The sequence below is a fragment of the Microcebus murinus genome, chromosome 11 (genome assembly GCF_040939455.1).
Source record: "Microcebus murinus isolate Inina chromosome 11, M.murinus_Inina_mat1.0, whole genome shotgun sequence".
Taxonomy (NCBI): domain Eukaryota; kingdom Metazoa; phylum Chordata; class Mammalia; order Primates; family Cheirogaleidae; genus Microcebus; species Microcebus murinus.
In genome coordinates, this window is record NC_134114.1 from 75,951,176 (window position 1) to 76,095,354 (window position 144,179).

The window sequence follows — 144,179 nt, forward strand, 5'->3', positions numbered from 1 at the left end:
CAAATATACCTTGCAAGCACCTTCAAAATGGCTCTGAATGTTATTACGTTACCTTATTTCTTAGTTGTATCAATTTTTAAACAACATTTTTAGATATTAGAATATTAAGAAAGGATATAAGTAATCTAAAATTATTCAATTTTAATTCTAGTAAAAGCTAAAAATCCTACATACATTAAAAACATTATCAGAAATGTTTCACAAGAAGGCACTTTATTATGAAAATGTAGATAATCATAAATACATTTTTGCTGCTTATATAAACTTCATTTTTCTCTTCTGAAAGTTCAGTCCTGCAATAAATCTCGTAGAATCTTTAAAAGAGAAGACCTTTGTTTTCGCACTCTGATCCTCAAATGTTTGGCAGACCTGCTGGTTCAGAGAAGAGTCAAGCAATCAAGTAGAGTTTCACATGAAGATGAGCTTATAGATTTTCAAAATGCATGTTGAAGTTGAGGAAGAAAAATGTGTAGCAAGATATAAATAATCCCTCCTTCACATTGCCGTCTGCCAGCCATGACCACAAATAGGGAAATGTCCAAGCACAGTGATCGATGCATGTGAATAACAAAGGAAAAATTTTGTCAGTTATCACTTCTCCCAAGAAAACAAAGAAACATTGTAGAGAACTTTTTTGTTTTACAACAATCTGATTTGTCTATAATATTTGCAAAATATAATTTGGATGGATATACAATGATGTATGAAAAAATTGTAGCCAAAACCTTCTATAGAAATATATTTTAGCTTAAAGAATCTATAAATTATTGACATGTTTCCTACATTTAAATGTGACTATTTCTTCAAGTGAAATAATTATGTTTAATCATAAAGTCTAAAAGCACAAAAATGGGTATGAACTCAGATTAACAGGTAATCTTTATCAATAAAATTTAAGTGAAGGTCAAAACATGGAGGTACATTATTATATTGAATTTTATGTCTACTAAAATTAAAGGAGCATGAATATATGTATTGTGAGCTGGCCTATTAACCAAAGAAATTTTCTGAGGAAACCTCTACATGACAAATCATAGATTAAAAAAATGTTAAATTTTAAAAGTCTTGAAATAGTCTTTTTTTGGAAAATAAATATGACTTTAATTTCAATTTTTATTATATGACCTGGATTAGCAAATCTAATTTTATTTAGAAAATTTATGGAGAAATAAACATCCACAGCCCAAATGAAAAGTACTAAGAATAAACTATAGGAAATCTAATTAATCTAATTAATTCTACACAGCCAAGAGTCAGTAACTAATAGGATATGACAGCATTCAAAACTAACATATATACATTTTCCCTTTTCCAATTTAACCTCTTTCAGTCAAAGTATTATCCTTCCATTGAAAGTATTAAATGTGTACCTTATATTTTTAAAAATTTAAAATATAAAGACTATATTATACTTATACTCAAAATGTAATATAACATGATTATATGGAGCACATTCATTTGTTAAACATGTAACTACATAATTATTCTTTTAAATTTTAATATAATCTTCCATTGATAGTTTGACAATGTATAATTCTTACACAATGATGATCCAGCAATAAATCACATCTTTTCTTTGTTTTTGCTTTTTGCTTTCATTTTCTTCATAGACATAGGTAACGTGTGGGAGTCTTTCTTTAAAAACCGATTGTATATGATAAATGAGATAGTAGTAAAGATGACAGTCAATACTTTGCAAAAAGAACCTGAATTAAAAAAAATTTTAAAAGAATGATCAGATGTGTTGATGTATTTAGAACAAAAACGTTTTGTTTGTGGAAAAAAATGCCATTTACCAAAAAAAGCAAGTATATTTTATCTCTAAAGGTATAAATTTCCCTATTATAGAATGTAATTAATGGCATAAATTTGTATCAAGTTACTTAAAGGAGATTTACAAAGTGTTTACAAAACATTTAGATTTCTTACATATAGCCCCCAAAATGCAAAATATGTCATTCCTTCATTGAATGTTTTAATTCTAAAATATAAAAAATAAATTTCTATCTTCAAATCTTAACTATCAATAGGAACTGGATCTGTTAAAGTCACTTCATGCAGCTTTACTCTTTTGAAATATTCATCATTTCCCAAATAGAAACAGAAATTGCCTTCCAGGCCTTTTGTATAAAAAACATTATAGACTGAAACAAAATTAATTGTGTTTTTTTTCATTTTCATATTGTAAGCTTCAGAAAGTTAATATATTACAAGCATTATATAAAAGTACCTTTGGTGGTTTTTTTTTCTTTTTTTTTTTTTTGTTTTCATTTTTATGTTGCAAACTTCAGAAAGTTAATACATTACAAGCATTATATAAAGGTACCTGACTTTGGATGCAAATGAACTTGTATATTAAAGTCAAAAATATTTTAGAACATTAATATCAATTATTTGACATAATAGCTTCAAAAGATAAAATAGGAAACATTAATGAGTTTATGCCATTTATAGTGACACAGTAAAATTTCCTACATTTAAAGGGAAGAATACTATTTTTAGTAATAGTTATCTCTGCTATAGTTGTAACATAATAATACAACTGTAAAATAGTAAATAACTATGAATCTTTCTCTTAGGGATATAATTTGTGAGGAAAAGTTGAGCAATCATGAAGAAAGAAGCCAGGAGTGCTTCCAAGAAGGAGAGACTAGTTGTATCAGGCAAATTATCTGAAAACAATAAGAAAAGCTAGGTAACATATTAAAATATTCTGTTTAAAAACTTGATAGAATTAATAAAGAAATAAGGAAGAGATTAATATCAAAGGGAGGAGAGAACTTAGTGCAGTTGATCTGACTTCAGTTTGTTTCTCTGAGGTCATTTCTCATATTGTGTGGGGGCAAGAGGCTGAAAATCAAATATTTACTTTGGCAGAAGATGCTGTTGAAAAACAAAGCTTTCTTTGGTCTAACAGGATTTGAGTGACAAAATTGAAGTGAGGCTTCAAACAAATAGCAAGACATTTGCTGAATATCAAAAGCAGGAAGAGGGCAGAATGCTCAAAGACATGTGGCTAAGTTGTGAGGAACAGGTAGTCAAAAAAATTTTTGCTATTGTTTAAATCTAAACCTCTGCTGAAGAGAAAGTGCTGATCACTCACCATCCACCCCTTGAAAATTTCAAGTCAGTAGCAAACCAAATCAAACTAAAGCTGTAAACTAGCTGAGAACCAGTTCAGAGATTGAATTAGCTGACCCTCCACTGAAGGAGACTAACAGAAGAAGGAATGTCCCTTTCTGAAGGTAAATATTTGCTTCTGTTTTTTATACAAAAGGCCTGAAGGCAATCAAATATGGCAAGACATATAAAAAAGCAAGAAAATAATACTTCTAATCAAAAGTAGAAACAATCAATAAAAGCATACTCAGAAAGGCCCTAGCTGTCAGAATCAGTGACTGTGATCTTTAAAATAGTTACGGTGAAACATAAAAGCAGCTAGTGGAAAAGGCAGACAACATGCATGAAGAAATGAGAAATTTTCAGTATAGAAATGAAAACTACAAAAGTTAACATGAAAGAGATGGTAGAAATAACAAAATATGATATTGGAAATGAAGAATTCATTATGTCCATTTAAAAACAGACTGGATAGATGAGAGAAAATAATAAATGACCTTGAAGACAGTTTAAGAAAGAGAAAGAAAGGGAACAGAGAATCCAAGACATATAAATAATATGATGTAGTTGCATATATATTTAAATGGAGTCCTAGAAGGAAAGAGGAGAAAAAATGAGATAAAATAAATATTTTAAATGGTGATGTCCAAGAACTTTCTGAAAATGTTAAAGACCTCAACCCACAGATCCAAGAAGCTCAGCGTAACCCTAAAAGGAGACAAAAGGACAGATACTGGGAAGATCGTATTTAGGCACACCATAGTCAATCTTGTGAAACATAGTAAACAGTCAAAAAGGAAAAGAAAATCTTGAAAAAAAGGCAGAATAAGAAAGACATTACATATAGGGAAGCAGCATTAGAAATGACAGCTGTCTTCTCACCAGAAACAATGGAGATCAGAAAATGATGTGGTATCTTTAAAGTTCTGAAAGCTTTTTAAAAAAGACATTTATAGGATTCTATATCAAGCAAAAATATCTTTCAAAAATGAATGTAGCCAAAATACTTTCTTAATAGACAAAAGGTAAAATAATTCATCTCCTGAATGAAAGAAATGCTAAAAAAGTTCTTCAGGCACCTATGCTGAATATAACACCAGATTTGCAGAAAGGGGCACATCTTTGGATGAATGTAAAAGAATATATGTATGTACACACACTATATTAATAAAGAAAAGGCAGACTTTAAGAAAAAGATCATTAACAGAAGGAGGAAAGGACATCAGATGATAAAAATGACTATTTATCAAAAAGACATGAAAATCCTAAATGTGTGTGCACTGAATAATAGGACTTCAAAATATCTAAAGAAAAAAAATGAAAAAATTAAAAATAGAAATGAATGTATCCACAAACAGCTGCAAATTTTAATGTCTCTTAAGTCAGTTATAGAACATAAATACAAAAACATTAGTAATTATATAATCTGAATATGATCTGAATAATACAAATTATCTAATTGATAATAACAAAAGACGATGCCAAATAACTGCAAAAGATGCATTTTTATGTGCATGTGGATAGTTCATCTCGTAGATGAAGATAGAGCATCTCGTAGGTCATAAGAGAAGTCCCAGTGAATTTCAACCTCTATGACCTACCAATTCGACTTTTAGATATTTATCAAAAAAAACCCCCACAAAAACATGTCTATGAAAACATTAGTATAAGAATGTGCATAGCAGCCTTATTTATAATAACCAAATCCTGTAAATAATCCAAATGTCCATTAGTAAGAGAATAGATACATAAACTGTAGTATATTCACAAAATGAAGTAGTACTCAGCAATTTTTAAAAAACAGAAACTACTGCTCTAGAACAAACATGGATAAACCTCCCACAGCATAACATTATCAAGGTAAACCAAAAAAAGAGTGCAAACTTCATTCCATTTATGTAAGTTTCTAGAGCGGACAAGACTCAAATGTTTTAAGAGAAATCTGAAAAGAGTTCATCTGGGGGGTAGGGAAATTGACTAGAAAAAATATCATGTATAGTATTCTACTGTTGAATTCATCACAATTTATTATCCATTCTATTGTTTACTGGCTATCTGGTTATCTACTTATGTGAAGAATTCTTTCAAGTCTTTTAACCACATTTCCATTAGGTTATCTATCTCTTTGCTATCTATCTCTCTCATATTGATTTATGAGAGTTCTTTATATATTTTGGACAGTAGTTCTTTTTCACCTTTTCCCCTGTCTTCCACATTGTTCCATTCTTCCTTTCTTTGTGTCTTCCTTTGTAATTTGAAGATTTTTTTGTAGTAGCATTCCTTTACTCCTTTGTTTTTATTTTTTTAGTATATATACTACATGTTTTTTTCTTTGTGGTTACCATAAGTCTTATATAAAATATCTTATGGTTACAACAATCTGTTTTAAGCTGATAACAACTTAACTTCCACCACTTACAAAAACTCTACATTTCCCTTCTCTGCCTCCCCTATTTTATACTATTGGTCATAATTTTCATCTTTTATATATATCATGTATCCCTTAAAATTACTGTAACTGTAGTTATTTTAATAGTTTTGTTGTTTAAGTTTTACAGTAGAGTTAAAAGTGATTTATGAATCATCACTATAGTATTGCAATATTCCAAATTTGACTATGCATTTACTTTCAGCAGTGAGTTTTATACCTTTTAATGTTTTCATATGGTTAGATAGCATTCTTTCATTTTAACTTTAAGAACTCCCTTGAGTATTTCTTGGAAGCAGGTCTAGTGGTCAATTCCCTTACCTTTTGTTTGTCTTATCTCTCCTTTGTTTACTATACCTGCCAGTCTTGCCAGGTATAGTATTCTTGGTTGGCAGTTTTCTTCTTTCAACATATTAAATGTATCATTTCACTCTCTCAGCCAGCAAGATTTCTGCTGAGAAATCTACTTAATAGATAGAAGTTCCATTGTATGTGATGAATTGCTTTTCTCTTGCTGCTTTACAAATTCTCCTTGTCTTTGACTTTTGAGAATTTGATGATAGTGTGTCTCGGTGAAGATTTCTTTATGTTTTATCTATTTGATGGGTTTTGGGCTTCATAGATCCAAATGTTCATTTCTGTTTCCATATTTGGGAAGTTTCTGTTATTATTTCTTTAAATAACCTTTTCCCCCATTCTCTTTCTCTGTTCCTTCTTGGACTCCCATAATGCATAAACTGGTTTCCTTGATCATGTTTCATAATTTCCATAGGCTTTCTTCTCTGTTTTTCATTTTTTTAATTAATTAATTTATTTCTCTGATGGGGTAATTTCAAATGACCTGTCTAAAGGCTCATTGATTCTTTCTTCTACTTGATTGAATTTGCTGTTGAAGTTCTCTATGAAATTTTTCAGCTTAGTTATTGTGTTCTTCAGCTACAGAATCTTGTTTGGTCCTTTTTTTATGGTTTTTATCTCTGTCAAATTTTTCATTTTGTTTGTGAATTTTTCTGATTTTTTTAGTTGTCTTTCTCTGTACTCATGTAGCTTACTGAGTTCCTTTAAGATAACTAATTTGAATTCTCTATGAGGTAGTTCCTGAGTCTCCATCTCTTTAGGGTTTGTTACCAGTGCTTCATTTTGTTCCTCTGTTGGTGCCATATTTTTCTGATTATTTGTGATCTTTGTGGCCATGCATTAAAGTCTGCACTTTTGAAGAAGTAGGCATTCATTCTAGTCTTTGTATACTGGATTCAGCAGGGAAAGCCTTTCACTAATCAGTTGGTCCAGAGATTCTGGGAAGGCTGTTTGGCAGGGTCCATGGGCAGGCTTGCTGCTGGAGTCTTTGGGTAGGTTGATATGGTGCCTGGGTCAGCATATGGGTTGACCCAGCACCTTGGTCCATAGGAACTAGCCTGGAACCAGGGCCCACAGGATTGGACCTGAAGTCTGCATCCACTGGCATGGTCCTATTAACTAGGCCTATGAAGGTAGGCCTGGACCCTGAGTCTATGGGGCCAGCCTGAAGCCTAGGTCCTTGGGGGCTGATATGGCACCAGGGCAGGTTTTGGGCCTGAGTCTATGTGCATAGGCCTGGTCCTGCATTTGCAGGGGTAGTTCTGGAGCCTGGGTCTGCAGAGGCTCAGTAAGCACCAGGGTCTACTAGCATAGAGCTGGACCCTGGGTCTACCAGAAAACCATTTTGGAGCCTGAGACCACAGGAGTGGGCTTGGGGCTTGCATTCTGCAAAGGCTGGCCTGGATACTGGGTCTGTAATTGCCAGCCTGGAGCCTTGAGCTTCAGAAGCCAACTTGATGTCTAGGGCCACAGGTGCTGGCCTGGAGCTGAAGTTTGTGGATGCCAGTCTTGTGTGGGGCAGGCCTATAAGTAGGGTCTGTAGGTGCCAGCCTGATGTCTAGGGTTGTGGGAGTCAGTGTGTAGTTGGAGAAGGCCTGGAGGTTCAGTCCACTGCTGCCAGCCTGGAGCCTGGGACTGTGGGGGACAGCCTAGAGCTGTGTTTCGCTGAGACAGGCCTGGTTTGGGGTCCATGGCAAAGTCAAGTGTACACTTAGTTTTCATTTCTCTACGTGGAGGGTGTCTTGCAGAGGATATCTTTCTACATTGTGCTGCCAGGCTTGGGGGAGGGGTCGATGTGAATAATGTGAAACTGTACTTCCTATTCTCTTCAGTGAGCCTTCTCTTATTTTTGTGCTACACACAAGTGCTCTATTTCTGCAGTCCCCAACCCCTGGATAACGGACCCAACCTTTTCATGGCTTGTTAAGGACTGGGCTGCAGAGCTCTGAGGCCTACACCCCTCCACCTGTGGAAAAATTGTCTTCCGTGAAACTTAGAAGCGAGGGGGCTGCACAGGAGAAGGTGAGCAGGAGGGCCAGTGAAGCTTAATCTGCATTTATACTCGCTCCCCATTACTCACATCACTGCCTGAGTTCCACCCTTCCCCCTCCCCCCTCGCCCCTCCCCCCACCCCCTGGGAGGAAAATTGTCCATGGAAAAATTGTCTTCCACAAACCAGTCCCTGGTGCCAGAAGGGTTGGGGACCGCTGCTCTATTCTGTCACCTAATTTCCCTAGCTTTTGCAAAGGTATTTTTGTGTGTGAATAGTTGGTCAAATTGATGTTTCTATGAGGGAATGAGTGCTAGAAAGTCCTATTCCTCCATCTAGCTGATCTCCTCCAATCCCTGGAATTCTAATTTAGGGCCTCAGAATTTATATCATTAATATTAATAAGAACTCCAATTGATTCTGATTCAAATAGCCTATTAAATGCATTTTAAAATATACTAACTTACACTCTTGCCACAACATATTTCTATTGCAATTTCCTATCAATCCCCCTTCTATTTGACTATAAATCTTTATGTTCTTCATTATTTATATTTCTTTTAGTAGGTCCTTAGTGGACTGTCTAATAGTTCACCAACTTTCTCTATTATGTACTATGCTTAAAAATAGCTCACCATGTTACAATTACATGTAAAATAACAAGTCTCAGCAATGGTTTAAGCCTTCCTCAAGAACAATTCCTGATCTTGTTGAATTATCTCTGAAAAATTAATTTTGACTTCTTAAATGTCATTTGGACTTTTTGATTTTTTTTTTTACTTTACACTCAGCTAAGCTTGCTGAGTGATTAACTTCTGAATTAGAAAGCATTGCTCTATATTTTTATCAAACAGATATTTGTTACTGTTAAATATTAGAGTCTATCATTATATGGTTCTTTGACTTACTGAACCTACTCAGTAAAATCACAAAACATATAAACACTTTAAAATATTTATCACACAAAAAGTACTTATACAACATAGTCATTGAATATTTGTGTTGATGAAGACTTCAGAAATTATACTGTACAGTATCCTCATTTAACAGATGAATAAATTAAGGTCCAAGAAGATCCAGTGAATTTTCCAGAGTAACACAAAATATTCAGATGTTCTCAACACTTGGCCATAGCTTTTATTACCGCATCATCTCAATTCCCTGCATCTCTTATTTATTCAACAAATACTGAATGCTTATTATGATCCACACACTGTTACATCATTGAGCAAACAGAAAATGTGAAGTTTATAGTTAAGTGAGATAAGGGTATCTTGATGCTCTTTAGTGTGGCAAAAATTTTGTTCAAATTTATCCAATCTTTCACTGTGGTGATGGAAAGGGTTACAGTCAAGAAATCTGGTTATATATGTATACAGACAAAATTACTTCCCAAACTAAAATTCTGCTCATTATCACTCTTCATTTGGGAATAACATAGAACTATTGTATATTTAATGCACTGATTCAAATACATACATAAATTCTATAGTACTTTAGTTTCTAAAATATTTTCTATATGATAATACAAGCCTCTTTTAATCCTCAAAGTATCTATTTTATTCATTTTTTTTATAATTCTACCTTACTATAAACAACTATAAGTTTTTTTTTAATATTTGGAGTTTGTATTAAGTATGCTAGTCTATGCTGTATAATAGATGAATGCCAAAATAGTAGAGGCTTTACACATAAATGCTTATTTTTTGCTCACACAAAATATACTGTGGGTCTAGTGAAAATTCAGAGGAGCTCCCTTCCCAAAAGTGATTCAGGAATCCAGGCTACTAAGCTCCGCCATGTAGAACACATGCCTTCCACATCACCTGGCAGGGAAAGACAGAGCTGGAGGATCACATACCAGCTCTTAAATACTTCAGAGTCCAGATTGGCTAGAACTAGCAACATGGCCAGGGAGGCTGGGGAATGTGGGGAGCTCATGGATATGTGGTAAATAGTAAGTGTCTCTGCCATAGCCTCTCTCTGCTTTCTCTCCCATTCTCTCCTGAACCCATTTCAACCAGACTTTTGCCTCTATTATTCCACTAACACTGCTCCCATCAAGGTCACCAGTATCATTTCACTTTACCCATAGCAGCAATTGATACATTTGATTATTTCCTCTTTCTTGAAACATTTTCTCTTTTTGGCTTCTGATACACCACTCTCCTTTTTTGGTTCTCCTTTGACCTCACAGGCTGCTCCTTCTGGGTCCTCTTTGCAGTTCTTACAGTGGAGAGGCCCAGAGTTCAGTACTTGAACCTCTTCTCTGTTTTCACTGAATCCCTTGGTGATCTCGAGTCTCTTAGTTTTAAATTTGATCTATACATTAATGATTCCATTTTTTATTTCCAGCCCCGTTTTCTCTTCTGACTCACAAAGGCACATACATTTAACTGTCTAGTTGATGTTATGTCAAGGTTATATGTCCAAAACTGAAGTTTTGATCATCTCCTTAAAAAGTTGCTCCTCCCAAGAGCTGGGCACAGTGGCACGCACCTGTAGTCCCAGCTACTTGGCGGACTGAGACAGGATGATCACTTGAGCCCAGAAGTTCAAGGTTACAGTCAGCTGTGATTGTGCCACTACACTCCAGCCTGGACAACAGAGTGACACTCTGTTTCAAAAAACAAAAACAATACCCCAAACCAGTATTTATCATTTTATACAATTCCTATGGGTCAGGAATTTTGGAACAGCTTAACTCGATGGCTCAAACTCAGGGTCCTTCATTAGGTCGTAATCACCTGAAAGCTTGACTGGGTCTAGATGCTTTGCTTCAAAGATGGCTCACTCACACGACTGGCAAGAGTTGATACTGGCTGTTTACAGGAGATCTCTCAATTCCTTGCCATGAAGTTCTTGCCATGGAGCTGCTTAAGTGTCCTCACAACATGGCTGATGGCTTTCCCTTGTTAGGCTAGGTAGGCACTGGCCTGAAGTGACCAAATTGTGATATCAGGCCAAAGAGCTGTCTATGGGCATAGAGCTGGGAGCTCCTCCCGGCTATTCACTGGCCCTGGAGTTGCAGGAACAGACCCATTGGCTCTCTGCTGCTTCTGGAAGTCTCTCCTAAGTTGAATTCCTTGGTCTGCCACATGCCCCTGCTCTGTGGCATCGCACTTTTGGCCCAAACAAGGACTACAGCAGCTTGCCCCTCTCCTAAGGGCCCACTCCCCACTGATCCTACGGGGGCTTCAGCTGACTGAGTGCTACTCAGCAGCCATGGTACTTGTTTCTCAGGTGGGCCCAGGACGCACAGAGGGTGACGGTCACTGCCCTCTGCCGGACCCCTGGAGGGGTATGGGTGTCCGGCCGGGCCCAGCCTGAGGGCACAGGTTCCACAGCTATAAGTTTTGAAAAAAATTTTATTTCTCTATGTTTCTTCAATAGGTATCACTTACATATTCCTACCAATAGGTGGGCTATTTTTGTTTTGTCATGGATCCAGCAACGTCCTGTGCGTCCACATTTATCCATATCCCGAAAACTACAAGCATCTTCTCCTGACGATTTAAAAAGTAGTGGTCCAGGAATAGTCCCTATGAAAAATACAATGATCGTAAATTCTAAGTGAAAACACTATAGGTCAGGATCAAAATTATTTTCTTCTAAAATTAAACATGTTTTATACATACATATATATGCACACATACACACACATATATATGAGATGAATCATAATATAAGCATGCCGTTTAAAATTATCTAATAATTTACACAGTATTGATAACTACTGAAAAACAATGTGAGTTTTCAAAACATCTGTATGCCTATAGATGTAAAACATTTAGTACATTTGCATCTTTTTAGAATGTCATACATGCTGTTATTTAGATGGCATCTCAAAATTTTTGTTGATTTATGCTTTAAAATTTAGGAGAAAGTATTTAAAACAGAGATACCAAATACTGATTTTTATGAACTCAGTATGTCTTCAAAAATCTCCATGAAATTTTCAATGACTGAAAAATGAGTTTGCCACATATATGTGTTATTTATCAAGATTGAGAAAAATAACTGAAAATGCAAATGCTTTAGTGTGTTTATAGTAGCCCCAGATTCAGATCACCTCAGATTCAAAGGAATAGCTGTGCTGCCTGAGACAAAACTTTACATATTCTCAGAGACAACATCTCCTCAGCAACGATGTTATTTTCAACTAAAAGTGATTGAACAGTCACATATAAACACACACACACACACACACACACACACACTGCCTTTGTCTCTCTCTCTCTTCCTCTCTCTCTCTCTCTCACCTTAAAGACACCAGAATCAAGTTCTCAGAGCTAAAAAATATCTCTGATGGTTGACCATCTTCTTTAAACAAATATCAGAGGCCCTCTTGCCTCATGACTCCTGATTCCTGCTCATTATCTAGATTTCCCCATCTCCATGAATGATTACATTCTTTTTATAGTTGGTCAAAGTGAAAATTCTAGGCTACTAATTCACTTTTTCTATTTCCTGCCATCTTTGTCCAATCCATCATGAATCTTTTTTTTTTTTTTTTTTTTTTTGAGACAGAGTCTTTCACTCTTGTTGCCCCGGCTAGAGTACCATGGCGTCAGCCTAGCTCACAGCAACCTCAAACTCCTGGGTTTAAGTGATCTTCCTGCCTCCGCCTCCTGAGTATCTGGGACTACAGGCATGTGCCACCATACGCAGCTAATTATTTTAATATATATTTTTAGTTGTCCAGCTAATTTCTTTCTATTTTTAGTAGAGATGGGGTCTCACTCTTGCTCAGGCTGGTCTCGAACTCTTGAGCTCAAATGATCCACCCACCTTGGCCTCCCAGAGTGCTAGGATTACAGGCATGAGCCACTGCGCCTGCCCCATCATGAATCTTTGTAACACTAATTCCAAACATATCTTGGATACATTGCTTTCTATCTCCACTACAACTCCTGGAATCCAATTTATTGTATAACTCTTAGACTTCAGCAAGCAAAAGTCTCCCTTTTCTTTTCCTCTGCATTATCGCTTATAAGTATTTCTTCCCTCCTGCAGCAAAGTTATCTTTTAAACATAGATCAGATAATATCTATCGTCTGCTCAAAATTCTCTAGTGACTACCCTGCAATATCTAGAGATAGTCTATATCTGTATCTATCATCTTATTTTACCCTCTCCCTTTCAAAAATACATCAGCCTCACCGGCTTCTTTTTGCAGGAAACTACATGTGCACTGGCTGTTTCCTACACCACTTCTTCCATTACAACTCTTTTCTTATCAAGTGGATCATTGTCCAAAACAAAAATACGCTCCCATTTTTCCCGTTTCAAAAAGCTAATTTTAATCACACATGTGGATCTAGCTATAGAGTGATTTCTCTATCCCATACCAGAGGCACATGCAGATTTTTCTACATTCTTTAATCGCATGTCTTTCAGCCCTCAATCAAGTCTAATCATGTTTCCTTACCCCTCCAATATTTTTAATCAACTTCTTGAATCAGAAGTTCTGATATAGCCATAATGTGGATTTGAAATCTAGGTTTTGCTATTTAAGAAAAGCAAGGCAAAGAGTGTATTATCCTCAGCAAAACCATTTTGTTCTTAGGAACAAATAAATCTTTAAAAACATCAGATGTGGTGTCTTTGGTAATTAAAACATTCAAAAGCTGTAGTCTGGGTTAGTGCCTTCCCAAACATGCAAGCAGTGTGAAATACAGTTGCTGTGATTATACAAGTGTTTTGTATGAACTGACCAAACCACTTGTATGAGATGATGAATATATTTCAGATTGAACAGATTGTCTCTTCTGATCAAATATAATGTATTTTTTTGTATGACAGTTAGGATGAGCTTTGCATTAGGTATTCTCTCTTTATATTAACTATCTCTAAATTCTGTAAAGCAGTTCTCCCTTTCACTCACTTTGTGTCATTTAACTATGAATATTTATAATTCTATATATTCATACCTGTAGACACATATACATATCAAAAAGAAACAATTTGATATAATAAAAGATTGCCAAAAATACATACCAAATATTCTTATAGTCACATAGCTCATACCCAAGGCCACAGAACGCAGTTTGTCAGGTAAAGTCCTGAAAGCAAATGGCAATGATATCAGCACATCATTATTATCAGCTATAGAGAATGTATGCTAGGTTCAAGGTTAATTTTTTTTTCTTGTGCATTAGTTATACGAAGCATCTTTAGCCAGCTGACAGAGTTCATTCCGGCCTATTAAAGGACTGCAACTTTTCCCATTTCTCCATATCCTGCCCCTTGCCAACCAATTCCAAAGTTCCTTACTCTTTCCAAGGAGGAAGAATTTTACGGTTCAAATCCTCTGCTTTGGCCTCCTTTTCCTTTACCAGAAATACTTAGCACTAGCTTTCATACTTACCTTTCTTCATTCTGTTATGCATATCCATTGTTTTAGATTTATTTTTGCCCCTGTGGGATCCTCTCTACACATTTTTCCACCTTACCCTCTGCCTTGGAAAGCTGGCCTAAATGAACTACATCAATAGGTTCTCTTGCCTTCACACTTCTGATTGGGTTATGGAGGGAAGTGAGGTCAGGGTGTTCATTCTGAGCCTCCCTCCCTGCAGTGACCTCAGGCTGACTGGGTCCTAAGGCAAAACAGTCCTCTTTTCAAGTCTCTCTCTTTCCCATTCTTTGTTTCCCTTTGGGCCTGGGGTGATAACATCCCAGAGTTACTTCACTTTACCTTGGAATTCCTGTATACCCTACCCACATTTTAAACAGCCACTTTATCTAACCTTACTCCAAGTATCCTAATTTGAGGGTGCCATCTCTTGTTGGACTTGTGACTATTATACTCACTATTTAAAAGCTAAGATAAATGAAAAATACCCTTTCCAAACATAAAGAATGAGGATCCCAGTATTTCCTATTGATCAAAGCAAGTATTTGTTTAAAAAAGAAAAACAATTAATAAAAGTACCTATCCATAGTTTGGAAAATAAATTAAAAGATACAATTAAGAATAATTTTTGAACATTTTAGAAAGCTAAAAAATAAGTGCTACATTTTAATAGACATTTTAAATAAACTCTATGCTTACCCTTTCTTTCTTTGTATTAGAACTTGAACATTAAACTGTAGTATGATCAACATTTCATCCAAAATTATCCAATTTATAAAAATGTAGCATATGTACAGATTTTGTGATATTTTGCAAAAGGTAAGGTATTTCTACCCATATCAACATGGTAAAAATATATTTTTCTTCCTCAAATGTTTACTACTAGGAAAATGAGACAAATTATCCAATCCTCAAATGATAATTACATTTTTAAATAAAAAATAACTTATACTTTTATAACAAGCAGATTCATTAAAGAGAGTTAAAAAAAAGTAAAGTGTCATATTTTAGAACCAAAGTTTAGTATAAAGTTTTGATATAAAGTGGAAATGTTGGCTATATGCTTAAGTATAATTGAATGTTCTGCTTCATTTAGTTTTCTTGTATATGATATGATATTGGTGCTGTCTGAAGCATATATATAGCCGAACACTACTCAAAAGTGTAATCATTAACTAGTATTTGTGTATCTTCTGTTTGATTACAACCCTCTTTCTAGTGAATATACAAACCAAGATGAAAAGATTAATGATTTGTAGGATTTTCCCAAATTAGGTAAATGAACAGCACAAAATAAATAATAGGTATGTATACAAAAATTTTAATGAAAACTTACTATGTTTTCACAACAAAGTGAATACTTTTTAAAAATTTTCATCTCATTTAATGAGTAAGGCTATAACTGCATGGTTTCAGAATTTCATTAAACAAACAAACAAAAATTGCTAGCACTCTTCCAAAATGTAAAAAAAGCTTCCACCATGTTTTATGTGACTTACAAATTTACATTTTTAGTCCCTATCTTTCTCATAAGACATCAGTGTTAGGCATAAATTCTTGTCATGCACAAAATTTGCTCTACCCATGATGCTCCCTGATTCAAAAAGTAGAGCCATCACTCATGCACTTCTCAAGCCCAGAGCCTGGAATGAGATCCTTTTTCTCATGCACCACAGCCAATCAGTAAGCAAATACTGTGATTTTTAAAAAAACAAAACAAAACATTTTTTTCATCTTTCTCTTTTCTGCCTTTTTTATTACATCTCTAATTCCACGGGCTTATTTCATGCCTATATCTTTTGTGTGAAATAAATGAAACAACTTTCTAATTTATCTTCTAACAATCATCTTGTCTACTCAGTCCACTCTCCATATAAGAGTGCAAGTGATTTTTCAAGATGAAATTCTGATTGCTACACTGCCTTATACTAGGATCCTTCAATAGCTTCCCATCATTCTTAGAATAAAATCTACAATTACAAAAAAAAACTCGCTGTGGTCAGCTGGATCTCATCAGTCTTATGCTATGTCACCTCCAAACTTTTGCCCTCATCACCACCCTTGTTCACTGTATTCTATAATAAAACACTCTTACAAAGCTACTTCTCCTACCAGAATCTTTGCCTATATTGTTCCCACTGTGTGAAATACTCATCTTCCATCTAGGGTTTAGCCCAAACATCATATCTTCAGTGATACCCTCCCTAAATCCCCAGACTAAGTTAGATCATTCTATAATTTTCTCATAGCATTTTTCTACATTTTATTTGGAGTATATTCTCATATTACAAAAATGCTTATTAATGTAACTACATTTTTTTTTTCTCTACAGTGCTACCTCTAACACTATTCAGAATTGCAGGGACCTGGTTGCTTTAGTTCCTCTTTTATCCTACTTCTTTTCCCTCAACGTGCTTACCCACTTTCTTGTTTGAATCCCCAGTGACTATCATAATTAGGGAGACATTAGTATAATATCTTAAAACAATGAGGGGTGGAAGGGAAAAAGTTGAAAAATTAGTTTTTCTTTTTTTTTATTTTAGCATATTATAGGGGTACAAGTGTTAAGGTTACGTATGTAACCTTGAAATTAGTTTTTCTTAATGAGCACTTCAATGGAAAAGATACAGATAAATCATGAGTCTTTTCTGTTTATGCTTAAGTCTTAAACTGCTTTAGATTTCAGCAAATTTCTTGAGAAGAAAAATAATTTTATCATTTTTAGTCCCATGTGATCACCAGAAACTCTGCCAGTTTGCTTGTCCTCCAGTAGTGCCCCTTGACTTGGGTCTGAGCCCACTGTCAGCAGCTAGCTTGCATCAAGAATTTGGCAAGTATCTCAGGGACAGCTTGAGATGCATAGCTCACCTCTAATCACTTCTGCCCTATCTGGAATTTTAATCTCTCTAGTCATTTGCCTCATTCTGACTTTAAATATCTGATTCTTATCATTTAACCCAGCTTTCTAGTTATTCTCTGTAGGGGAATTGGCCTGCTGCAAACTTCTGCATTCTACCTCACTTTCATGGCTTTAATTATCACTTATTTGATAGTAATTTCATAATTTATGTCTTTGGCTTTGATGGTATTTATTTTGGCTTTTATGGTATTTATTTATTTATCTATTTATTTTCCAGCATATTATGAGGGTACAAGTGTTAAGGTTATGTATATTTCCCTTGCCCCCCAACCTCGAGTCAGAGCTTCAAGCGGGTCCATCCCCCAGTTGTTGTGCATCACACTCATTATGTATGTATATACTCATTCCCTCCCCCCCACCTGCCCGACACCCAATAGATGTTATTCCTATATGTCCACTTATGTGTTAATCAGTTAATACCAATTTTCTGGTGAGTACATGTGGTGCTTATTTTTCCATTCTTGGGATACTTCACTTAATAGAATGGGTTCCAGCTCTAGCCAGGAAAATACAAAAGGTGCTAGATAACCATTGTTTTTTTGTGGCTGAGTAGAACTCCATGGTATACATATACCACATTTTATTAACCTACTCATGTATTGATGGGCACTTCGGTTGTTTCCATATCTTTGCAATTGTGAATTGTGCTGGTATAAACAATCAAGTGCAGGTGTCTTTTTTGTAGACTGTCATTTGATCTTTTGGGTAGATACCCAGCAATAGTAGATCTACTTGTATCGCTTTAAGGTATCTCCATATTGCTTTCCACAGAGGTTGAACTAGTTTGCAGTCCCACCAGCACTGTAGGAGTCTTCCTATCTCTCCACATCCACACCAACATTTATTGTTTTGGGACTTGTTAATAAAGGCCATTCTCACTGGAGATAAGTGATATCTCATTGTGGTTTTGATTTGCACTTCCCTGATGATTAGAGATGTTGAGCATTTTTTCATGTTTCTTGGCCATTAGTTTATCTTCACATTAGCATGGCAACACAAGGCTGCTCATAATCAGACCCTTACCTACCTCAAAACTCCTTGTTTCACTCATCATAATGCTATTCCTGTCATAATGAACTTCTCAACAATATATTTCATAGATTTTTGCCTCTACTTTCACTGCTCACTCTTCCTAATAAGGCCTTGCCCACAAACCGCTTGCAATTTGAGAAATCAATTATCTTCATAACCCAGTTCAAGTCATACCTCCTACAGCACTTTTCAAATCATCTTAGATAGATGGATTATCATTTTTAGATTATCATTTTTCTCACTTTGTTACCTCATCAGCCTGTACAAGCTCCTCATGACTAAAAATTTTCTTTTAGCATCTTGGAAAAAAAATGGAAAATAATGGCCAATTATTGTTACTATGATAAAAATGAATATAAAGTAGATTTCATATGTTGAGAAAGAACATATGAATAATAAATGTCAATTCTATTTAGAATAATAATAAACTTATGTACTGAAATTCTAAAAGTTATTATGTTCCTGTATTGATGATGCTGATGTTTCTCATAGTCAAATGGGCCAATATAGAAGTAAATAGTCAATAAATTTCTTTAACCAATGAATCAACATTATAACTAAATACGTGTTATAATTAAGAATTTCTTATATTTATGAATTTTCCATGTGTGTTAAATTAAGTAAATACCTTGTTTTAAGTTAAGCTAAATGTAATATCTATTTACTTTATGCAAATAAACTAGTTAAAAGAGAGAATTAAGTATATACATAAATTTTGACAATGTAACAGTTTTCTTCTTTGCCTTTGCTACCATGAAACACAGAACAAATCATTCACTACAATATTGTAAAATTTTCCCCAAATCACTTTTCTAATGTATTAAATGGATAATGATTTTGAATAATGTATACATACCGAATGATGACCATGGTGAGTGGTACATCAGAAAAGCCAGAAAATATAATTATAGACAAGAAAAAAGCAACTAACAAAGGTAATTTATAGCATTTTGCATCACATCTCCCAGGTAAGGCATCAATAAGTACACCTTCTCCCTCTGAGATCATTAATCCTTCTTTAATGCAAGAACAATTGTAGTACATCTACAAATATTGAGGAAGAGAAGCAATCTTTCAAAAATATAGTCATGAAACAAAAACTCACATAATAAAAATTAAATCAATAACTGTAGGGAGACTGGCTAGTTTTATTAATAAATATCCTTACATTAAGCCTGCAATTTATTTAGAAATAAAACATTAATGATAAATCCAAGATATTTTGCCTGACATACCCCCATAATATGCTGAGATAAAAAATGTTTTAAAAATTACAAATATAAATTAACACTGAAAATATGGATGACATGTAAATGTATTTGAAATGATTTAGATCTTGGTGTTTTCTGCCAAATGTCACATGTATTGCTATGCCCTTGCCTGATCCAATTTGACAAACCGTGTGGCTAGTATTTAGGAAAAGTAAAACCTGCCGTCTGTGTCCATGTCCTCCTTCCACCACAATCCCCCTCCCCTCTAAAAAATTTGTGATTAAAAGAGAATATGCCAACCAAAAAACAAAATTAGTGTGCGTGTTGTGTATATATGTGTAATTATAGTTATTTAGGAAAAGTTCTATTAATTTAAGAAAGTTCCTTCAAAATATTTATATTCAATGTCATAAAGAAGGCAATTGAGGGCAATGAAAGATAATGTAAAGAATAAAATGAAATTTTAAATAAAGCAGGGAAAAATTATAGGGAATATTGGAGGGGTATAAGGGTATACTTAACATATCAGGGAATGCCTTAATGATGAAGTGATATCTTAGCAGAGATTTGAATAAGGTAAGGGAGTGAACCATGTGGTTATCTGGAAGAAGTATGTTCCAAGTAGAAAAACAAAGTACTTGAAAAGTCTTGTGCTAGAGCTTGCTTGACAAGTTCAAAGAAAAGCAAGGAGAACAGCCTAGGCTGGAGCAGAATGAAAAAGAAGGAGACTAAGAGAAAATAAAATCAGGATGGCAGAGGAAGGGTTGATTATACATAAATTGGTAGGTAATTACAACAGCAATTCAAGAACTTTGGTTTTTATTCTTAGTGATGTGAAGCCATTGGAGAGATGTAATATAAATGACATCTTTTAAAATATCACTTTGGCTGCTATACTGAGACTACTGGACTATGTAGGCAAAGGTAAAAGCAGATAAAACAGTTAAAAAGCAATAGAAATAAGGTGCAAGACCATAGTACTTGGGGTCAGGACAGTAACAGAAAAAATGATGAAAATGGTCAAATTCAGCATTGTCTTTGAAAGTAGATGTAAAATGTCTTGCTAAAACATTCTGGAGTGGAAATGGTTACCAGAAAGAAAAATTCATATAAAAAGGGCCTCCCTGAGAGAAACCAAGGCCTTCAGTCAAGGGAGGCAGACAGTTCATGGTTCACAGAGAGAACCAAGAAAATAAACACCACAGCTTCATTTTTCCCCCCTCTTTCTGATTTTTTTTTTTTTTTTTTTTTTGCTAGCATTGCACTCATTATTTTCTTAATTCCATCAGAAGCCAGAGGGCAAAGGAGCTCTCATCCTACAGCTCAGTACCTTGGGACAATGAGCATGGTAGAGAAGTTGAAAAGTGGCTCTAGAGAATAGATAAAGATATCTAGCAAAACAAATCATTGCAGGTCATGGAATTTAAGCCAACTAAGGGTAGAAGTAAAAACATAAAGAAGGTTTAGTGAACCGATGGCAGAATTAGGAGATATTAAGCTCTGGAAGGGCTAAAGACTTGAAGAGTTCATGTACCAGAAAGAGTGAGGTGCAAGAGAGGAAGTTGTAGTTTAATAGTGGATTGACTGAAATTGAGATCTTGGAAGAAGCAAAGTTATTGAAAATAAAAGGCCTAGAGTGTGACTATGGAAGGATGTTAGATGCAAACAATATTACTGGGGAAATATAAGTCAAATAATTATAAGAGTAGAGTACTTTAGAAAGAGTTTGAAGATAAATTTCAACATCACTAAACATGGTATTAGAAACAATGCCACCATCACCACCACTGGACTGCCCAGCCTCCAGAACTGTGAGAAATAAACTTGTTTTCCATATAAATTTACCCAGTCTGTGGTATTCTGTTATAACAACACAGATTGGGCTAAGATACTTATTGATACTTTTAGATAATTAGAAAGGGTGTCAGTGAACCAGGGCTTAAAATCCTCAAGGAATGACAGGAGGAAATTTTGGGTCTGGAAATGACTGTAACTAGAAAGGTAGCAGAAGTAATGTTTTTAGTAGTAATTAAAAGACAAAATTCTCCTGTCTTGTCTGTGAAATTAAAAGATCCTTATGGAATCTGCAAAATATCAGCTGGAATAAATCTCAATGATGGAAGTTTGGGAGGAAAATTCCCTGATGATTGGTGACATACTAGTGTTTTTTTAATTTCACCATATTATTGGGGGTACAAATGTTTAGGTTACATATATTGCTCTTAGCCCCTCCTCCTGCCCCCCCATCAGAGCTCAAGCGTGTCCATCCCCTAGACGATGCACATCGCCCTCATTATGTATGTGTATGCCCATCCCCTCCTCCCCCCTCCCATCTGTCTGATGCCTGATGAATGTTATTCTTATATGTCCACTTAGGTGTTGATCAGTGAAACCAATCTGCTGGTGAGTACATATGGTGCTTATTTTTCCATTCTTGGGATACTTCACTTAGTAGAATGGGTTCCAGCTCTATCCAGGAAAATACAAGAGGTGCTATATCACCACTGTTTCTTATAGTATACATATATACCACATTTTATTAATTAGTGATATACTGTTAATAACAGTTTCTGCTATTGTTAAGTTTTCCTTTGGAGACATTATTTTCATAAAGGATACTTGTCCTCTTGGGTAATTTCTGACAGATCTATTTTATTCTTCTTTCAATTTTTATGAAAAAAATATTTTCTTCAAGAAAAATATTTGTTTCTTCTTTCAATTTTTATTAAGTATCAAATGTTATCACACAATTTGGCTATTTTGTGGATTATTTCTATCACTATTATTCATTATGCATTAATTATTCCTTAGTTAAATATAAGAAAATTATGAAGAGCTTCATGAAACAGAAGGAAATTCCATAAAGGGGATTCCCCCAAAAAGGAAAGAGGGCTTGGAGCTATATAATGGATGGCCTGTTTAGCTCTTGAATGTCCCATGGAATCTAAACATCGAGGTCAAACAGTTCTGGTGTAAATTGTGATGACATGGTGAGCATTAAAAAATCATTTATGTACTACTATAAAATAAAGTGGAGGACAGAAGTAAGTGGAATATAGATAAAGCAAGATTTTCCATAAGTTAATAAATTTTCTATAATTTAATAAATTATTGATATATGGAAGTTCATTATTTTTTGTTACATTTAAAACTTTTCATGGTAGCATATTTTAAAGATTTTAAGCATATTGTATAACATTTAAGAAGAAAGGTTTTTAAAAAAGGGTACATAACCTTTTTTATATGAATGTTCAATAAAAATCTGAATATATATTATTAAATTGTAAGCCAGTGAAAACATTACTCTGGGGAACTAAATTAAAGTTGGTCAGGTATGCTAATTTCTTATATGTGTATAACAGTAAAATATATTGTTAGATGGGTATAAAATTAATAAAGGACTTTATCACCTATTAAAGGAGATGGCATGCCCATCAATCAGAAAATAAACCTCTTTGCTGCTCTCTCCCATTCACAAGGACTAGCCAGAACAGGGAAAGAGGAACAGAATATTAAGAGCCTATGTCCATACTTCTGTGCAACTTAAAAGGTAAAAATGTAGTAGAGAGTCCATTATTGTACTTATATATGAAACTTTGGATATTAAAAAAATTAACCCAAACAAGTCAAGTGGTCAACTGCTTTCCATAACAAAATAAGAAAATGTGTTAGGAGATGGTAGAAGGCCCAGGGAAATAAAAGATTCTCATGGTAATGGCCACAAAAAATGAACAAATAAGGAATTTTTGAAATGGTCCCAATTCATGTAAATGCCAAAGGACAAGCAGGAATAACATATACTCAGTTTCACATCACTTATATTACTACACTATGCATCTTCTTTAACTCTCTTACTTTTCTGGTGAGACAGAAAGAGAAACAGCAAGGTATAGAGTAAACACTCTGAATTTCTTAGCAGAAGGAAAAACTGAGTGTAAGGTGACTAAATGGCTAGTATTGGTCAACCCCTTGGTGTGGGAAAGATTGTAGTTCAAGGTTTTGGGGGATTGGGTACTGCTGATAGGTACCATAAAACTAAGAAAAACTACAAAAGTGGAAGACAAAATGTTCTCTTGGGCTTTTTTTTTTTTCAACTTTGCTGTGGCAAGAGGTAGATAACAGTTCTCCCCTGTTTTAAAACTATAAAATTGTGATAATATATTATATGTAAGCATATTTTAATGCAGGAGTATCTATTCCATGCCCAATTTCCATAAGCTGTTTGTATGGTGATAACATGAAGAAAAATTTTTTTCTTCATTTTAATATTAAAAAATGAAAAATAAGAAAAAAAGCTTTTATAGAGACCTAGGAGAGGAATAAACATATTAAAATAATTACCTTTAGTTCGTTTACTATTTTAGAATGTGTACAGCCTGCAAAGCAGGGAGAAAAATATTCAATATAATTTCTTCCACATACAGAACTATAAACTGAAGTTGAACATCTACATTTTTCATTGCAAGGAGATGTGAGCTTTCCCAACATGCCTGTTCTGTAAAAACAAGATTGAATATAATTATATTACCACTATTTTATAATTACTAATATATATCAAGATATTAATATCAATATACTTCATAAAATATGCTTATTGAAATGATTTTAACAGCTTTAGTGAGTTATAACTGATATGCAATAAACTGCACATATTTAGAGTGTACAATTTGAAATATTTTGATATATGTACACACTTGTAAGATCATCACCACAATCATCCTAACAAACATAATTATCAGCCCCCAAAATTTCCTTATGCCCATCTGTAATTCCTCCACTCCCTGGCATACACTGATCTACTTTCTGTTACTATTTATTAGTTTGAATTTCCTGTTTTATGAAATGGAATCATACAATATGTATACTTTCCTTGATTTCTTTCATGCAGTTGGTCTTCATATGGTTTTTGTGTAGTTATATACCTCCATGTCTTTTGAGTAAATATTTAACTTTTAGCTTTTTAAGAAACTCTCAGTTTTCCACAGTGGTTGTGATATTTTGAATTCCCATCAGCAGTGTATTAAGAGTTTCAGCTGTTCTCTGCATTTGTTGTTAACACTTGGTATAATCTTTTTTATTTTAGACATTCTAACAGGAACTATAGTAGTTTCCTATTGTGCTCTTTAAATATTCATTTTGCTAGTGACAGGGTGTTGATAATCTTTCTATGTGCTTATTTTCCATCTGTATATATTATTTGAATAAGTGTCTGAATTGTTTGCCCATTTTCATTGGGTTGTTTTCTTAGTATTAAGCATTGAGAATACTTTATATGCTCTATTTTTTCGAATGCTCTATTTTTTAAAGAACTAAAAACAAGTTCTTTGTTAGGTATACCATTTTCAAATATCTTTTCATAGTCTACGGCTTGTTTTCTTCATTTTGTTAACAGTCTTTCAAAGAGCAGTTTTTTAATTTTGATGAAATCCAACTTATCAATTTATTTCTTTCCACATCATATGTTTGGTACCTTATCTAATAAATCTTTGCCTAAACCAAGCTCAAAAGTATTTTCCCTTATATTCCTGGAATTTTATATTTCACATGTACATATACAATCCATTTGAAGCAATTATTTTATATGGTGCAACGTATGGATCAAAGTTCCTTTGTTTACATATAGATATGTAATTATTCCAGCATAATTTGTTTAAATGATTGCATGTGCTCCACTACATTTTATGTGCATCTTGTCAAATATTAACTATACATATATGTGTGGGTTTATTTCTATAGACTCTCCATTCTGTTCTACATTTATCACTTTGATGACTACTGTAGCTTTACAAAAAGTCTTGAAATCAAATAATGTTAGTCCTTATCTTTTGTTGTTCTTTGGAATTCTTTTAGCCTTTATAAGTCCTTTGTGTATCTATATAAATTTAAAAATTATTTTACCAATATCTAAAAATTAAAATGCTAGGATTTTGATTGTGATTGCATTAAATACAACAACTTGAGAATTAACATCTTAATAATATTGACTCTTGCAACTCATGAACATGAGTTATTTCTATATTTAAAAATTTAGGTCTTTAATTTTTCTCAGGAATGTCTTGTAATAATGAGAATATAGATCATTCACACTTTAATCAGTTTTTCTTCTTTTTTTCCTATCTGGATGCCCTTTATTTTTCTCTTACATTACTGTAATGGCTAGAACCTTCGGTATAATGTTAAAATAGAAGTATTGAAAGCATACATCCTTGTTTTGTTGCTGATTATTCAGTATTTCATCACTGTCTTATTCTGCTTGGGCTGCTATAACAAAATACCAGACTGGGTGGCACAAAAAATAGACATTTATTCCTGATAGTTCTGGAGACTGGAAAGTGTAAGATCAAGTGCCGGGAGGGCAGATTCCGTGCTTAGTGAAGGCCCTCTTTTTGGATTGCACACTGCCACCTTCTCACATGAAGCAAAGTGGGAAGGCTCTGGTCTCTTCCTCTTCTATAGGACATTAATTTCATCATGAGGATTCCACCCTCAGGACCTCATCCATACCTAATTACTTCCCCAAAGCTCCACTTCCCACTACCATTACATGGGGGATTAGAACTTCAACATATGAATGGAGGGGATACAAACATTCAGCCCATGATAATAATTATGATGTTGCCATAGGTTTTCATAAATTCCCTTACCAGACTGAGGCACTTCCTTTTCATTCCTAGTTTCTTAGTTTATTAGAAATGGATGTTGAATTTTATCCAGTGGGGTTTTATTGGCATCTATTGAGATTTTAATATGATTCTTTCATTTTTAGCTTATTAATATGGTAGATTACATCAAGTGATTTTCAAACATTAAACCAACCTTGCAGTTTCTATGATAAATCTTGCTTGGTCATGATTTATTTTCCTTTTAATATATTATTAGATTCAGTTTACTAAAATTTTAAAATTATTTTTGCATCTATGCACATGAAACATAGGTCTATAGTTTTCTTGCAATATTGTTATTTGGTTTTGCCATCAGGATAATGTAGGTCTCATAGAATGAATTAGGAAGTATCCACTCCTTTTCAATTTTCTGAAATGGTTTGTGTGGTATTACAATTAGCTAGTCTTTAAATGTTTGATAGACTTCACCACTGAAACCATTTAGACCTGTAGTTACTTTGTAGGAAATTTGTAATTAACATTTAATTTATTTAATAGAGATCTAAATTATCTATTTCTTTTTGAGTTTGTGTCTATCAAAGGATTTATCCATTTCATGTAAGTTGTCAATTTTATTGACATAAAGTAATTCCATAATATTATCCTATTACCCTTTTTACATAATTAGAATCTATAGTGTCATTGCATCACATCTGTGATGAGTTCGACGTTACTATTCCAACAATATTGGATGATGTGAAACAAATCAACAAGATAAATGAGCTGGATAGATGGTTCCACATGAGTCACAACATAAAGGTGAACCATTTCTACACTGTATTGTTATGTGTGGTGAAAAATGGATTCTTTTTGATAATTTCAAGTGCTTGGTACAATGAATGGATAAAGATGAAGAGCCAAAACAGTCCAAAACCCAATGTTCATCAAAAAAGCTAATTGTAGGCCGGGCGCGGTGGCTCACGCCTGTAATCCTAGCTCTTGGGAGGCCGAGGCGGGCGGATTGCTCAAGGTCAGGAGTTCAAAACCAGCCTGAGCAAGAGCGAGACCCCGTCTCTACTATAAATAGAAAGAAATTAATTGGCCAACTGATATATATATAAAAAATTAGCCGGGCATGGTGGTGCATGCCTGTAGTCCCAGCTACTCGGGAGGCTGAGGCAGAAGGATCGCTCGAGCCCAAGAGTTTGAGGTTGCTGTGAGCTAGGCTGACGCCATGGCACTCACTCTAGCCTGGACAACAAAGCGAGACTCTGTCTCAAAAAAAAAAAAAAAAAAAAAAAAAAGCTAATTGTATCTGTTTGGTGGTCCAGTGCTGGTATTATCCACTACAGCTTCATGAAACCTGGTTAATCCACTAAAGTGGATGTCTACTGCAACCGATCGGATGAAGTGATGAGGATGGTTGCGATTAAGCAGCCAAGATTGGTCAATAAAGACAGACAGGCCACTCCTTTTGCAAGGCAATGCTCAACCACATGTCACACAAACAATGATCTCAAACTACAGAGGCTGGACTTGGAAGCTCTTTGTCATCCATGGTATTCACCAGACGTTGCACCAAGTGACTACCACTTCTTCCAGGATTTGGAGCACTCCTTGCAAGGCAAAATATTCAATCCTCAAAAAGCTGTGGAAAACAAGTTTTGCAATTTCATTGCCACTCCCTCTCTGGGCTGCTGCGCTGCTGCCATAAATAAGCTACCATTAAGACAGCAAAATTGTGTTGATAGTTTAGGTGCATATTTGATTAATTGTACCGCTTCTTGTTTGAGATATAATAAACTACTCTTTTGATTCAAAATCAGACATTTCAGAGTAAATTATAAATTTAGAATTAAATTTAGAATTAAATCAAAGGTTCTTACTTATAATATTCACAATTTGAAAAAGTGGCTATATTTCAAAATCATTGTTAAGATTATTTTTCTTTGATTTACAAACCATATATTTAAGCCTCTATAGGCAGCAGAAACTAAGTTTGGATAACAGAAGTGAATGAAATGATAGAAAGAATGTGCAGGATCTCACAGAGTAGATAAGAAGCCTAGAGAAATAGACTCTGAAAACCATCAAAAACTCAAAAAGGCAGATGTGATCATATCATAGGACCATGGAGTTTGTGTTATTCTCTCAAAAATCAAAATCCTAGGGGAGCATTCCAAACAGCTGAGCCTAAGTCATATGCTTTCTGATGTCAAGAATATGAGAAGAGTAATATTTATCCCCTTTTGATTGATTTAAAGGAAGGCAAGGCCTTAGTTCACATGTGTAGTAAATGAACCCCATATAGAAAGGTGATGAATGTTAGGCATCAAAAAGACAAATTTACTCAGAAATATTTCACACAAGTTGAGTGCAATTAAAGTCAGTTGATTCATACTGAGTGTTATCCAAGCAAAACCCAAATACCTGATTCTTAATGCGTCAAGTTCTTACCCTATATGTAAACTTTGTCTATAGATTCAAATATGAATAATTTAAAAAGTTAGAATGTGGAGTGGTTTCTTACTCTGGTATTCATGACAAGTACATGACAACTACATAAATCTAATAGTGCATGATTTTTATCATTATTTTAAGAGTATAACAGATCTAAATGGGGTGATCATATATCCTTGTTGGCCTGCAACAGTGCCATTGATGCCTCGTGTGCCGTCATGATTATTAGTATAACACTTAGCTCTCAAAAATGTACAAGATTGAATAATAAATTATATGTTTGCCATTGTTCTAAATCTAGTCATTAGCAATGGTATTAATGTAATCACAAGGCTTTGCAATAAACTATCATACAAGCAAATAAAAATAAGTCAGAGACTTTTAAAAAGAGATACAGTAAAAAGAACACTAGACCAAGGATCAGTAAATACTGGATTTTAGTGTTGACTACACCCACCTAAAAAGCTAGCTTATGATTTCTTTTATCTATTAAGTAAAGAAATTGGACTAAACAATTAGAAATGCTATTTTCTGGAACTAAAGTTTGCATTATCATAAGTCTTTAATTCAAGTTTACAGAAAAACATTAACAAGGAAGGAATTCAAAATCATAATAAGAATTTTGTGGTCACTTTATCTGAATAAGCCTAGCTATATTGTCTTCTACTGTCCCAGTGGCACAGATGGGCCAGTCTCCCTGTGGGTCCCTGTGTGAACAATACTCAGTTAGGATCACAGATGGGGGGAACAGCAGGCAGACAGGCCTGTCTGACAAGGCACCAGTGTGCAGGACTCCTCCGGACTCCTTGGCAAACAGTTTTGGTAGCAGGCTCAAGGCCCAACGAGCCTATGGCCAAGCCCTTTGGGAAACAGAGTCATTTCTAGGACTGAAGCCGGGACCACCGTAGGTGGATCTGCCTCTTCGAGACAGGTCTGCACTCTTAAAATGACCCTTGCTGGTGCATTTTACTTGAATTCCAAGGCTCCCATGAAGAGACTTTTATCCATGAATGGGTAAAGAATTCTTCTTATCGTGAGGGGATACAGGAGGGTGACCACCTATTCCACCATCTTGCTAATTTCCAAAAAATCCGTTCCTTTTTTAAATTCTTTTTTTGTCTTTGGTTTTCTTTCCTTCCCATGCCCTTTTGTTTTTCCCCACTTCAATCAGCTGGTCAATCTACTCTTTGCTTTTCTGTTTGGGGAGTCTGTATTGACATACCCTCAAGCATACTGACACTTTGCTCTATTAGGTCCAATTTACTGATGAGCTCATTATTTTTGTTACAATGTTTTTGATTTCTAGCATTTACTTTTGACTTTTTACTTAGAGTTTCCATTTCTGTGCTGACATTATCTATTATTTTTTTTTATGTTGTTAACTTTTCTCAAAGAGTCCTTAGCATATTGACGGTTACTTTAGGTGCTGAATCTGATAATTCCAAAAGCTCTGCCATGTCTGAGTCTGACTCTGATGCTTGCTTTGTCTCTTCTGACTGTTTTCTTCTTGCCTTTCATCATGGCTTTTAATTTTTTGTTGAGAGCCAGACATGATGTATCAGGCACAAGAACTGAGTTAAGTAGATTTTTAGTGTGAAATTTTATGTTTATCTGTCTAGAAGTTAGGCTGTGTTTAATGTTTGCTGTAGCTGTGGGTGTCAAAGGCCTCAGTATTTTGTAGTATCCTCATGTTTGTCTTCTCTATGGTCTTTGGGTTTCCCCAGAAACTCTTCATTAAATAAGTGTGTCTTGTAGCTTACTCATTTGTAATTTACTGTTATCGTACTAGATATCTCTTGATGTGGTGGCAGAGTATTGGGAAGAGAAAGAATCCTTTAATCTTAAGACTGAATTTGAGGCTTTTGTGGTTTTCATAGTGAGCCTAAGTCTCTGGGCTGTGACCTCCAGAAGTTATTCTTGGTCTTTTTTTTTTTGAGACAGAGTCTCGCTTTCTTGCCCAGGTTAGAGTGAGTGTCATGGCGTCAGCCTAGCTCACAGCAACCTCAAACTCCTGGGCTCAAGCAATCCTCCTGCCTCAGCCTCCCGAGTAGCTGGGACTACAGGCATGCACCACCATGCCCGGCTAATTTTTTCTATATATATATATATTAGTTGGCCAATTAATTTCTTTCTATTTATAGTAGAGATGGGGGTCTCACTCTTGCTCAGGCTGGTTTCAAACTCCTGACCTCGAGCAATCTGCCGCCTTGGCCTCCCAGAGTGCTAGGATTACAGGTGTGAGCCACTGCGCCTGGCCTTTCTTGGTCTTTTTTGTCTTTTCTTTATGTGAGACAGGAAGATTAGAGGGGTTGACTTATCTAATTGGGCTTCTTCCTAAAGTTTGGTAGGGAGACTCTGGTGAAGATGTTTCTCTCACAGGCAGGCTTTTGATAAAGAGAATAGGCCACTCTGGAATATACTTCAAGATGGTTGCTTTCTCTCTCCCCATGCCCAAAACATAAGAGGATTTTTTTTTCTTTTACTATCTTCTTCACCTTGAGAACATGGTGGGGCTTCTGGATGTAAGAGTCATGAAAGTTTGTGAGTTCCCTTAAAACTGGGCCCCCGGAAGTTTTTAACTCTCAAGTTCTCACACTCCAACTCCAGCAATTAGTCAATTAATATTTAAGATTCTGCTCCAATGGATTCTGCTCCCAGTAAACTACAATTTTCTGTCTTCTCCTGTCTCTCCAGTTTTGGGAATATCAGTTTGCCCTGTGATCTCTGTTGTATCTAAGAAGAGTTATTGATTTTCAGTTTGTTCAATTCTTTTTTTGTGAGGATAAGAGTGACGACTACAAGCTCTTTACTCATCTAGAAATCCTATTCTTCTTTGTTGTTTTGCACAACCCTTACAAAATATAATATAAAAACCATTCTTAGCTTGTAGACCATACAAAAACAGGCTGCAGTTCGAATTTGGCTGTAGATCATAGTTTTCCAGCCCCTGGTTTAGATTATTTATATTTAATTGTTAGTATGGTTAGATTGAGGGTTGTGATTTTATTATTTATTTTTTATTTGTCCTCTCTGCTTTTCATTCTTCTCTTCCTCCTTCCTTACCCTATTTTGAATTATGTGACTACTTTCACTATCTCATTTTCATTTCTCTATTGACATGTTGACTATAATTCTTTGTATCCTTTATAGACCTAAATATATATATATATATAGTTTACATACACATATATGTATATATATGGATGTAGATATACATAAGTGTGTATAAATAGATATTTAGATGGACAGATGTAGGTATACATGTGTGTGTGTATAACCTACTTCAAGTTGATATTTTAACACTCCATTTATTTAATAAAATAGAGAAGCCTTATAACCATATAGGTCCTTTTACTCTCTCCATTAGATTATAGTTGCCATATGTATTACATGCACATTCATTGAAATCTACTCCAAACAATGGCATCATTTTTGTTTTCAACAGTCATATATATTTTAAACTTAAGATGAAAAATTAAACTATTTACTCATATATTTATTATTTCTTTTATTCTTCCCTCATCCTTCAAGTTCCAGGTTTTCTTCTATTGTCATTTCCCTTTAGACTGAAGAGATCTCTTTGTAATTTCTTTTGGAGCTAACAACAAATTTTATCACTCCACTTTATAATATATTAATTTTATTTTAATTTTTGAAATATATTTTAACTGGATATAGAATTATGAGTTGACAGCTCTTTTCTATCAGGACTTTAAAGATATTATCTTCTGACCCCATGGTTTATTTCTTTTTTTGAGACAGAGTCTCACTCTTGTTGCCCCTGCTAGAGTGCCGTGGCATCAGCCTAGCTCACAGCAACCTCAAACTCCTGGGCTCAAGCAATCCTACTGCCTCAGCCTCCTGAATAGCTGGGACTATAGGCATGCGTCACCATGCCTGGCTAATTTTTTCTGTATACTTTTAGTTGGTCAATTACTATCTTTTCTATTTTTAGTAGAGATGAGGTCTCCCTTTTGCTCAAGCTGGTCTCCAACTCCTGAGCTTAAACGATCCACGCACCTCGACCTCCCAGAGTGCTAGGATTACAGATGTGAGCCACCACGCCCAGCCTGACTCCATAGTTTCTGATGAGAAAATTACATTTTTTTAATTGCTCATATCAATACTATTTTAATATTATTCTTATTTGATAATGACAATATTTGGATACCCTGTAGGTTGATTCTACTGTCTATTTTCTTTTTGGTCATGTTCTCATGTCCTTGGTTTACTTGATAATTTATTTAAATGCAAGGCCTTTGAATAAGACTTTTTGTAGCTTTGGATCATACTCTTTATGATACAGAGTGTTGACTGACTGTACTAATCCAATCAGAGACCAGATTAACTCTTGGCTAGACCATAGTATGTTAGGAAGCCCCCCCCCCCCCAACTCCTAGGTTTTAGCCACACACAGATACCAACTAAAAACATGTAATGTTCATCAGGGTTCCTCCACCCAGCACATTCTAAACTCTATCTTCTATCTACAGAGCATCATAATACTACTGGAATTCTCTGCTTTTCATGGGATTTCTGCTTGATTTTAGCCTCCTAGCTTCATAATTCAGCTAACATACACTGTTGTCATAGGTATTTGTATACCTCTTCATTCACTCTAATGATGTGGCCTCCCTGTGTCCTAATTTTTGTCTCTTTAGGCTCATAGGTCTATTAAAATATTGTGCTGGTTTCTTATCATCCTACTAGATTAGATATTCTTTGCCTGAACTCTTTGTCCAAATTCTCAGCTTCTTGCCAATGTCCACAATCAGCAAATGTCCTCAGAGAAAAGGTGGCTACAAAAAGTTTCCTCTTCTCTCTAGGTTTTGCCTTTCTCCAAGGGTTTGGACTTTAAATTCCTAGTTGCCTAAACAACTCTCTGTTGCCTTTAAACAAATCTTATAAAATTTTATTCAGCTCATCTAGTTGTTCTCAATGGGAGCATAGAACTACCATAAGCTACTCCATTGTAGCTGGAAGTAGAAGTCTTATTCTCTTATTTTACTTGCTCAGTCCTTTGGTTTCCAATTCCAGTTTTGTTCCCTGGTATTTAATATCGAACTCTGCCCACTTCTTTGAATTTTGCTAAACAGCTTAAAGGAGATATTACACATGCATATACTTTCAGGTGTACTTTAGTTACACTCATTGATGTCTATGAGAAGAGAGACAAAAGAATGCAGGAACACAAGGTCAGATCAGCTTTGCACGGTTAGGACTGCCTCTTAGTTGCTACCCAATCTAATACAGAGTCTCACTTTTAGGTTCTGAACCTTTTCAATGTGTTTTTTCTTCAGTACTTTATGAACACATGAAAAGTCATATCACAAAATATCATTATAATATTTGTGCCCTTATTATAAAAGTTGGAACTATCCTTTGTATTTCTTTTATATGTCCAATAATTCTAAGAATGATATGCACATATAAAGGTTACTGGATAAATAATTATTAATTGACTGAAAATTATGCTGTTGAATTTTGATGTTAAAGTCTAATGTACAAGATTATATTTACCCAGCATAGTCTTCAGTGATCCCAGCAAACTTCCCTGGATCACAGTGTATAAAAAGTATAAGCCCAAGCAGTGCAATTGATACAACAGACGTAACTATTATAAATATCATAAAGGCTCTATAAGACATTTTTAATTTGGAAATAATGACACCTCCCAGAAGCTTGCCGAGTGCACTTCCTGGAAGTAAAATAAGTCCTAAAAGAAAAGAAAAAGAGAAAAACACAGTTAGAAAATAATCAGCTAATAGTACAGATAATTCATATTGATGCAATCCCCTCGGCTCTAAACATATAGCAAACATAGATTTAAATTGAGAGACAAAGAGAAAGCTTAAAGCCGTGATAAATATCTCAATAAACTTGAACCTTAAGAGAAACACAAACATGTGAATAAGGCTGAAGCCATATGCCTACTTAACTTTAGGGCAGTGATAGTGAAGTTTTGCTCTTATGTAGTAATCACATCTTTAAAAGAGCCAGGGACTTAATCCATGCAAAACACAAAATAGGAGCTGTCTTATAGAGAGCTATTATTAGCAAGCTGATCGGACTTATACCTTACCACAGAAGGCATGATCATAGTGACCAGAGTTCACAGAGATTTGTTAACAAGAATTGAACCAAGCCACTCATTGGTTCTGTGAATAGGTGTGCAATATTAACAAACTCACAACAAAGCAGGACTCCAGACTAGCCATTATAAGATTGCTTTCCAGTCAAACATAAGTAATTAAAAATAGGCAAAGCAAAGAAATAGGAGGAGGAGGAGGGAAAGAAGAAGAAATATATTAGAAAATAACCAGAATTCATATATTAATGCAATCCTCTCTTCCCTAAATATATAGCAATGGTAGATTTAAATATGAGTATAGAAAGAAAAATATGACAAAAACAAAAGGCTCCATTAGTACTAGTTTAATTTATACCATAGAAGCATCTAAAGAAAACTTGAAAATAAGCAATTTTAGAATACTCAAAAAGATAAATGACACAAAAATAAAATGTTCCAGAAAAATAAAAATAGGAAGGAATAAAACAAGTGGATGAAAAAAGAACAAATAAGAAACCCAGATATTAAAAGATATAATTGTTAAAATAAAAACTAGAATCTCAGTATAATCTTCAGACTAGAGGCAATTGTAAGTAAATTGATGAATTGGAAATAAGCACTGCATTATTCACAGTGGGTAATTAAAAAAAAAAGATAGAAAAGGAATGAAAGAATAGTAACCAAAATGAGTAGTTAAAAGACAAATAAAAGTATAGTGGAGAAACCTGGCAAACACTCCCCCAGCCAGGTGAGCAAGGTCAAATTCAAAAGTAGTCAGTCACATGGATAGTATATCCCCTTGACAGGAAAATGGCATTTTACCTCTGTGGTCTTCTTTTCAAAACCTATAACCCCAGGCTAATCATGACAAAACATCAGAAAATTTTGAGTAGAGGAGCATCCTACAAGATACCTGCCCAACAGTCCTCAAAATATTGATGACTAGCACTTATTAAAACAAGGAAAGATTGAGAAATTGTCATAGCCAAGAGGAGCCAAAGGAGACATGACAAGTAAATATGTTTTACAGAATGAGATTCTGGAACATAATAAGAAAATTAGGTAAAAATTGAGAAAATTTCAATAAACTATTTAAGTAGTAATAATGTGTTAATAATGGTTTATTAACTGTAACAAATTTACCATCCTAAAGTAAGATGTTAATAAAAGGGGGAACTATTAGAATTCTAGAGGAAAACGTTGGAAATACTCTTCTAGACATTGGCCTAGGCAAAGAATTTATAAAGAAGACCTCAAAGGCAATCACAGCAGCAACAAAAATAAACAGATGGGACCTGATCAAATTGAAAAAGCTTCTGCACAGCTAAAGAAACTGTCAAAAGTGCAAACAGACAACCCACACAATGGGAGAAAATTTTCTCAAGCTATATATCTGATAAAGAGCTGATAACTGGAATCTTTTTAGAACTCAGGAAAATAAGCCAGAAAAAATCAAACAACCCCATCAAAAAATGGGAAAAGGACATGAACAGAAACTTTCCAAAAGAAGATAGAATAATGGCCAACAAACATATGAAAAAATACTCAACATCTTTAATCATCAGGGAAACGCAAATCAAAACCACAATGAGATATCACTTAACTCCAGTGAGAATAGCCTTTATCAAAAAGTCCCCAAACAATAAATGCTGGCGTGGATGCAGAGAGACAGGAACACTCCTACATTGCTGGTGGGACTGCAAACTAGTTCAACCTCTGTGGAAGGCAATATGGAGATATCTCAAAGTGATACAAGTGGATCTACCATTTGATCCAGCAATCCCACTACTGGGCATCTACCCAAAAGATCCAATGACACTCTACAAAAAAGACACCTGCATTCGAATGTTTACAGCAGCACAATTCACAATTGCAAAGCTGTGGAAGCAACCCAAGTGCCCATCAAATCATGAGTGGATTAATGAAATGTGGTATATGTATACCATGGAGTACTATTCAGCTTTAAGAAACAATGGTGATATAGCACCTCTTGTATATTCCTGGATAGAGCTGGAACCCATTCTACTGAGTGAAGTATCTCAGGAATGGAAAAACAAGCATCACATCTACTCACCAGCAAATTGGTATTAACGGATCAACACCTAAGTGGACATATAGGAATAACATTTATTGAGTGTCGGGCAGGTGGGAGGGGGGAGGAGGGGATGGGTATATACAAACATAACAAGTAAGATGTGCAATGTTTGGGGAATGGACACACTTGAAGCTCTGATTCAAGAGGGGAGGGGGGGCATGGGCAATATACATAACCTTAACACTTGTACCCCCATAATATACTAAAATAAAAAAAAATTTTTTTAAAAAAGAACCTCTACCATAAAAAAAGGGGGGGGGGAAGAATTGGGTTTACAGTATATGGCAACTCTCTGTACTATCTTCAGAATATTTCTGTAAACCTAAAACTTTTAAAAAAATAAAGTTGTTTGCTAAAAAAAAGATAATAAAAATAGAATAAGAGGTCCATAAAACGTTTTACAGTAGTTGTGAAAAATACAATGAAATGAATACCAGAAAAACAATATCTGAAAACTTATAGCTGAGAATGAGAAATTTACATAATTAATGAAATATTAGCCCTGGGAATAAATGTACACTCCAACTACTACTGAAAATATTTTTAAAATTCATTTTTCCAGATAAGAAAACAAGGTAGGAAAACTCCATGACATCAAGAATAAAGCAAAAATTGTAAAAGCTGCTAGAAAACATATTACTTGCAAAAGAATGATAATTACACTGATAGTTTTTTTAAAACATAAAATTAATAACCTAGACCAAACATGCACACACACACAGATACATACACAAACAAAATTCTGAGGAATGAGGATAGTGAACTGTCATTGGATAGTTAAAATCTCCTAAAGAAATGAGGGAGGAAAGTATGAATAAAAAAATGAGTCCATTGAGAGAAGACAGAATAGTAGGGGGGAAAAGAAGCAAAATAAAAGGCCAGTAAAAAAAATACAAGAAAGAAGTTAAAATTATTTAAATATTTTAAAATTCACAATAATGATAAATGGATAAAACAACTATTTTAAGAGCATAATTAAATTGGGTATTTTTTACAATGGAAAACTTAAAAATAAAGCAGAGAAAAAATATAGACCACAAAAATGTAATTCACGAACACGTGTGTATATATATATAAAAACATCGTATAAAATAAATGATGTAAAAACTGTCCAGATCAAGGAGATAATTTAAAATCCATAAATAGACTATTTTATTTCAGTTTTTTCAGAAATAGAGACTTATCTTATACTATTAAAAATATAGAAAATTAATAGTAGATTTGAACAATTAGTTGTTTTAAAAGAGAAACAAAAACATATATTTAGAAATCAAAAATCTCTTCTCAATTCATGGCTTAAAGAAAAATATGATTATGAAAATTAAAAATTTTTAGAACTGAATAAAAATTAAAATTATATCTAAGTGTGTTGGGTGCTAATAAAAAAAATCTATAAATAATAATACCTACATTATAAAGTTGTTAGGGGAACTAAATTAATTAATACTTAAATGCTTAGAACAGTATCTGGGCACAGAGTAAACATATCAGTGTTTGTTAAAAGGCAGACATTTATAAACAGATATATTTATCAGAAAGTAAAAAAGTACAAATAGGAGACAATATTTTTGAAGGTAATTTGGCAACTGGAACTAAGTCAGTAGACTTCAGAAGCATGAACAATAAGCCTGCAGCTAAGTAAGTCAAGATGAAACAAACCACATTTTAACCTAGAATCTCAGACACTAAGAGCACTAGGTATCACTGAAGCAAAGATGAGGTAGTGTTAAAACAAGAAGATTGGATGGCAGTCTACATAAAATGTTTGATCCCCAATTCTTATGTCCACCCACATGCTATATGCTTGCTCCTATTCACCGCAGCAGAAGACCCTAGGTTTATTCAGAGTTTGAACCAGACTGTAGGTTTGGGAAAACAATGCACATTTGTGAGCAGAAAATTGGGAACTCTAGAATTCTTACCCAACTAAGCTAAGAAAATATTGTCTGTTAAGAGTTATTGCTTCAGGCAGAAGACTGTAGGAATTCCAAATGAGAAAACTGTCTCAAGAGAAAAGATATAAAAAGACTGGACATTGGGATTCAACAATTTAATATTAATAGCTGAGTCCCTGGAAAACCACCCTACAAAGAGACAAGAGTTGAAACAATGCACAGAACTTTTAATCAACTTTTAATGTAAATAAAATTTTAAATTTAAATTTTAAAATTTAAAATCAACTTTTAATGTAAATATATTATGGTTTGCCTAAAAGTACACAAATCCTAATTGTATACACTGATGAATTTTCAAAGAGAACATACCTATACAACCACCACTCAGATCAAAAATCAAACATTACCAGAAACTAAGAGGCTCTTTCATGAACTCAGGATTTTATATTTTTTAAAAAGAGGGGGAATCATTAAATACGCAAACATGTGGCTTCTTTCCTTCAAGATGTTTGAAAAATTCACCCATCTTTCATATAAAAAACATAAACTGTGTCTACTTATTGCTAAATGGTATTCCAGTAATGCATATGCCCCAACTTACTCACTGTGATGCTGTGATTTGTGCCGCTACTATAAAAATTCATGTACATATTGTTTTGTAAACATTTACATTTTCGTTTAGTTTATTCTTAGGAGTGGAATTCGTGTTGGGTATATATCTAGGAGTGGAATTCCTGGGTCAGGGTATTATACATGTTCAGATTTTTGTGGTACTGCCCAACAGATTTACAAACTGGTTAAACCAGTTTACATTCTCACTAGTTTCACTTTGGCAGTGAAACTAGGTTATATCCAAGGTTAGGTCATAAAAATGCAATGTACTTTTGCTCTCCTTAGGCTACTTAATCTTGGAAATGCCAATTGCTCCACATCCAAGCCAATAGGTTTTTTTCTTTTTCATTTCAACATGCTGATGAATGGATAGTGGAATTGCACTGTGGTTGTAATCCGCATTTCGCTGAAAACTAAGGAAGGCAAACACATTTTCATATGATTATTGGCCAATTTATGTTATTTTTTGTAGAGTGCCCTTTCAAGTCTTTTGTCCATTTTTTATTGAACTATTTGCCTTTTTATTATTGTCAGATATTTTTACATATTCTAGTTACAAATCCTTTTTAGAGTAATTCCATTGAAAAAATTTTGTTGCTTGCATTTTCACACTCTTATGCTATTTGATGAACAAAAGTTTGCAATTGTAATTTAATACAACTTTTCATAATTTACCCCTTTATGGCTATGTGATTTATGTCTTATTTAAAAAGTCTGTTTTCTCCAAGGCCATGATGATATTTTCCTATGCCTTATTCTAATAAGTTTTATTTTACCATTTATATTTACATCTACATCTATAATCCATCTAGAATTAGTACTCATATATATAGTGAGATAGAAGTTAAAATTTACCTTTTTATAAAAATATTTAATTGACCCAATATCACTGTACAGCACTCTACCCTTAACTGTGGGAGCTTCTATTCCATGCCACTGATCTATTTGTTTAGCCTTGCACCAATCACACTGCCTTAATTACTACAGCTTTATAATAGATCTTTTGGCAAATTGTATTTTCCAAAAATAGCTAAAACATTATCTCTTCTCACAGGAATGTGACCTTGGCACTCATTCCATTGAGTGATTAGGTCTATGTCCCTTCAATCTATGTGGGCAGTGAAACTATGTGACATCCAAGGTTAGGTCATAAGAAAATGCAATGCACTTTTGCTCTCTTAGGCTTCTTAATCTTGGAACCAAGCCACCATGCCATGAGAAACCTAAAGCAGCCTATGGAGAGGCCTGTGTGGAGAGACTTCAGGCTCATATTCCTGCCTGTTTCCAGCCAACATCCAGCACAATTTTTCAGCAATTCGAGTGGGTCACCTTCAAACTAAATGCTTTAAACCCCAGTTAGATCTCTCCTGCTTATGCCTTATGGAACAGAAAGAAGCTGGCCTTACTGGGCTCTACCCAAATTTTAGATTTTAAATTAAATAAATAAGAGTAACTTAAAAAAAAACACTAAGTTTTATAGCAATATTTTATAGCAATAATAACTAGAACAAGTATTGATATCCAGTAATATAAGTCCTACAACTTTGGTCTTCTCCAAAACTGGCACAACCATTTGGGGACTTGCATTTCCATATAAATAGGATTGACTTTTTTCAAATTCAATCAAACAACAAATAATACTGCTAAAAAAAAAAATATGTCAAGATTTTGATTCAGGTTGCACTGAATCTACAGATCAATTTGAGAAGAGCTGACATCTTTAAATATTAAATCTTTTAATCAATGATTGCAGTATATTTCGCCATGCATTAAGGTTTCTTAAGATTTTTTTCATTAATTTTTTAACTTCTCAGTGAGAAATCTTGTATGCCTTCTGTTAGATGTATTCTTAATTATTTGTATTTCCATATTATTATAACGGTATTTTAAAAATTCTGTCTTCCATTTTTGTTGGAGACATAAGTGAATACAACCGACATTTGGATATTGACTTTTCATAGCAACATTATTAAATTCATTTTTAATTACACTTTTCCTGTATTACACAATCTTTTAGACCTTTTGAAAGCTAATCGTGTCATCAGTTTTTAGTGAGAGTTTTATTTCTTGTTTTTTAATTCTAACAATATTTTTCTTGCCTTATTTTACTGGTTAGTACTTCACTTTGAGTGCAATGTTAGATAGAAGAGGTAATAGTGGACATCACAGTCATTAACTGAATTTCATAGCATAAAACTTTAAATATTTCACCTTTAAGTATGTTGTATGGTTTTATTTTCTTTTACTTGCCATCAATTCAAGTTTTTTTCTATATCTATTTGTTAAGTATTTTTATTTTGTAAATTATGAATAGGTTTGAATATCTTTCCTAATTTTTTTCTCATTGAGATCATCATATTATTTTCCCCTTTTTCCTGTTTTTGAGGTAAAATCTGTCTATAAATTGATTTTCAATGCTAAATCAGCATTGTATTTCTGGACTTAATCATATGTGTTTATGATAAATTATTACTTTTATATATTTCTGGATTCATTTGTTAATACTTGGTTTTGGATTTTTTTCAAATTATTTTCTTATATGAAGAAGCTGTGTAGTAATATATGTAATTTCTTTAAAAGATATCATACTGTTTATATTTTCTATTTTCATAAGTTGTGCTCTTTTTAATTTCATTGATATTCATATTTATGCATGTGAATTCATATTTATGCATTATTTTTCAAAATAATCTTATACTATCTTTTTGATGTCTGTAGGGTCTGTAGTAATGTATAATTTAAAATTCGTGTGTGTGTGTGTGTGTGTGTGTGTGTGTGTGTGGTGTTTCTTCATCAGTTCTACTAAGTCTTTTTTTTCTTTTTTTGAGATGGAGTCTTTCTCTGTTGGCCGGGCTAAAGTGCCATGGGAGTCAGCCTAGCTCACAGCAACCTTAAACTCCTGGGCTCAAGCAATCCTCCCAGAATCCTCTCAGCCTCCCAAGTAGCTGGGATTACAGGTACGTGCCACCAGTCCTGGCTATTTTTTTCTATTTTTAGTAGAGATGGAGTCCTATTCTTGCTCAGGCTGGTCTTGGACTTCTGAGCTCAAGCAATCCTCCCACCTCAGCCTCCCAGAGGGCTAGGATTACAGGTGTGAGCCACTGTGCCTGGCCAATCCTAAATCTTTATCAATTTTATTCATCCTTTCAGAAAAATAATTTTTGGTTTTGTTGATTTTCTCTACTGTATGGTAGCTTTCTAGTTCTTTTATTTCTGCTCTTATCCTTAACATTTTCTTCTATTATTTCCTTCTTTTTATTTGTCTTAGATTGATTTGCTCTTCTTTTCTAGTTTTTCAATATTTAAATATAGATCATTAAATCTCAACTGTTTTTTTGTAAGTGTATGCATTTTCCTCTAAGGATTAATTAAGCTGTGTCCCATATGTTTTGAGATGTTATATCTTTACATAATTTAAGTTGTGATTTTTAAAATAAAATTGCATCATTTAATTTCTAACCTGGTGAGCTTTCTAACAATTACCTTTTGTTATTGATTTTTATTCTAATTTCACTATGGTCAGAGACTGCATTCTGGATATTTTCAAACTTTTGAAATGGATTAAGTCTTGCTGTGTGACTCAGAATATGGCCAATATTTTATCACACTTAAGAAGAAAATGCTTTTAGAACTTATTTGGTATGATGTTCCAAATAGACCAATTAGGTTGAATTTTTGAATTTTGTCATCAGATTTTCTGTGACCTTATTTTGTTTTCTTTTAATATAGCTACTGAGAGACATATGCTAATGTCTTGCACTATGTTTACAAATTTATCTATTTAGTTAAGTCAATTTTTTTGTTTTATAGATTTTAAGCTATGTTATTGAGGGCATACCCATATATAATTGTATGATCTACCTCACTGATAGACTCCTCTGACATTATAAATGATCTCTCTTTATAATAAGTAATGCCCCTTGCATTGAAGGATACAATATTTTAAGTTACTATGGTTATGCCAGATTTTCTTTTGGTGTTGCCTTCCTTTTTCCCTCCTTTTACTTTTAACTTTTCATGTCCCCACATTTAAAGAATGCCTCTTGTTAATAACATATGTTGGATTTGTTTCCCAACTTGGCATTTTTTCAGTCTATTTATATGTAATATGACTACTAATATATTTATTGGGTAAAAAATTTCCATGAGTCTCATGTTTCTATATGTCCTGAAATCAGAAGCATTGCTGATCATCAGATTGCTCTTGGTTCTGAACTACATTTTCAAGGATATTTATATAGCGAACAGCCTTGGATAATAGAGATAGTATGCTCTTTGATAGTGTAGTCAATGGCTCTAATTTGGGTATTATATCTTCATTAGCAAGGGTAACTGATAAAGCCACCCCAAAATACAGAAGACTGCTCATCATCATTTGTAAGTTTGTTTACAATTTTGAAAGATGGAGATAATGTCCCTTCTAGGACAAAGAGAAGATATGCTTGATATCAAGTATAACAATGTCTCCCTCTGGAGCAAAAGATAGGCATAATTACTACCCATTATAAAAGATTTGGGTTCCCTAAGGTCAAGTTTCCTTTCCTGTAATGCAGTTTACAGTTTGTGCAGATGATGCTTCTTCAGCATCATCCTGTGGAAACTGGGGCTCAAGAAGTGGCAGAAACACACACACATGCACACACACACACGATATGCTAGCTACTGTTATTGCTGTGAGTCATACACTTTCCTTCATCTCTGGTCAAAGAGTTTTGTGTCTTCTTCCAGCACCCATGAAACTAAGTGAACTTAACTGGTTATTAATAGCTTGCAAATAGGGTTAAATTCAAACCCATCACAGACCTTAGCACTTTTGTCAATAAAGATGGGATGCTGACAGAGATATGGCTTTTTGTAGCTACAAGCTGCAGTGGATTTAAAGACAGCTACACAGAAGGTGCCATAGTTCTTATTAACTCTCCTCTAAATAAAGGCACTTTCTTGCCAATCTGCCCACCAGACTCAGGTCTTCTCCACTGTAACAACTATTACTAAGATTCATCCTGGTTAGACAGAAGAGTCTTCCTGCTTTCATACAACAGTTACAGAGATGTGCAACTATGCTGAGGGTAAAAGGAGGAAAATTTATAACCACTATGGCAGAGACCAGGGGAATCATCAGAACTTCAGCTGATTTGCTTGGGACATGAGGGAATGGAATGCATAATTGCTTATTTAAATGAAAAAGTAATTGCTGGGCTGACGTTCAGCTCCTCTGGCAGTCCACCATGTCAACCTTAGGTCCATTCTAAGACCACAATAAAAGACCTCAGAGTTTTTCTGCAGTGTGTCCTGAATGCTGTCAGGTAGCTGTGCTGTGACCCTCTTAAGAAGATTTTTCCTAAGACAGAAAAATTCCACTGTAAAACCACAGATGAGTCATTGAATAGAATTTGGACTCTCCCTTCCCCTAAAAAGAATGTAAAGTGATCTTATGGGTGGTATTAATAATTTGGGCAATTTAAATATATTTTCATTTGTGGCTTCAGTACACTGACGTGTATTCATTGAAGCTGTGGCTTCAATTTCTAAATGTATAATTGGTATTTATATTTTATAAGCTTCTACTGTGAATGCTGCTAAACTCCTAAAGTGATAGTGGAACACATAAGTTGCTACCCAAAATGTCACCCTATCTCCTCTCGTAGTGTCTAACAGAAACAACATAAAATCCCAGGAGAAGAAAAGAAAGTCCCACCTTTGAGTATAGACTTAAAGGCAGCAGGGGTAGTAAGGGATGAAATATCTCAACTGAACAGCCCCTAAGGCCAGTGTAAAAGGTTATCAGGAGCTGGAGGTTTACCGTGGATTAAACACCACTGAATTCAGTTGTCACTCCTATAGTCCTGGCTGATCCAGATGTTGTAAGGCAAACAAATCTACTACATAGATTGATGGCACTTCATGTAACTATCTTGGGCATTTCCAAAACCTTCTTTTGTATCCTATTGTCACCCAAAGACAAAGACAAATTCTCATTTATGCTGCAAGGCCATAAGTATATATTTGCAGTATTCTCTTGTGAGTTACTGAACTCCCTTGCCATTCATTACTAAGAGGGTGGGTAAGGATTTAGTGTGAGTACCCTCTGATAAGCAAATCTTTCACTAATAGATGATATTCAGCTGACTAGAGAATCAGAAGCCTCAGACTCAATGGCTCTGACTTTAGTATTATCACAACTTCACCAGCAAGGGTAACTGATAAAGTCCAACAAAATTCAGGAGACTGCTCATCAATTATGCAGGGGACTATGTAGACAGATTCACAATGCTCAATCACTCTGGAAGTCAAGGAAAAAATGTCTCCCTTTTCTCCAACCAAAAGACAGTCTAGTGTCATTTTGGACTTTGGATATTAGAGACATTAGATGTCATACTTTAGTATTCTACTTGGGCTTTTATATCAGCTGACTGACAGTGATCGTAAGGCATAAACCTACATTAAAGCTAATCACCAAGCTGTGGCACACCATCTACTTTGAGGTACTACAAACGTAATGACCCCTTTGAGCTACATACAAATCTCCATGACTGATAATTTTCTGGAAAAAGGAGGCAGCATCCCCTTGGAGGCACCATTTGGAATATGGGATTCATTGACTTTCTAAAATAGCTACCATTTGAAAAACAGCTATTAGCTTACTACTGGCCACTTGTCAAAGCCAAAGCCCTGACTTACAGAAACCTTGTAACTCTGTGAACTGATGTCCTCATTTTGAGATGGACTAAATAAATCAGACTTACAGCTATTTGGCAAGCGTTACTTGTCAAATGGAAATGATATATTCCAGAAGATAGGGTTACTCATAATTGATCATTAACTGTTTTTAAAAATACCACCAGTAGATAATATAGCCTTCAGAACACTGGAGATTTTTCTAAAATGAAGTTACTCCTGGCTATTTTAGGGAAGCTTTGTGGAAGGATTAGTAATACGCAGCCTCAGGGTAGTTTTCTCTACAACCAGCGTAAGCCAACTAGAAAAAGTGGTACAAAATTTTTGTCCCTGACTTTAGTTGAAATAATCAGTGACACCACTTCATCTCTCAAAAGCACCTGGTCAGCCTCACTCACTGATCAACATTGTTATGGATGACAGAATTGCCCCAGATTTCATCCTTGGAGGCCAAGGTTGAATCTCAAACTGCTAATACATTCTGCTATACTTGGATTTTCATCTCAGGCTAAGCGGAAACTCAGCACAGAAACTTAAGAAAAAAGCCATCTGAGTTTTAAAGACAGACCCTGATTTTAACCATTAGCTGACTGGGTCCAGGACCTTGAGGGTATGGTTGGAGTCAACGCTGCAAGTGGTGTCTTCAAGTTGTTTGAATTCTGTTGACATTGACCTTAATTAAATGCTACAAGAAACAAATTGGATGGATTTAGTTCCCAATCTCTGTTAGATTAAACAGAGTGGCCAAAAGCATGTTGTGCTCATGAAAAAATTTGTCATTATGGTCCTGGAAACTGATCTGTGTCATGTTTTGGCTTTCTGGACAATTGGCAGTCTTATAATCATGTGCCTTCTATCTAAAAATCTACTCAATCATAGGCTGATAGTCAAGTTTTCTGCACATCTTAACATTTGTTTTCCTTGTTTGGTGCCCTTGTTTTATATTTCTTCTTTCTTTCTTTCTTTGATTAATCAACTCTTTCATATTAATATACTTTTTTACTCTTCTTTTATTGGTTACCCTTAAAAGTTACAGGATGCATCCTTGATCTTTTACAGCGTAAGAAAAGTGATTGTATTTACCACTTTCCCATTAATGGCAGAACTTTAAAATTTAATTGCATTTACAACCTTTTTTGTAGTCAATTCTCAATATCTAGGAAAATCAAAGAAGTACACAATAGCAATTCCCCTTCAATATCTAAATCTAGATAAACTTTTACAAATGTACACAAGAAGATATCAACGAGGCTATTCATTACTGCATTGTTTGGAAAAATGAAAAAGTTGGAGCAACTTCATATTCATTAATAAGATGACATATTAATAAAATGGAATCTCATAGTAATTAAAATGCATTAAATAGATATAGATCAACATGAATCTGAAGAACATAATTTCTGATGACAAAAGAAGTAGCGTAAGAGTACATACAAAATGATACATAAATTTTAGATATAGATTGTATATAGACAAGCACATAAGCGGTAAAGATGTAGAAACATGTATGGGAAGGATACACTCTAACTTCAGAAGAATGGTTACCCGTGAAAGGAACAAAAAGAAAAGGGATGGTGAGTGATATGGAAGTCCTTACAAGGCTTTATGTGTTAAAAATATTGATGCAATGATGCCAAAATGTTCATATTTTTAAAATTTGAGCAAATTGCACAAATTATATTCAAGTATATTATTCCTTATATTTTGTGTTTATGTGAAATATTTCATAAAATTTATCCAAAATTTTTGAAATGGCACAATGAGAAAGATAGTCTACCTGAAATTATAGTTGCGGAACGGGATAATAATATGAACTGATTTTCTATATATATAGGCAAAAATTCAGAAGCTCCAATCATAACTAAACTTTCTGTAGCTTTAGACAGAGCTAGGCCCCAAAATACTGGATTCTTCATCACATTCTGAAATAGAAATAAATTACATATCAATTCTTTTAGTTGACTAGGTGAAGAGGAATATATATGCCCATTCAAATGTTAATGTTCACCCTACAAAACTTTGCCTTTCCCAATCTAAACTGAAAATTTATAGGTAGATATCAAACAGAAATCTACAATTCACGAATACACACATTCCATAAAAGACAGGTAGTGTTTGACCATTTATATTTTAATTTGATCTCCATGCCACATTTAACTTTTATTTGTGGGCCAAGCATTTTGTTGGAAAGATTAGGGAAAAATGGATAGATCATTAATCAAGTCTCTAGAATATCTCTACTTTTGTTTGCCTGCTTATTTTTTTAGCAAGTCTTTTTCATTTAACTAAAACACAAAATAAAGAAAATTTAAGCAACACTCAAGAAAAATCACTAGGATTATAGTCAAGATTCTATTATATTTTGCTTCTGGAATTCCACCTACACAAAGAATTACGTTATTTAAATTCTGCATTAAATTTGTTGAGCTTATTCAGAAGTCTTATTAAGATGTGATAGTTTACCATTATCTATTATACTATTATACTATACAGAGTAATTAACAAGACAGTAAGTTAAAGTAGTAAATTTCAAACTAATTTCTGTATTTTCTTGGTTATGTATTTGTCTTTGAAAGTATTTAGTATTGTTTTATGTTTATATATTTTTCATTACTTTAAACTTTCTTTTTTTTACCCTAAATACCCCTGGCTAGATATAATCATATTCTTCACAGTCATCTAATTCAGCTTCTGTGTGTTATCTAATCTTACATAGTGTGATTCCATCATATTTATTCATTTCCATAGGCTTAAATACTTAGCTTACCTTTAACTCCCTACTATCAAAAACAAGGCTACATGAAACATCCTGTGCAAGTACCCTTTAGGTCCTGTGTTAAGCGTGTCTCTGGAAGTTCTAGAAAGGGCATTGAGATTTAGCAACTTTATTCTTCTATTTCTCCAGGTTGTTCTCCAGAATGTACCAGTTTGTACTACCATCAAAACGTAGCACACTTCCATGTCCTTCATGTAGCAGCTTGTACTTTCTAAAATTCATCAGAGCACTATTTCTGGTCCAGCATGCTCTTCCAAAACTATGCCATTCCCCCGTCAAAAGTCATTAAACTTGGAAAGACCTTATGACTGCTTCAACAAAGCAAGTAATGCTGCAGACTGTCTGAGGTTAGGTCATAAAACGATGATACGGCTTATGCTGGGATCTCTTACTGCCTTAGAACTCTTGCCTTGTAACTCAGTCACCATGTTGTGAAAAAGACCAGGCCAGATGGAGAGGCCTCTGTGTGGGTGTTCTAGGAAACAGCCACTCAAAAGCTAATATTTGCATAAATGAGCCTTCAGATGATTCCACCCTCCAGACTTTAATTACTCTAGTTGAGGAAAGAAGCAAGTCTTGCTCAAATTGCATTTTCATGAGCAAGATACATTTTCTATTGTTTTAAGCCACTAAGTTATGAGATGGTTTATCATGCAGCGATAGATAACTAGTACACCCCATGTAATCACAAACACTTGATATCATTAGCTGGTTTCCAAAATTTTGTCCTGCTTACAAATATAACGTAGTGCCACAATGCTTTATTTCATATTTCTCTAATTTCAAACGTAACTGAGCATATTTTCAGATAATTCTTAACTATCTGGGATTCTTCTGTGTATGCATAAACTACCTATTCATATTTTTATTAGAGTTCCTGAAATCTTGGTATAGATTTTCCAAGAATTTTTGTTATTCATTAATTGCTTGGATTTAGATATATGCCACCCATCTATTAATATTATTTATAGTTTTCTTCATAGAACAGAAATCCTTGACTTGATATAATCTAATCCATAAAGTTTTACTTCATATTTTACATAATTGCAATCTTGTTTAACATTTTCCCACCTCTACGTCACAAAGATATTTCTTTCATTTTCTAACATTAACTGTGTTGTTTTATTTAATCACATTTTATTAACCTGAAAATCACCTTTGTACATAACATGAGTTAAAGAGCCAACTTCATTTTTCACAAATAATAACCAAATTTTCCATCACAACTACTAAACAATTATCCTTGAAGTGCCTCTTTTATCATATAGCAAATTCCTATATATCATTGGTTACTGAGTTCTCTATTCTGTTACACTGGTCTATTTACTTGTAATGAGGAAATGCTGCAATGTTTTTTATTACTATGGCTTTTGTAACATGTTTTAATGTGTACTAGACCCAGTGCTCTGCATTTTAGCTATTCACGCCCTTATTCTGACATACAAATTTTAGAATCAATTTGTTACTTAAAAAATTAAAATTCTTGCCATAGTATTGATTATACTTGCATTAAATTCATGGATTACTTGAGAAAAAAATCACATAGGTGAAGATTGTCATTTCATCCATTAACATGATGTATCTTTCAATTTATTCCAGTCTTCTTAATACTGTTGCATAGAGTTTTAAATTTTTTCATGACAATTTTAAACATCTCTTTTAAATGAATTCCTGAAGTATTTATAGTTTTGTGGTATCTTTTTATTTTATTATCTGATTTTAAATTTAGATAATACTTCTGGAATATTCTTATTTATTCTAATAGTTTAGTTATTTTATTTTTTGTTTAATCTTTGTTAATTTTATAATTATTTTATGTTATACATTCACTAATTTTCAATTAACAGATTATAGCTCTTTTATAGGTCCTAATATTGTAAATATTAATTTACTCATTTACTTAAAAAGTAATTATTGAGAAGTGACTGTTAAGTATAATCCTTACCCTAATAAAATTATAGTCATATCCATGATTTTATAAGAAAATATCAGTCTTTACTAGCTGCAACAGGCAGAAGAGACAGAAAAATCTAGTTTAAATCTTGGTTTTACAACTTATTTTTGGAGCAATAATAAAAAAGTCACAATTTATTCATATCTCATTTTTAGAAAGTATTATATTAGATAGATCAATAGATTTAGAGTTAGATACAACAAATATTCTTATACTTTTAACCTCAATTGAGCCACCTGTATGTATGCATGTGTGTGTGTATGTAGCATATGTGTCTTTGAAAAAGTTACTCATTCTCTTTAAATTACTAGTTCATCATCTGTAAAACAGAAGCTATAACATCTATATTTCTTGGTGGTTATGAGGATTGAATATATGTAAAGGTTTAATACAATTTCTGTCACATAGTAGATGTCCAGTAGAGAATATACATTAGTTCAATAATTTCTAAGATGAGAAAATTGTACTAGATTTCTAGATTTTTTGTTTGTAAACTTTAGTGTACCTTGAATCATCTGCACGATGTGAAACATAGGTTGTAGGTCCTGCTTCCCCAGATTTTGATTCAGTAGGTCTCAAGTAGTGCCTAGCATTTGCATTTTCTAACAAATTCTCAAGTGATACTGATGCTGTTGGTCTGGGAACCACACTGAGAACTACTGCACTAGAAAATTTTCATGTTTAGTCTCTTTCAGATTAAAACAGACTCATTAGTTAATTCAGTTGATGCAATTTATCATAATGTTACACAGGAAAGTAAGAAAGCCAAAACACTTTCTTAGTAGCTAAACAATTTAGCAGTCACAGAGAAATGGAACATCATTCAGAATATCTTGTTCACTCAATGGTGGAAGTTCCATTGCTTTGTCTTGATTGCTTCAGGGGTGTAGATATTCAACTTCTTTGTGCCAGCTTATTGCATGTTCATTTACTTTTATTTTAGCTACTGACTATTTTCTATACATTTACTTCTCTTTCTCAATGGCCTTTGCTCTTTCATTTTGGCTATGTCAATTCATCAAAGCTGTGTTGAGTCTGCCACTCTTTATCCACTCCCAAGAAAGAGGAATTGACTAAATTAGTCACTGAATAGCAAGGTGTCCCTACTGGCCATTTTTCTCAAGCTAGGATACCACTAGGTTTAGGGGAAATCTAAAGATTGTTCTCTTGGGCTTTAAGTGCTGATCCCAGAAGGTAGTTTTGGTAAGCACATGTGGATTACATCATACTGAGCATGGCAACTAGTGTGCAAGGGAACAATTCAGGACTTGACTGGATTCTGTAGTTTTAGCTTTCCCTATGTCTAAGTTGTATAATCAGGAAGCTTCTCCTGCTATTACTAAGAGCTATATATTCCCCTGTTCAAGGTACTAGTTTTCTTGTTTACATTCCTCTATAATATAATGTAGACTCATAACCTTTGACACATTCTTCTTGAGTCTGATTAATTCAAGTATCCTTTTCATCAGGTTTGGCTTCCAGTTTATCTAAATGGGCTTCCCATAAGGAGAAATAATCACACTGCAGGAGGTTTTTCTCTACCCTTTGGTAACGGTTATCAAATATAACTTGTTATATTTCATTATTTTTATTTTATTATTTATTTAATAATATTATTTTATTACTGATTTATTTTATTATTTTATTAAGATAATTTCTATATAGTCTATATTAGGTTTTTGAGTACTTAAAAACTGAGCTTTAAAAGAGTTAAGATGTCTCCATCTATGTGGCTTTCTAATTTCCTTTTAAAGTTTTTGCTTATCATTCTGGTTAAATGAATGACTATTATTTTATAGTGACTTATGATTCCATTTTGATCAAATGTTTTGAGCCTTTTAGTATCTTTAAGAAACTTTCCCCAAATCAAATCCTAAATTAAGTATTTTTGACCTTGAACTGACTTTGAAATTTTTGAGTTGGGCCCCTAGAATGCCTCAAAGGATATATCTCTCATCTTACAGAGAATTTAAATGATTAGGCTGATTTGATAAATTACACAAGAAACATTTTCAAATAATAAATGATACTATAGCTTCTTTTAGTTGCCTTTTATGGATATGTTGTCAATATAAATGTTTCAAAAATTATATAAATTCTTAGAAAATCTAATATGTTATTAGTTGTAATTCTGGTTATTATCTTAAAGTGCTATATAATAGAAATCAGCAAATTTCCTTATCAATTGTAAACTTTCATCAGATTTTTAACCATGGCTAGTGGTCAATCTATGCACCTGACTGAAAAAATGCTTTCCTCTGCTCAGTTATAGGGAGAATTTCTAACTCACTATCAAGCACTTATTAATGCTCTAAAAACCACCACAAGGTCATGAAATCCTTTTATAGTGCCCAATCTGGGTAGTGGCTCCTGCATCCACATATCCCACGAGAAAAAGACATGTGCAGAAGTCTGAACTTCCACCCTGATATCTGACACTGAGCTCAAGTTGACTAAAGCCTCAAGGCCAAGATGAAAAGATGCCAACAGCTGAGGTGGACTGCATCCCCTTAGACTCCGGACCAGGCCTGTATCCAGATGAATGCTTATACTTACCTTATAGTGCTTATTATACTAATTGGCTTTAGGAGTCTTCATAATTATTACTATTCTATGTAAAACAGGGTACTTACTTTCACCTTGTTTATTTTAAACTAATATGCCTGGCCTTTATATACACTTTATCATTGTTTTATTTATTACAATTTTAGGAATCTTGTGTATACCAGACAGCTTATGTCAAGGTAAGGTGATTGCATGTATTCCTATATTTAGACATCTGTAAACCTCCCTTATCTACCCCTATTCGAGCCAGTTTTCTACCATTGTCTTAAAACTTTCTCTTTAAAACATGTGACCCTCAATCCAAAAGACAGTGTCACTTCTCATCAGCCAGGTACTTTACTACCTTAAAGAAAACCCCCAAAGTTTAGTTAGTAACCCTCAGGAGTTCAAGGTTTCTCCATTGGCTCAATTTCTTACATAATTAAGAAGGCCACCCTCTCTCCATTTTTCACGATCACAACTATATTGACCTTTTTTCATTCTTAGTCAAGCTCTTGCAGGTTTGGAAAGTTAATTCACTAATTAAGCTCTCCCAAAGTATGGCAGATGGAGATAATCTCTCAGAATATTGGATTTGTCACCAAATTCCAAGGACCATCTAAGATCATTATATACCACTCATTGTACCAGGGATCAATTTCTCTGACACACCAAATGTTACCACATACATACATCTGCCCCCTCTGAATGTTACTTTTCATGTTCACCACCTAAAGTGAGATCCTGCTTCTATCCCCTGCTTAACAATGTCACCCCCACTACGTCTGTCTATCCCTAAACAAGTCACAGATGAATTTTTCTAACTTAGACAAAAACACATTTCAGTTCTCACCTTTTCCAAATCCTCATCCTCTCAGATTCCCAGCCTCCCACCCTCACTGCTATCTCTGGTGACTGACTGTCCTTAAACAGAAAAACCAAAGCAAATTATGCCAGCGACTCCCATTTGTTAAATACGATGTCTCCATGGGTTTCTGGAAATCCTAGCATAAAATTGATACATTGCTCACTGGCATTTGGAACACCTTACCCATAAATCAACAGCTTAAATAGACACACCCTTGGGGGTATAACTTGTGCCCCTAGGGGACACATTTTTGTGTGTGGCATTGGGTCTAACCCACCAACCCACAATTGGGCACAAAGATGTATAAAATAGCTAACAAATCGAAGGGCTTTGCCTTCTTGGTCATTATGTTGCCCCTTTCTCTATTCACCTCAATTATAAAAATGATCCCACTTTTCACTTCCATAAGACCAAAAGAGAGTTACCAAGAGGCTATCAAGACAACTGGTGGCAGAACCTCTTAGGTATAGTTGTTCTGAGGTATGGACAATACACTAACAGAGATAAGAAATTTGTTAGCCACAATAGGTCAAATTGCTGAAAACACCACAAAAAGCATCATACCCCAAGAAAAGTCCCTAAACTCCCTGGATCAAGTAGTATCAGATAACAGAATTGCATTAGACTTCTTCCTTGCCAAACAAGGGGAGTCTGCACAATAGCCCAGAACAGTTGTTGTACTTATGTCAACACCTCAAGAGAAGTAGAGACCCATGTAGACAAGATTATCCAATAGGCCAAATGGTTACAAGAAGTACAAACTACTGATCCTCCCAATGACCTATTTAGTTACCTTCCCATGGAGCTAGGAAATTTCCTCCCATCTTACTCTTCTCAAAGCTTTGTCATAATCATTGTCTCTATTTAACTTCTCTTCCTGTCAGTGAAGATACTTATGATATGCATGACCAATTGCTGTAAGTCTGCTATTAAAACCAAAGTCATAGTAGCATGACTTACAGAGATGATAGATAAGATGAACCTGTCGTAATTCCATGTTAGCTAAAAATAAATGTTACTCGAAAGCTTTATAAGCTACACCAATTCTCTACCTGTTTACCTGAGCTAACGAATGCCAGTCTACATTTTCCCTTGCGTGGCCTGATTTACTCAATTGGCTATAAGCCTCCATGCCACATGAGTCCCACTGGGGGACTTGATGGACCCAGGGCAGGTAAGGATACCACCTATATGGATTATGACATAAATTGGTTATCAGTGCTGTTTATAGCAGGTTTTAACCAAAAGGCGATATGTTAAAATATACTCCCAGCTGACAGACAAAACTGACTCGCTGTGTCAAAAATGAGGCATATCAGAAATGGAATCAGGTGGCCATAGCAGGGAGTGGGGGTTGGTTACATTACTAACTGCCATAAAGTCTTCTTTCCTGTAACTGAGCCAAAACTGGCCCTTAAAAAACTGCCAAAACAGCTACAACTGGGAGTTTCCCAACTAACCCCAGTAGATCACCCAACACATGCTGACCGGACCCCTTGCCCCACCTCCTGCATGTGGTCCAACTGGACAGCAGACAGACCTTGCAAACATTCTTTCCTGATAAAACAGCCACAGACCTCAAGCCAGTTTCAGCTGGTTACAGAGATTGCACAAAAGATTCTTTATACCCTACAGTTCACCTTTTGACAGAAAAACCAAATTCCACCTCATTTTAATGTTAAAACTCCACCCTAAAATGGACATAGAATGTATGTTACATATATGTTTTCCCACGGGTCATGGGCTTCCCTCATAAATATTCATATATTTTCCCAAACTGGCTAAATATGCATGTAAGGCAGACCCTAAAAGATATAAATGTCGGCTTTCCACCTCCTCTCTTCAGAGCATGTGTTTTTTGGTTTCTCCAGAGGCTACATTCCCTGATCTGTAGATTATCTCTCTAAAAATAAAGTTTTCTCCTTTTCCTTCCTCCATAGATCTCATGGTCATTTCTTAACAATGACTTAATAAAAAGATAAACACTTAGTGAATAGAAATAAGTAAAAACAAATTCTGATTTTATACAACATATCCATTCATTTTAGGAAGAATTAAACTAATATAATAAAAAGCATCCATATATTAATATATTATATTATATTAATCAAAGATCTATCAAAGCATTATGGAGAGAGAAACTCATTTTGCCTAGGAACATAAGATTTGATTTGACAAAAAGTTCTACTAAGTAATTTGGAAAATAACTTGAAAAAAACCTATATATGAGAAATACAATCTATAAGCAACATTATTTTTTTTTAACTTCCCAATGTCTGTTTTGTAGACCTTGTTTCTCACCTAGAGAAACAAAGATTTCTCCATTTTATATTGAGATAAGATATTTTCTATGTAATGGAAATGCTTGTGGGAATATTGGTTAACTTCTAGAGTTCTCTTCTAAGTCATTTAAACATACTAAAAAGATAATATTGATACCTACATGTCATCTCATTAAATGCCTTATTTATTTCTGCAGAAGGAAAAATAAATCCAAAATAATGCAAACGTAAAATTAAAAGAAAAGAAAAAAATAGCTGGTACCAGTCTCTGACATTAGCCAAGTTCTGGGCTATGCCACTTAGGTAGGATAGGTCCTATTTTTCATTATCTATAAAATGAATAGGTTAATTAAAAGACTTCAAAAGTCCTGCTAAGATTTAAGTTGAACATTTCATGCTTATTTTCTTAAGTTCACTATTAGAAAATTGCACAGGTTGACTTCATTGGCTTGTTCATATAATATTTTACTTTACCCAAAGAACAGAAGGCAAACTCAGGACAGTTTTGTGTTCTGTATCTTTAAGTGTGCTGTAAAGGAATTGAGGTTGTTTCTGTTTCTCAGCCTTTATCTCTTCTGTACCTATATGTTAACGAGTAAAAGAATTTTATGACATACTCAAATAACTAAAACACATATATAAAACATACTTACACATCCTAATAAACTCAGCTAGTCCTGGAATGGCAAGTGAGCTATTTCTGAACAAGCTAAACTCAATCTGATTAATTAAAAAATACATTCAAAGACAGCATTCAAAATACATTCAAAGACAGCATTCAAAGAGTGCTGTCTTAAAGAATATTATGTGATAATGAAAATTTTCCATATCTGTACTTTTGAATGCTGTAGCATTAGCCACATGTGACTATTAAACACTTGAAATGTAGCTCCTATGACTGATTATACGAATTTTCAATTTAATTTAATTTAACAATTAAATAGCCATATTTGGCAAGTGGCTACCATATTTGCCGTAAAGTATGAAAGAATAATCTTTAATGTTACTAAAAAATATTTTGTGCCAATGAAATGTACTATAATTAGGAGAGCATTAGGTTTCTCTGACATTATATGTATTTTTTGGTGTTTCCAAAAGAATTTTAATCATTATTTTATCTTATAACAATTCTATGAGGTAATACATACATTAAATAATGCTAGGTAAGTAGATTTAAATATGCTTCATTATTTAAGACAACTTATGAACTCTAGCTATAAATCATTTAATTTTTTTCAGAATTTATTTTTTTATTTCAGGATATTATTTGGTTAAATGTAATGCATTCACCTCGCCCAAGCCAGGGCTACAAGCATGCCCTTCCCCCATACAGTGTGCTCAGCCTCCATTAGTTGTGAATTTACCCATCCTCCCCCCCACCTGACTGGCACCCAGTGAATATTACCACCCTGTGAGCACCTTAGCGTTGATCTGTTAGTACCAATTTGATGGTGAGTACATGTGGTGCTTTTTTTTCCATTCTTGTGATACTTCGAAGGACGGGCTCAAGCTCTATCCAGGATAACATAACAGGTGCTAGATCACCATTGTTTTTTGTAGTTGAGTAGCATTCCATGGTACACATATACCACATTTTATTAATCCACTCATGTATTGATGGGCACTTGGGTTATTTCTACATCTTTGCAATTGCGAATTGTGCTGCCATAAACATTCGAGTACAGATGTCTTTATTATAAACTATCTTTTTTCCTTTGGGTAGATGCCTAGTAACTTTTTTTATTATTATTTCAATTAGATTTAGGAGGTCCAAGTTGAATTCTGTTACATGTATATATGGCATAGTGGTAGACTTTGGGCTTTTGGTGCACTCATCACCTAAGTTATAAAGTATTTTTAAAATAAAATAGTGAGAAGAGAAAATATGTGCTAATGAAACTCTGGTACAAAATTAAAGTATATTTGGGTGCAAAGCTATTTCATTTGCTCAAATAACAATAGTACATGGGATTGTATCTCTGTTACAGACCACTATGAGAAAAGGCATATTCACAAAGAAATGTGGTATAGCCATTCTCTGAGAATGGGGCCCAGGGTGGGGTAAAACTATTGTCCTTTAATTTAATAAATTATATTTTTATAGTCACCTGATATACTGTTTGGAAAGCATAACAATGGTATTAATGTAGACCATGCAAGAAGAGCGGCAAAAAGAAAATTACTCCACCAAGACCATATCTGTCGTTGAGTAACAATTCCAATGCTTTAATAGAGAAAAAATAAAAAATATCAACTTTGGGTATTTTATTAAAGTAAAGCCATAAATCAAACAGAAGGAGAGGGAGTAAGGGATGCGGAGAGAGAGAAATAGAATATTTTCTGCTAATGTGTCACTATTGTTTGTTTTGTTCAGAGGGAGTGGTTGTCAATCCTCTAATTTATGTGTTTTTCTTTTGTCTTACAAGATCCTAATGTTTCCTTTTCCTTCTCTTCCCCAGCATCACTCAGGTTACAAAAGGTGCTTATTTGGTGCCTATTCTTCTATTCTTATGATACCTCTCTTTGGGGGATGGGCTTAAGCTCTATCCAGGAAAATATAAGAGGTGCTAGATCACCATCATTTTTTATAATTGAATAGTATTACATTCTATACATATATCATATTTTATTAATCCACTCATGGCTTGATGGGCACTTGGGTTGTTTCCACATCCTTGTTACAGTGAATTGTGCTGCTATAAATATTTGAGTGCAGATGTCTTTATTACAGAATGTTTTTTGTTCCTTTGGGTAGATGCCTAATAGTGGTATTGCTGGATCAAATGGTAGTTCCACTTTTACAAAAAGAAGAATAAAAGGTGCTTGTTTGTTCCTGTTTAACTTTTTTCTCCATCAGAGGTTATGAATTTGAAAGACTATCTCTTTAAATCTTATCTCTCCTTTAAAATCATCCCTGCCCCACTTTACAAAAGCACCTTGACCTTTATGGCAAGCCTGCCCCTTTCCTTTGCACAACTGCAAATATGGCATCTGACCCTTTAAATCATATACACTTTGAAATCCCTTTCTTCTAGTCTCTTCTCTGAACTCCCAGATTTAATGTAAATTTATCCTTTGAGTGATCATTCCAAATCACCCTGAGGACCCTTTGTTAATGTCTCTGTCTTGTCTTCTCTCTCTGCAGTTTTTCTTGATTTGCCTTTGCTCACCACAAAGCCTTATAGTGAACAGTGTGTGGTAGGAATGTGAAGAATACTATGCTGGGATTAGTTAATTTCCCTGTTTGCTCATAGTTATTTTGCAATTTGAGCATTCTTTGTCCTTAATTAATGCTGATTTTGTGGAGAATTTTCATAGTTGTGAAATTATTTTGGGTCATTTAAGGAGATTAAAGAAAGTTGATAACTACACAGTTGCCATTGTCTGCATCTCCACACACATCTAAGACTTTCTCCAATCAGCCATTGTGGGAAAATGCCCACATGCTCAGGAACCACAGTTTTGGAGGCGCTGGATTTTCAGGAGTGATTCTATTGCCGAGCAAGGCCAGGTGAGTAGCTCACTCACAGGCCCTGTCTTTCATGGAACGTAGAGAATGTTCCCAGTGTTATTCACTGATGGGACAGCTTTTTATCCACCGCTACCATTATTCAGGGATACAAATTCCAAATTACATAGTGTTGCAATCTTGATTTCCATTATTCACTTCCATATCCATATTCATATATATCTGAATGTGCTATACTCAGGGAGTTTCAACTTCAGATTGTCACTAGGGCTACATACAAGTATGTCCTCATTGATTACAGTATTCAGATATTTTGTTTTTCTTCACTTTTGAACCCAGCTATATAATCTAACTTTGAATGCTATATTACATATAATGTGATTATTACACATGAGTATATAATTGCATACCTAGAAGAGCTAAAAATTCAACTAAAAAACTATAAAATGTAAGCAAGGACTTTGATAGGTGACTTACATATACAAGACAAATTTAGTAATCAAAATATTTCCCCTGTAGTAGAAACAATCTGATAAAATGGCCAAAGGACTTGAATTGACACTTCTCAAAAGAAGATACATAAATGGCAACAAGCATGTGAAAAGATGCTCAGCATCACTAATCACCAGGCAAATGCAAATCAAAACAACAATAAGATAATATCAATTAGGATGGCCACTATATAAAAAAATGGAAAATAACAAGGATTGGTGAGAATGTGAAGAAATCAGAATACTGCACTGTTGGAAGGAATGTAAAATAGTGCAGCCACTATGGAAAACGGTATGAAAGTTCCTCAAAAAAATTAAATATAAAATTATCATATGATTCAGCAGTCCCATTTCTGAGTGTATATCCCAAAAACTGAAAACAGGATCTCAAGGATATATGAATATTTGCACACCCATGTTCATTAGCATTATTCACAACTGTAAAGAGGTAGAAGCAACTTAAATGTCCATTGAAATTATGGTATATAGACACAAGGGAATATTATTCAGTCTTCAAAAAATAAGGAAATCTTGTTATATGCTACGACATGCATGAAACTTGAAGATATTATGAAATAACCCCATCACAGAAAGACAAATACTACATCATTCCTATTTTATGAGGTGGCTAATGTAGTCAAACTCTCAGAAACAGAAAGTAGAATGATGATTGCTATTTTTGCAAGATGAAAAAGTTTTAGATATCTGTTGCAAAACAATGTGCATATAGTTAACTACTGTACACTTAAAACATTTAAGATGGACATTTTAGATATATTTGTATGTACCTATTTGTGCATATCAGTCACATTTGCATGTATTTTCTAAAAAACATGGTTATTACAAATTAAATGCATATGTTTATTTATAAGCTATAGTATCTATTCACTAAATATATTAAAAAGGAAAGAAAAGGGCTTACCTTATCTTAGAAATCATTTTCTTGGAGGTCTGAACTAGTGGTGCTCCTAACACATAACCTAAAGCATATCCAAGCGTTGATGAAGCATCTGCAATACCTGTAAAATAAATTCAAGCAACTATATAAGCCTAATTTGTCATAAGATGATAAACATTAATTGACTGAAATCGATTACTTCTGAAAGCTTTTCCGAGTATTCTATATTAGAGATCTCAAACAGAATCAACAGGAGATATATCCAAATATATATATCTCCATATATAGCCATATATCTATCCATACATATATATATCCCTATGTATGTATGTATCTATCTATCTATCTAGAGAGAGAACAGGGAGATCAATGTTAAGGATTTGGTTCATATAGTTTTGAGCCCAACAGGTCCAAATTTGTAGGTCAGGCCATTAGGCTGGAAAATCAAGTAAGAGTTGTTGATGTTGCCGTCTTGAGGCAGAATTGCTTCTTTAGAAAACCTCAGTCTTTGCTCTTAGGACCTTCAACTGATTGGGTGAGGCCCACCCACATTATGGAAGGAATCGGCTTTACTCAAAGTCTACTGATTGTAAATGTTAACCGCATCTTAAAAATAATATCACAGAAACATCTAGACTGGTATTTCACCAAATAACTGGGTGTCATAAGCTAACCAAGCTCACACATAAAATTAACCATTACATATTATGTTATCCAATGCAGACTTAGTGCTTTTTAGGCATGAACCAATAACCTTCATTGCTTGGCAAGTATCTCTTGAAAAGATGATAATTATTAATATATTTTTGTTAAATGAATTCAAAAAATAAATATACAAGTCAGATAATTGAATTATATAATTCATCATACCTTATTTAACCTATTAATATATATTTAATGTAATATAAATAAGTATATTTATATTTAGCATGAATATAAATTCAATATACCTTATTTCATTTTAATTTTTGGCACTATAGCAAGATAATACTTTAACATCATTACCTTTGCATCTTTCACCTTAGCTACTAGAGTAGCAGAAGATGGCAACACAGTAAGCTGCTCTCTACAGTATATAGATGTGTGTTTTAATTGCTATTCAGTAGAACCAAAAGTAAATCCCACAGATTTGCTGCCACCCTCAACCAACATTAATAAATTAGTGCAATGTTTTTTCTAAAAGCAAACATAAAGATGAATATCATCTATTTTACTTTATTAATGTGACTTGTTTTACCTATGGTGGAAAATAATTATTTTGGTGAAAAATAGTATTAATATTTTAAGTTGCCTTCACAATAAGTATATAAAAACAACTTTACATTTATTTTCAAAAATGATAGTTAGATAACTGAACAAATAAATGACCAGAATATATTGTACAATAAGAAAGTATAGGCTATTCTGATAGGTCTCTAGAATTACTTATGGTAGGATACAGTAGCATAAGGCATTGTAAACAGGGGATACTATGTTACATCCAATTATATATATATACATATATATACACACACATATATAAATATACATATATATGTATATATGGTAAGAGTATCATATTAGAAAGTATGTATTTTTTCTATTGGTCTACATATTTTCAGTGATATTCAGGTGACCTGTCTAGAATTCTAAATCTCTAGCAGCTCCTCAGAGTTAGGTAGTTCAATGTGATTTTAAAGTTAAGCATATCAGTTATCATTGATTACAATGTTATCATAAGAGGCCAACAGTTAGTACTTCTATATCAGTTTAGATATACACACCAAAATATAGAAGCTCAATGAAAATTCAAAATAAGTCAATCCTATCAGGGGAGAAAAAACTTGCCTAAATAGATACCAAGTGAGTGTGTCTTAACGCTGTCATCCAGAAGGGTTATTCCAAGAGTATAAAGAGGCATTCCTGCTATTCCTTGCACAGTCTGCCCAATAATGAAGTAAACTAAGTATTTCAATTTGAAAGATAGCATGTTTTCCTGGCAAGTGTCGATAACCTTCGTTGCTTCGCAAATATCTTTTGAAAAGATGACAATTATATTTTTGTTAATTGAATTTAAAAGTTAAACATACAACAAATATGCAATATTATTTATCAAATACTTTACCTTTTACAAGTTATTTCCATCATTATGCTTTTTTCTTTTAGTTAATATTTCATTTATATTGAATGTAGTGGTACTATAATCAATCATCATGTTCTCAGAAAAATGCCATGATAAAAGAAAAGTTGTGGGAATATTGGAAAAGATGCACATATTATAAACCAAAACAAATGTCACACACTTATGTATGCCTACATACATTTACATACCTCTACATTTACACACACATGTAACATATATTTCTCTTAAATTTGGCATCCAGATCTCCTGACTTTTGATCTCAGATCTTAATTATCAAAGATTAATTATCCAAGTTTAGCCCTAGGTCCACTTCTTTAGCAATCTTTATATTAATTCTGTGTCACCCTGCTTAACAATTTTCCATTTTAGACCCAATAACTTCCAGATTGTAGGTTCATTAAGATGAAGCATTCTATAGTAAGCATTTCTCTCCATTAGATTTAGTCATATGGCCATGCATGTGATTTCAATTTCCTTCAGGTCACAGTGTATTTCCTATGCTTTTTTAATTTGCATGGTTATAGAACAGTACTAAATAAATGTTTGTGTAAGTGCATTTGTTAGTAGTTTGGTAAATCTAGACAATGCTATTAACTCATATTTATTGTGACCATTTTGGTTGAAATTTAACAAATTCTCTTAAAATATTATTGTGGAAATACTATTAAAGTGTAGATTACAAAATAGTACACAAATGGAAACTTTCAGATGGTTTAGTACCCATATGGAATGATGTTTGGCTCCATATCAAATGAGAGGGGGTCTCTAGAATTGTGATTCAAATGCTGATGGTTCAATTTTATATAGACATATTAAGTTGTTATGATATAAACATCAATGAAGTATTTCCAACACCATGACCCCTCAGTTCCTTGAACTTCTCTTCTCTTATGCACTGTACTTCACCTACCTTAGCTACTCATTTTAAATATCAAAAATAATAACTACAAACCTCCCCTAATTGCAATTTCAAGCATCTACACTCTAACCACCCCTATTTTTCCACCTCACTCCTTCTAGTAACCCAATTTCAACAATCTTTAAAACTCACCAGGATAATGATCCTATAATCCATTGATCCTAATCCTTTCACTATCCCAATGTCCCTTTCATGTCATTACTTCTTTCATTATCATCTAAACACTTTTAATTCCCTTGTTCTCTTTCAGGTCATGCAATCCCTTGCTAAAATTTCAAACCTAGTCAAACTAACTCTTTTTCCCACTCTATACCTATACCTTTAAAGTTGAATGTGGCTGGAGAAAAACACACAACCATGAAAATCCCACTTTGAATTCACGATTAATAAACTCAAGGAAGTCCTTCATGATCCATTTTCTTTTTTTTTTCTTTTATTTATTTATTTATTGTTTTTGAAATCCCATCATTCTTGTTCTCATGTTCCTGATAATCATAAAAAATGTCCCTAGTCTATTTACTCTTCCCTTCTCCTAGAAAATTCAACTTGCTTCGCCCCTCTCATCAAGTCCTGAGCTTTCTATTGACCCATATCTGAAAACAAATATTTTCCCAATAGAATAAACAAATCTTTTAGTGCCCTTTGTCACAATAAAAAAAAATCTCTTTTTTTGGGCTGAAATTTATATGGCCACCCTAAGCAGCAACTGAGATAGGAGATAATATAACAACTAAAAAGTTTTCATTATATTAAATAGCATGAATTACATTAGTGACTTGAAAATAATTCTGTTATGATGTCTAAGATCCAAGGCATATTAAAGTATTATCAAGAAGGAATAGGAGATAAAAATCAAGAAGCATGGGCAATTCTTTCAAAAATTTTGTCTCTTAAAATGAGAAGGTTGTACAAAAAGAGAAAAAGAAGATGCTATTGTTTAATAATGGAAAGAACATGAACACATTTAAGTGTCAATAAGTGGGAACCGATGGAGAAAGAGAATGTGCAGAAAGAGGAGGGAGAAGATCTCCAAACGGGACAAAGTACTCAAGGAGATATGATAGCACGAGATGTTTAGCAGGGAACGTCACTTCCATTTCTTTTAAGTGCTCATGTGAATTTATTTCCACGACAAAACCAATAATTCAGATGAAGTAGTATTAACAGTAACAGAAAAACTCAAGAGCATTAGTGTTAACACATTTCTAATTTTTTAAGAGTAATCCATTCAGAGTAAAAAAAAGTAGATTTATTTACTGACTTCAAAACTGCCAACCTGTGTTACAATAAACTTATAAGATCTAAAGATGATGCCAGGAATAAGAATCTTGCCATTATGTGTTCTCCTAAACCATAAAATTTGGAAAAGCACTAAAATGATAAAAGAATGAAGTCCAGAAAGGGAATGTGACATCAATGAGTCACATTCAATGGGTGTTTCACAAACAATGGGTGTTTCAATTAGTGTCTCAGCCTGTACAAACCACTGACATACAATGGGTTAAGGACATGCTAGAGTGAATCATCCATCTAAGATGGAAATAACTCAAAAACAGCAGAATATTCTCCTGATCTCTCTTGAAACTCTCCCTGTGTTCATCTGATAAAAATCCTTCCCCCTGCCCTTTCATTCCTTTCCCCCAGAGTCTGCTATTTAATTAGTTATTTTCAAAATTTCAGAATACTATGGGGGTATAATTGTTTTGGGTTGTTTTTTATTTTTTCCATTTTAACAGGTAGGAAGAAGTAAAGAATGTTAACATGCAAACACAGGCGAAATTATAAATTCTATGTCAAGAAGTTAATGCAATTTTCTTTTATGACATGTATTCTCTATCCAACATGGAAGATAAGAGTTAATTGAGGAAAGTCTAAAATCCTTGTTGTGAATTATGGAAGAGAGCTTGAATTTAAAAAATGTTTTTAGGTGAGCAGATCCATTTGAGGGTATAATTGAAATGGACAGCAACGGATTCATTGTAACACTAACCTATACCTTCGCCTAGGTATAGATAAAGATGTGTGATTTGGTCAAAAGCTTTACAGGCCAGAGAAAGGAAGGGCAAGGGGACAGAAGAGCTTAGGATAATCATTAGAGTGTGTTTGAAAATCTCTAATATTTCATAGTAATCGTTTAATTAATAATTTATATTATGAATTATCAATTCATAATAAACTTAGTATTTCATATTAAGGGACATAAGCTAAGTTACAAATGAAAGGAAGTAAAAACAAGGAGAATCTGATGAAATGAGAAAATAGTTGTCAGTATATTGAAGGTTCCAATGAAAGAAAAGAACTTTTGTCTTTGTCATATAAGTTGGAAAGAATTGAGAATCAGTGTAATCAGAGAGCTGGATAATAGACATTTAGGAAGTTCTCTGTAAGGTGACAATGTACTGAAACCATGGGTATGTGTAGGGCATCACTTAAATGTAGATCTCCATACACTAAAGATCAGAATGTGATACAGGTGTTCTCATGAAGTAGTGGAGAAAACTCAACTTTTAACTTCCCAAGCATGTAGTGGAGTATAATATCTACATGTTGACCGAGGCACAGGGATTAGAGATTAATATGTCATCAGCACTGAAGACTGTGATGGGCTTGGGGCAGCAGAGAAAGAGAGTAAGAAGTGCTTGTAAATGGACTGTACCAAAGATGTTCAAACCACTCATAAGAGAGGATGGGCATAGCAGCTAACTGGAGAGTATAGAAAGAGGACAGAGTAGGAGAAATATTCAAAAATGAAGAACAAGATGGGGGAAAAAAGATAAAATAAAAAAATGTAGAAATTCAATATACATATATATGTATATATATAAATAAGTATTAATATAGGTGCATATACATAAACTGAAGTATGAACATAGAATAGAAAGTAGTTATGTAAGAATTAAACTTTCAAACAAATAATTATTCAAATAATTCAAATTATTATTCAAATAATTATTTGAAATGAGCACTTCTACTGCAAAGACTGTTTACTATATTTCTCCTTCTCTAGTATGAAGCACAGAGCCACCCCCTAAATACATTAAACAGGTATTGTTAGATGAATTTAATGCTCCTAATCAAAAGCAAAATATAAAATATTTAGTATCTAGATGATATAAAGAAGTCACGAAAAGAAGAAAGACTGCACTATTTCTACCTCTATAACTCCTATTGAGTACTGATTGGCATTTTTAATATGTATCAAGCAGTGTTCTCTAACTTTTTACTCTTTTGACCAGAATAGGGTTAAGGTAAACATAGGTATGAATTGTTTTCCATTCCTTTCTTCCAATAAATAATCTTTTAGTTTAACTAGCTGTCAAATGTTCCATAAATATAAATATATGACATATATGCATATTATATAGTTCATATACTGATATATTAACATATTGTTTAATATATGAATTATATAGTATATGAATATGTTGATTGCAGTTATTATGCTTGCTGTATTTCATATGAACTATTTTTATATTTTTTTGGAAACACATCATAAATACACATCATAAGCACACTTTGTAAATTTCATAAACATGTATATACATGTACACACATAGACATCTTCCTGCCTTTTCTCACTGTATCTTTTTTTTTTTTTTTTTTTTTTTTTGAGACAGAGTCTCACTTTGTTGCCCAGGCTAGAGTGAGTGCCGTGGCGTCAGCCTAGCTCACAGCAACCTCAAACTCCTGGGCTCAAGTGATCCTTCTGCCTCAGCCTCCCGGGTAGCTGGGACTACAGGCATGCGCCACCATGCCCGGCTAATTTTTTATATATATATATCAGTTGGCCAATTAATTTCTTTCTATTTATAGTAGAGACGGGGTCTCGCTCTTGCTCAGGCTGGTTTCGAACTCCTGACCTTGAGCAATCCGCCCGCCTCGGCCTCCCAAGAGCTAGGATTACAGGCGTGAGCCACAGCGCCCGGCCCTCACTGTATCTTGCTAAAGCCCAGTTTAAGGGTGCCAAAATGGGTAAATGTATTCCAATACAGATATAAGCCTGTATGTGACACGAAAGTAGTTGATACAATAATGTCAAAAATAGAGCTATGAAACCTAAAATAGCCTTGATCTAGTGGGAATAGTGAAAAGAGTGTGGAATAAATTTTTAAAAATGGCTGGTCCTGGTGGCTTATACCTGTCATCCCAGCACTTTGGGAGGCTGAGGCAGGAGGACCACTTGAGGCCAGGAGCTCGAGGCCAGCCTGGGCAACAGGGTGACACCCCAGTCTCTACAAATTTTTTTAAAAAAAATTATCTGGGCATGGTGGCATGCACCTGTAGTCTTAGCTACTAGGGAGACTGAGGCAGGAGGATACTTGAGCCCAGTAGTTTGAGGTTCAGTGAACAGTGAGCACACCACTGAACTCCAGCCTGGGTGACACAGCCAGATCCTGACTCAAAGGGAAAAAAAAGCAAAGAAGCCACACATTTTTTTAAGATTCTTTTTTTTTTTTGAGGCAGAGTCTCACTTCATTGCTCTGGGTAGAGTGCTGTGGCATCAGCCAAGCTCACAGCAACCTCAAACTCCTGGGCTCAAGCCATCCTCCTGCCTCAGCCTCCCACGTAGCTGGGACTACAGGCGTGAGCCACCATGCCCAGCTAATTTTTTCTATTTTTAGTAGAGACGGGATCTCACTCTTGCTCAGGCTGGTTCAAATTCCTGACCTCAAGCAATCCTTCTGCCTTGGCTTCCCAGAGTGCTAGGATTACAGGTGTGAGCCACCACGCCCAGTCAATTAAGATTGAAGTACTATGTCTAAGAGCAGCTCCCATTTTGAAATAGTAGGAGTAGCCAGGAAGGGTCTGATCTTTCTTTTTTGTGTGTATGGATTTATGGGTTTATGTTTGCATTTATGCTTGTGTGTGTGTATGTGTGTTGAGGTCCAGACAAAGACACTGATTAAAACATATGGTGGAAGACATAAGGAATTACTCAGGTTCTCAAGAGAAGCCATAACATATGAAAGTTGATAAAAGACAAAATTTTGCAAAACAATTATCCCAAAATATTCTTTCTCCTCCTTCCTAAGCCCATCTCTTATATGAAAGAGTCTATGATCATCACATAGATGGTCACGAGGGAGCTATACTTAACTGATAAATTTGGTCATATAAATCGATATGGATGGGTGGATATCCAGACAGACAAGTATCACTGTCTATTTCGAGTTTCTTGAGCCAATGATTTAAATGAATATTGATTTGGTATATGACAGTGTATTTTAAAATCTTACCTTCAATTTCTGCCCTCTGTTGATTATATCTGCTATTAATGAATGGAAGAGCAAATAAAAGTGATCCAAATCCTAATAAAAAGGAGGAAACTACAATCCACTTTATTTTGCTATCCCGTTCGCCATAGTATGCTATAAATATTGCTACCAGGCCAGACGAAACATCATAACTGAATGCCAATGCAAAATTTTCAATGGGTTTCAGATTATAGTCCTTTTGGAAATTGGTAATGCTCAGGTCTACAAGACCAAACGCAACACCTAAAATGTAAAAAGGAAAAAAGAAAGCAATAATATATATTTTAAGAGACAAAGTATATTGCCATTATAATTATCACAAAGCAAAACTGAATTTACACAGATTTAAATTTATTTTACATTATTCTGAATGTTTAAAACTTATAAGCATATAAAGATTTCTTTTCTAAAACACTAATAGGCCTTGACCTCTATGAAATAATTGCTAATTGAATTTTTGAAGCTATTTAACTACCTCTATGAGTAATTTCCTGAAAAATACTAATTATTATACCATCTCATTTAGTACTGATCTTTATTTTAATGTATTACATTTCAATTATAAAAAATTAGTAAGCATTAATATAATGGCTGTTTAACCTCCAAAAGAGGAAATAAAATATTATCAAAATAGTTGAAGCCTAATGCATACTCCCCCCAAAATAAATTGATATAAGGATTGGTTATAAAAGTAGTACATTTGTTGGAGTGAAAAGGGAAAATGGTTACAAATCAAAACTCATAATATCTATACAACCAAAGTTGCTGGAGCATGGGCCGCTTTACTACTGCTGCTGCTGCCGCTGTTAGAATTGCAATCACTACCTCTTTTTGCAGGAAGCCAGGAGCCCATACTCTTCCTAATACTATGAGAGGCAGCTCACAGCCACCTGCTGCTCCTCCTACTCTTGCAGTTGCCAGAGCCAGAGCCCATGAACACTGTACTGCTGATGGAACCACATTTACTCCTGAGCATAAACCCAGGAGCCTTCAATGACCCAGCATTGCTCCTGCTGCCCAAAACACCACTAGAAACAGAGAAGGGAAAAATAGAAGTTTCCCTTTGCCCCTTTTCAAATCTACTGCCAGTCTCCCACTGGCAATACCTAAGTGGAAGCCCACTGGCAAGGAACTCTGGGAAATGTAGTTTACAGGCTGCCAGTCCCCTGGCAAATAGTGAGCAGTGGAGTCGATGGCCAACAGATAACTCGCAGAGGTCACCCTTTGACTATTTAGTATACATTTTCACCCTTCTTCCTATACTTAAACTTCCATAAAAAATAAATAGCAACATCATCATGCTTAACATATTGCAATTAGTATTCTTACAAAGATGCTCTCACTTTTTCCCAAAAAAGAGAGACATGTAGTCCAATCAATCACCGTATCTTTCTCAGGGTGAAGTTAATCCTTCTAATTTCGTCATAAACCTGAATGGATTTTCCTTAACCTAAAAACTAAATTGCAAAGGCAACCACCACAGCAGCTATTTGGTTTCCCAAAGTCTTGCCTTCAATAACAACTTCATTCTAGGTAATATTTTAAATAACTTCTTTGTCATTACATGCCGTGGACTTCCAGTGAACCATTTTCAATAGGCACAAATATTACCATTTACATTATTTTCAAGCCAAATCAGGTCAGATAACCAATTCTACATGCTCACCTTTGAGAGTTTGTTTTGTTTTGTTTTTCCTTGTTTAATACCTAGTAAGGAATACTATATCAAACATCACATAAATTTCACAACTTATAGACAAATTACTTTTATTACATGGGCAAAGCTAAAAAGTTTATTCCAAAACTTTTCAAACTTTTTAATATTATCTCTCAGAACATTTTTAAAAATAAGAGAGTGATTATTCTTAATTCACACTTGACTATTTTAACGAGTTTCTTAGCCATACTTATCGCTAATAAAATATGATTTATATTTTTTATGAAAAATTTATTTTAATATTTTATTTCTAATAGTTTTTATAAAATTATCGACAACTCATCAAAGTTGCTTTTTATAGCTTTATGGTAAAACATTAACTCAGCAGGCCTGGGTTGCTTAATTAAGACAGGCCTACCTTCAGGACTGGCCCTTGACTGGCTCCTAGGAGATGATGAACTCAGCCTATGGAATACACTGCACTCTAAAAGCACTGCTATATGGGTGATGCCTCAGGCCAGATCATACCAATTTGATCACATAGTTTATGCTAACAATGTGATTTATAGTGAACACCTTTTTCATTGTGGTGTGTGAGTGTAAAGTCTGAATAGCTGTGGGTAGACAGGTGCTGGATGCCTACATTACTGACACCTAAAAATCTCTGAACATCAAGGCATAGTTTGACTTACTTCATTAACTTCCTTTGCATGTGTTTCTTTGCACTCGCACATTATTGCTGAAAGAATTAGTATGTCTATGTGACTCCACTGAGAGAGGACACACGGCAGCTTGTGCTTGTTTTTTTCTAGACTTCAATCCCATGTGCCTCTTCCCTTTGCTGATTCTAATCTGTATCCTTTCACTATAATAAACCATAACCAGGGTCTTTTTCTGAGTCCTGTGAAGTCCTTCTAGGGAATCACTGACCCTGCTCCCAACACAATAGTTAATAATTCTGAAGTTGTGAAAGTATCTAGCAGGCTCTAAAAAAGCACTGCTAAATAAAGGATGTTTTCAATTATATTTTTGTGTTAAAATATTTCAACCAAAATATTCCATTCAAAGATGCTTTCTTTGCCACATATTTTTAAACAACAAAACTCTTCAAATAAGTTGTCTCCATTTGTGATTATTTTGAATGGTTCACTAAATTTAGCTATGCAAAGTTGCAGGCCTACTTGAGTTTATTTAATGCTTATAAACATGTAAGTCTGTCTAATTAAGAATAAAAGCACTATCCAAAATTCTACCCCAAATAGAAATTTGTACACAGCATAATTAAAGAATTTCTAAAGTAAATCTCGTTTGCTACTCAAGCTCTCGTAGTTTAATTTGTTTAGTTCCTCTCTTAGTTTTAGAGGGATAAATTTTAATATCTTTCCATTTTTAAGCTTTGTTTTCAATAATTATAATTTAACAAAAGCTGCTAATATTTAAAAAGTATGGTGCCTCACTCATTAATTACTTTTATGAAAGATTTCCAACTGCTTTTAAATACAAATGCAATGCAAAGTCAGAGAACTTATTTATAAGACAGTTCACAACCATTAGAGGACTTTGAAGTAGATTTAGTTCAAAGATCCAACATTTGTAAAATCTATTATATCCAGGAGGCAAAAAAGGCAGTGTAGGCTATCAAGATTAAGTATTAATACATATAAATTTGACAATGAATAAATATCTGTAAATTTTTATGTAAAATACGATAGCTTGTTAGGATATAATTATGAATTATTTGTGTACCAATTCTAAGCACATTTCTGCTTCACAGCTTTCTTAGTCCCATAAAAGCATTGTCTTTACCATGATACTATACACCAAAATCTGTTACTATTATTGCCACAGAAATAATTTTATCTTCATAGATAAAAATTTGAAAATATAGCATTCACATTGTTAGATGTTTATCTTTAGCACAATGAGCTTCCAAAGATTTCCTTTAATGACATCAGAACCAAACCAAAATTGGAATTACTGGTTTTTTATTCGTAAACTGGCATTATTTAACAGTTTGAAAAATTATCCATCTGCTAATGGTGTCAATTCATTAAAAGCTATCACTTTAGTTTCATATGTGCATAGGAAAATTTGGAATTGAAAATGAGAATAATTCAATTAGAACTGTCATTGAATCTAAATGAAAAATTTGTATTTCACGAAATGTTTTTAATAAACCTTCTGCAGCCACATGTGTTAAATCACCTTCTTTATCCATAGTCTTCTCAAATAACTGTTAACTTCAGCATGTCTTTTGACATATCACTATGTACCTTTCATGAAAAGCAAATGTCAACAATGTGCAAGTTTCATCAACTTTCTTAAGAATTGCACATGCCAGTTTTGATGTCACTGTGTCAGAAGGGTTTATTGGAAAATAAAAAAGTATTACTCAAAAAATAAAATCATAAAATGATGGTGACATACACTATATAAGAATTGAAAACACCGTGGTAGCAAGCATGCTTAAACTATTTTCTATGCACTCTATGACCTTACTGTGCAGCCTCTATTTCCTACAGATACTTCAAGTACAACTAATCTATAATTTCTAATGCTTCCCACTGACACTACCAAAAGACAGCCTGCTGCCTTCATGCATCTCGCAGGTTGCAGCATGGGCCATGGCAAATCTGGCTAATATACCAAGTGGGTGACAGAACCAGCAGCATCAAACACTTGTCCAACCACCCAATACTGGAAAGAGTTCATTTTAGATACTTGATCCATGATTACTTCATTTATCAGGGAATGCTTGTCACACCGTCCCTGCAAGGAAAATTTCATTAACACTAGACTATGTGGACAGGTTATAGAAAGAAACAAGGGTTATTGCTGGCTGTCTTTAGATTTAACTGTATGTCAAAGTAAGAACTCTCTTCGCCACACATATTTACCTACTATATACCAAGACCAGGGCAGAATCTAGCAGTACAAAGTTGAGGTCAATCCCAGGTTATTTAAATAAATTGTTAATAATGATACTTAACTAAAAAGAAAGAAGAGGAATTGTAATGGAAAAGTGGGACAACAGGAATAAACTAGAACTCTCCCAGGTAAACCAGAACATATAGTCAACCTCTTTAATAATTAATATTAAAATAAATTTCCCTACAACAAGATAATTAATTAAATAAAGCAAGAAAGAATGTCATGATGATAAAGAGTACAGTCCTAGTACAATAACTATCACTATATTAATTTAAATATCAAATAAAAGGATCAAATAAATGAAATAAGAAAATTAAAAAAAGAGAGAAGTAAACTAAAACAAAACTCAGTATTCTCCAACTGTTACAGATAGATCAAAAATCAGTAAAATCATAGAAAATGGCAATGTGCCTTCCTCCCAGATTTAACAAGTGTTAATGTTTTGCCAAATTTCCTGCATGACTTTCCAAATATTCTATTTTAAGAAGTAAAATGTTAATATTTACTTAAACAACACCTTTTGATATAGTTCTTCAATTTATTCATTATACTTCCAGTAATAGTAGACTAAGTAATTTAATTCACTTATCCTGCTGAGAACAACAAGAAAGTTAAGAAAATACTTTTATATTTGTTTGAAGGTATAACAAGAGCTAACTAAGCAATGAAAAAGTACCAGGATAAGATCCAGAAGGTGAAGAAATCTTAGAGAGGTAAGCCTTGCCTTACACAGACACTTGACTTAAGTCAATTAAATTTAAGCAACAATGTTGTCACTGCATCCCACAGATATCAATGCTTCATAACGTGTTTCCCCAAAAATAAGACCTACCCATAAAATAAGCCCTAGCAGGATTTCTAAGTATTTGCGCAATATAAGCACTACCCCGAAAATAAGACCTAGTGAGGGGCGTGGCTACACAATATCTGCACAACCCATGCATTTCGCCGAGAAGCGGTAAAGAAGAGGAGCAGCGCTTCTCATCTGCGCTTCTCATCTGCCCCATTGTGACAGTTACTATCCCAGAGGTGACTGGAAAGGTGCGGGCAGCCCCACCAACAAGGTCGGCTCCCCCTGTCAGGTCCCGGCCATCTGTGCGTGCTGCAAGCTGAGGCTTTGAGGGGAAAATAACACATCCCCTGAAAATAAACCGTAGGGTGTCTTCTTGAGGAAAAATAAATATAAGACCGTATCTTGTTTTCGGGGAAACACGGTAGTTTCACTGGCAATAAGATCATTACTGTCCTCAAATCCAATCAGATCAGAGAACAAATTCCAAATTTCACATCTTTAGGAATCATTTCCTCTGTTAAAAAATTCTATCAGTTTGAGTTCAATTAGAAAACAAGAGCCACTCTAAAAATTCAATAGAAAAAAATAATCCAATTTAAAATGGGCAAAAGACCTGAACAGACATTTCTCAAAAAAGACATATAAATGCCCAACAAGCATATGAAAAAAATGTTTAGCAGCATTAATTATCAGGAAAATGCAAATCAAAACCACAATAAGATACCAACCAACTCCAGTTAGAATAGCTATTATCCAAAAAGACACAGATAACAAGTGTTAGCAAGGATGCATATTAAAGGACTTTTACACATTGCTGGCAGGAATGTAGATTATTAATAATATGGCCATTATGGAAAAATGTATACAGATTCCTCAAAAATTAAAAATAGAACTACCATATAATCTAGCAATCCCACTACTGGGTATATATATCCATAGGAAATGAAATCAGATGTCAAAGAGATAGTTGCATCCCCATGTTCACTGCAGAACTATTCACAATAGCCAAGACATGGAATCAACCTAAGTGTCCATCAACAAATCAATGGATAAAGAAAATGTGGTGTATATACACAATGAAATATTAATCATCCATAAAAAAATTAAATCCTGTTACTGCTTCATGGATGAACCTGGAGGACATCTTGTTAAGTAAAACAAGCCAGACATGGAAAAACAAATACTGCATGATCTCACTCATATGTGGAATCTAAAAAAGTTGATCTCATAGAAGTAAGAGTAGAACAGTGGTTACTGGAGTATGGAGATGGTGAGGAAGGGGTGAGGAGAGGTTGTAGAAGAAGACAAAGCTGTCAAAGAGAAATATTTAAAAAGTCCATCTTCATAGAGCTGGCAAAAAAGATGAATTTGGAGTTCAGACACAATAAACTAATATTGATATTGAGAGGCAATAATTTGACAAATTGATTCTGAAACAGTTTATGTAAGTACATAATCCTACACAAACTCTTTCAGAAAAGAGAACAGGAAGGAACACATCCCAATTAATTTAGTGAAGCCACTATTACCTGTTACTAAAGGTAGACAAGAAAACTACAGACCAATATCCTTTATGAATATAGATGCAAAAATTATTGACAAAATCCTAGCTAACTGAATTCAGGTGCTTATCAAGAAAATAATCCATCACAACCAAGTGGGCTTTATCCCAGAGATGCAGGGATGGTTCAACATATGCAAATCTATAAATGTAATTCACCACATAAACAGAAGCAAAAACAAAGACCATAAGATCCTCTCAAAAGACGCAGAAAAAAATTTGACAAAATTCAACACCCTTTTACGATAAGAACACTTAACAAAATAGGCATAAATGGGGCTTACCTAAAAATGATACAAGCCATATATGACAAACCCACAGCCAACATCATACTGAATGGTGAAAAATTGAAAGCATTCCCACTTAGAACTGGAACAAGGCAAGGTTGCCCACTATCTCCACTTCTATTCCACATAGTGCTAGAAGTCCTTGCTACAGCAATCAGACAATAGAGCAGAATTAAGGGCGTCCAAATGGGAGCAGAAGAGATCAAGCTCTCACTCTTTGCTGATGATATGATATTATACCTAGAAAACCCCAAGGATTCAACCAAGAGACCCCTTGAATTGATAAATGAATTCAGTAAAGTCTCAGGATACAAAACCAATACACACAAATCAGAGGCATTCACATAAGCCAACAACAGTCAAAGTGAGAACCAATTCAAAGACCCAATTCCATTCAAAATAGCAACAAAGAAAATAAAGTACCTAGGAATATATTTAACTAAGGAGGTAAAAGACCTCTCAGGGAGAACTATGAAACTCTGAAGAAGGAAATAGCAGAGGACGTAAATAGATGGAAGACCATACCATGCTCGTGGGCCAGCAGAATCAACATTGCTAAAATGTCTATACTATCCCAACTGATCTACAGATTGAATGCAATCTCTATTAAAATATCATCATCATTTTTCACAGATATAGAAAAAATAATTTTACACTTCATATGGAACCAGAGAAGACCCTGTGTAGCAAAAGCAATTCTAGGCAATAAAAACAAAATGGGAGGTATCAATTTACCAGACTTCAAACTATACTACAAGGCTATAGTGATTAAAACAGCTATTCACTGGCACAAGAACAGGAACACTGACCAGTGGAATAGAACAGAGAAACCAGATATAAAACCATCCTCTTACAGCCAACTAATCTTTGACAAAGCAGACAAAAACATACACTGGGGAAAAGAATCCTTATTTCATAAATGGTGCTGGGAAAACTGGATAGCCACATGTAGAAGACTGAAACAGTGCCCACACCTTTCACTTCTCACAAAAATCAACTCATGCTGAGTAACAGACTTGAACCTTAGGTGTGAAACTATTAGAATTCTAGAGGAAAACGTTGGAAATACTCTTCTAGACATTGGCCTAGGCAAAGAATTTATGAAGAAGACCCCAAAGTCAATCACAGCAGCAACAAAAATAAATAAATGGGACATGATCAACTTAAAAAGCTTCTGCACAGCCAAAGAAACTGTCAAGAGAGCAAACAGACAACCCACAGAATAGGAGAAAATTTTCTCAAGCTATACATCTGATAAAGGGTTGATAACTGAAATCTTTTTAGAACTCAGGAAAATAAGCCAGAAAAAATCAAACAAACCCATCAAAAAATGGGCAAAAGACATGAACAGAAACTTTCCAAAAGAAGACAGAATAATGGCCAACAAACATATGAAAAAATACTCAACATCTTTAATCATCAGGGAAACGCAAATCAAAACCACAATGAGATATCACTTAACTCCAGTGAGAATAGCCTTTATCAAAAAGTCCCCAAACAATAAATGCTGGTGTGGATGCGGAGAGACAGGAACACTCCTGCATTGCTGGTGGGACTGCAAACTAGTTCAACCTCTGTGGAAAGCAATATGGAGATACCTTAAAGTGATACAAGTGGATCTACCATTTGATCTAGCAATCCCATTACTGGACATCTACCCAAAAGAACAAAAGACACTATAAAAAAGACACCTGCACTCGAATGTTGATAGCAGCACAATTCGCAATTGAAAAGTTGTGGAAACAACCCTAGTGCCCATCAGTACATGAGTGGGTTAATAAAATGTGGTATATGTATACCATGGAGTACTATTCAGCTATAAGAAACAACGGTGATATAGCACCTCTTGTATTTTCCTGGCTAGAACTGGAACCCATTCTATTAAGTGAAGTATCCCAAGAATGGAAAAATGAGCACCACATGTACTCACCAACAAATGGGTATTAACTGATCAACACCTAAGTGGACATATAGGAATAACATTTATCAGGTGTCAGGCAGGTGGGAAGGGAGGAGGGGATGGATATATACATACACAATGAGTGTGATGCGTACCATCTGGGGGATGGACATGCTTTAAGCTCTGACTTGAGGTGGGGGGGCAAGGGTAATATATGTAACCTTAACATTTGTACCCCTATAATATGCTAAAAAAAACCCCAATATTCCAAGAAAACTCTCAACAAATACTCTCATGGAAACAAAAATTCTTAACAAAATTTTGGGACATTTAATAAGGAATATATTTAACATGTTAATAATCCAGTAAAACATGTTTATCCCAGGAATGTAAGGTTGGTAAAAAATCCAAAAATCAAAAAATTCAGTATATGATATTAATAGAATAAATTTTAGAAACTATATGATCATCTCAATAAATGCACTTGATAAACTTCAACATCAATTCATGATAAAAATTCTCTGCAAAATAAGAACAAAAGGGAACATCCATAAACTGATAAAGGGCACCTGGAAAAAAAGAAAAAAACTGCAATTAACATATTTAATTGTGAAAGGTTAAATACGTTCTATCTAAAAATCAGGAAAAAACAATGAACATCACTTTTTATAACTTATATTCATCACTGGTACTGGAGAACCTAGTCAGTGCAATGAAGCAAGAAAAAGTAATGAAAAGCATACAGTTAGAGCCAGGTGCAGTGGTGCTTACCCGTAGTCCCAGCTACTCCAGGGGCTGAGGCAGGAGGATCTTTTGAGCCCAGGAATTTGAGACCCGTTTGGGCAACATAATGAGATACCATCTCAAAAAAAAAGCATACATACTGGGAAGAAAAAAGTAAAACTGTCCTGATTGACAGATGATATGCTCATGTACTCATATGTAAAAAATCCTAAGGAATTTTCAATAAAATGGCTTCTATAACTAATAAATTAATTTAACAAAGATGCAGGATAGAAGACCTAAATAAAGAGATACATCATGTTCAGTCATCAGAACACTCAGTATTGATAAGACACGCAATTCTCTCAAAATTTATAGAATCAACCAAATCCCAATTAAAATTGAAGTAATCTTTCTATAAAAATTAACAAGTTGATTTTAAAATTTATATGTAAAAGCAAAGGATCTAAAATAGCCAAACCAACTTTTAAAAAGAACAAAGTAAAAAAGACACCTGATTTCAATACACATAATGAAGCTACAGTAACTAATAAAGTATAATATTTGCCTAAGTATAGACATATAAGATCAATAGAACAAAACTGAGACAGTAAAAATGGACCCAGAAAGAGACCAGAATTTCAACAAAAGTGCCAAGGTAATTCAGCATATTAAAGGGGAGTGTTTTCCATAAACTATACTACAATAAAGGATTTTTTTTCTGTATGGAAAAAATGAAGCTTGGCCCTTTCCATATACAAAAACAATTCATTCAAAATGAATCAAAGACCTAAACATAACAGTTAAACCATATAATTTGTATAAGAAAACAAAGCACAAAATCTTCATAACCTTGAGTTAGGCAATAGTTTCATTGATAGGAACCAAAAATAATAAACTATAAAAGAAAATAATTAGTAAATTAGACTTCGTCAAGACTGAACCCTTTTTTCATCAAAAAGATACAGAAAAGAAAATGAAATGGCAAGCCAACCAATTGGGAGAAAATATTTATAAACATTTAGCTAACAAAAAGCTTGTATTCAGAATATATAAAGAACACTTCACTAAATAATAAAACAACCCAATTTATAAAAGAGCACTTCATAAAAGAAGACATACAAATGATTAAAAACCATATAAATCTTAGCATATCCAGGGTAAAAGAAAAAAATAAAGAGTGTATAAAAAGATATTCAAGACAATTGGTCATTATGGAAATGAAAATTAAAGTCACAATGAGTGAGACACCATTACACACTCATTAGAATAGACAAAATTAAAAAGACTGACAATACCAACAATTAACATTGTGGAACAATCAAACTCTCATATGTTGTAGAATGGCAGGAATACAAATGGTGCAGCCACTTTCTAAAGAAATTTGGCTGTTTCTAATATGTACACTTCTAACAAACACTTACCATGTGACCCAGCAAGTCTACTCCTAGTTATCTACCCAAAAGAAGTGAAAACATATGTCCACATAAGATTTGCATGCAGTTCCTCAAGACAGTATCATTTATAATATCCAAGAAAAATAGGAACAATCCAAATGTTCATCAACCGCTGACTGGATAAAGTGTGGTGACTTCATGCATGGGAATACTATTCGGCAATAAAAAAAAAAGAACAAACTATTAATACACACAACATGAATGAATCTCAAAAACATCATGCTATTAAAAGAAGCCAGACACAAAAGACCAGAAATTGTATGATTCCATACATATGAAATTCTAGAAAATATAAAACTCGAATGACAGAAAGATCAATTGTTGCCTAAGGCAGGAGGAGATAGGAGCGGGAACTGTTTGCAAGGGGGCATGAAGAAAGTTTTAATATGATGGAAAGTTTTTAAAACTTCATTGCATTGGTGATCTCATGTCTGTACATATTTACTAAAACTCATTGAATTGTGTACTTCAAAAGGGTAAATTTTATTATATGTTAATTATATCTAAATAAAGCAGAAGGAGAGAGGGAAGCATGGCCTGAGTGTGATCATAAGAAAACATCAAACAGACCCACGTTGAAGTTCAACCTACAGAATGAAAGACCCATCCTCCTGAAGACTTTCAAGGACATAAGAAACAGGGAAAGAAAGAGGAAATGTTCCAGATTAAGGAAGACTTCTCAAATATGACCACAGACTGCAAACATATGCTCCTGTGTAGAATTCTGGGCCAAAAAGGAAAAGGAAACAATATTTGTGACAGTTCGCAACATCTGGATGGGGCCACCAATTCACAATTTGATGGTAGTATCGCACTAATATTGCTGACTGGGAGGAGTGTATGATGGTCATGTAGGAGAGTGTCTCACTATGGGAAGGTGTACACTGGAATTGTTAGCAGTAATGAGACATCATATCTGAAAAAATCTATATGCATAGGGAAAAAAGAGTGAAGAAACAAATGTAGTAAAATGCTAACAAATGGAGAATCCACATCAAAAGTAATCTCAAAATTATTTAAAATGTAACTAAACAAAATAAATAGATCAATCAACAAAGAAGACACATACCATTTTTATGAATGGAAGACTCAATTCTATACCCAAATTGAGCTTAAAAACTTGTATGAAGTCAGTTAAGCTTAAACCATTCACTTTAACCCACTTGTTCAAAAACCTTCAATGGCTCCTCATTACCCACCTAGTAAGGAGATTATATTAAGTGAGATAATGCTTGTAAAGCACCTTACTTGTGACCTCTCACAGTAGAAAGTACATAGCTTTCAGTATTCTTCCAAAATTTTCAGTCTGGCATTTAAAGGCCTTCAAAATCTAGGCACAATCTATCTTTTCCTTCTTGTTTATTCATTTATTCATTCAATACATATCTATTGAGTGACTTTTCTGCCTCAGTCACTATATTAGGTCCTTGGAAAACATAATGAATAATATAAATATAATGACCCCATTGTGGTGCTTAGATGAAACCATGATACAACCAAACTTGTCATGCACCATTCTGAAACAAGCCTTTCTAAAACAAAGCACTGACTCATTCATTCATTTTCTTATTCAATAGATACTCCTTAACTACATCCCTGGCTATCAGAACTGTACCTAACTATTAAGGCATGGTTCAAAGGCCTATTCCTCCAAAAAGCTTCTTAGATGATCTCAGGCAAACTGATGACTACTTGTTCATCTAATATGGTTCTTATCACATACAGCCTTTTTATTGCACTTATTAGATATAACATTTCAGAGCAAAAAGAGATCAGGTTTGGTAAATTCCAATGTCTTCAGTGTAAAGAGGTTAGTGAAGAGTCTAAATAAAATGTACATAGATTCCTCAGAAAACTAAAAGCAGACCTACCATTTGATCCAGCAACCCCACTACTGAGGATTTACCCAAAGGAAAAAAAAAGTTATTTTATCAAAAATACTCTGCACTAGAATGTTTGCTGCAGCACAATTCACAATCACAAAGATGTGGAATCAACCCAAGTACCCATCAATTCATGAGTAGATTAATAAAATATGGTCTTTGTACACTATGGAGTACTACTCAGCCATAAAAAATGAATTAATACCTTTTGCAACAACCTAGATGGAACTGGAGACCATCCTTCCAAGTGAAGTATCACAAGAATGAAAAAACAAATACCACATGTACTCACTCTTAAATTGTAACTAACCAATTAGCACTCCTGCACAGATGGAGGTAAAACTCAATGGAAACAATGCAGGTGGCTGGGGGGGAAGACGATGGGTGAAATCATGCCTAACAGATACAATGTACACTATCTGAGTGTTGGGCATACTTATAACTTTGACTGAAGCAGTACAAAAGCAATCCACAGAACCAAAACATTTGTACTCTCATAATATTCTGAAATAAAAGAATAAAAATAAATAATAAAATCACAGTAGCAATGCTATGATTAAAATGGGAGGGGAAAAGAAGAAAAGATGCTTGACATCACTAATCGTCAGGACAGTGCAAATCAAAACCACAGTGAGATATCATCTCAAACTTTTTAGAATGACAATTATTTAAAAAAAAAGTTAACAAGTGTTGTCGAGGACATAGAGAAAAGGGAACTCTTATACACTATTGGTGGGAATGTAAATTGGTAGAGCCATTAAGGAAAACAATATGGAGGTTCCTCAAAAAATCAAAAATAGAAGTATCATAGGATCCAGCAATCCTATTTCTGAAAATATATCCAAAGGTATTGAAATCAGGAAATCAAAGACATATTTGCACTCCCATGTTCATTGCAGCATTGTTTACAATAACCAAGATTTTCAGCCAAATCTAATTATCCATTAATGGATAATTGAATAAAGAAATTATGGTATATATTTTTTAAAACATAGATGTGAGAGCTATGGCCAAGTAGAGCACATGAGCCCAGTCTAAAGACCTTCAAATTCACATTGTTCTTCAAAATGTATGGGCAAAAATGAACACCCTTGAGTTTCAGTTCTCTACTGTAGATTATTTGAAGTCCCACCCCATCGCCTCAATTTGTAGATTAGGAAACAAGACCCAGTAGAAAGCCATTTAGACGGAGCATCTCAAAATCGTGGGCCGAGGCAGAAACAACTTAGCAATGGCAGTTTTCACCTTTACTTTAAGCTCTGAGTGATTCAACACAGAACTTCTCAGAGCTGGTGACCAAACAACACTAAACGATCCAACACCACCCTCCCTACCACCCACCATGCATAGGATGGACTGTGTCAGTCAGGGGTCGGAGGAGGTGAGGCAGTGACAGGAGCGGGGACCTGAGGTGTCTGCCCGTTAACATACCTCGATTCCGATCATGCCTTGAGGATGTCAACGGATACAGCCTCACACTGGGCCACCCCAGGGCATCCTCCACTCCCTCCTCCTCCCTCTCCCGCTTCACTACTTCAGCAGCTGCTCTCCCCAGGACCACCCACGGTCCCTCAGGCTCACCTTGAGACAGGAGCAGGATGCAGTAGAAAACCATAAAGCAGCGAATGTTATTAAACATCTGAAAGCAGGGGATCACCACTAAGCCTATCCCACAGGGCTCCTCCAAACCGTCTTCCATTTTCCCTGCCCTCTTGAGCAAGGCTTTTTGGCTTTGGTGAAAACCGCCTAACTTTCTCAGGGCCTTTGGTAAGTTTGCCAGATACAGAGCCAACTCCTCGTCCATCTCATCCATCTCGGCCTTCTCCTGGGCCTTGTCTTTCTTGGCGTCCTCAGCAGGCTGCGAGGAGGCAGGCCCGGACTCCAGTTTCGCTGTGTTTTCCTGCACAGGCCCAGGGCGCCCTTCTGCGACTAGGGGCATGGCTCACCCCGGGCGGCCCCGGGCTACGGCCCGGGTGTGTTCCCAGGCCCTCCACGGCCAGCCCTGCCTGGGCCACCCCAAAACCCCTCTGGGCGCCGGAGAACTCTGGGGGGCCACAGTGGCTCCTGTGAGCCCAAACCTCCAGAGAACGTTTCTTCCTGGGCAGGAGGCAAACGTCCCCACAGGGGGTTGACAGTTGCCCCGGAAGAACTTCAAGGCTGTTTTCCTTCTTTGCTTCCACGCGGAGAAGGGAGGGTAAAAGCTGGCATTGAATTCTGATAACTGCTAACTCAGAGAGCACTGGGGGAACTCTCATGAGAGTCGCATTTAATGCTTACTAATTAGGAAGCAAGGAAAGGAAAATATGCCAAAGATACGAAAGTGGAATTGCCCCCTCCTCCCCCAGTTCCTCCAAACTTACTTCATTGCGGTGTCTTTCCAACTCCACAGTCTCACTAGAAATTATCTGAAAATTGTTGAAGGACCAGGAGACATTAGAAGACAAGTAAACAACATTTTCCACCATGACAAAGATTTGGAAGAACAACAGAAATCAGACAACAATGTCCCAATGAATGTCTTCACTTGAAGTGTTTTACACAAAGAAATTACTGTCCTAGAAACTTTATCCCCACCAAGAACAGGAAGGATTATTATTTTCCACTCTAAATGAGGGCATGAGACCTAGAGGATCATTTATTTTCATAGGTATAAAAATCCTACCGGAGAGAAAGGATGTAAGGAAATTGCAGTAGGATATGAAACTTGGGTGTTTTATACAAAAATGCAAATTCTTATTGGTTTTCTTTTCTTAGGCTGAAATATAAGCTATTTAGGCCATATATATGGAGAGTGTGACTTTCCAGGAGAGATTACATTATTTTCTTTCCCATGGATTAGACAATAGATTGCCCAAAACAATTCAGCTGTACAAGTTTTTTTTTGTACCAGTTAGAAAGCACTGGCCTGGTAGACTAGGGGAAAAAACCCACTAAGAACCACTGACCTCAAGCCTGAGCTTGACTCAACAGAGCTATATGCACTTGAATGAGCAGAAGTGTTATTTTTCCTATACCAAATGACCTGATTTGTGAAAGGTACAGTCACCTCATAAGTAAGAGCAATGCCCTAGTTTTCCATATTCATTGTACTCAACAAGATGCCCTTCACATTGCTTACCAGTACCAGAATGGACACTGCCTGGGAACAAAGAGGGAAAGACAACTCTGTTAAAAAAATAAATAGTACTGGGAATTTTCCTTCTACTCAGAACATAGAGAGTCAAAGAAAATGTTACTACCCCTACTCTAACAGTAACAGCAAAAAAGCTGGATAATATTTTAAAAATACTTTTTTGAGCCCATCAGAGAGCTACATTTGCAAACCAACCAAATGAATTGATTCCAAAGGGTAAAAAGTCCCTCAGAAAAAAATGGGACACATAAACCACTTCACGTTTATGCATTTCAAAATGTGTAAAGAAAAAAGCTGATAGAACTAAAAGAAAGAGTGCAGAAGGAGGAAAGAATGATCATAAAAGAGGATAGAAACACTTGAAATTTTAATTAATTCTTAAAGGCCAAGTGAGAACTAGCTTAACAGTTTAGAAAAAATGATATATATAAAATAGAAAAAATAAATATTTATTTACATTTAAATATAAAAGATTTAAAATATGGTTTAACATTTTTAAAAGATAACTTTAATAAAAGATTGTTTAAAGAGAAATAGTAATGATATATTATTTGGTTTGTAACTTTATAGAAGAAAAATGTATGATAATAATAATAAAGTATGATAATACATTAATACATAATAATGTATGATAATAATAACATTAAAAATGAGAAGGAAGAGATGGTAGTATATTAGTGTAAGGTCCTTTTACTACATATGAGGTTGTATTAACAATATTTAAAGATGGATTCAATAAAATAAAGATATATATTATAAATGTTAGAACAGCCATCAAATAAATACATATATACAAACAGTTATACATATATATATATACCACAATATACATATATACACACACATAAATATAAGGTATAGCTAGTAAGCCAATGATGGAGTTAAAATGGAATTCTAAAATATTCAACTAATTAATAATCTATTGATAATCAATAAATAAAGTAATCCACTTAATCATAATAAAAATTAATGGTAGATTTGAAAGCAATTTACATAATAATTTAAAAGTAGGCCAGGCATGGTGGCTCACGCCTGTAATCCTAGCTCTCTGGGAGGCCGAGGCGGGCGGATTGCTCGAGGTCAGGAGTTCGAAACCAGCCTGAGCAAGAGCGAGACCCCGTCTCTACTATAAATAAAAAGAAATTAATTGGCCAACTAATATATATATAAAAAATTAGCCGGGCCTGGTGGCAAATGCCTGTAGTCCCAGCTACTTGGGAGGGTGAGGCAGGAGGATTGCTTGAGCCCAGGAGTTTGAGGTTGCTGTGAGCTAGGCTGACGCCACGGCACTCACTCTAGCCTGAGCAACAAAGCGAGACTCTGTGTCAAAAAAAAAAAAAGGTAAATCACCTAAGCATTCCAATTAAAAAGCAGAGATTATCAGATGAATAAAAAGTAAGACCAAATTACCGGATATACATATGTACAAGAAAGTCACTTTAAATGTAAAAACACAATAGATTAAAATTTTAAAAGTGGAAAAGATATGCTATACTAAGTCTAATAAAAAATTGGAATGGCTATGTTAATGTCAAACTGACTAGATTTCAGAGCAAACAATATTACCAGGGGTTATTGTTCATTTTATAACAATAAAGAGATCAATTCATCAAGAAGACATAAGAATCCAAAAAGCATGTTACTCTACTGGCATAGATTCAAAATGCATAAAGGAGAAACTGATAGAACTGAAAGTGAGTGTGCAATGGTATCTCACACTCACTCTTCAGGTTCTGACTGCTACCTTCTAACCAACTTTACTGTGACCTCCTTCATCCTGGCTGTATGTTCCAGCTATACTCAGCTCATCGTGACTCCTCAAAGACTTCACAACACCATTTCATTTTACATATCTTCATTAAAGCAAGCAACTTACTGTATTTGTATACTTGTATATACATATTGTATATACATTATTTCTTCACCAAACTTAAAGCACCTTGAAGTCACAGTGCTTAGACCTTTGAAGCATTTAATCAGAATGTAATTAATTCTCTAGTTTATTAATTAAAGAGTTAATGTTACATGATGTCTGAGAAGCCAATGGCTACAACTCATGGAAACTTCTAGTAATAGAGAAATTTTTAAAGGAGGATATTTGAGCATATTGTGAAGGGAGAAGATAAAAACAGAAAAATATTGTCCTTGGATTGATTTACCCGGGGAAAACTATACAGGGAACAAAAAAATTCTATCAATAGAGAATGTTTATAAGAATTATTTTTAGCTAGAAATGTTAGACTTCCTAGCTATGATTCTAGAAGTATCATTTTACCCTTTAATATCTGCAGATTCCTAGATTCTGAACTGCATTGCTTAATTTGGTAGTATTCATACCTAATTAAGGAAACTGACGCAGATTATCTCTCTTCCTCTATTTCTAGTTTGTTCCTTATTGACCTTTTACTTGATTCCAAGGTCCTTTGAGTAATCCTTTATACAAAGAAACAGCTATGTGGGCATGTAGTCACATTTTAAATACCTAATAATGTTTAAAATATTCAGGAAGGAGAAAACGATTTGGCATCTTAAGAAAGTTTGACAATTGCTACTGGAAGTGGAAGGTGGCAGTCATAAAAGAATAGGTCCTTTTCATTGTAAGAAATAGCACAGATAGAAGGTAATAGCAACCACACCTGTAGAGCTGTTTAGTAACATAACTGCATCCTGATGGGAAAATGAGGTCCTAGGGGACATTTGGCTTTTTGTGATGGTTGTTCTGATTGCAAAACAAACAAAGTTCAAAGGACTTTATCAAAAAGAAGTAATAAATGGTCCCTCATCAGCTTCTTTTTAATTTTAGGCAGACAAGCTGAACACAGTCTATTCTTTACTGACCATCTATGACGCTTCCTTCATCACCTTCTGCCTTTGTTTTCCTCTGGGTTAAAAAATTATGTAGCATTTTATTTATCTAGCAGGTAGTCTTCTATTCTCAGTAAACTAAAGAAACTTATAGAAAGCCAAGAAATAAAATAAAAAGCCAGTCATCATTGAGAAAAGTAGTACTTATAGCACCCACATATTTAATAACACTTTTAGCACAGAACCTGTAAATCTTAATTTTGTGTAGAATACGTAGTAAGTTTCACTACAGAATTATAGAAGGCACATATTAGAAACTGTAGCAAAAATTCATTACTCTCAATCAGAAAAGAAGCAAAAATCATTTACCAGAGAAGCTAAGTAAATGAGGACCATTTACTAAGAAAGAAAACAGTTCTATATCCCTTAATAGTTGAGGTTATCTATTGTACTAAGCCACATTACAGTAATTTGCACCATCATGTAGTTTATCTACTTTACCAACTTATTAACTAAAAGACTTGTATGAATTACCATCAATATGTTACTTTAGTGGGCTCTTCTTACATCTTTAGAGGTTATAGCTGAAATAGATATTACATGGAGGATGTATAACAGCACCTCATAAACATTCATTGCATTGTTTAATTCAAGCTCTTTTCTTGAAATATCTGTAGCTCTTGGATTGCTGAACTCATCAGGAACTGCTTTAGTTGCTAACTATATTTCAATGCCAATGTTGAACTTTTATGCAATGGTCACTTATTAACTCCTAGGAAACATGCAAAATGATATCACTATGCATACTTTTCTAGATTCAAAGGCAATTTTTTCATGTACAGTATTTCCAAAATTGGGATATGTTTAGTAAGTCTTATTTATATTTTCTATGAAAACATTTTTAAAATCAGTGATCTATCAGGAGAATATGTATGAAAATGTTAATTTAAGTATGGTCACAAGAAAAATTGGAAACAACCATAGCCATCAATATAGGAATGATTAAATAAATTATAGTGAATCCATACCATGGAATTCTACCATACATTATGCTGTCCTTTGAAGATAGCCAGCATGGATTGTGATTTTTATTAAAGTTAAAAGAGCAAGGCAAATACCCACTATTTCTTTTTAAATACTTAGACTGCAATTCTTGTAGCTGGATGACCAAAATGGGTGTTTCTATGTGGGAATGAGGGCTGAAACCTTATATTCCAATGTCTTGCTGTTGTCATTCCCTGACATTTTATTTTTATTGAACAGCACTGCTCTATAACTTTGGTTTCTTAGAGACGTAGATATTTCAAAGGTTTAATTTCTGCCTAAAATTAAAAAGAAGCTGGTGAAATAAGTAAGTAGTAAGTAGTAAGAAGCTTATTACTTCTTTTTTGATAAAGTCCTTTGGACTTTGTTTTGCAATCAGAACAACCATCACAAAAAAGCCAAATGTCCCCTAGGATCTCATTTTCCCATCAGGATGCAGTTATGTTACTAAACAGCTCTACAGGTGTGGTTACTATTACCTTCTATCTGTGCTATTTTTTACAATGAAAAGGACCTATTCTTTTATGACTGCCACCTTCCACTTCCAGTAGCAATTGTCAAACTTACTTTCTTAAGATGCCAAATCATTTTCTTCTTTCTAAATATTGTAAACATTATAATAAAGATAATAATTAACTCATTCGACAGATTAGTATGAGGATTAGAAGCAATATATTAAAATTGTTTAGCCTCATATACTTAAAGACAATTATTTTTCAAAGTAGAATCATGAGCTTCTGTATTAGAAAAGAACTACTATTGTAGCTCTCTGCAAGTTGATGGGTAGAAGTTTACAATCAAGCAATATGTGAAGTTGAAATAAGCATAAAGTTATTTTTACTCATTAGCTGATGAAACCTAGAAATTTAGTGTATAAAACGGTAGGGTGGATTGACGTTGGAGGTACTAGCTCATTTAGTTGGTCAGTAAATGTAATATACAGCTGAACGAGAAGATTGATGATGAAGAGGACTTTTAAAAATATATTCCTGTTAGAAATAACACACTTTAAAATAACTTCTGGTTTAAAGCCATTTAAAATGATTGCTAAATGGCATGTTAAGTTTTAAAAACAATAAAATATTAAAAAATAAACATGTATTGTTAAAGAGAAATTATTCTGACACTTGTTAGACCAGTAAGGCAGACTTTATTCAAGACGACTGCAATAGGAAAGAGAAGTTGTTTTCAGGTCTTGAATATAACAAAGACATGTGGGGATTTACAGCAGAAGAGTAGATTGAGGGTGTCAGTGGATAGAACATTACTAAGAGGAGACATCAAAGGTAGAGGGATTCTTGCATAATTGACCTAACAGGATTTTTGCTACTGGCAGGCCAAGGACTTTATATATAGCAATGGTGGGGGATGAGGAAATTGATCAAATATCAAAGGTGATTAAACATCACAGATGTGATGACTCGGCAGGATTCTTTTCTATGACTGGGTTAGGCAGGGTGAGGACAGGGCCCAAGGATGAGGACTACTCAAAAGAAGGGCTCAGTAGACCCTGTGTAATGTTTGGTCAAGGAGAGAGTCTTTGTCAGCATGTGTATATAATGGTTTGCTTTTTTCATTATTGACAACAATTGATTTATATCACATGACATAAATCTATGTCAACATATAGGCAATTTTGAAGATAATCCCTTAACAACTTTTGAAAATAACATATCTCATTGATGTGTTAAACAAAGCTTACCAGCTAATAAATAAACTTATTAAATAAAGCTTATAAACTGATACCACTGGAAGCACATTCATAGCAGTAAGGCAAATGAACACTGAAGGAGAGAGTTAGGGAAGGGTACTTTAAGGGTAGGGTTCTAGAGTTGGTCACAGGGTGGTCTTGGCAGGGATTAGTCAGACTTTATGAAGTAGGCAGTTCTCTGCCACAGTCGGATTGAATTTTCAGAACACATAAGAATGTGAGGAGTTACTGATGGATCAGTTTGTCTGTAGTATTATCTTAGAGCATATGTGCAAAGTGTCTGTAAGAAATGACTATATATATAACATATATATAGGTCATTAAATATGAAATGTTCAATTTTGAATCAGAAGTGTAGTTTATTATATCTCAAAAACAAGCAGTACAATTAACCAAAGTATGCACCTAAACTATTGACAGCTTTGCCATCTTAACAATAGATTGTTTAAGCCAGCAGTGAGGAAGCCTGGAGAGTGAGTAGCAATGAAATTACAAAAGGTGTTTTCCAAAGCTTGTTAGAAATTATGTATTTTGCCTTGCAAGAAGTGGTCCAAAGCCTGGAAGAAGTGGTAGTCACTTGGTGCAAAGTCTGGTGAATACACTGTATGACAGAGAGTTTCCGAGTCCAACCTCTGTAGTTTGAGCAGTGTTGTTTTCGTGACATGTGGTCAAGCATTGTCTTGCAAGAGGATTGGCCTGTCTCTATTGACCAATCTCGGCTGCTTATTCCTCATCATTTCATCTCATTGGTTGCAGTTGACATTCACTGTAATGGATGAAGGTTTCATGAAGCTGTAGTGGAAAATACCAGCACTGGACCACCAAACAGACACCTTTAGCTTTTTCTGATGAACATTTGGTTTTGGACTGTGTTCCACCATATCATCTTTACCCAACTATTGTGCCAAATGTTTGCAATTGTCAAAAAAAATCCATTTTTCATCACACATAGCAATACAGTGTAGAAATGGTTCGCCTTTATGTCATGACAGTAAAGAAAGGCAAGCTTCAAGATGTTTTTTTCCTGATGCTCATTTAATTCATATGGAACTCATCTATCCAGCTTCTTTACCTTGATGATTTGTTTTAAATAGTTCAATACTGTTAGAAAAGTAATGTCAAACCTTGCTGCTAATTCACACATAGGTTGAGATGGATTCACTTCCACTAGAGCTTTCAGCTCATCATTATCCGCTTTGGCTCAGGTCGCCCACATGGCTCATTTTCAAGATAAAAGTCACCAGAATGGAACTTGTCAAACCATCCACATACTGTGCATTCATTAGCCACATCCTTCCCAAACACTTTGTTGATATTTCAAGCTACCTGTGCAGAATTGGTTCCACGACGGAACTCATATTCAAAAATAACACAAATTTTTGACTCATCCATTGTTTCACAAAAATTGCCCTTAAAATTTTTTTTGAAAGATAATCACAAGCCAAACCATGTGTTTAAAAGACTGAGTATGTACCTTCACAATAAAAAGAAACAAGAAATGTCAAAGCGAAATGTCAGAGATATCAACTGAGTACTTAAGGAAATCAGATATTTCATACTTAATAACCTAATATATATATATATGAGTCCGAAGGAATTGGTGTTAAAAGAGTTTGACTTTAGGAGAAATAATATAAATCATCTGTAATTACAATTTGTTTGGCATGGTTCATCTAATCTGCCAGTGTGTATATATATATATATATAAATTTTTTTGGGGGGGGACTGTCTCACTCTGTCACCCAGGGTAAAGTGCAGTGGCATCATCATAGCTTAATGCAACCTCAAACTCCTGGGCTCAAGAGACCCTACTACTGCCTTACCTCACCCCCCAACCCCGGTAGCTGAGACTACAGGCATGCGCCATGACTGCGGCTAATTTTTCTGTTTTTAGTAGAAATGGGGTCTCACTCTTGATCAGACTGGTCTGGAACTCCTAAGCTCAAGCAATCCTTCCGCCTTGGCCTCTCAAGAGGGTGAGTGACTGTGCCCACTTTACAATTTAGCTGCCAGCAGGAATTCCCTTTCCCAGCTACTTAATGTTTTAAAAGATTTAATTTGCTGCCATCTAGAGGGCATGCACTTTGATTTTTATACTAACTCTAAAAGAAATGGACTTAGACATTTGAAATACACTTCATTTGCTATTATGTTTGTTACTTACATTTTCTTTTAGGAAAATATTTTCAATTATTTTCAATCACAAAATTATTTAACAGTCCTGATCATGTTTCTAGTACTCTATCGATGAGAGTTGAAGTAGGGTTATTGAATATGTTCAGTGTAGAACAATGTATTTTTGTCTATTCTGTGCTCACTTTTATAATAGTTCACAGTATATTTGTAAAAGTTGAGTTTTAAGGCCAAAATATTAAAAATAAAATTTTAGACTGTTTTAATAATTATGATTTTAAAACCCTTTTAATTAGGAATATCTGATCTACAAAAATTCTAAAGCAGAGATTGATTTACATACAAATTGGTAACCAGTTTATTAAGTTTATTTAAACTGGCCTAAAGTCAGGTTTTAGATCATTGAATGACAATTTATTTTAGGAGAAATTTTTATGGGGAAAACATCTATTATCTGTCTTCTCTCATTCGTACAAAGGGAGAGGCCTTTTACCATACTTCCCAGAAAGGGACAGTGAGGGCTACTTCTAGTTAGTCCCTTTACCTCATTATTTGAATATTCCCCAAGAAAAATGGTTGATTTATCTTATTAGTGCAGGTGGGGAAAGGACACTGAGCATGTAGGACCTTTGCCTCTAGTTATCTTTTCTTTCTGGTAAGTTCAATTCAGTGGGAAGAAGTAAAAGTATATTTTATCTTCATGTCTTAGTTGTGCTCTTCAGTCTAGCTTTTCCAGCAGTAAATCTGATATCTTGTTTCTTAACTCAGGTCTGTATCTACTTTTTTAATGTGTTCGGAACTCAAAGGCAAAAGGGAGTAAAATTAGTCCAGTATTGACAAAAACCCAGTTTTTTAAATGCATATGTGTGAGACAGGATGTTAATTGAATCAGGGGCAATGGAATAAATGGGAAAAGGTCTTTTTTTTTTTTGTAGGATGTAGAGATAAATCCTGAATAGAGAAAAAAGATCTTTAGAAAGTCAAGCAAAAGAGAGAGATAATTAAAAAGCATTGACTTAAATATAGAAGCTGAGTGGAGAAAATAGATATATAACAAATAATTACAGAATATAAAGATTATTTAATAGCAACAGTAAAACTGCTATAAAGAAGTACAGAATTCAATGAGAATTTATGACAAGGATATCTGCCCTAGACTAGAGGATTCGAAAGGATTCCCTCAGAAACCATTTAAGTTAAGATCTGAAAAATGATTAACAATTTTCTAAGCCAAGGACTACGTGTAAGAAGAATATTTTGGTCAAGGGAATAGGTTATACCAATGACTTATGGTAGGAAGAAACATGGTGCCTTTAAGGAATCCAGAAAAGGTCAGTGTAGTTTGAGTTCAAACGTGCATGACCATTGGCCACATAAAGATTAGAGACTTGAATCCACAGAGCAATAGGAAATCATCACTGAAAGGTGACATTATTTCATTCTTTTTATGGTTGAATAGTATTCCATGGTAGATATATAACACATTTTCTTATAAGTGTTCCCTTTTCATCAGCACCAACATCTATTGTCTTTTGACTTAATAATGGCCATTCTGACAGGGGTGACTGATCAAGTTTGAGACAAATGGAAACAAATGAATCACATAAAATTTCTGTTGTTATTCAACTTTTGTGATCTAAAAATATTATTTATGTACAATTTAACCCATAATTTAGAATTTCCATGTTCTCTAACTATAATTTTTTATGAATTCACATGTTTAGAATCAAACCAAGTATATTTCAATTGCTCTAGCTCTAGAAACATACTTGTCATAAAGCTTTAAAAAGCTAGAAATTATGAAAGTCATCTTTCTCTAGGTCTATTCTGCAAAGTGTTCGTTCATGACAGTGAAAGAGTTTTCTAGCCATGTTTCCTAGGGATAATGACTAGAACTTTTTACTGGATATGATCTGAAAAATGTCTTGCACTGTGCAAAAATCCTTGACTCTAGATTATTCTTGCACTACAAAATCTAGATCTAATATGCCTCCCCCCATCCCCACTATGTAGTGGTCCACTATATGAAGGCTATATACATCCTAGTTTTCAATATAAGTAATCCAAGTCTCCATCGTGCTTGGATGTAGGAAACCCAGACTGCCAGCAATTTCACCTCTTCAATGAATTTCTGGGATGTTTCTGAAGAATGTTAACACAAGTCATAAACCTCTAATGTAAAAGTATGATTTTCAAAAAGATACAAACATCAATCACACAAAAAGTTAGTAGTGTCAAATATTTACTTGCCTCATTAGTGAGGAAACCAGCAAAATGGTGAGGCTGGTTCACAAAGAATTGGGGAAAGCAAAGTATAGTGCCTCAAAGAAATAGTTGACTGAGAATGCTAATTTAAATATAAAATTGGTTAATATCCTACAGAGCAAGGTCTTTTTTGCAGGTCTTTTTTGCAAAAAATCATTTGCATCTCTTGAAGAAAATTCATTGTATCACTATCTGGAAAGAATAATTTACATCAGTTTTGAGAAATTGATATTACCTTTATAGAGGTATAAAATATTCATTTATAAATAAAAAGTCAAACAAAAGTACTTATCCCTATAGAATCATATAATACCACCTAGGCTCAGCTAGATAATATCCAGTATGAAACTGAAAGGATACTCAATAAATTTTTTTCCCCTTTCCAAGATTTGGATACTTTTTCTTAACATTTGCTTAATATCTGAGCTGTTAATTGATTCTAGGAAAGCAGACATAGCACACGTCTTCTGAAGGTTGCCAATAACCTGAAACCAGCTTTCAGAAGGCTGTTTTCCTTCTCTCCCCATAAATTAATCCCAAGTATAGACTCCAGCTAGAGTAACCAGCCATCTTGGTTTGCCCAAGTCTGAGGAAGTTCTTGAAACATGGGACTTTCAGGATGGAAGTGAGAAATTCCAGGCAAACCAAAACAAATTGGTTATCCTATAAAAAGCCCCTTCCTTAATTCCACAAAGAACAAATAAACCCAAAATGTAATGTAACATAAACCAAAATTTTACTCAAATCTCTGGGATATTACAAAATAGAATTACCCTATCAAAAAAAGAAGACCTCAAAACAAGATATTACTTATAGCCACTCCCAGAAACCCCTGGCCAAACCAATCCAATGGAACTCCTTGTGTACATCTGCACCTTAGTCCCCAGTGTTTTGCCACATTAGGTTTAGCTCCTGCACACATGAGTGTCCTTCAGCATAACTGTATGACCTGGAATTCAGAACAACTCCCTGAAGGACTCCAGAAAAGGAGAAAATGGGGAGTTTTTCGTTCTGAAAGGAAACAAATTGCAGAGACATGCCTCCATTTCTAAGAAGGAAAAATGTTTATTTATAATACAGAATAATTTCACTTTTTATTATGGTATATCTCTTCTTTCCAGAATGCATTATCAGCTTACCTTAGGGAAAGCCCTTAAAAATGTTTATTTCTTCCCTAAAACAAAGGAGACCACTGATTTCAAAGATAAATTCAAGCTTCTCCATTTATAGAAAAAAAAAATTCCTTGCAACTTTTCCCCCACAATATGTGGTAATTTGTATTTTTCAAAGATGACTGCAATCCAATATCCTGGCTCTCATGCTCTAATAATGTGACATTGACAGTCCTCCATCAAAGGTGGGGTCAACTCTAGGTGGCATCCCCTTGAGTCTGAGTGGGCTTGTGACTGCATCCAGGTTGATGCCTTCTGCCTTCTGGGACTAGTTCTTAAAGCACACTGAGACCCACCACCCTCAATTCAAAATATGTACATACAGAACTAATTTTTCAAAAATTGTGACAGGACACATGACAAACTAACAATTGCATTCCTATACAGAAGTCGATAGGAAAGAAAGCTTTCTCTGTTCTTATAGTCCCTGATTATTCTTAATGATGGATCACCTGAAAATTCAATTAGGTTCTCATTTAATTTTGTTGAAAGCCAAGAATTGTAAATCACCAAACTTATAAAAAAAATAATTTTAATTATTAGCATCACTCATTCTCTCAACACTAACAACATTGTTTCATGTAATTCCTTTGTTTGGCCCTGAAACATTTCTACATTAAGTGAAATCAGCACAGTAAGTTTCTGGACAGGTAAGAGATGTACCTTACATTGGAATGTGGAAGAGAAAAGTTGTGAGAAGAGAGAAGAAAACAGGCATGGCACTCTGACATGAGCCCCTCCAGCCACAAGTTCTCAGGCAGAGTACATGTGGAGTTCACAATCAAGAAATTAGTTTCCTTCAGACTGTCCATATATTTAAAAGTATTCATGTACCACGTTTAGGCCACCACATTAACTCATTTTATCCTTAAAACAACACCATGAAATAGCTACTATTATCAATCCATTTTACAGATGAGAACGTTTAGACGAAGAGATGGTACGTTACTTGCCCAAGGTCACAAACTTACCAACCAGCAGTACCATGTTTACATCTAAGTTGTTTCTAAAGCCCACATTCTAAGGCAATGTCCTGAATGCCTTTCCTACACACTATAAATACAGCATTTTGATTTGAACCCAAACCCACATGTCATATCTGCTGAGGAAGTCATAAAGAAGTACCCATAGATTGGGTTGTTTAAACAACAGAAATCTGTTTCTCACAGTTCTGGAGACTGGCAAGTCCAAGATCAAGGTGCCAGCATGCTCTGCCTCTGGTGAGGCCTCTCTTCACGTCTTGCAGATGGCCACCTTCTCACTGTCCCCTCACATGGCCTTTTCCTTGGTGCATGAAGAATAAAGACATCTTTCCTCTTTCTCTTCTTATAAGATCATCAGTTCTATTGGATTAGGTTTCCCTCCCTAATGACTTCATTTAACCTTAATTACCTCCCCAAAGCCCTATCCCCAAATATCATCACACTGAGGGTTAGGGCTTCAATATATGCATTTGGAGAGGGGGGCCACAAGCATTCAGTCCATAATCACCACATATCAAAATAAAAGAAAAATTAGAAAGAAAAAAATAATGAAGATGTGAGAATAAAGGGAATTACTAATGATCTCACATATTATTTGTTCTAAATGTCTAATACTATGTATATCATTTAATATTTATTTAGTTAATAGAAACTTACAATCAGAGGGAGAATTATGTCAGTTGGTTTCATCTTCTGTGTTCATCTAGATTTACCCTTTGCTAATAATTTTTAGATTCTATAGTTTTTCTACTTGCTAAAATCCCTTTTCTACTCCTCCTCTCTGGTAGCACCATGGAGAAACTACCAGGAAGGAAGACATGATCACAAACTGGCATCTCTCTTTCCCAATTCTTGCCCTGAGATCTTATCTGTCGTATTGTCCCAAAAGTAGAACTAAAGAAAAGGTCCAATTGGTGTCCTTTGGGAGATGTGAACCCTGAATTGATGCTATTGTCAATCATGGAAATTTTTTTTCCTCCTCTATTTGCAAAAAAGAAAAGTGGATTAGCTCCTTGCTATTTTTTTTTTTTTTCTCAAATAGGGAATGGCCATTTTACTTACATTTGTATGAGGTCTAATTTACTGGGATTTTTTAGCAAGCTTCCAGCAACTGTTTTCTTTCTTTCTACCTCAAAGAGTCCACTTTAAAGTATAAATAATCCTTAAATTTAACATTTGAGTAGTAAATTAAACTAAGCTTTCACTTGGAGTAATTATTTTTTCCTGAACCATGATAAAAGACAAACTCGGTTTTTGAATTGGGATCTTCAGGTTCATGCTTCCACTAATTTCTGAATCTGTGCTTTAAATTATGAATTTATAAGATGGCAATGGTAGAATGAGCCAGAACCTTGGCTAGAACCAGGCTATAAATATAAACCAGGATATTCCATAGCAAAACAACATCTTTAGAGAAAGTATCTTACTGTAAGTAATATTAGCCTTATGAGCATAAGGAAACTTCATTTTCCACAATCTCAAAGACAATAGATTTAGCCACAATCCATTGTATCTCCATAGTAATTCAACTGGCTATTGCAAATATTTTTTTTTCTTTAGAAATCAGTTCTCACTTAGAATGTAGGTAAAGACTCATTTGTCTGAGATAATGAAAAAAAATTATTCAGTAATGGTATGAGCCACCTAGTGGGAGATATTGCTTATACATTGTGACTGATTTTGTCATGGCCATTTCTGTACACACCTGTGTTTGTCCATGGGGTGGTGGGGCAGGTGCAAATAAAAAAGGACATTTTGAGTAGGAAACAGTGTAGTTAAAAGATTGGTATATGGTATGTAAAGAGTATCAGGTTCATTATTCTGTTACTTTCAAATTTAGGAATCTTGTTCACTGGTGTATCCAATAGGGTAATAGATCTCTTTACCTATAAACAATGTAAATAAAGACATGCATTGTTTCTTGAATTTCTATTTTTTGTCTGTTTATGTTTATTATTTTGTCCTTCATTGTCAGTCCATTAATATTGTTAGTTGAAATTCATGTTCTGCTGCTATAAATTTTTAATATCTCTGGGCCTGTTTCCTTATCCATAAAATGTGAAGAATAATGCCTGACTTCAACTTTATACTGGAGATGAAGTAAAATTAAGTGTATAAAACATCTACTTCAGTGCAAAGCACTCATTAAATGATGATGATTATTGTCATTACTGGAATCACCTAGTAATCCATAGGCCAAGTCCCTCAGGCAGTCCATGGCACAGAGTTGGGGCTCAGTATATGTAACTGTATAGATGCTGTTATTATAGGGGCAGGACACTTCCTGTGCAAGTTACTTAAGTCAGACACACAGGGCACACCACATGTGAACCCATGTGTTACTAATCATTACTCTGTGGTGAAGGGGAAAAAAACATAGCTCAACTCTCTCACCTTGTCAATTCTCTACTATGTGCAATCAAGGCTACAGCTCTCATTGTAAAGATGGGGTGATGGTGTGGACTAAGGCAAGGTTTAGGAACGGTCCAGTAGATATGCAGTGCGCAACCCGTGGGCCGCAGATCAGGACCAGTTCCTGGCCTGTTAGGAACTGGGCCACACAGCAGGAAGTGAGTAGCAGGTGAGCAAGTAAAGCTTCATCTTTATTTACAGCTGCTCCCCATTGTTTGCATCACTGCATAAACTCCACCTCCTGTCAGATCAGCAGTGGCATTAGATTCTCATAGGAGCATGAACCTTACTATAAACTGCATGAGAGGCATCTAGGTTCTATGTTTCTTATGAGAATCAAATGCCTGATGATCTGAGGTGGAGCTGAGGTGGTGATGCTAGCATTGGGAAGCAGCTGCAAATACAGATATCATTAGCAGAGAGGTTTGACTGAATAATAAATGAAATGAGCTTGAATCACCCCAAAACCATCCCCCCCGCCTCAGTCAGTGGGAAAATTGTCTTCCATGAAACCCCTGGTGCCAAAAAACGTTGGGGACTGCTGCAGTAGATCAAAGCCAGGACAGGAAGGCAGTGGGCAGAGTTGTGACAGACTGAGGTTTACAAGTGCTGAGAGCAAAAGAAGCTTGGTCTGGAGTTTGAAAGAGGCATGCCAATAGTATTAATAGTATTACTAGTTCAGGTCTAATTAATAGTATTACTAGTTCATGCTTTAGCACTAAAGTCCTAGCATTGCAAATTGCATTTGAGATTAGTAATATTATTTCTTGCTGTTGGGTTCTAGTTGCAGGCTCTGCTGGGTTTGGGTGATTCCCCAAATGGTAAGATCTCAAGTCAGGAGGGATTGACATGAGTTAGAGAATGGCTTTAGGAGTCTTTCAGGTGTCAACACACGTTAGGAATCAGATCTTTCAAAAGTTCGTGTGGGTCGTTGGGATCATGACTTGTTGCTGTGGTCCTCTGGGAAAACCCATGAAGTTATAGGAAAGGAGTGTAAGTGTGAGTGTACTAAAGTAGGAATGTGTGTGAGTATGTTGTAGGCAGCCAATATTAGTATATCTTTACAACAGGAGTGAATTAGCCTACATGATCAGGGATTCATTGGAGAACTTAATGTATAAAGGGCCCTGAGTGTTGGGAAACAAATTTTCATGGGCCTCTCTCATTTCTGCAAATCTTATATGAGGTGAACAGATTGAAGAAAGTGTAAATGTTGAGGAGTTTAAACAACCCAAGAGTGTAGAAGCATGATTCTAAAGACCTGATTTAATTATTTGATGAAGCTGATGGGGAAAGTACCTAATTTTAAGATAAAAGAATTTTTTTACTGTGATGACTTATTTGTAATTCATCTCAAAATATATGATATGAAGAGCCAAAAATAGAGAGTGATTTATTTAAAGAATAAAGGAAAGGCAATGAAGTTCTTGGTAGTGAATAATGTATTTGATGTGACAGTGAAAAATTCATCAGGTAATTGGTAGAGTTCAGATAAAAATAGAAACATTTAGCTTTAGCCAGGGAGAAGCCAACAAATTAGGGTGAATGATGACCTCTTAAATGAGATTAAATTTGGAATTTCATATCGTTGTTAAATGAGCACAGGGAAAGATTCTCCTGAATATGGAACGTGGTGACTGTTCTGCAGAAAGCTTATTAACCTTTGGATAGAAATTCTGCTCCCGCAGTGACTATGGGACTGCTTTTAAGGTTTTTTTGTTTAGCATTTTTCAGTTTCTGTGTGTATGTGTTTTTTTACATGAACCCATCATGTCTTCTTTATCTCCATTCCCTAGAATCTTATTATTACCCATTCTAATTGAAATGCTTGCTTTGGAAGTCAGTGTTAATCAGGCAAAAGTAACCACAAACTGCCACTTTTCAGATACCTGCGTGTCACACCTCAGTAAACACAGCAGAATTTCAAACCAAAGGAGACACTGCTGATTCAGCAGCACTGTCAGAAGATCTTACTCCTGAAATATCAAAGGAAAAACATTAAGTGACATTTTGTGAGAGAGAAGAAAAAAATGTGTGTAGGTTACCATAAGTTTGACTCTTGCCTCGAGGAAAAAATTAAATATTAAATATAGATACAGAATTAACAGGTCACACCAGAAAAGTGTGTGTGTGTGTGCCATGTATGTGTGTACATCAAATGCTATGGTTCCAATAGATCAAAAAGTTCTCCCAGAAACAAGTCTCTTGCTCTACAAAAATATCCACACATTATTATTAAGGCTCTGGCCAATCAACGTTACATTCATGAAATGTGAAAGGGTTCATTTCTCTGCCTTGTTTTTAAGTAAACTGCTATCAGCTTTGGTTTCTTTTTAATTTTAACTTTTCTTTTTACCAGTCATTTATGACATAGTGTTAGGGCTTGTTCTCAATAATCACTTATTTATTCATTCTACAAGCATCCTTTGAATGAAAGACATTATATTATAGCAAATAAGAACATGGGTTTGGACATTCATCTGCCTGGATTTGTATCTTGACTCCATTATTTACCAGCTCTATGTTTTAGTGCCTTGGTTTCCTCAATGTAATTTAAAGATAACAATACTCTCTATTTCACAGAGGGGTTACTGTATTAATTGAGGCAGGCATCCTTCCCAGTCTAAAAAGCTATTGCTACAGCAATAGAGGAGGGAAAAGGAATGGGGGTTAGGTCAATGCAAGGTTATAAGGACTGTGGACTGGATAGATTTCCTTAGAACCAAGAGTTCTAAGGTGGCAGGTAAGGACTGACATTGCAAGAAGAGACAGCACATATAAAAGCATGCAATAGGCCGGGCAAGGTGGCTCAGGCCTGTAAACCTAGCACTCTGGGAGTCCGAGGCGGGCGGATTGCTCGAGGTCAGGGGTTCAAAACCAGCCTGAGCAAGAGCGAGACCCCATCTCTACTATAAATAGAAAGAAATTAATTGACCAACTAATATACATAGAAAAAATTAGCCAGGCATGGTGGCGCATGCCTGTAGTCCCAGCTACTCGGGAGGCTGAGGCAGCAGGATTGCTTGAGCCCAGGAGTTTGAGGTTGCTGTGAGCTAGGCTGACACCATGGCACTGACTCTAGCCTGGGCAACAAAGCGAGACTCTGTCTCAAAAAAAAAAAAAAAAAAGAGCCATAGGAAATATTGCCTACGATACAATACTGTTTTCTACTGTTTAAAATTAATATGAGAGCAAGGGTTTGTGGAGATTCATTGTTAAAATGATTTCTACTAAACATCACTAAAAGTGCTCACTGAAATACAGCAGTTAGGAGCATTCTTAACCTCCCTTGTCAGCAGGCAGAGCTGGGATGATAAGATATACTTCATACAAAGAGGAAAAACGAGAAATCTATATAAACCTCCTGGCCTAAGGAGGCTTGTTTGATATATTCTAGTTACTCAAAAAATACAATAAATATTCATTCATTTCTTTGATTTATAGAAATGACAGCCTTTAGTTACCCCTGATTATACCAATGTGCATTTTACTAAAACTAAATAACAATGCTATCACTTAGTACTTATTATTCATCAGATACTGTGGAAAGCACTTTTTATGTGCTGTGTCATTCATCGTATACTCTATTAATTAAGTACATGCATTATTCCTATTTCAAAGATAAAGGGGAAAAGTCCAGAGAAATAATTTACTAAGGCCATAGAGCTAGCCACAGTTCAAACTAGATCTAACACAAAAGCCTAAGCTCTTAACCACATGAATACTTATAAATATCACTATATTATTAGTTAGTTAAAGGCTTAACAAAAGTTCTAATGAAAAATAGCCCAGGAATAAACATTAACCACTATTAAAGAGGCCAAATAATACAAACTAGAAAATGCTATCAAGCTAAGTAGAAATTCTATCTTGTAATAAATAATGATTACTCAACACCTTAATCAATGTAGGTGTTTCATCTGTTAGAAATATCATACAACTTCGAGCTTAAAACTAACCAAGTATTTCCGGCAGGAAAACAAAGACAAGTGTAGAACTGGAGGAACTGCATTAAATATAATCTGAAGAACTAAAATGGTTTCAAATGTGTTACTGTAACCTTTAGCACATCCACAAATAAATAAGTCTCTTTAACAAGAAATTCTAAGAGATACCGCTTACATATGCTTTGTTTTTGTTTCACACTTCTTACACTAGTATATTGTTTTCCCATGTGACATACTACTGCCAGTAACTCAGTTTATTCCTAAAGCAGTGATTCTCAACTGTGGCCACACACTGTGATAACCTGGGGAGCTATAAAAATACCGACGACGCCGAAGTCCCATCCTCAGAGATTCTGATTTAATTGGTCTGGGAGGTGACCTGGGCATCAGGACTTTTTAAAGCTCCCCAGATGTTTCTAATACACAGCCAAGGTTGAAGGCCACCATCCTAAGGCTTGCTATAGGAACTACACATTTCACATAGGTTTGTATTGCTGCTCCATGAAAAATAAAATTCTGGGTGACTCAGCATGACTCTCAAAGTGGATTTGAGGAGCTACTCACTATGCAGAGCTGTTGCCCTCTTTGCTGCTCTGTACAATGCACCAGTTAGTAATTCAGCCTTGGTCCCAAAGGGGCTTTTCAGAGATGTTTGCTGCTTCACTACCTAAGACAGAACTCCTTGCAACTTTGCTTGGGTCACCAAGCAGGTATTCTACCATTTAAAATGCCACTTAAACCACTCAGCTGCTATGCTTCAGAATAAATTGGATACTAAGGGATAAGTCTCCTAAATACAAAAGGTCATGATAAAAAGAAGGTATTTAGGTTGAAATACCTGGATTTCTTATAGTAACAGGATATGTTCTGAAAAGTCAAAATCCCACATCTTTATAGTTATCTAATGCATATTACACAGGTTCTAAGAGTTCTTACTTTGGAGAATAATGCCCTGTGATAGAAGACATACATTCTATAATGATTTGCAATTAAGGCACATCTTCAGAATCTTGGAACATATCAAATACATGATGGTAATTCAATATTTTCTGTAATTATATGTACTTGTTTATTGTTTCAGAAAACTAAATTGACAAAGCATATCCTTTCTAATTCCTTCAGGGGCTAACAGAAGAAAAGTTTATTCAGGAATTCTAACTTCTTTCTCCTTATTTAATTTCTACTATCAAAGGAAAGATGATGTGATCTGCAATAGTTCAAATAATATAAAAGTCATTTTTTTGTCAATTCCCATCAGCCAATGACCACTTAGAACACACGTGCAGTCAATTAAGTTAGGTTTGTCACTCTCAACAAGGAAGGCTGCACACCATGGAATAATGGGTATATCAAAAGTGGAGAGTTAGGGAAGAAACTTACAGAGTTTGGGTACCTGGAGTGAGAAATTGAGTGGTCTAGGTCTAATGGTCACAATTTCTAAACTCGGGAATTGCTAGAGCAGTCAGTGTTCTCCTCTTTGGAGATTCCCCGAGGGGTTACAGCTAAATCAATCTATCTGTGGTCTTACCTTCAAATGTATAAGTCTGAACAAACTGGTACTCTTAAGTCCACAATGGACATCATTCAGTACAATTTACCTGTTTTGCAAGGCATGCTACAATGAGCTTTGAAAAGTTGTGGTTTCTGTTTCAATACTCAGCTCCCACTTTTACGGACTAATTGTCAGCAGGGCCATTTCCCACTATAAATAGAATGTTTTATAAGTATCTTGCCTGCCTAGTTTTCAATGTTAAATCTTCAATGACATTTCTGATCTCCTTTAAGGATATTAGTCATTGCCTATCCCCCCCAAATAAAGAAAGACCTAAATTAAACGATTTCTGAGCATAATACTATAGACAAACCTTACCTAACCTGTCTAAAGTACCTCATTTCCTAATGAGATTCAAACATGAATACACAACTATCCCATTAGTCAATTTTATTGCCTTTATAGCATTTATCCTCATTTGAAATTATCTTATTTATTGATTTATCATGTCATCTTGAAAAATAGGATACAAGGGAACAGATACTCTTGACTGCAATTTCAGTGTGCCTCCTAGAATAGCGGCTACCATACAACAGGTGCTCAATGAATATTTGTTGAATAAATAAGTGAAATATTCATATAATCATATGATTTGATTTGATTTTGATTAGGAAGACTTTTTGCAATGAGTTGATAATCTAATCACATATGTTTTACATAATTTTATAGTGTTCAGAACTCAACTAAATATCAATTTTATTATTGAAAAGTATATATAATTATAAAGGAACACTTCCTTTTTCATTTTTCTGTTTTTGCAGCTACAAAGGAACAAGAACAATAATTTGATAGCATCTTGCAAATCATTAGGAAAAATCATTTCTAGTTTAATAGATTAATCACAGGTATTTTAGAAATATGTTTTCCATATTGCTAGGTGCATCTAGAAGTAACACTAAGATGAAGCAATTTTTAAAGGTTCATATGACTACAACAGCACATCTATGTATTCTGAAGAGTTTTCTTTATTAGGAAACATACATACTTTAATAAAACTAGCATTCATGATAAATGTGAAATCTAGATAGTTTTTGTTCTATGTCAAATGAGAAGCTTATAATATGAAGTTATACAGTGGTCAATGTTCACTTTTCATGGGTTTGTTTTTGTTTTTTATTTATATGATTTTTCCATTCAAGTCAGACTTAATTGAAATTATTAAATATTATCCTTTTATTTCAGTGCCACTTGCCTACAAGACTTGCAAATGTAATTAGTTACATTCAGATAGCTTTCATTTTTCAACGGGCTAAAATTTGTAACGAAGATTGAACATGAATAATGTTAATTCTGATAAGTTGGCTATATCCTCTTTCTATTTTGCCTATAATTATAAAGCATATTTCTATGGTATTTTGCCAGTAAAGTAGTTTCACTTGACTTTTTTTTAAATCAGTACTCACAAATGATGCCACCCTCCATTAAAAATATCACTTCAGAGGGAACGTTTTCTGGTTCCCCTGACTCGTATTTCTTCTCCCTTCAGTGGTAATAGCAATACGTTTTCTCTCATGTGTTCTGGTTTGGGTCCAAACCCAAACCATTCCACAGAGTGTTTAGAACTCCTTCCCAACTTTGCGGTGGCTGCATGACCCAGGCTGAACCAGTCATAGTATCTCATCTCCTGGCACAGTAATTGGCCCAGGGCTGATCTCATAACTCAAGCAAGAGCAATAAGAATCTTCACTGATACTATTCTAAAGATGTTGACTTTTCCCACTAAGGTTCTAAGATAAGTGTATATGAATTTGAGCTAACACCAATCATCTTCCATGCCATATGAAAAGAAACTATCTCCTGAATGACATCAACACACAGATAGAAGCAGAAAGGGAAACAAAGATAAAATTCTGATGAGATCATTTAAATTTTTTACATCCAAAGCATCTCTTCAATGCTAGAATTGTGTGGAGGTGCATCCCTTTGTTTTTTATTTTCTTTAGCTTCTTTGATCTGTGTTTTCATCTCTTATAAATTAGTGATTCCTAATCAATACAAATTTGTATTTTTAAATGTGGTATAAAAACAAAATACTGAATTCTTGAGTAAGTCATTAATTCTATTTGAGTTTCACCAGTAAATTCCATTTGTTTGTACTCTTTTGAGCGTGTTTAAAATTGATATGCTACTAACACTGTGGCATAACTATCCTGGAAAAATTTTAGGAAAACATCTTATTTCCCTACTGCGAAAACTTCTTTGTCATTCTTATTAATTTTGTCCCAGTGTGCCCTATTTTGCTCTGCTTAAAGTTACTAGTTGTTATCTTACTGTTTGTTTCTGTTGTACTAAATCCTCTGCTACAATTTCTTCACCCTTAGATTTTATCCGCATTCCTCTACCCGGATCTTTGTGATGTGGAGTGATGAATACTGAATTTCTGAAAACTTTCTTCTTCTGCTTGGCTCCTTTCAAGTATAACTTCAGGTCTTTTATCTGGGTTTTCTCATCTCTATGGAATCTGCAAACCAGGTTAGAGAGAACTATATTATACTGAGGGGAGGAGGGAAAAGAGGAAGCCAGTGGGATCTTGGTCATTGACAGAGGAGGATTTTAAGCTCCCTAAAGCCCAGTCTGAGGAAGGATGAAAAGCAGGTCAATGGCTTGTTGTCTTTCCTGGGCTCTCTGGTGGGAACAGATGTTCTCAGACAGCATGGCACAGCTAAATCTCCCTACCTGATTGTACTTGGTAAGCCTCACTGCATCAGTAAGCACTGCAGAGAGATGGGGTGTGAATTATCTCCCAGAAGAAAGGACAAAGGGCTGAGCAAAACTCCTGATTAACTGCACTGAGTCTGCCAAGGTGTATCTCCTGGGCAAGGAAAACAACAGGCCAACAGGGGTTGCCCGACTCTTATTTTCAAAACAAGATAATTAAGAATGTTTACCAAATGGCCACTATGTGTTATTTTAGAGAGTCTATGTGTTATGCCCTAAATCAAATAATTTTGTGCCTTATAATAAATATTTTGGCAAACTGTGGAACTTATAGATTAGAATATTTCTTCTCTAAATTTCCATAGTGATGCTGATGTTGGCCTTTTGCTTCCTGAAAAAGAGAGCAAACTAAATTTATAGAATGGTTACAATTCCTCAGTAGGACTGAGAAGAGAATTATTTGAGATTTTACTAAGTTTTCTTGCATTTCTTAATTTTTATTATACTGTAAATTAGGAAACAAATTTTGAGGAGGTTATTTTTGTTTATAGTTCATTTTTTGCAAAGCAAAAGTCCATAGCACAAAGGCTAAGATAACCCCTAGAAAATTACAGTGAGATACACAGACTAAAACTTATGAATTGAAGGGCATATTCAATTTGTCCTGACTTATTGGGGTAAAAAGAAGAGAGAAAACTGAAATAGGTATCATGGAACACAAACTAAAAAAAAGAAAAAAGAGAGAGAGAGAGAGAGAGAAAAGAGAGTCCAAAATATCACATGAGAATACAAAAATAAAACCATAACAAATGTGTATTTTTTAAAGCCGTTAAATTCAAATGTACCTCAGAGAATTTCATCTGAATGTTTCTGAAATCATAATATAACTTCCATGTCTTTCATTTGCCATTGTATATTTTTGTTATGGCACTCACCAGCCATAAGTCTGCCTAAGATGCAGTCTGTAAAGTCAGGCAATAGGTTCTAGGCTGCTACAAAGCCAAAAGCCACTATTCAAATTAAGGAGAACAGCAACAGCTAATAGAAGGAGGTAATATAAAAGAAAAGGAAAAATTGTCTATGCCTCTACATAATCTAATTCAATTGAATTAATCAGAATTAAAGTTCTGGCAGTTGAGGATGTGCTTATACACAAGACCCACTTTAACTACTTTCTTGAAAATAACCTGTCAATTCCATCAGCCTACTAGTTAGTTCATTTAAAAATGAGAGGTGGGGGGAGAGAGAGATCCTGCTTGTAAGGTTGAACTATTTGGTTGTTTGAGTGAACCAGTTGACAATTTTGTTCAAAAATAATCAAATCAGAACTGCGTGTCTCTGGATAAAGTTATTCAAATTGCTTCATAATCTTAGCACTTCACTCAAGTTCTTAGGACAATGGCCTAAATGTGTTGGTGCTTCATAATTGCTTGTTGAATAGTGTTACAAAGTCTTCATGTTTCATCAAATAGTACCTAGTCAGTATGGACATCCATTTTATTTTATTTTATTTTATTTTAGAGACAGAGTCTCACTCTGTTGCCTGGGCTAGAGTGCCGTGGCGTTAGCCTAGCTCACAGCAACCTCAAATTCCTGGGCTCAAGCAATCCTTCTGCCTCAGCCTCCCAAGTATCTGGGACTATAGGCATGAACCACCATGCCTGGCTAATTATATATGTATATATATATGTGTGTGTATATATATATATATATGTAATATATATATATAATTTTTTTTAATTGTCCAGCTAATTTCTTTCCATATTTTTTTTAGCAGAGATGGTGTCTCGCTCTTGCTCAGGCTGGTCTCGTACTCCTGAGCTCAAACGATCCACCTGCCTTGGCCTCCCAGAGTGCTAGGATTAAGCGTGAGCCACCTCGCCTGGCCTGGATTTTTTAATAATAGTGAGGAAAAAAGTCAAAAGTTATTTTAGGTTCTGGAATATAATAGACCAAATTTAATCACACCGACACATTTATAATATTTAGACAGTTTCAAAATAGTAATCTCTCAGTTATGCATCATAATGAAATCTTTTAAAATGAGAGAGAAATTATTAAAGGGAACTTTCAGTAACTAGACCAAGAGCTCCCTATAAAAAGAGTATAAATACATTAATTCTAATAGAAGTTTCTCATGATATGTTTCCTTTCATGAAGGGATTATACCGAGTTAGTGTTTGCGAAAGTGCCATGCAGGTTTATTGCCTGGTCTATTTGGTTTTGACTATCTAAATGTTTTTTAGTACTGTAATGCAGGGTTTTTGGAAAAAACAACAAAGAACTGATATCTATAGCAAGATCCTCTAATATCTTAAATTTCACAATATATCTGTTTTAATAAACCTGAAGTAAATTACAGTTGTACAATCTATAATTGGTATTAATTTCCAACCTTTCTTTCCTTGAAGAAAGCCTCAGTCATGAAAAGTTATAGAATGAACTTGTTCCTGGTCTTGGCACAGATTTTGGTTCTCTTTTATCTTCTATTTCTATCTTTGAAACATGGCACCCTCTTCTAGAGAACCACAAATGGACGATGTTGGCTGAGACACTTTCTTCCTACCAGTATAGAACTCTTCCAGTCTCTCTGTCCGGTACCAGTCAGAGTTTTGGTTACTTGCTTCAACCACAAAGAGTTACTAGCTGTCCGTGAACTACTTTATCATTTCCTACCACTATTGCAGAAATCTGTGCAATTAAGAATTTTTCTTTGGACAAGAATTATCCTACTTAACCCATCTACTATGATATTTTTTCTCTGTCACTGGCAAAAAAAAAAAAAAATCAGATAATGGTTTTGATGATCAAGCAGTCACAAACAAAAAGAAAAGTCATGTTGAACAAGAGTCACTGGCATATAAAGCTTTAGGGAAATGTTGATTACCTCCAAAACATTGCGCTATCAAACATGTGTAGAAAATTCAATCCCTTCAGCACATCATTTTTATTGCTCATTAACTTTCAGAATTTAAAAAGCCAGAAACTCTGGGACTATATGAAGAACACAGTCTGAGTGAGTGCCAAGCATACATAAGTAAGAGAGTCAAATCTGCATCCATGAATGACTTCTGTTAAATCACTTACCTTCAACCAACAGGTTTCCTCATTATTAAGTTGTGGAAAGTAACTTTTGCCTCTTACATCACCAGAATATTGTAAGGGTGTTGCAATGAAATATACATAAGCTTCCTTTGAGAGAAGAAATTTGTGAAACATAAATTCATTACACAAATCGCTTTCCATTAGAAGAGTTGAAACAGGATACAGTCCTGACTAAGCCACAGTTCTAACAAGCAGAGATCACTGGTGCAGGCCCACAGGAAGCATGTTTCTATAGCCCATTAGAAACTATTTACTATTTTCATACAAAACTTTTACCACAAAAGGTACACAAATTATTATATATGATAGGGTAAAGGTTTGTGGTTAAAATCTCCTGTAACTTAAAACTAACCAAGCTTAATGTACATGGAAAGTTTCTTCCATTAATAGGTTATAGAAACCATTCTCTAAAAAGCTTAGAATTGTATTTTTTAACTTAGCTGCCTTAGAAGCTGAAACAAAACTGCACTGAATTGACATACTATAAAAAAGAATTCTATAAATTAGTAAACAAGGTAAATTTTCTTAATTTGCTATAGTTGATATAGTTCTGTAACATTAAACATAGGCAAATATATTCAATAGTTTAAACACTATATACTTAAACAAGAAAAGAAACAATTTAGTCCTTGAATACTCATGGCCACAGTGGGAATGACATCATGATCTTGGCCGGTACTATTCTCTAGGGACCCATGTTGCTAGGAAACAGGAGAAACATGAAGCTCTCCAGCCATTTGGGATGACCATTCTAAATTGAGCATAAAAACAATTCCTGGTTGCAGTGTGTCTTAGAAAAACAATAGAACAGCTGGCCACTGATAAGGGCATGCTCAGACCTAAGAATGACTTTCCAAAGAAAATGATTTTCTCCTTGAAATTCAGTATTTACATGAGAGAATTTTGTGTTCTGTTCCTCTTTGAGAGTGTTTAGTCCAATTTATAAAGTCAATTGAATATTTTTTTAATGTTCTGGTGCAGAATATCAAATAAAAAATTTACTAATTTTTCAAAGATGGATACCTTCTAAAATGTACTTTTCATAGCATAAATATGGAAGAAAAATAATTTGGTCTCAAATGAACCAATTCTCCAATATTGGCTACTGCCCAAATGTTTCTATTTTATGGGTGCAATTCAGCATATCCAGCCATTTAAGAAAATATTCTCTATTCATTGAAAGAGGTGTCTATCAAATGAATCAAAGAAGTATGCTGAGATCCACTATATTTCTAGTCCATAGCATTGCTAGTGTAGAATAACTTAAAGTCTTAAAGCCTTATTTAGAATTTTTTAGAAAACATACATTGTTTTAAACTCTCAATTGCATTTAGTTTCTTATAGTAAGCACTAATACTACTAGCACCTTATATGCTATAGTAAATGTTTATGTGGAAAATGGTTCTACTCAATTAGTTGAAACTAATGGATTCTCAAGGCAATTTAAGAATCCTCATAATTGTGCAAAAGAGAGCTCTATCCCTTTTCTAAATTAAGGTAGGCTTCCCTGTAATTGCACAACTCAGAGCAGACACAAATTTCATGTAAAGTAAATGAAATTTTATCAGGAAATTAACTTTGAAAATTAATGTATCTACAATATATCATTGTTTATAGAATGACATTTCATCCTTTGTGCTTTTACTTGTCACTATAATTTTTATATAGTATTACTGTCAGTCCCAGATTACATGTGGACTCCTAGAAGACAGGAATTATTTATGCTTTATTCATCTTTGCATCTGCTGGACCTAGTATTATGTCTGGCACATGTTAAGAATTAAGTTTTGAGGATAAATAGATGAATGAATTATCTAAAGCCAAAAGGCTACATCATCATCTCCCTATATATTCACTGTATATATTAGTATTGCTACTAATATAAAAAATGAAAAACTTTCAAAATTTAAGAGTACTAGTACTACATAGTACTAGTATTCTCTAGTACTGTATTTTGGCTTATCATTTTATCTTTGAGAAAACCAGTTTTCCACTATTCAGTGTCTGAGATTATACAAGATTATATAGCATTTCCCCTTTCTCATCTTCTATTAAGAAAATAGCAGGTGGAAAGATTTTGTCTTATACATTTGATTATTCTTTGGAATTGTCTTACCTCGAGCTCATAAACTGCTATTTAGAAATAAGATTCAAAATAAAATAAGAATGTATAAAAAAAAAAAAGGAGGGTAAAAATGGACAACTCACAATTCTTCCAATCCAATGCAAATGTAGATTTTATAAGCATTCTTCCGTATATACACTAGGTGGAGCCATTTGCTTAAGTTAGTTGTAAGAAAATTGAGAGTATTTAATTTTATAAGAACCTGCCAAACTGTTTTCCAAAGTAACTATTCCATTTCATGTTACCACCAGCAACATATGAAAATTTAAGTTGCTTCACAATCTTATTGGCACTTGGCTACTTTTTTATTTTAGTCACTCTGATAGCTGTATAGTGGTATCTCATTGTAGTTTTAATTTGCATTTCTTTAATGATTCATGATGTCAAGCTTCTTTTCGTGTGTGTATTTGCCTGCTTTATATCTTCTTTGCTGAAATGTCTATTAAAATCCTTTTCCCAAATCCAAATGTTTGCTATGTTGTTTGTTTTCTTAATGTTGTGTGCTGAGAGTTCTTGATATTACTATACTACCCAGAAATTCCACTCCTTTACACTTATTCAAGAGAAATGAACACCTATGTCCACACAAAGATCAACATATAAGTGTTGATAGCAACTTTATATTAGCCAAAACTGAAAATAGCCTATCAACTAGGGAATAAATGGAGAAATTCCAGTACACTCATACAATGGAATAGTACTTAGTAGTAAAAGGAATGAACTACGTGCAACAACATAGATGAATCTTAAAAGAATAATGCTGAACAAAAGAAACGAAACACAAAAGACTATATGATTCCATTTGTGTCACATTCTTGAAAGGAAAAACTAGAGACAAAAGTTGGATCAGTGGTTGCAAGGGACTGAAGTAGAGAGAAGGGATTAAACGCAAAGGAACATAGACAAACTTTTGGAGGAGATTAAAGTATTCTATATCTTGTTTATAGTAATAATTACACAATTATGTACATTTGTCAAAAGTAATGACTATATACTTAAAAGAGAGGACTTTCATTGTTCAAAACTTTTGTCTAATTTTTGGATATTTGTTTTCTTAAAATCTAATATTTTAATAGTCAGTTAACTGACATACCAAAAATTACCAAAGAGAAAGCAATTAACATTATGAACATTCTGAAGAATTCTGGTAGTTATTGTAAAATTCTCTATTAATATGCAAATTAAGATTTGTTACTCTTTCCTATCATAAGGATGTGCATTGATATTTTTTAATAAAATTATATTTATTTGAGAGTCTCAATGATACTAATATGATAGGGTGATATTTGTTTTATAATGAATAATCTAAATATAAGCAGGGAAATAACATAATAGAACATCCTGGTGTTCTGTACAAATCAATTGTCAATTCATATTGCACTTTCATAATAGGATAATTTCTATCTTTTAAATTATGTAAAAATGGGAGAAAGGCAAGATGGCTGATAAGAAACAACCCCAGCCAGAGCATCTCTGCAAGAAGGAGAAATTTTAGATAAAAGTGAAAAAAACAAACAGACAAACATAGATCAGATGAGGGCTGGAAGGAAGGGTGCCTGAACCTACAGGAGACTGCACAGGAAGAGTTTGTGGAGCAGAACTGGAAGGAGAAAGCACTTTAGTGCCTGAGGTAGTGGTTAGGAGTCCTGGGACTTCCAGGCCTGTCCTTATTCTCCACCTCAGCAGAGACAGGTGAGGCTGGGCAGGGCTGGGTTGGGTAAACCTTTCCTCAAGCTAAATGTACGTTTTTTTTCATTAGCTCATGGAACAGTCTCTAAGATTGGCCATATCCTAGGCCATAAAACATGTCTCAACAAATTTTACAAAAATAGAAATAATACCATGCATCTTCTCAGACCACAGTAGAATAAAATAGGCAATAAACTACAACAGAAACCCTCATCTCTACACAAAGTCATGGAAACTAAACAACTTTCTGTTGAATGATTATTGGGTAAAGGAGCAAATTAAAATAGAAACCAAAAGATTCTTTGAACTAAATAATAAAGGAGACACAAGTTAGCAAAATCTGTGAGATACAGAGGAAAATTTATATTCATAAATGCCTACATCCAAAAGACAGAAAGATCACACAAATAAATAATCTAATGAATCATCTCAAAGAACTGGAAAAAGATGAGCAAATCAACCCCAAACCCAGCAGAAGAAAAGAAATAACAAAAATCAGAGCAGAACTAAATGAAATCAATAACAAAAAAAACTATATGGAAGATTAATTTTTAAAAAGTTGGTTCCTTGAAAAAATAAACAAAATTGACACATCTCTTGCCAAATTAACAAGAAGCAGAAAAGAAAGGCTAATAAGCTCAATCAGGAATGAAAAAGGAGAAATACACTGCTGATGGTAGTACAACCTCTGTGGAAAGTAATATGGAGATACTTCAAAGAACTACAAGTGCAACTACCATTTGATCCAACAATACCATTACTAGGAATCTACTCAAAGGAACAAAAGACATTCTATAAAAAAATCATCTTCCCTAGAATGTTTATAGTTGTACAATTCACAATTGCAAAGATGTGGAAATAACCCAAGTGCCCATCAATACATGAGTGTATTATAAAATGTGGTATATGTATACCATGGAGTTCTACTCAGCCACAAAAAACAATGGTGATCTAGCACCTTTTGTATTATCCTGGATAGAGCTGGAGCCCATTACATTTAATTGGGTTGTCTGTACTTTTATTGTTGAATTATAAGAGTCCTTTATATGTTCCAAATACAAGTTCCTTATCAGATATATGATTTACAAATATTTTCTCTCATTCTCCAGTTTTCTATTCATTTTCTTTATGGTATCCTTTGAAACACAGAAGTTTTTACTGTAGTTAAGTCTAACTGATCTATTTTTCCTTTTGTTACTCACATTTTTGGTACTGTTTCTAAGAATCCATTGTCAAATTCAAGATCATGAAAATTTACCCCTGTTTTCCTGCTTTCCCCTGTTTTATAGTTTCAGGTCCTTGATCCATTTGCAGTTAATTTTTATATATGGTGTAAGGTAATGGTCCAAATTCAATTTTTCTGTATATGGCTATTCAGTTGTCCCAGGACCACTTGTAGAAAATACTACATTTTTCTGATTGAATGGTCTTGGCACCCTTGTTGACAAATGTGTTGACCACAGATGTATAGATTTACTTCTGGATTTTCAATTCTAGTTAATTGTTTTATATGTCCATGCTTATGCTAGTACCACACTGTCTTGTTTAACATTGCTTTATCATAAGATTTGGTACTGGGAAGTATGAGTCCTCCAACTTTGTTCTTTGCAGGAATGTTTTGGCTATTCTAGGTCTCTAGAGATTCCATTTTAATTTTAAAATCAGCTTGTCAATTTCCACAAGGAGTCAGCTGAGATTCTGATACAGATCATATTGAATAGGTAGATCAATGAACATTAGATTTTTTCCATTTATTTAGGTTTTCTTTAATTTTTTAAACCAGCAGTCCCCAACCTTTTTGGCACCAGGAACCGTTTTCATGGAAGACAATTTTTCCACAGACCAGAGGGTAGAGGGATGGTTTTGAGATGATTCATGTGCATTACATTTATTGTGTACTTTATTTATATTATTATTACATTGTAATTTATAGTGAAATAATTATACAACTCACCATAGGTGGGGGACCCCTGTTTTAAACAATGTTCTCATAGTATAAGTTCTCTAGCCTTCCTCTTCTGGTAATTCTAACAAGTCTATGCTCCTTACCACCTTTTATATAGGAATTTAGAGCCTCCACTATTCGTGGAAGATATAATTCCATATCATTTTTGTAGTTTCTATGAAAAACAAAGTAATAGGAGACAGGTCCATTTGCTTTTTACATAGCACTACTAGATTAGTTTTTCCATGAATAGTCTCTGTTCTTGTTCCCGTAAATATACCTTTTGTTCCAGAATCAGGTGAAAAAAAAATCAAATAAGAAAGAAAGAGAGAGAGAGAGAGAGAGAGAGAGAGAGAGAGAGAGAGAGAGAGAGAGAGAGAGAGAGAAGAGAAAGAGAAAGAGAAAGAGAAAGAGAAAGAGAAAGAGAGAGAAAGAGAAAGAGAAAGAGAAAGAGAAAGAGAAAGAGAAAGAGAAAGAGAAAGAGAAAGAGAAAGAGAAAGAGAAAGAGAAAGAGAAGGAGAGAAGGAGGGAGGGAAGTAAGGAAAAAAATCCCACAAGATTTGGCAAGGAAAAGAAGAAGAAAATTAAAACTATGTCCTCTGCTTTGACCTACCCCCTGGACCAGTATGTGAGTTTCTAATTCTGATACAGGAAGAACACACTGGCTTAGCTTAAGCCATAAACAGTCTCAGTTCAGCTGGACCAGTGCTGAACAGAAACATTTAAAATATCACAACTTTGGCTAAAGAGCTTGAAATAATTCACATTGTCTCTCAAAAGTCATAAGAATTGGTAGATGCCTAGGATACAACATATAGCCTGGTTTTTATTAATACCTGGGGTATGGACTTACTCATTCTACCCTTAAAAGGTCTTACATAGTGGCAATATTCTACTTGAACAGCAATGCATACATCCACGACCAGTGGTTTTATTATTATGACAATGACTCCTCCAACTTAGGGCATGTCTCCTGTCTTTTCTTTTGTAATTTTGGCCAAAGCATAGTCATGGGTATTTACAACCTTGGTCCAAATTGATTGAGATGGTTATTTTTATGTATCACTTTGATTAGGCTAAGGGATGACCAAATCGCTGGAAAAACATTATTTCTGGGTGTGTCTGTGAGGGTGTTTCTGAAAGAAATGAGCATTTGAATCAGTAGACTGAATAAAGATCACCCTCATCAGTGCAAGTGGGCATCATCCAGTATGTGGAGGGCCTGAATAGAACCAAATGCAGAAAAAGGGTAAGTCTATTCTCTGTGCTTGAGCTGTGATGTCCATCTTCTCCTGCCCTCAGACATCTGTGCTCCTAGTTCTTAGGCCTTTGGACTTGAGCTGGGACTTACACCTTCAACCTCTGCCCTGGTTCTCAGGCTTTCTGACTCAGACTAAATTGCACTGCCAGATTTCCTGGTTCTCCAGCCTGAAAATGGCAGATTATGACATCTCAGCCACCATCATCACGTAAGCTAATTCCTATAATAAATGTATATGTACATGTGTATATATGTGTGTATGTGTGTCAGTAAAATAAGATTCTCCAGAGAAACCGAACCAATAGGATATATTATACATATGCAAAATATAAAATTATGTATGTACACAAATCTCCATATATCCTTTTGATTCTGTTTCTCTGGAGAACCCTAATACATTGACACAGACAATATTATAAATACTATTTCATTCAGACACTTGATCTTTGACACAGGCATCTCACGTGGTAATAACGACACTTTATTCCCATAGGATGAATGATGAATTTTCTTTACCACGTACACATTTGAATATAGGCTGGCTGGAAATAAGTCAGAATGATGGAGGAGAATGAAGTTGCAGAGTTTCCATAGCATATTAGATTTTTTTTTCTTTACTGAGATGTCATCATAGATCATAATTCACTTGAGATGAAGTGACTGACTCTATACAGTCTTCTTGTCAGAAATAACTGAACAAATGTCAGCTGTCTTCCAGTGAAGTCTCTCTTTGTCTCATAGGACTTGCAATAATGCTATTGTTGTAGTATCTTTTTTGAATTATGTCAGAGAGTCACTGAAATCTCTTGGCACCAGGTTCTGAAAAAGACAACATGTTGAACAATGAGAAATGGAGGAGAAGTGTGATTAATTGTTAAGAGAGAGGAGCACAGAAGCATAACTCTTCCTCCTGACAGATACTCCAGCCGATGACACAGAGTCAAGTAATATCATTGTTATAGATATTTGGCCAACTGCTTTAGGCACCATCTGCTTATTTTCCCCCAGAAGAGTAATCCCTTTTCAAAGGTTAAAGAAAAAGTTTAAAAACATGCTCAGGCACTTCATAAATTTCCATCGATTTCCAGAATTGTGAGTCACTCAAATGCAACCCAAAGGAAAGTTAATCTCAAACAGGGCAAGGACATCATTGCTGAACTGAACCAAAAAAAAAAAAAAAAGGGCTAAAAAACCAATTCTAAATAAAGTTTGTCATTATTCCTCTTGCACTTTCTTTCTGAATATAGTCTGAAAAGCAAATTGGCTAAATCAATCAGAATCCATATCTCAATCTGAACATTTATCTTACCCATAGGAACTCCCATTACGCCTCCTCTTATAATTGTAATATAGGAATGGAATAGATAAGGCAAGTTTGGGGAGGGAGTGGTGAATAAGAAAAGAAGTATTTGCAGAGGATTTGTAGGCCATGTCCAAGAGAAAAAAGCTGGTCAAGAGAAGGGAGGTCAGACATGCCTCATCACTCTTCCTTCCCTTCTTAGAAATATCTTTTATAACTCATTAACAAGCCTAAGGCTATATAAGGCAAAGTTTAAACTACACCTGCAAGCCATCAATTTGCTCAACAAATCACTTGAGTTTCAGTAGCCTGTCTCTGATTAACAGACATCTTTTTCTTAAGTTAAAATATTACAAGCCTTTAGACAAAGATTCATTTCTTTAACCAATTACAAATCAAAAAATCTTTAAACCTACCTATAACCTGTAAGCAACCCCCACCCCCCTTGCTTACAGATGTCCCACCTTTTTGGTCCCAACCAATGTCTGCCCTCCATGTGTTGACTTAGGGTCTTACGTGTAATTCCTGTTTCCATGAATGTATAAAACCAAACTGTAACCCACCCATGGCGAGACCACTTGCTCAAGGCTTCTTGAGTATGGCTCTCTGGACCAGGCTCACACGTATTTGGTTCAGAATAAGCCTCTTTAAATTATTTTACAGTTTGGGTCTTTTTCTATTAACACTCCTCTACACATTACACAAAGGAAATATTGGACCTCTCATCCAAGAGCATTTATTTGGACACAGCAAATATATACAAACTTACAAAAACAAGAAAATATACCATGAAATGTGTGTGAACTAAAATAAAACCTGAAGTCCTCTGCTAACTGAATGGACTCCCTCTTTACCAAGGGGACCCCAGAGAAACCTTAAAACTGAGTTCCCAGCCATGATGGGATGGAAGGTCAGACAAGCCTCATTATAACCCCGTCCCTTGCTAATGGCCATCAGGCTTTGCTCCTGAGGACAAAACAGAAACTGATCTTGTGATCCAGCCCACCATTCTTTCCTGATAAGAGAACACCAACCATGGACTGGTTTTAATAGTCTACGGAGCATGTGCAGAAAGGAGCATGTTTCTCCTTTCATAAATATTCATGACTCCTCCTATAGTTTGTTAAATATGTGTAATATATTCAGCCATCCTCCTCAGTACAAATTCCTGTTACTATTGTCTCTGCCTTGAAGCACGTGTTGTTCCTGGCTTCCAGCCAGGGCTCTGCCTTCCAGCCCGTCGAAATGGCCACCTGCAGGCTGCTACCTTTGATGAGAAATAAAGCTCTCCCTTCCAAATTTATGAACCTTGTCATGTTCTTCAGTTAATAGGGGGATGCAGACCACATTCTGAGGGGTGGGGGAAAGATGTCAAAGGACTGAGAGACCAATTCTGGCTTGCACTCTCTGTGAAACCTTGAAGAATGCGTAGCCTTTCAAAGGCACTTGAGGTAGAAGTGGTATGATTTGGTGACAATACGATGGTACATGATTGGGAAGTACCAAGAACTGTAAGATATAAAAGAACAGAGGATATGACTAATGCTGGCATTTGGAGGTAATCTATTTTACTCACATTTTAACTAAAAATATTTTCCACTAACTGGAATAAATGTGTGTGTGTGTGTTTATCTAGGAGTACATATCGAATAAGAGGTAACTACTCAACAGAAAGGAGATAATTTATTAAAAATAACTACATTGATTGATTAATCAACCCGACAACTATAACTGCGGAGCATCTATGTAAATAGAATAACAATTAATAATTATCTTCTCATAGAATTACATTCTCTTTAGAAAATGATTTTGTAATTTCAATCAGTTTACAAAGCCTAAATCAATGTAATTGCAAAGCATAGATATTTTCCTAATGCATTTTCTTGGAACTACCTCCATTAGGATCTTCTGTGAAGTTTCCTCCCAGTATATAAAGCTAAAAAGCCATCTTTAATCCTTCTTATTATACACTTTTAAACAATAGTCCTTGAGTCAAAAATTACAAAGACTTTGAATTTAACAAACATTTACTTAGTGTCTACGATGGGCTGAGTTTTCACAAACATTATTTTTTAATTCTTACAACACTCTGAAGACATGTTTTAATTCTTACTTTACAAACAGATTGTCTTAGAGAATAATGAATCTAATATTAATAATAGCTGCCAGAGCTGGAATCAGAACTCAAATGAAGTCTGTGTATATGTGCGCATGTGTGTGTATGTATGTGCATGCATATATATATATATATATACATATATATATATAGGTGAGGGCAAAATGAAAAAAAAAATAAGGACCACAGTCAATAGAAATTTTTTTTCTTTTCTTTTTTTCATTTTAGCATATTATGGGGGTACAAACGTTAAGGTTACATACATTGCCCTTGTCTCCCCTCCCCCCTCGAGTCAGAGCTTCAAGCGTGTCCATCCCCCAGACGATGTGCATCACACTCACTATGTATGTAAATACACATCCCCTCATCCCCCCTCCCACCTGTCCCATACCCGGAAAACGTTTGTTTTTCTTTTTTTCTTAACATTTTGGTTACATTTTTATCTTTGCCTCGCCCTAGCAGGGGTTAGAGGTATGCTCTTCCCCTCCACAAATTTCACCCCATCCCTCAGATGTGGGTCTACCCCGCCAACCCCTGAATCCCTGGTGGACACCATCACCCTTTGAATACCTAGTGTTAATCAGTCAGTACCAATTTGATGGCGAGTATATGTGGAGCCCATTATTCTGATTTTGTGTCACCTCACCTTGGATAATGGGTTTAAGCTTAATCCAGGATAATATAAGCAGTGCTAGCTCCCTGTCATTTCTTAGAATTGAGTAATATTCCATTGTAAATATATACCAAATTTTAATAATCTGCTCATGAATTGATAAACACTTGGGTTGTTTCCATGTCCTTACAATAGTGAATTGTGCTGCCATAAACATTCGGGTGCAGATGTCTTTATAATAGAATGTCTTATGTTCTTTTGGGTAGATGCCTAATAATGCTATTGCTGGGTTGAATGGTATTTCTATTTTTAGCTCTTTGAGATATCTCCAAATTTTTTTCCACGAAGGTTGCACTAATTTGCAGTCCCACCAGCAGTGTTCCTGTCTCTGTCAATGGAAATTTTTAACACCACAATATTGCCTCAAGGTCAAAATATAGAGAGTGTAACAAGGGGGACAGCAGTATTACGTTTAGGCATCTACTTATTTTCTTTAGGCATCTACATATTTTCTTTAGTCAAGGCTACAATTTGCCTTTGCGGATTTAGCTTCCATTTCTCTCTGTGCCAGTTATCAATTTATTGCACCTCACATCCAAATATACCCTTCATTATCTGTGTCTGTCACAGGGGAATTAATCTATTTAAGCAATTTCTCCTTTGCAAAAGTCACAATGTTAAGTTTTTTTCAGTAGAGAGGGCTGGAAGAACATTATAGGAAAAAGAAGCCTCTCTTTTATATGGTTCTGTTTCTTTCTTCTTGTTCCAACCTGTGGCAGCCAGAAAAACATGGGTGGGGACATTTGGCAGACATCCTACCCCTGCACAGAGAATGAAGCCACTTGGCAAACTCATAGTTCCAACCCTAGTTTGGTGACCACTTTGCTGCAACCTTCTTGATACAGACATCACACATCCCAGGTTTTGTACAACCCTGCTGACTCCAATGCTCCAACTCCTCTGTGTACTTGCCCTGCAGCCGTGGCCCACCTGCACCTCCCACGGCCTGGAGACCTTTGGCCAGCTCTCACCACGCAGCCCTATTAAATCCTCCACTACCCAGTGGGCCACAACTGTACCTTCTCTAACTAGGTCTGAATCCCAGCTGTGGGCAGGGGCTGTCCTGGCTAAGTTTGTTCCTTCTTTGATACACTTTCTTGCCCTAGGATAGGCTCTAGGGTGCTCTCAATATCTGAATAGTTAGTTGCCTGTTATAAGTAATAATTCTTATGTTAAACTTTCCCTCTTCGAATTATTGTGTAGTTTCCGTATTCTGTTTGGACTCTAACTTTGTCATTTCTCAAATAAGTACATCTAGACTATGATTTTCTTGCCTCCCTAAAGTAGAATTTCAACGCAACTTTCCTCACTATTAAGGAAATTTGGTTTGTCAAGAAGCAGAAAAAGAGGCAGCTGAGGACAATTTTCTTGATTTGACCAATTAAAATGTTTAGCCATTGAAGATGATTTGGTCCTAGTCCTGGCCTAAGCCCACTATCCAGAGTATCAGCTCAACAAAACATTCCTCCCAGAGTCTGCAAATTCTTGTCAGTCAGAATTGGAATATAAATTTTCTAAAGACAGTATTAGGAAAATCACTTTAGGAAGAATTTAAAAATCCAAAATTCTAGTGTCAAGCTTTCTGAAAAGAACTAGCTATAGAAACCATTTTATAGATTTTTTTTATACACTTGAAGATTTTTCCTGAGCATTTAGTAATAAAGTCCTATGCACTATTGTTAAGTTAATAATCATTAACTAATAATTTAACAATAACGATATATTTTGATAACTCTAAGAAAAAATCCATTTGTTATGGACTAAATGTTTGTGCTGCCTCTGAAATTCACATAGTAAAGCCATAACACCCAATGTGAGGTATTAGGAGATGGGACCTTTGGGAGTTAATTAGGTATAAAAGAGGTCATGAGGGTGAAGCCCCAATGATGAGATTAGTGTCCTTATAAAAAGAGGAGGAGATGCCAGAGCCTCATCTCTCTGCCACATGGGGATATGGTAAAAAGGCAACCAATTAGCAAGCCAGGAAGAGGGCCCGCACCAAGATCCAGATCTGCTGGTGCCTTGATCTTGGACTTCTCAGCCCCTCGAATTGTGAAAAATAAATGCCTGTTGTTTAAACCATCCAGTCTATGATGTTTTGTTACAACAGCCTGAGCTAAGACACCATTGTTAACAAAATGTGCTTGAAGATCTAGTCATATTGAACCACTCTCTCATAATCTCAGAATAGACCATGTTCTCTCAAATAGAGCAGCTTTGCATATGCTGCTCTCTTTACCTGGGACACCCTGTCATTCAATATCTCCATTCTTCTTCTGGCCAAACCCTGTGTATCATTCAGATCTCAGCTTAGATATTTTTTCCTTCAGGAAGATCTTCCCTCTGATTGCACTTCCCCTTTCCCCACCCCCAACACACAAACATAAAATTGTATTGTGTTTCCCCATTCATATGCTCCAATCCCTCAATACAGATTAAGCTACGTGAGGGCAGGAATATTACCTTGTTCGTTATGCCTAGCACATAATAGGATAACAGTAAATACTCTTGCACTGCTATTAGCTTTTTAAAAAAAAAATAAACCGCTATATCTATAACTTCAGTCAGTTGTTCTCACATAACGTTGTTCTTAACACTTAAGAAAGGTAACAAAGTTTACAGATATAATCTATTTCAAACTTTTTATAATGTGGGAAAGGTGAGGAAGCATTTGGGAAAGAGAAATGCTTGCCAAATCACAGCTATGAGTGGTGCTCTCAAGAATTAACTAAAAATCTTCACAAAGACGACTTTGGATGCTTTACAGGTAATCCTTTGGAAACCAGTTTTGTTCATTTTGGGCAGTAAATTTTTCAAATAATGAATCTTGGCAGAGCCAGAATCACAGCTTTTACATTTGTGCTGCTGTACTACTTAGGAGAGGACTGCCTTTGTTCCTCTTAGAAGTATCATTGCCTCTGCAAAACTTTCAACACATTTTCTCAAGGCAATATTTACCTTTTGGCAGCTAAGAATGAGAGATTCAATTTCTGGAATTTCTGACCAACCTTGCATGATGTTGATAGAATGACGATTTTATGAGAATCTCACTAATGGTTTTATCTAGAAGGTGGCATTCCTTTCAAATATCCTAATTTCACTTATCTCTTTAATTGCTTATAGCATCAATACAAATATATCTGTTTTGTCAGCTGAGAGGAAGAAAATTATTGCCAACTTCAGAGTATACATAATGATGCAAATTGCTTAGCAAGGTCTATCTGCATGTAGGAATTTGTTTCTTTGCACTAACAAAAGGGGTTATGAAGTATGAATGCAGGAATAGACTGTTGCTCTTTGGAATGATATTTAAATACTCTAGAGCCAATATAAATTAGCTATTTAAGCCGACTGGATTCAAAGTATTCTAAATGGATGCCAAATTACGAAATGCATGAAACAGTGTGGGATAGACCCAGAAACTGGTCCTTAAATAACTTAATAGTATTTTTCTAAGCTGTGCCACAAACAGATGAGTACGAAAATGTGTTCCATTTTCCAATTCATAGTCGATCTAGAAAAGAAACACTTTCTTAATACAGAGTCATTTGCAGCTGGTGTTACACTTCAGATTTGACCATCTCTGCTTTTCATCACCAGCTGCAGCATAATAAGCATCTTCACACTGCCCATTATGGCAGCGATATTAGGGGTAGCCAGAGCTAAACTGTCTCAGTCTTTTAGAAGCTTAACACTACAAATGAGCATGCATAATATGCATAGAAACTAGCCATTCATGCATTCATTAAAGTACAATGTCCAAATTCTGATTATAGGCTAAAGAACCAGTGTCACTTATCACAAACCTTCCAACCCAGTGTGAAAGGTGATTGAGATCATATGTATCAATAAGGTGCACAGTTCCAAAGCTCTCCATCTTTTGGCAAGTGCAAATGAGCCAAGAAGTGACTGGCATTGATATAAAAATATGTTCATCAGGTCACAGAGTTTTGAGACATTCAAAATTGGATGTAGATGAACAACTAAGAAAATGCAGCTATAACAAGAAAATGGCATCTATAAAGTGCATATGGAAAAGTCAAAGCATTCACACTCACATATCCTAAAAAGAAAGTGTTTGCTAAATTGTACAGCTGTCCAGAAGCATGTTTTGGAAGATAGATTATGAAGCCTTATATCATCTGGCCCCTGCTTTCATTGCATATCTTACTCTGCTCTACTCAGCCACATTAACTTTGTTTACTGTCTCAGCCTCTTTTCTCTTGAGGAGAGGGATCATTGTCATTCCTGGAATACACCTGCCTTATGGCTTTTGCACTAGCTAGCTGTTTCCTTTATCTAACTTCACATACCTGACTTCTTGTCATTCACATCTCAGTTTAATTTTCACTTTCTCAATAAGCACTTACCTTCAAGAAGTCACTTAGACACTTCACCCTATTTTATTTTATACTGTAGCACTTATTGCTAATTTAATTTCTTAATTGTTCATGTGTTTGTGTGTTGTTCCTTTTCCATCTCCTGCCAGTACAAAGTGAGCTCCATGAGAGCAAAAATTTTGTCTATTTTACTTATTGCTAGCTTTCTAATATATAAAGCAATTCCTGCCACACAGTAGGCATTCAGTAAATACTTGTTAAATTCATGATCCTCATTCATGCATTATTTCATTAGGAAGAAAATGAAAATTAATAATAAGCTAAGTGCTTTGAAAAAGTAGTATGTAATATAATCTTATACCTAATATTAACCTCCTCAAATCCTTTGGAAAGTAGATGGAGTATAAAGGAATAAATATAATGTAGCAAATCTTTATCTGCATCAGAGCCCACCATAACATATAAAAATGTATATTTTTAAAGAATTAACTCCCTTAAAAAAGCATATTTAATAATTTACTTATCTATTTTCTTGGAAAATAATTATCTATTTGATTGTTAGTTCACACATCCATAGTAATAATAAAAAAAGAGACACAAAGCTAAACATTTTAATACATGGACTAATTAAAAATACTAATAACCTGATTGATTTACTCTAATGTTTTCAAAGAGAAAATATATTCTGAAATAAGGACTGAAGGAGTATCTAAAATGACTAGGTAGGCAGAAAATCATCCACAGATCCGACTGACTTGGTTCTATCAATTCCCTTAATGATTGATTTGAATTGTCTCAACACTGATTGGCCACAATGATTGCTATTGGGATTAGTGTCTGAATCAAACAAATCTCTTATTCCCCAAACTGAAATTGTGTGCATTTATCATTCTTTGTAACCACAGCAGCTATGAGAAGGATGTCTCAAATTGATAATTATTGTATCTTTAGTGTAGGGTCTTCATTCTCCATGACTTCATTTCTTAGCCAGAAAATAGCAAGAGGGAAAGGATTAGAGACTAAATTGGAGTTAGTAAGAATAAGAAGTATATGTTAGAGAGGGAATTTGTAAGAAACAATGATTTTTAACAGGTAAATACCTCACATATAGTATTAAATATTTTTGTTTGGTAGATACCAGATCATAGGCTGAAGAATAATACTAATATTATTGCCCTTATAGACAAAGAAATCTTATCTTTTAAAAAATGTAACCATTAAAAATATATTTCAGATAATAGGCAAAGAAATGATTGGGTTGTGATGTTCACTTCTGGTCATTATGGAGTAGCAGAAACTTAATTACCTTCCCACTGTGAACAACTAGAAAACTAGATGAATATATATTGAAAGATTTGCTGACATTGAACTATAGGCAAAACAGAAATGCAATCCCTGAGAAAAGAGAAACAAATGAGTTTAGTCCTATAATTGCCCAGTTTTCTTTTTAGAAGGGCATTCTGAACACTGAAACAGAAAGGCAGATCATTTGCAAAGCATGCAATTTACTAAGTGAAAAAGCCAAAAATCAGAGTCCAATGACTGAGGCAGAAATTCCAGAGAGGAAAAAACTACACAGAAAACCCAAGAAATCTGTAAAGGCTGGAGAAAACAACTAAGGCTCAATAAATTGAATTATTCCAAAGTTTACTCGGGACTGGGAGATGTTCCAACTAACTCAAGTGGAGGGTCCTTGGAACATTCAGTAGAGATCCAGAAGGTCAACTCTTAGTGGTGGAACTAAATTATTCCAGAGCAAAGTCAACTCTACATCTATTGAAACAAAGCTTAAAGATAAGCTGTAAATGAGTCAAACTGCACTGTAACTAAATTAACTATTAATAACTATCAAAACAGAGAGGGGCGGAGCAAGATGGCGGACGAATAACAGCTAAAGCAGTTCTAAGAGGAAAGTTTATCTCCATAAATGCCTATAACCAAAAGACAAGAAGATCACAAATAGACAATCTAATGAAACGACTCAAAGAGCTGGAAAAAGAAGAACAGACCAACCCCAAACCCAGCAGAAGAAGTGAAATCAACAAGATCAAATCAGAACTAAACGAAATTGAAAACAGGAAAGCTATTCAGGAGATTAATAAAACAAAAAGTTGGTTCTTTTGAAAAAAGACAAAAACATACGCTGGGGAAAAGAATCCCTCTTCAATAAATGGTGCTGGGAAAACTGGATAGCCACCTGTAGAAGGCTAAAACAGGACCCACACCTTTCACCTCTCACAAAAACCAACTCACGCTGGATAACAGACTTAAACCTAAGATATGAAACTATTAGAACTCTAGAGGAAAAAGTCGGAAACACTCTCCTAGACATTGGCCTGGGCAAAGAGTTTATGAAGAAGTCCCCAAAGGCAATCACAGCAGCAACAAAAATAAATAAATGGGACATGATCAAACTACAAAGCTTCTGCACAGCCAAAGAAATAGTCATGAAAGTAAACAGACAACCTACAGAATGGGAGAAAATTTTTGCATCCTTTGCATCCGATAAGGGACTGATATCTAGAATATACTTAGAACTCAGGAAAATTAGGAAGAAAAAATCAAATAACCCCATTAAAAAGTGGGCAAAGGACTTGAACAGAAATTTTTCTAAAGAAGACAGAAGAATGGCCAACAAACATATGAAAAAATGCTCAACATCTCTAATCATCAGGGAAATGCAAATCAAAACCACAATGAGATATCACTTAACCCCAGTGAGAATGGCCTTTATCAAAAAATCTCCAAACAATAAATGCTGGCGTGGTTGCGGAGAGAGAGGAACACTCCTACACTGCTGGTGGGACTGCAAACTAGTTCAACCTCTGTGGAAAGCAATATGGGGATACCTTAAAGCGATACAAGTGAATCTACCATTTGATCCAGCAATCCCATTGCTGGGCATCTACCCAAATGATCCAATGACACTCTATAAAAAAGACACCTGCACTCGAATGTTTATAGCAGCACAATTCATAATTGCAAGGCTGTGGAAACAGCCCAAGTGCCCATCAATCCAAGAATGGATTAATAAAATGTGGTATATGTATACCATGGAGTACTATTCATCTCTAAGAAACAATGGTGATATAGCACATCTTATATTTTCCTGGTTAGAGCTGGAACCCATACTACTAAGTGAAGTATCCCAAGAATGGAAAAACAAGCACCAGATATATTCTCCAGCAAACTGGTATTAACTGAGTAGCACCTAAGTGGACACATAGGTGCTACAGTAATAGGGTATTGGGCAGGTGGGAGGGGGGAGGGGGGCAGGTATATACATACATAATGAGTGAGATGTGCACCATCTGGGGGGTCATGATGGAGACTCAGACTTTTGGGGGGAGTGGGGGAAATGGGCATTTATTGAAACCTTAAAATCTGTACCCCCATAATATGCCAAAATAAAAAAAAAAATAACTATCAAAACAAAATCCAACTTTCTTTAAAGAAAGAGAACAAAGTCTAAACATTCAACAACATAAGATTCAAAATGTCCAATACCTAGTAAAAAATTACTAGATATTCCAAAAAGTAAAAGTAAAAATTGTGACCCATATCTAGGAGAAAAATCAATGAGTAGAAAATGTCATGCAAACAAGAGCCAATGAAATTTGAAGGCAAAAATGTTGGAATAGCTATTGTAGCTATCTTCAATTATTTAAAGAAAAATCTTAATATAATGAGGAAATAAATAAAAAATGTTTTTAAAGAATCAAATGAAGCTCATAGAGGAAAAAATAACTAGAAAGTGAAAAATTTACTGAAAAATATTAATAGCAGTTTAAACACTGCAGAAGTAAAATAAGTGAACTAGAAGATACAGCAATAGAAACTATCTAAAATGAGGAGGAGAAAAAAATCAGAACATCTATGACTTACGGACTATTACTAAGCAGTCTAACATACATATAATTGTAGTCCTAGAAACAGAGAGGACAAGAGAAAAGAAAAACCACTGGAAGAAATAGTGACCCAAAATGTCCCAATTTAATGAAAATTATTAATTCACTGATCTAAGAAGTTCAACAAATCCCAAACAGGATAAAAAAAAATAAAACAACACCAAGGTATACCATATTCAAACTTTTGAAAGCTAGTTATGAAAAGAAAAATTTTAAACAAACCAAACAGAAACACATTACATAAGGCAAAACAAAGATAAAAATAATAGGAATGGAAACCTATAGTCATCCTCTGACACCATGATTATAGGCTACTATTTTTAAAAAACTAACATTTGTGAATAGCTAAACTAGCTTAGGACAATCAGATTATGTACATCGTTAAATTGGCTTAGGTCTATAAGCAGAGATTCAAATTATTTCTTTCTTTTCTTTGTGCACACAGCTGGCCTATATATATGGCCATGTGATGAAATTTTGGCTGATGGAACATGAATGGCTGTGATTTATTCAACATTCAGGCTTGGCCTACTAAAACTTTCTACTTGATTTCCATGCTCTCTTTCTTTCTGTGTCTCCCAGCAAGCAGAAGACTGTGACATATGGGATGACAAAGACAACAGATGCTTCCCTACTCAACCTGGTAATTTGTATCTGTGACATAAACAAAAAATATCTCTTATCGTATTAAGTCATTGAAATCTTAGGATTTTCTATTTATGTCAGTTACCCTTTCTTAACCAATATAGTCAGTTTTGCAACATGTAAGAATCATACACATTTACCTGCTCTGATTTACAAACAAATCTAGCTAAAATAATAGATATTAATGAGCTATTTTACATATAAGATTGACCCAATTTATACAGTCAATAAATGCCAGGTTCAAAATTTGAACCCAGGTCTTTCTGACTCCAAACCCCTGTGTTCTTTTAACTGCCTCACATCACAAACCTCTCATACTTATTTCAATGGAAGAAGAATTGGAAAGTTGGGATAAGTATTGATTTATGTCAAATTAAGATAACTAGAAAGATTTTCTAGTTCATCAGCATGGAGCTCTGAATAATTAAATTCAAGTCTATTCTAGGAGAGTAAACCAAACTAAAACTAAAATGCAGTCTGTAACAGAGCTGCACATCTGAGAATTAAAAACACTAATTTGGCTATTCTGTTTATATTAACTCAATTCAGTATTTATAGTCTCATATTTGACTTACTTCTCTCACATAAAACCAGATAATAACCACTGATGAAATGTCTTCATTTTCATAGCTCTGAAGCAAATATCACTTTTTTTCAATATTTTATGCTTACAATATTTAGCAGGTCTGTTTCATCCATTAAAAGGTACTCACGTATTAACATAACACAAAGTAAGGAATACTACTATCTCTTTCCCTGCAGATGCAATATAATGCAAATATATTAGAACATGTGTTTTTTTCTCCTTTAGCTTCTTATAAACTCTTTGCAGTCATTAGACCAATCTCTGAATACACTGCATACTTTTCAACACATCTCTTTTAAAACACATGGTGCAATATATTATTAACAATGGGAAAACATATTTTATTTCCTTTAAAACTCTATTATTTATCTTTCTGTATATTGTTCAAATTCAAATAAATATGTCTAAAAATGTCCACCCTTTTTGTCCAGAGAAATAGTTATCACATATAATCCAGATGGAACATAAAATGACTACAGTTTTCTGGAGTATGCTTTATCTATTTCTATTCATTGCTTTAAAATATGCATATTTTTGATGCAGCAATTCTGCTTCTAAAATTTGTTTAAAGGAAATGATTATGAATATGCCAGAAGATTTATCCTTACCTTTATTCATTGCAACAATTATGTATTTATTGTGTATAACTCTCTTTGTCATTACAAAAAGAACCAGTTAAGAAGAAAATAATAGCTAAAAATATCTAAACTTTTTATTTGTAGGAAGTGAGCACTTCATTAGGGATATAACTTGAACGTTGCAATGGCATAGATAGTCTAGAGTTGTTTTAATAAAACAGAAAAAGTCTGGTGTACTTTCCTCTTTGTCTTAATACCCTGACAAATTAAAAACAGAAGAAACAAATATTTTTCAAAGTTTTGATATTATATAGCACACACCCTAAAATTTATTCTAGTTTAGAAAAATGTTCTATTATCATAGAATGTAACCAATGATTAAACATAGTTCTCTGAAACAGGTATACAGTATACTAATCTAGTTTAACTTCTTATCTGCAGAACAGTTTTAAATCAGTACTTAATATTGTTTGTAATGAAGGCTTTTATGGTGTCCTTAGAAATTCGACTAACCCCTAAGAAAATGATTGGCCAAAGGGTCTTTGAGCTAATGAGGTTAACTTTTGTGGTTCATTGGTTGTATATTTCTAAGTCCTTTATAAACATGTAGAAATTTTTCAAGGTACTTGTGGTGATCTTGGCTGCTGAAAATCCTTTATAAAACATTAGTTGTTCTCACTAATTTTTTGATTCATAATCTTATTCTAAATGCTATATTTTAATGTCTCTAAATATGATGATTAATTTGCTTCCCATCTATACTGCTGATAAATGACATTAATATGCCCCCCAAAAATCCCTGAGAACATCAATGCCTTGTGCTGAAGTAATTTTAATCTTTTTTCTTGAGACATCAATTAACTAATATTGCCAAAATATTATTATCCTATTATTATTATTTTAAATCATAAAATAATTCATTATAAGAAAATCTATCATTAAAATATATTATTTCCTGATTTGCATGGCTTTATCTCTTTTGCTCAAAAATAGTCATTTAGAAGGAAACCAGAAGAGAAGTGGCAAGTGCCCAGAGCCCTTCCTTTCAGACTCAGGTATACTGTATATGGTGTTAGGCAGAGCTTCAAAATCATTTTTGCATATGAATATTTCTTTGGCCCAGCACCATTTGTTTTCTTGTTTTTTGTTTATTTATTTATTTACCTGGGCTAGAGTGCACAGCAACCTCAAACTCCAGGGCTCCAGCGATCCTCCTGCCTCAGCCTCCCAAGTAACTGGGACTACAGGCATGCATTTGGCTAATTTTTTGTTTCTATTTTTAGTTGCCAGGCTAATTTTTTTCTATTTTTAGTAGAGATGGGGTCTCACTCTTGCTCAGGCTGGTCTCAAACTCCTGATCTCAAGCAATCCTCCCACCTCAGCCTCCCAGAGTGCTAGGATCACTGACATGAGCCACTGTGCCCGCTGGACACCATTTATTGAAGACTCTTCTTTCTTCCATTGAATTGTCTTGGCATCCTTGTTGAAACCAATTTACTGTAGATGTACATGTTTATTTCTGGACTCTCTGTTTCATTCCATTGATCCATATGTCTATCCTTATCACAGTATCATGCTGTCTTGATTACTGTAGCTGTATAGAGAGTTTTGAAATTAAAAAGTATAATGTATATTGTTAATATATCAATAATGATATAAAATATGTATTTAATGTGTTTCAATTCATTAATGTATGTTTCTTGACCAGTGGAAATGTATTCAGATGATCTCTTTAGTCCTTTAGACATGATCATATTAGTCATTTGTATCTTTCTTACATTGTAGTGTAAAAGGAATTTCTAAACTCAATTTGTACATTTCCTGACCCAAACCTAGACTCTGCCATTTCTTCCAGGTGGTATGTTTCCTTTCAGTAGAAAATGGTATTTATAGTCTACAATCTTGGCACTAGCAAAATTTACTGGTACTTGGCTGGTAGTTGTTTCTAAAGCTTTGCAATAGACAGAGTTAGAAATATTTTTTTAATAAAAATATAGCTCAGCAGTTCATACTGATACTTCCAATTCAAACCCTATTGACCTTACATCTAGATCCACTTTCTATCCTGCCAAAAATTTTAGTTCTTAAATAAAAAATTATTTATTGCTTTCTCCAACACTTCACACTCCATAATCTCAGAAGAACTATCATTACAATATCGATAACATTGGAAAATTTTTCCAGATTTTTTGGTTCTCAGTATCTTCTCTAATGACGTATAATAAGATCACTCTGTCCTACAGTTATTTGATATAATTACTACTTAAGTGGCTATGTTATCAACTCAATAAAAATTTAGGTTCATTAGTTATATTAATTTTTTAATTAACTGCTTTATAATTATGTAAATTATATATCTTATTTGTAGAAATGGGTCTGTTTCTACAAAACCAGGTACAGCCTAAGAATTCTACCTTCTACCCAGCTGTCTCCACCTTACTGCTATCCTCGTCCATATTATATTTTGTAATTTTATGGTTTATCTTTCCATTGTTTTATTTTTGCATAAGCCAATATGTCTATGCATATAAACATTAGCACACTACACACATTTTTATTCATTTTTTGTCTTTCACTTAATACAATCTGGAGATAATTTTGTAAGTCCACTTACTTTTATTGATATGTGACCAATATTGTGTCCTTACTTTTGTCATATTGTTTGTCATACATATACATATTCATATATATGTACATTTGTCTTATATATACATTTTTTTTAGAATTTTTTTATTTCATCATATTATGGGGGTACAAATATTGTTAAGGTTACATATATTATCCTTACCCGCCCCCCCTCCTCCACCAAGTCAGATCTTCTAGCGTGTCCATCCTCCCAATGGTGCACATTGCACTCATTACGTAAGTATACACCCATCCCCTCCTCCCTCCTCCTACCCGCCCAATACCCACTAAATGTTTCTTTTTTTATGTATTTATTTTTTGATATTTTGGTTACATTTTATGTCTTTGCCTCTCCCTATGAAGGGTTAGAGGTATGCCCTTCCCCTCCATAATGCTCACCATATCCCTAAGATGTGGGTCTACACCCCCCCAATCTTGGTGAGCACTACCACCATTTGAGCATCATAGTTTTTTTTTGTTGTTTTTTTTTTATTTCGGCATATTATGGGGGTACAGATTTTAAGGTTTCAATAAATGCCCATTTCCCCCCCCCCCCCAAGTCTGAGTCTCCATCATGACCATCCCCCAGATGGTGCACATCTCACTCATTATGTATGTATATACCCACCCCCCTCCCCCTCCCACCTGCCCAATACCCTATTACTGTAGTACCTATGTGACCACTTAGGTGAGCACCATAGTTTTAATCAGTCAGTACCAATTTGATGGCAAGTACATGTGGAGCATATAAATATTTTTTACTGTGTGATTTTTTTGCCCCATGTGATATATTCTATTCTACTTTCTTTTTCTTTTAGTATACCTTTTGGTATTTAGGAATTTTGTGATTTTGTTCTCACAGTTTGTCACTTGGGTTTTTTTTTTTTTTTTGAAACACATTGAATTCACAGTTTAATTTGGAAAGGACTGATTTATTTACAATATAGAACCTTCACATTCATAATCATCATATACATTTATTCATGTCTTGTTTTATGTCTTTCAAGCAAAGTTTTATATTTCCTTAAATTCTTAATATTGAATATTACTTATGTTTCTTTCAAATCATTTTACAGTTTCAGATGCTATCAAAAGTTAGATTCTTCTCTATTTTATTTTCAAATTGGTTATTTCTGGAATAAGGTATGGATTTTGTATTTTGTTACATTACTGGACTTTCTTACTAGTGCTAAGCTTAATTGAATTTTTATTTTGAGATAATTTTAGATTCACATGAAATTAGAAGAAAGAATACAGAGAGATCTCTGTACCATTTACTCAATTTCCTCTAATGACAATCTCTAAAATTCTAAAAATAATTTTCTTGAGGTTTAATTACATCTTTGCAAATTCTATTCTTAATTCTTTATCGGTGGCTGTCTAGAAATATATTTTATGATCTAAAACAAATATGAATAATTTATTTTTAAATTTTATTAATACATTCTATGTGATCACTGTTTATTTCAAATTTTAAATGATATAAAAGGAAACATAAATAACCAACAATCTTGCACCATGTGCATGCTGTTCTTTTGAAATTACAAATGCGAAAGGAAGCATTTTACAGTTAGCCAGTAACCTGCTAATATCTGAAGTATATAGACTGTGTTATGAATGTGCTTTTAAATTCTTAAATAAAATACGCGACATGATCTGTGTATCTATTAGCTGAAAGGTCATGGTGCACTGAAATCATTGGATAACTGTCTAAAGACTGTTAGATTTCTGTTTATCTCTAATAGGCAAATACCTTTTGCAACCACAGAGGCTCAGTAGGAAGCAAAAAATACTGCTTTAATATTGACTTGATAAGGGCTGTGGAGTTTGAGGGCATGCTTTCATATTCTGACAGCTGCCTTTCTTTCTCAAAAATGATATTCTAACAACACATGCTAAATTTATTGAGATGTGAATGAAACATATAACATTTGTACTGAATCATTATGTTCTCCAGATGCTTTCATTTAGAAGGAAAAGTACAAGTATGTTCTTATTCATTCCAGGCACTTATTGGTACATTTATGTCAAAAATAAAAATTAACATAAATTAAGCAATCAAATCTAGAAGAGTGTCATTTGGTTGAAACCTTTGAGCAGTTTCCATTTCACCCATCATTCCCATTTTGCAGATATCAATTTTGGTGTGAAAACGTATCAAGTAAACAGGAAGGAATATTCTTTCTGTATTTTTTACCATATGAAATTTCATAGGACAATTCCTTTAGAAAAAGATAAAGAGAAGAGTATATTTCAATTATACCTACAATGTCTAGACATTTGTATATATTTAGACTCACTTTAGTAAAGAATATAATAATGCTTTTTTACAAAGAATCTAACCGTTTGCACGCTCTTCTATCATCTCTACATAGATTTTTTAAATTAAATGTGGAAAATAAGAACCTGCTAGTATCTAATAATTAATTTTATGTATGTAATAATTTTTTCATAGACTTACATTTTATCAACAAAAGTACAAATTTACATATTTGTTCAACAGTACATGCATATTTGCAAATATCTGGTCCTCAAGAGAATAAAAATATAATAATATAAAGATGATTTTGTCTATGCTACAAAAATAAAATATTGAAGATACTTTCAAAATTATGAGAGTTTATTTTAATATTCAGTCATATTAAGCTTTTCTATAATTTCTGGATCAGTATTATTTAATAAAAATATAATGTGAGCCACAAAGTAATTTTGATTTTTTAATATTCATTTTTTAAAAGTTTAAAAGAAACAAATAATTTCAGTAATACATTTTTGTTAATTCAATACATCCAGATATTATCATTTCAACATTTAATAAGCATGCAAAAATTATCACGGAAATATTTTACATTCTTTTCTCATGATAATATCATTGAAATCTGGTGTGTATTTTACATCTTCAGCATACGCCAGTTCAGACTGGCCTCTTTTCAGGAGCCAATAGCCACATGTGGCTAGTGGGGACTATAATAGACAACTCTAGATGAGCCAGATCATTATACATTATAAAGGCTATGAATAAATTCTATAAAATAAATTCTACAAATTATAGGGTGCAGAAGGTGTCAATGCCAATATCACCTAGTGCATTGCCTTGCTATGAGGAATAGAATTTTATTGAGTAAAAGTCAGCTTAGAAATCAACAAAACATATTCAAGCATAAACCAACAAAACAAAAATTCCCTGACATTTGGTGCCATTCTCAGAATCACATCTTCAGCCATAATCTTTTAAATTTTGTCTGATTATGAGATTGAAAATGCTTCAAATTGTTCAAAACTAAAAAGTTTGTTTAGGAAAGTTTGTTTCAAAAGCATCCAGGAGTTGGCAAATTTTTTCTTTTGTAAGGGGCCATGTTTTAAATATTTTAGGTTTTGTAGGCCATGCTGTCTCTGTCACAACCAATCAACTCTGCAGTTGCAGTGGAAAAGAAGCCATTGACAGTTATATAGACAAATGGAAGTATCTGTATTCCAGAGAAACTTTATTTACAAAACAGTTGGTGGGGCCATAGTTTACCACCTCTGGTCTAAACTACTTGCCTTGCAAGTAGAAGACCAGCTCAAACTTGTTGCATATTTATTGGGAACAGCAGCAAAAACCATCTCACTCCAGGTGTTCAGAAGATGTTATGAGAAAACTATTTTCTCTCCACTTCTTGGCCATTTGCCTCTCCCGGTCTAATGCTCTTACTGTTCATGATCCCAGAAGGAGAAAGAAAAACCCTCTGTCCTGTAGCAACTATACCAATTTCTAAAAAGATATTGAGGGCTTGCTTAGGTCATTTTCCCATCGTTAGATCAATCAATGCTCCCAGTTGAAGGTGGCCAAGGTAAGCTTGGCTCATGTGCTCACCTCTGTAAAGCATGAGTAAGGAGAGACACATTTGATTGCTAGACTTGCCAGATGAGAGAGGCAATTAACTAAAGGCAAAAAAAAAAAAAAATGTAATTTATGAGAGAGAAGGAAAGAACTGCATAGCAGGGACAAATTACAATGTTCATTATTGCAATGGTTTTGCGTGTCTTCAACCTTAGATTGAAGAGAATCAATGAAGGCAATGGTGCTCATATGCCTTATGGTTTGAAACAAACGTGTTTAATAAATACATATGTTAATGGTATATTAATGAAAAATTAGAAGTTACTCACCAGTATCGTCATATCTTAGGATATTGTCGTTACTGACTCTTGACTCTAGTGTGGGAAAAAACAAATACCAAGAGGACCCAGGACTTTTTCATCTGAAAACATCAGGCACTGGGGTGGGATGGGAGACAAAGCCAGGTTGTAGATGTAATGATAGCCTCATGATAAGCAGAAGGTGAATGTACAAAGTACAGCAAGAGACATCCAGTAATTCATGCTTGGAGAAAATCACCAAAGAATGGGGATTTCTAACAAGCAGGTCAAGCAATGAGGCATATGATCTATATCAGGTGTCCTCAAACTACGGCCCGAGGGCCACATGCGGGTGTTTTTGCCCATTTGTTTTTTCACTTCAAAATAAGATATGTGCAGTGTGCACAGGAATTAGTTCATAGCTTTTTTTTTAAACTATAGTCCGGACCTCCAACGGTCTGAGGGACAGTGAACTGGCCCCCTGCTTAAAAAGTTTGAGGACCCCTGACAAGGGAATGTATCCCGATGGAAGTCACTAGCAATCACAAGAACGGAATTTCAGCCTTACATTATTTGGTATAACATTCAGGTTTCTAAAACATGATTATAGATATCAGAGACAGAAAGAAGGATGAATACTGGATTTCACAATAAAAGGCACAATGATCTGAATTGGTGCTGAAGGCCATGCTAGCAATTAATGCCCGATTATTGGTCTGGAGTTCCTTCACTCTCTCCTACCCAAGGTCAAGATTTTCCTAGAATATGAGACAGGTCTGAACTCGAAGCTGAAGATCAATTCTTCAGTGTGAGAAGAGGTACAAAAGCTAAGAAAAAGAGTCTTAAGAATAAGGATATCTTAAAATATTATAAGGAAAGTTTATTTCTATTCTCTGAGATAGTTGGGTTTTTTAATGTTTTTAATGATGATTGGAGTTCTACAGGCAATAAACAGAAATTGAATACAGTCTTGGAGCTTATCTGTCAAAGTAATATTTAAATGTTTTCCATGACATATTATTAGGTTGTATCCTAATATTAATACATAATAGAGATGAAAACTATTTCCTATGGTACAAAGCTGAGAAAATAAAGCTTCACTATCATAGAAAATAGTTTTCATTTTAACCATATATTAGTTAGTGTACCATCTGAGTTCCTATAACAGAGTCCAGAACATAGTGGTTTAACCACTTGGGTAATGCGCTCACCGGTCTCGAAACCTTGCCCACAGCCGGCACTCATAGTCCGCATGATAGTTTGTGCTGTGCATTGAAGACCAATCTGTTTTGCTCTTGTGTGATGAGGAAAGCTTTAAAGCACTGAAAGCTTGTTTTACTTTACAGGCAGCTTTACTTGTCATGTCAATCAGAATAGGTAACATATCATATATGTTTTCATGACGTTATTTTTAAATGTTTTTAAAAATTTTATTTTGATAAATGAAAAATTAGAAAAGTCGTATCACAGCTGTTGGCTAAAGTCGCTGTTTGCGTTCATCTGTGGCTATCGACTATAGTCAACGCTCATACCGAAGTGGTTAAATATGATGGAATTTATTTTTCTCTAACATGACAATCCAGAGTCGGTGGTCCGACAGCTCTGGTCGTCAAGGTTATGCAGGTTTCCAGGTTTCCAGGCTGCCAACGCAGCTCAGCCAATTACAACATTAGTTTCCATCACTAAGTCCAAAGAGACTATGCCAATTGTCTGTCACCTTCCCAGTCAGTGGGAAGCAGAAAAGACAAAGGAAATGAAGAACAAGTAGTTCACTTAGAAGGAAGTAGCCAGAAAGATCGTATATCTTGTCCAGTCACATCTCATGGTAAAAACTGTGTCAGGCAGCTGTCCCTAGCTGGGTAGCTATGGAGAGGTTGAAGTGGGCTGGAGTTATATTCAATTAGAAGGAGGGGACTGGATGTTGGAGCTAGATTAGCAGTATCTGCCACCCATCATTCATGCCTTTAGAAGCATTTTATAAGTGCTTAAGGAGGGTCTATTACTACTCAAAACATTAAAAAATTATTTTAAAAAAGTAGAATACAGCCCTTGCTCTTGAGAAACACATAGCATAGTGGAGAAGCTGTCCGTGGAAATAATTTCAGCAAAGTAACCGTTATGTTGAAGTATGTATATGAGGTTCTGTGAGCAGAGAATAATGCACTACCATGTACATGAGAAACTCAAGAAAAGGTTCATAGTAGTAGTGCTTGAGCTGAATCATTGAAAATGATTAAGAGTTCACTAGGCAAAGTAGGAAAGGATGCTTCGGTCATTGAAGTCTCCACAGAACACTGGCTTTGGGAAATGGCAAGTAATCTTGTATGGGTAGAACTATTCAGAGCGCACACGTGTGTGTGCGCGCTCACACACAAACTTGTGCACATGGATATACATCTGCGTTAGGGCAGAGAAGTGAAGTGTGGAAGTGAGAAATGAGAGGAGATGAGTCCAAAAATGTGTAAAGGGACCAGATTGTAAACGGCCTTGTAAGGAATTTGGACTTGATTATGAAACCATTGAAGGAAGGAGAGTAATGTGGTAGATTGGCATTTCAGAAATGGCATTTTGGTGGAAGCACTTCTTATGAGGGCTGCATGGGAAGAAGCATTCTTCATTTTGATTTACTTAGACAAGCATTTATTGAGCAATGTCTCTGTGCCAGACCTATGCCCTCTCCTAGAAAAAGCTAATTTGTAGTGATATCAAAAGACAGAGGAATCAAGTTTGTAGCCTGGTGACATTTCCCATTTTGGTAAGTTCTCTCTTAAGACATACCTCACTCTTTAGAGGACAGAAAGGATGGGGGAAGAACAGATACGGAGTAAAATATACTTTTACTTATATTGGTCTTCAGTTTCAGCTCCATCAGGTTATCATAGCAGGTTAATCAGGTACTCATGCAAACAAAGAAAAAAAAATCAAAAAACTTCCAGCAAGTCTAGGTTTCAGACATGAGTGAATTCCAAGAGTGAGCTAAGTTTAGAAAGAATCAGTAAAAGCATCACATCTATTCAGAAAGTTGGTCCATCATCCACAGAGCAGCTCTGAATGTCATGGATGGATCTCATTTTATTTATTTATCACTACAGAAGAAATGATAGCATCAGATACCAGGAAATTACTACTCCCATTTACTTAAGATGAGAACCAGTTCCATTGGCTTTGGACAATTTCTCGCCATCAACTTAGGGATGAAAAGAATTTGAATTGGGAATTTTGTCACTGTATAGTATAATCGGATCTGGCTAGATACACACCAAACTATTTATTGCTATCTACTTTATGCTAATTTCAAATGATCTCAGTTAACTTATTAAAAATTATGAGGAACAAAGATATTAAAATACAAAAAAGGAAATAAAAAAATTCCGAAAATACCTTTTAAATATCAATGTATTTATTTTCACCACCAGATGGCATTATTTAGTTTTTTTAAATTACAAAAACATTAGCATAATACTAGCAGCAAAGTATTCAGAATAGTTTAATGTAAGAGTGAATAATCTAGTCTCAAACAAAAGAATCATCAAAGAAATGGATTAACGTGTTTCCTTTGTTCCAGCACTTTCCATCTGTACAAAATGTTGCTTCTTTTGAAATCAGCTGAAGATTTTACATGTATAAGGTCATGCTGGGGGGCACTGAGAGAAGCGAATAGGGCTATCAGTGCCCATATTTGGAAACAGATGGTTTGAAAATGAATAAAGGTAATTAGTAATAATGATGTCTTGACTGCACAGAGCAGCTGTCCTCCACAGAACTCAAGAGCTTCTTTCATTGTCTCATTTATCCTCTTGACATCTAGTCATGACATCAAGAATGGGATGGACACACCTATTTGTTTTGTTTTGTTCTTTTGCTTTTGTTTTTACCTTTAGACGGTAATAACCCTTTCTGACATAACAGGCCTACATGGTTAGATGGTTACAATTGCAACATATGAAATGCCCTGCAGGTTGTTTTAAATAATGAAACAAAAACTTTCATATCACAAATATGTAAATTTGCTTGAACTGGCAGGAAAGGAAGGTAGAGGAACTTGGAAATATTTGTCATAGAAATCCAGACCCAAGAATACTTCTCTGTGTATCAGATAGACTTTTAAACATGGATTGAGATGATTTATTCATATAGGGTTTGAACTAGAATACAAGGTACCTGATGACTAAATTAGAGATTAGTTTTGTTTGATTTTACCCCCACTGACACTATACTATCATCTTTCTAGAATCCTAAGTCTCTTGAATATGAAAAAACCTAAAACACCTTTGGTTTCTAAGAAGTCTTAGAACTTGAAAGTGTAATTTTGCTTACATGTTAATGTAAGGAAATGTTTAAATTTTTAAAACCTATTTGCTTATAAATTGTCATCTGAAAAGAGTATGCTACGTTGGGAAGTAAAATTTTTTCTACAAGGTAAATTTAAAAATATGAGTACTTTAGAATAATTTAGCTTGAAACTCTAGTACACATTCCATCATACACCAGAATAGCATCCCCAAAAGAAGAAATCATGATGAGCATTAGTGGCCTACCAGAAAAAAGTGGATCATATCTGAAATCCCTTTTTAAAAATTCTGGGTGGATCCCTTGATCCATAATCTTATTCTCTTCTATTATTTGGTAGGCTGCTTCCAACTTTTCACTCTAGCACCATTTTCTCCTTCTCCCAAACCTGCTAATCAGTATGTCTCCAGCTGATGAGGGCAGCCGTCAGTCCCTTTCTATGTGCGTTTTTTTCCCTTTAT

At 34.6% G+C, this 144,179-nt stretch overlaps 1 protein-coding gene across 1 annotated transcript; it reads right to left on the reverse strand.

Annotated features, from left to right (window-relative positions):
• Positions 1 to 218: 218 nt before the first annotated feature.
• On the reverse strand, positions 219 to 84,722 carry SLCO6A1 (solute carrier organic anion transporter family member 6A1). Its single transcript, XM_012773508.2, has 14 exons — positions 84,177 to 84,722; positions 69,386 to 69,646; positions 62,935 to 63,120; positions 61,132 to 61,228; positions 58,358 to 58,473; positions 56,724 to 56,830; positions 47,603 to 47,747; positions 33,996 to 34,191; positions 23,755 to 23,908; positions 19,059 to 19,246; positions 13,896 to 13,960; positions 11,300 to 11,437; positions 1,542 to 1,706; positions 219 to 507 (listed from the first exon to the last, which is right to left on the reverse strand). Exons 1-13 carry the CDS (start codon positions 84,532 to 84,534, stop codon positions 1,564 to 1,566), a joined length of 2,154 nt encoding a protein of 717 aa, XP_012628962.2. The 5' UTR covers positions 84,535 to 84,722; the 3' UTR covers positions 219 to 507; positions 1,542 to 1,563.
• Between the last annotated feature and the right edge of the window lie 59,457 nt (positions 84,723 to 144,179).

Bases quoted from the DNA above. Each gene is read 5' to 3' on its own strand.
- SLCO6A1 (XM_012773508.2), bottom strand. From the start codon at position 84,534: ATGCCCCTAGTCGCAGAAGGGCGCCCTGGGCCTGTGCAGGAAAACACA. The intron at 61,229-62,934 runs GCAAGTTTTTTC...TTTATTTTACAG, and splicing joins CTCACTTGGTATCTATTTAG to GTATTGCAGATGCTTCATCA. The intron at 34,192-47,602 runs GTAGACTATCTT...CTTTTCTTTTAG, and splicing joins TTCCGCAACTATAATTTCAG to GACTTATTTTACTTCCAGGA.